The sequence below is a fragment of the Pelecanus crispus genome, chromosome 13 (assembly GCF_030463565.1).
Source record: "Pelecanus crispus isolate bPelCri1 chromosome 13, bPelCri1.pri, whole genome shotgun sequence".
NCBI lineage: Eukaryota > Metazoa > Chordata > Aves > Pelecaniformes > Pelecanidae > Pelecanus > Pelecanus crispus.
Window position 1 is genome coordinate 12,833,174 of NC_134655.1, and position 127,090 is coordinate 12,960,263.

General features: G+C 53.6%; 3 protein-coding genes across 8 annotated transcripts; all 3 read left to right on the forward strand.

Annotated features, from left to right (window-relative positions):
• Window positions 1–53,943: 53,943 nt before the first annotated feature.
• FRMPD3 (FERM and PDZ domain containing 3) lies at window positions 53,944–85,348 on the forward strand. The gene is made up of 14 exons (XM_009481096.2): window positions 53,944–54,094; window positions 54,343–54,445; window positions 54,828–54,873; window positions 56,137–56,241; window positions 57,314–57,421; window positions 57,956–58,087; window positions 58,643–58,762; window positions 58,908–59,044; window positions 59,873–59,996; window positions 60,701–60,790; window positions 62,342–62,521; window positions 73,804–73,948; window positions 80,850–81,671; window positions 82,488–85,348. Exons 1-14 carry the CDS (start codon window positions 53,944–53,946, stop codon window positions 85,346–85,348), a joined length of 5,124 nt encoding a protein of 1,707 aa, XP_009479371.2.
• A 13,030-nt stretch (window positions 85,349–98,378) lies between these two features.
• Window positions 98,379–108,948, forward strand: PRPS1 (phosphoribosyl pyrophosphate synthetase 1). Of its 6 annotated transcripts, none has more exons than XM_075720481.1 (7): window positions 98,379–98,515; window positions 101,353–101,554; window positions 101,873–101,971; window positions 103,785–103,909; window positions 105,678–105,851; window positions 106,595–106,754; window positions 108,784–108,948. In XM_075720481.1, exons 1-7 carry the CDS (start codon window positions 98,394–98,396, stop codon window positions 108,874–108,876), a joined length of 975 nt encoding a protein of 324 aa, XP_075576596.1. In that variant the 5' UTR covers window positions 98,379–98,393; the 3' UTR covers window positions 108,877–108,948. The 6 variants fall into 6 exon arrangements, with proteins under 6 accessions (XP_075576596.1, XP_075576597.1, XP_075576595.1 ...); XM_075720482.1 differs by having other exon boundaries at window positions 101,353–101,545; XM_075720480.1 differs by having other exon boundaries at window positions 101,353–101,536.
• A 7,061-nt stretch (window positions 108,949–116,009) lies between these two features.
• LOC142594827 (thymosin beta-15A homolog) lies at window positions 116,010–117,510 on the forward strand. Its single transcript, XM_075720682.1, has 3 exons — window positions 116,010–116,042; window positions 116,420–116,524; window positions 117,007–117,510. The coding sequence occupies exons 2-3, from the start codon at window positions 116,425–116,427 to the stop codon at window positions 117,042–117,044; spliced, it is 138 nt and encodes a 45-aa protein (XP_075576797.1). The 5' UTR covers window positions 116,010–116,042; window positions 116,420–116,424; the 3' UTR covers window positions 117,045–117,510.
• Window positions 117,511–127,090: the final 9,580 nt, after the last annotated feature.

Sequence of the window (127,090 nt, forward strand, 5' to 3'; positions counted from 1 at the left end):
GAGTGCCTTTCTGCATCTCCAATCTGCAGCCTCATCTCTGTTTGAGAGATGTTACCCTATCAGCACTATCTTCAAAGCCCTGCCTTTTTCCAATTTAACAAGGAATTGGATTTCCATGCCTGCAGTATCTCAGCACCTCTCCCCTCTGTACCTGCTCTGTTTTCCTGCCTGCTCTCCAGGACATCTCTGCCAGAATGGCAGAGCCTCCTTATTTCATTTCTGGCACATCAGGTCTGTGAAGCTCAATCTTGCAAAGCTGCTTGGGTGCCAGTGGATGTACCAAGGCACTGACTGGGGCTTTTCACAAGCATCTACAGTAGCCTCCTGCTGAGGCTTGCTGGCTATTCCTGTGGCAAAATGGAATGGACTTATGGGGAAAGCAACAGCCTGGCACTGGGGAGCCTTCATCCATCCCCCTCCTCTGCCTCAGGCTTTGTGGGGAACTCTGAGCGCTGGCAGCCCCACCTCCTGTTTGAAACGGGAGGGAGCTGGGGGGACTCTGAGCATCACCAGGGAGCTGGCATTAGCAAGGGGCAGTGCAGCAGCACACCTAGCATGGGGCCTCCGGTGGGCATGAGACGTGGGCTCTCGGGGACCGAGCAGGAGCCAACTCCTGTTCCCTGCCAGCACTGGCGCCCGTGCTAGGGCAGGTTTGCTATAAATCCTTACCCATTTACGTCACAGGCAGTCACAGCCAAACCCTGAGGGTATTGGAAAGCAGCCTTCAGATGCGTAATTTTGTTCTTTTGACTCTAACGCCTCTTTTAATATTTCACAATCTTGGCAATGCATTACTATGCCAGAGACGCCCACAAAGGCTGGCTGGAGGTTCACTGACTGACATTTATGTTATTAGGCTGGGGCTCCAGAGCTTGCACTCAGTGAGGTGAACAGGGTTCTTCCTTCACTGCTAGCTGGAAATATGGTATTTGCAAAAGCTTTCGGCACTGGCTTTTAGTGCTGATCCAGCTGACGGTTACGGATGGCAGAGAGGAGTCGGGACGATGCTGCTTTTGGAAACCTTGCCCAAGGTTTTCTTTAAATGGAAAGTCTGGACTAGGGTGAAACCATCAAGAAATGTGTTGGGCCCTCGACAAACACAATCCTGAGTCAGAAGCTGTTCCCCAGTGCTCCTGTTCTGAACCACTGCCAGATCCTCTAAAGACACCGGTTTAAATAACTGCCCTTCAGTTTGGAAATATTGGCTCTTCTCTTGTATCAAATAACACCTAATGTCACTGTTGCTGAAAGTGAGTAGGATAAAATTGCCTGCCTTATTTTTCCCAGTGTGTTGACTTTATGCATTTGGCAGCACTTGGAGTCAAATCAATCTTACTTTCTTCTCCTGGACAGGTAGGGGAGGCAAACCGTGGCCGAGAACATGGGGAAGGGGATTGTAAAGCCCCACAGGCTGGGAGGGAAGCTTGAGGCTAGTGCATGCATCTGGGATTTGCTATATCTGCCTCCAGCTCCTGCCTTGGCTGCAAGCCTCCCCTGAGCAAGATGCTCTGTTCAAGCTGCTTGTACACTCTAAGACCCCAATCCCACTCACAAGCCAGTTTCAAATTTTCAAGGGGTCTAGATGCCTACAGAGGTATTCACCTGCTATCCAGGCTTCATGGTATCTGCCCTGGCTTTCAAATTGTTTCAGCCTTTTTATGTACCTTGGGATGGGAGGGACTGAGGTGACGCTTGTGTTTGAAAACTCCTGTGGGCGAGGGGTGAGCAGTCATTCCTGTTCTCCAAGGTAGCAACCCAACACCCTGTGTGGCCAGAGCACCAAGGCAGTGCCCCCTCCCCTGGAGAGCCCAGGGAGGGGAGCAGGGCTAGGGAGAGAAAATGCTGGTGGTTGGAGGTTGCTGCTGCCCTGTGGTGGGTGGGGTTGGAGCTAGGCACACCGCAGCAGCCCAACAGTGTTGCCACTGGCTCCTTTCCCCCAGACACTGCTCGTCAGCAGGTCACAGCCACTGCTGGACGCGTAATGCAGACCCCCAGCAGCATGCTCACACCCCTTGCCTGCCACAGCTGCTCTGGAGCTGCGGGCTGTTGGCGCCCGCTGGGAGCATCCCTGCTGCTGTAACTGCCTTTATATGTTTCGCCCCTTTGCTGCTCTAGACTCCTTTGATCTCACTTTTGAGGGCTTTGTTTTGTTTTGCTTTTTAAATCCTGGAACTGTTCTGTGCCTCAGTTTCCCCAGCTGTGAAGCAGGGACAACATTGCTACCTTCTGCAGAAGAGGGCTAGCAGAGGTCTAGAGACCTCAGTTTTGTGAGTATCAAGGTCCTGTCATGCTTGGGGATGTGTATCCATTGAGGTGTTTCTCACCTCATGTGAAGAAGCCATCCCTATGTCAAAGCTGACTGGCTTTCAGGTAAAGGGCACCAGATGTCCTGAACAATCCTCCTCACTCAAGTACTTTAGGACCTGTGTGGACTCCTGACCTGCGGATGGGGTGGAAGATCATCTTTGAAGGGTGCTAACATCGCAGGTGGACAGGCTCCACTTGCATCAAGCCACAGGACGCCAACCGCTGCCAGCACAGCTCTGGCACATGAAACACGTGCACAGTATCCGCTGTGCTGCAAGTGTCTAGCTAGTGCTGTGGCTCACTCCTTGTCAGGGCTTTCCTTTCCTTACTGTCCTGGTTTCGGCCGGGATAGAGTTAATTTTCTTCCTAGTAGCAGGCATAGTGCTGTGGTTTGGATTTAGTAGGAGAAGAATGTTGATAACACGCTGATGTTTTTAGTTGTTGCTAAGTACTGCTCATGCTAGTCAAGGACTTTTCAGCTTCCCATGCTCTGCCAGGTGCACAAGAAACTGGGAGGGGGCACAGCCAGAATAATTGATCCAAACTGACCAAAGGGCTATTCCATACCATATGACGTCATGCTCAGTATAGAAACTGGGGGGGGTTGGCTGGGGAGCAGCGATTGCTGCTCGGGAACTGTCTGGGTATCGGTCGTCGGGTGGTGAGCAATTGCATTGTGCATCGCTTGCTTTGTATATTATTATTACTATTATTATTATATTGTTATTATTATTATTTTACTTTATTTTATTTCAATTATTAAACTGTTCTTATCTCAACCCAGGAGTGTTTCTCACTCTTACTCCTCCAATTCTCTCCCCCATCCCATCGGGGTAGGGGGAGTGAGCGAGCGGCTGCGTGGTGCTTAGCTGCTGGCTGGGGCTAAACCCCGACACTTACCCATTCAGGCTCTGCCTCTTCTCTCCATCCCTGTAGATGATTCCTTTCATTCTCTTCAAGAGGCCTTCTGCTGCCTCTTAAATCTTTTCAGTTCACCTCATTTAAATACCGCAGCCCGCTCCAAAACCTGATAAGGCTGAGTGAGCACAGTGAAGATTATATCTTCAAGAAATGCTTTCCCTCTCAGCCGGGAGGCTGGGGATTGCTCTCCATGGTGGGGTGCTGGGACTGGTGAAGGGCAGGTGGGTGGCAGCTGGACGGTGCTGCTGCCCATCGGCCAGGGCCCTGCCACGGGTGCTTGCGTTGGCTGGTGAATGACCTCCCAGGGCACACAGATCCTTAGGAGGCTGCCGTGTTGTTCAGCTGGTACTGATGTGAGCCTTTTTAACCCTTTTGAGCAAAAATGGCTTTGTCTGGGTGGTGCTTGGGGGAAAAAGCTTGTGGGTGAGGCTGCCAGCACTGGATTTCTGGTCTCCTTCCAGCTACGGCATCTGTATTTCTCCCCTCCTCTCGCGTGGCTGTTCCTTGGGCTGGCTCACCATGCCATGAGTAATGATGGAGAGAAATCTTCCTCTCCAATTAGCGCTTTCAGTGCAATTGCAGCCAGGTACTCCCTCGGATGCCCAGCTGCCGAAGAGTGCTGGTTTTACAGTTGCAGCAGGGGGACTGTAATCTCCATTCATTGCTTTATTAGTGCTGTAACTGCTTTGGGCTACAGTTACCTTTAATTACTGGCTCTGCTGGGGCTGGTTGTGCCTCTTCCAGTGAACAGTTTGGAGGTCATTGCTCCCAAACAATGAAACCACTTACCATCACTTATCTTTTAAATCAGAGCTTATATTTAGCTGGTACCTTCCATTCAGTCTGCTTCTCGACACCTGCATGGAGAAAAGCTGTGCAATCATCCTGTTCCCAGAAGGATTTGAAAACTATCCTCCAGCCCTGCCGCCACAGCTGAGTTGGGATGCCATGTCAAGGAGAATGTCGTGTCCCATAGCATTTGCCTTGCTGTTGAGCTCAGTTATGACACTTCCTTTGTTTTGTGCATCATTATAGAGTGAAAGTCTTCCAAGCACATAAAGTCATTAAGGTGCACATAGCCACTGAGGGAGCAGCTGAGAGTCCCCCTTACTATGTGAGTGTGAGATGAGCTCTGCATCTCTCTCTCTCATGGGGAGTGAAAGGCAGGGCTCGGTAAGGGCAGAAAGTGTCTGCTCAGGATCCCGAAGAGCTGGAGGCTTCTTCTGAAAATGAGTGTTGTAAACCAGGAAATGGCATTGTATTCCCTGAAAACATTTTTCCTTGGAAATAACACCAGCTGAAGGGAACCAGGAGCAGCCCTGGCATGTCCCAGCCTGTTGTTTCTCTTTACATGCAGCCTCAGGAACAGGAACTGCTGCAACAAGTTGTCTTCAGCAAACACTGGCTCCGCCACCAAGACCTGTGCTCACCAGCACCGCAGAAACTGAGGCAGCAGGCGGGGAAATTGTCGTTCCTGCTCATCCCCTCCCAATGACCACGGCTTTGGGACAGCTGTCTGGAGGGACAGTGTTTGGAGGACACAGTGCCTTAAAACAAGACACGGCACCATTGCTCCCAGTTGCTCTTTTGACCCTGAGCGACCTCCATCTAGCAGAGAGGATGCTTTCCCCCTTGGCCAGCCCAGCCACGCTGCATCGTGTTGGAGCTGGTGGGTGACTGCAGCCATTTCACACCATTTCCCATGCAGGAGGACTGTTTTGGGCTGCAGCAGGAGAGCATGTGTCCAGAAGAAGCTCTGCAGCTGCTGTCTGGCATGGCTGGCTGGGTCTGCAGAGGACCACATGCCATGCCGCCTGCCTGAGCGTGCTCTGCACAGAATGAGATACCGGTGAAAGGGCAAAGAGCCCTCACCTAATTATTGTTGCTATATTTATACATGAGATAGGGGAAGCGAGCAAGAGACAACACACTGGTGCTGGGAACTCAATGGCCTTAGGTGGGTGAATTGAGAGACAGGGCACTCCAATTAAGTTTTTTCCTTTTGCACATAATTACTATCCTTTCCCTTGCCTGCCTGGGAGGCTGGACTACCTGCCGTGCTCCCCACGGCAGGAGGCAGCTGTAGGGGAGCAGAGGCGTGCGTCCCTGGGCAGGGAGCAGGAGGGACCCGGTGCGATACAGGAGGGGTGCAGGGACCAGCAGGCAGGGCCAGACAGCAGCAGGGCCAGCCTGTCCCACCACGGGGGTTTATAATAACACCCTTTTGGCCCTTGCTGTGCATGGAGCGAAATGAAATGCACCAATCTCCTGACCGGGGTTTCAGAATGCTGTTAAGGGATCAGAGTGTGCTCCAGCCCTGCGTGCCTGGGTGCTGGCAGCAGGCAGGGGAATGAAATAATTGATTGCTTTCTCCCTGCGATCCAAAATGGTTTCGATGTCAGGCCATTCATTGCGGTAGCTGGAATACTAACACAATTCATTTGAGCTGCAGCCCCGCAAATGGGTGGCTTTACTAATGGCTAATCCCGGATGATGGATGAGCTGGGGGGGGGTAGATGCTACTGCTGAGTAAGGAGAAGGCAGTGAGAGGGAGGCAGCAACAGGCTGGGGCCCAGCAGGCTCTGTCCCAGCTGTCCCCCAGCCAGCACAGGAGCTTGAGGGGGAGGCAGTGGGCAGGCAGGTTGGGCAAGTATCTGTGTCCCGGTCCCCTCTGCTCAGGGTGGTCGCAGGAGAGGTAACATCAGAATTTAGCCACCTGATTTTTGCCAGGTCTGGACTACATGTTAACAAAGAGATTACAAGTCTTCTCTCCATCCTCCCTGCAGCCCTTCTTAAAAATTAGATTTATTTATTTATTTTTAATTAAAGTGCCCTGGGGTTGCCAACATCCTCAGGTAAATGGAAGGCAAAGCTGAATGCGAAAGGGAGGGCAGCAAGAAACAATAAGATTAGCGATCCCAGGGGAGAGCAGCCATGCTAACCAGCAGCAGGCAGGGGCTGGAGTGCTCCTCAGCACACCAGCCCAAGCTTCCCATGGATCCAGCGATGGGTCCCACCTCCCCAGGCAGAAGCACATCACTGTGTTTTGGGAATGTTGCTCTTGTTTTACACTGGGCTGATGGGAGGAGAGGTGGTGACCATGGTCCCCCCACCCTGCTTCAAGGTAGGGGAAGGGGGTACCCACTGGGGAAGGTTTGACTGCGTCCCACTCCCAAACCATGGCTCGTGCTGAGGATTCAGTTCATGGCGAAGAACTGAAATGAGCTCAGGGAGGAGGACTTCTGGGAGGAGGACTGGGATTGTCAGACCCCTGGTTCGAGCTGCATGGAGGGGACCATGCTGAGCTCTCACAACAGCACCTTTCCACCAAAAAAGCAGCTTCTACACCTGCATGCACGTGAACAGATTGACTTTAAATGGTTGCAGATCAAGAAGGAGCCTCTCAGTTATCGATCACCTACTGATTACTCCAGCACTTGGTATTCAGCTTGTAAATATGTCCTGGTTTTGGCTGGGATAGAGTTAATTTTCTTCCTAGTAGCAGGCATAGTGCTGTGTTTTGGATTTAGTAGGAGAAGAATGTTGATAACACACTGATGTTTTTAGTTGTTGCTAAGTAGTGCTTATGTTAGTCAAGGACATTTCAGCTTCCCATGCTCTGCCAGGTGCACAAGAAACTGGGAGGGGGCACAGCCAGAATAATTGATCCAAACTGACCAAAGTGCTATTCCATACCATATGACATCATGCTCAGTATAGAAACTGGGGGGGGTTAGCCAGGGAACAGCAATCGCTGCTCGGGAACTGTCTGGGTATCGGTCGGCGGGTGGTGAGCAATTGCATTGTGCATCACTTGCTTTGTACATTATGATGATGATGATTATTATTATTATTATATTGTTATTATTATCATTACTATTTTACTTTATTTCAATTATTCAACTGTTCTTACCTCAACCCAGGAGTGTTTCTCACTCTTACTCCTCCAATTCTCTCCCCATCCCATCGGGGTAGGGGGAGTGAGCGAGCGGCTGCGTGGTGCTTAGTTGCTGGCTGGGGCTAAACCACGACACAGCGTAAATCTAAATAAGGAAGCAGACAGATTATAAGATTCTGCTCATTTACAATAAGCTCAAAGAACTTTTCCCCCTCCACTCCCCCTCTAGCTTTATTACAAAGTCCAATAAAATACCCTGGGGATGAGAAGGAAGAGAGAGGAGCGATTCAAAGGGAACATCAAAAGGCACCTCCATCCATTTTAGCATGTCAAGTAACAGGCGCAGAGAGATGCTCCCAGCCAGATGCAGCGGCTGCTCTGAGCACAGCAGCCCAGTGCTCCCCCTCCGCTGCCCCTGGCTTGGCTCTGCTCGGCCCAGGGTTTCACCTCCTCTGTGCTGGAAAGACAGCCCCAACCCCATACGTTTTTGTAAGATCTTGGATAAGGTTCTGTTTTGAAGGCAAGCATTTGAAGTGTTAGGTGGAGAGTTCAATGTTCTCACTGTTTTCAGCCCATCTCTGCAAGAGAGGAAAAAAACAAATGCTTTGCAGCTAAAAATAATGTATTCCTCTTCTTTCTCTGTGCTGCTGCAGTGCTCTGCTTTGGGCTCCTAGCAGTGCCAAGTGCCCTGGGTCTACCATGACAAGCTGAAGGAGACTGTGATTTAATGGCAGGACGTTTAAGAGCTATGCACACCTTTGCCAGCCCTGGAATCATCAGTCTTGTTATATCAAGTGGTTGAAGTAAGCCCCAGCTCATGGAGTCATGGGAATTATTGAGAATTTTTAAATCTGGAAGAAATGTAGCCTCTTCCACTGGACAACCATGGGAGGTTTCTCCCAGCTGCATCTTCCAAGGGTAGTGAAAGCATCTCCTTCCTCTGAGCAGCAGCCAGGACATTGCCATAGGGAGTTGTGCAGGCACTGTCCAAAAAGTGAGGATCCTCTGGACCTTCTTTATGGCTGCCCTGAAAACAAGGGAACAATGTCCTTGTTTTGAGTTAATTTAGGACCTGGCACCATCCAGCTCCAGGTGCTCCAGCAACATGGTTCAGGAGTGGACTTCCCCCTTTGCAAAAGATTGGGTTGCTCCAGCTTTCCCATGTGGGGTCTCAAGGAGACTTGAGAACATTTGGTCTAAATTTTGCTTTTCCCCACAAACTGTTGCAGTGACCCACCCTTGGCAGGAATTATGCCAAGTTATTATCCTTCAGTGTCGTATCAGGGAAAGCTGTAACCCCTACCCCAGCCCTTCCCTGGAATGATTTGGAACCCCTAGCACTTACAGCAGCTTGTGCACCCGCTGCTGGCAGTGGGGCATCTGTGCTGCACCCCTGCCGGGGTTTCACACCATGTGCCAGTGCCAACACCAAGCACGGAGTGCTTTTGTGGCAAGCAGTGGTCCTTCAGGAATCAGGCTTTTAAATGTAGCAGGATTGGCTTGAAAACCCCAATTAATTAATTTTTAAATACCAGCTCTTGGATTCTTATCCTCTGCTTCTAGGTGTGTATCCCCAAGCCTCTCCAGGTGTTTATGAGATCTTGAAATTTAATCCTTAAAGAATACATTAAAAATTCAGTTCCTCCTGTAGTTCTGTGACTTTGGAGGCTGAGGTCTGAAGGAAAAAACAAACATCATGAGGTGCATGGTGAGACAGTGAGAACTAACAGCGTTTTGTGCTGCTGGGATTGGGATGTCAGGAGCCCTGTGCTGATCCCTCTGGGGCAGCAACGGCCTGTGCCAGCCCGGGGCATTTATAAAGTTGATTGAAAGAGCGCGATGCTGAGCAGTTTTGCTGCAGGAGGAGCTGGGGCTGCAGCACTGGGGTGGACACAGGGTCACTGCTGTGCAGGAATGGGGCTGGAGTGGCAGGGTTGGCACCCTGCTGCCTGCCCTGGCAGGGCAAAGCCAGCCTCAGCAGCCTCTGTGCTCCAGCAGCCCATGATCTGGTCTTGACCTCTAAGCATTAGAGACTGCCACAAGCCCTGAAGCACAAGGTGTGGGATCTGTTCGACTTTCAGGACCCGTTATGGTGACATTAGCACACATGTACAACCCTGCTTGGGACCTGCAGTAGTGCCAGCCGCGTGCTTGCCACAAACCCCACACTTTCCACTGCATAAACTGATGGACCTTGTGCTTTCACAGCCTTTGGGTAGCTACTGATGTTCCCCTTTTTCCCATGTAGGCAAAAGCCTCCACTTTCTTCAGGGCAAGGACTGCTGCTTCTGATCCACAGACCCGGGGCATCCGCGGATTATTGCTTGGGGTAAGGAAAAGATAAAGTCTGTACATCTGCAGGGTGAATTTCTTGAGGGGATTGTGCCTCCTGGGGAAAATTCAAAGGCATCTACAAAGCCTCTCATGTGCGGTTTCTGTCTGCCAAGGGATGGGGCAGCCCCTGAGCTATGGAATCATTGGCACAAAGCTTCCAGATATTTGCAAGCCCAGCTGAAGGTCCCTTTCCCCTTCGTATGTTTTCAAACCCACGGCCTCATCCACCTGCTGGGGAATCTGCAGGTTTTCAGCAGACCACCCAAAAGCCCACCTGCCACCCAAGGAATACCCGTGACACTTCCCAGCCCTGCTGCCTGCTGCTGCTGGGCTGGAGTGGTTGGGGAGGGAAACCTGCAGTTGCATTTCCCCAGCAGGAGAAGTCCTCGCCAGCCTTCAAAAAGGCATGAACTGCCCACAAGAATTCAGACCCATGCTGAGAAAAAAATGCCACCTCCTATCCAAAAAGGTGAAAAGACAGGAAAAAGTTATAGACAACTCCAAAAATGACTGCTGAGAACAGAAATATGTGTGTAACCATGGCTTCCTCTCTGCAGTGCACGCCTGAAATGCAGATGCCTACTGTTCGCCCCGCTGTGCTGGAGCTGGAGCCCAAGAAATGGAAAATACTCAGCTCCTGAGGCTGGGGATGATGCTGGGGAGAGCAGCAACCTCAGCCCAGGGTGGGAGTCCCTGTGCCAAAAGCAGGGAGCTCTTGAGTGAGGGGCAGAGAGGTGAAAGCCCAGGAACACTGATGACCCCCTGTCCCAGAGCTGCTTGCATGAGCTCAAGCCTCCCCTGGCGTCTGCCAGCGCCAGCCCACTTCCCCATCCTCAGTGAAGGGGCCTTCCTGGGTGATGTTACTCCCGCCAGCCCCCCTGGGAATGCAGCTGTAGTCCTCCTGGGACAGGCAAAGGCCACTTCCAGATACATCCTTTCAGCCCATTGCCTGTTGGGAGCCCTTTGATCCGTGTTGGCAGAGAGCGCCAGGGACTAGAGGCTCATTGCACATACCAGACCCATGTGTCCTGCTGCCACCAGCACTCCCACCCCTGTAGGGTCCCCACTGTGGAGGAATTTATAATGTAGGCAGAGAACTGGGGCATGAACACACACCAAGACTGAGAATGCCAATATCTGAATGCCTTCAGTTCCTTCCTCCAAATAAATCACTGCATGACTCTAATTATCGCGCTTGCCCTGGGTACACACCGGCTTAATATGGAAAATGAGTGTGGAGGATTTATTACTGCTGATCCTTGATCTTTCATTTTTGATATTAAAACATGTTTAATTCATTGCAACACAGATTAAAATAAGGAAGGCCACAGGCAGCCTCTGGTTTTGCTTGGGGAGAATTTGGTTGCCAGGCTCTGGCTGTGCTGCCTGCGTTGGGAGCTGGACTGCACTGCCTTCTGCACCCTTCCTTGCCAAGTGCAAGTCCAGGTCTGGCTGAATCATATTTGATTTCGCCACCACACTTTCTCTGCCTGTGGATTTGTGGTTGTTTAGACACCAACACTAGAGAGATGGTGTTGTAAATGTGTTATTTTCCCTGAACAGGCAGGTTACAGCAGAGCTTATAACCCCGTTAGATGCAACAGGAGTGAGAGGTTTCTAAGGTTTTAAGCTTTCCTAAATAAACGGCCATCTCTGTCAGTATGAATCAGCTCTTGCTTTCAGAAAATGTTTTTTTCATGCTACAAGAGCCTTTGGCCTTTAGTGCCCAGTTTGCATTGGATCTTTGACTATCATGAAAGTATTTCTTGCACAACCCAGGAGCATGCTGCAGAGCCAAAACCTTTTTTGCCTCTTTTGCTTTTAAAGACAGCAGCATGGTATGGCTTCTGCAGGGCAATGGCACTCTGGCCATTTACACAGGGCCTCAGCAGCTGCTCTGATGTGAGCAGGATGCTCAGCAGGGGCAGGAGCCGAGCTAACAGCCCCCGCTGCCCACGGCTACGTCGGAGGCATGCAGGAGCATCACTATCCACCAGCAAAGACACATCCAAAGGCAAGGAGCACACGCACACACATATCTGATCAACTGGACTGGCAATGCATGTGAATCCTGGCAGAACATCTTCCAGGACTGCTGCAGCCCTTGGCCACAGGGTCCCAAAGGGATGTGTGGGGCAGGGGAGGGAGCAGAGAGGGTCCAGGGGTGAGAAGACATGGAGCAGGCACATGTCCACTGTGCTTATGGTTCCCCCCAGCCAGGGTAGCACAGGCCAGATGGGGAAAAGGCTGAGGATGGGGGGAGGCAAAACCGAGGCAAGGAAGCCTCAGACAGGAGGGCTCCCTGGTTGCACCAGTGCCGACCCACACAGCACTGCCCCAGGCCAGGCAGCTCGGCTTCTTGCACATACACCTTCCATGACCACGCCAAGCTGGGCACCAGGGATGAACCAGGCATACGGTGGCAGCATCTGCTCCTCTGGCATTACAGGAACGATCCGCATCGGCTCCATCCATCCATCCAAGTGCTTTTCCCATTTCCCCTGATGTGAAGGTGTCGACTACATCCCTGGCTGCAGCTCAGGCATACATGAAGTGTGGCTCATGTGGAGCAAGACAACAGGGAGGCAGTGGCTATGCTGAATAATTCATCACTCCCAGGAGCCCAGTGTCCCCCTCCCACAAGCAGGCAGTGCACCATGTCAGTACAGCCCAGGGCCGAGAAGGAGGATGTCACCTCATCTGCGTGTTGTCCCTGCCTCTGGCTGGGGGAGGAAGCAGGGTCTGCACTCCCTGCTTTGCCAGGGCATCTCGAGCCCCGTGGCATTGGGCCACCCCTCCCAGGGCAGCTGCGTGCAGCTCCGCAGGTCAGACACCCTCTAAATGACCCATGAAATACAGAGGATGGGATCCATCCCTCTGATCACATCTGGCCAGGACATGTCTGCATTTTGGGGCATGCAAGGAGTCGGGACTCCTGGAGAAAACCCTCCTTGTTAACCGGCTGGAGGGAGAAAGCACCAGCAGGCCAGCAGCAGGCCAGCTGCTCTCCCAGCTGATGGCTCACCTCTCGTTTCCTCCCATCTCAGCTCAAACAGAAATTGCTCTCTGGTGCATGAAAGCATTTTGTCTTCCCAGGCCCCACTCATGGCCCTGGAAAGCCCCCTCTCCTGGCAATGCTGTTGTACATCTGATGGGAGCTGAGCTGGCCCAGCCACAGGGCTGGGAAGGGCAAGAAAGGGGAATAGAAAAGCACAGAAGGGAAATGGAAAGAAACCACTTGGCTCATCCCAGCACCTCCTTCCCCCACCTCTCCAGCTCCAGCAGCTCCCTGAACCAGCCAGCACTGAGCCCTCACTTGTGGCTGCACCGGTGGGACGGAGGATGTGGGATGCACCCCAGAGCTGTGCGACAGGAGGCATGCCGAGCCTCAAACCTGACATAAGGGAAGCCTGCTGCCTGGGGACTGTGCTGTCCCACGGTGGGGACAGGGATGGGGAGGTGGCAGCGCTTCACATCGCCATGGCAACCCGCAGAGGATGGCTCCACCATGCGCATCCTGCATCTCAAGGATGAGCCTTGGCAAATCAGTAACCCTGGCAGGGACGGTGATGGGCTGAGACAGGGCTGGGCAGGAGATCTCCTCCTGCAGAATTGGGGAGAAAGGTGTCTCTGCCCTCTGAGCTCCAATTTGCTAATCCCCTTGGGAGCAGTTTTGCCCCATACCCAAATGGCTGAGACAGAAGTCCTGTTTCTGCAGCCACAGCAGCCCAGCCCCGAAGGGGGCACTGGTGTTTCTCTGCACCTGTATTTCTTTCCCGACTGTATTGGGAAGTTTCTCTCCTGATGAGACTCTCAGTGGAGCCTTGGTTAGTGCACGGTAATTGAGAGACTGTGTCGTACCGAACTGATGGGGAGCTAGCATTCCTCCCCACTGATGGAGCTGGCTGATTAGGAAAATGCTTTTGCATTTCTAACACTGCAGAGGTTTGGGCCAAGAAGTTCCTCGGAGGAAATCAGCAGCCTCGAGATGCTCTTGCCAAAGCAGTGGCCAGTGGTGAGCCTGTGCGTGATGAGTCTGTGTGTGCTCAGCGTGGGGCAGCACCCCCATTCCTGCTGGTGTCTGCCAGCGGTTGCCCTTCAGTCCCAGCTGAACCATGGGAGCATTCAAAACATGGGTGAACCTGCCATCACTCCCCAGCAGCAGCTGAAACCTGTGGCCACCCTGCCAAGCTTGCTCTTCCTTGCTTAGGGCCAGACTTTGCCTGCAGATGTCAGCCAGACCCCTGGACACCCCTTCCCTCCCCTTCCCCAGCTCTGCCCCAGCCACCACTTACAGCCTTCCCCCAGGGCCCACATCTATTTGGGGTTGATTTGTGCTGTGGCAGAAAAGCCATTAAGGCGCTCTTGTTAGTACAGAAGGAAAGAAGTCTGCTGTATACCCATGGCCACTTTAGAAAGCCAGGATGAGGGCAGTAAATAAGGTTTCACTCTATTACAATGATTGGAAAGTCTTGAACGAGAGCAGCGGGCCAGCAGAGCTGCAGAGAAGGTGTCCTCCGAGGGGCAATTGTCGAGCAGCAATCTGCCAGTGCGGCACTTTGCTCTCCATTTATCTTTCTGCCATGCCACAAGATGGTTTCAAGCTCCTCGTGCTGCCCAGGGTGTCTGAGGTGCCAGTGGGTGGCCCTGAGGACATCCTGTGGGACAGGGGAGGGTGGAGGTGTCCTCCAGCAGCAGAGGTCTGGCATTTGGCTGGGTTATGGGCAGAAAATCCACTTCCCAGGGATCATGAAGCAATGTAAAACATGGGAAGGGTCTGTCCTGCCATGGGTGGCATGGAGCTGGAGCAGCAGCTGTCCCCGGATGGGATGCAGAGGATGGTGGAGGTCTCCACTCCTGCTAGCTCCATTCCTGGCCTCAGTACCTCTATGTGCTGGCTTCATCCCCAGCAGCTCAGCTTTCCTCCCCTCACTGGGTGTTGGGAGACTTAATTTATTAGCATTAACAAAGCACGCCTGGCTCTGCTGCAGGGGCATGGTGGCACGGCTCAGCTGAAGGTGTCTCCAGCCCTAGGGATCTGCTCAAAGAAAGGGATGTGCTGTCAGCGACGGGTGGTTTTATCTCTCGGTTTCCCCTGCTGCTGAGTCACAGCCAGGCTCAGTCACAAAACAGGCTGTAAAGTCACTGTTTAGGGTTTATGGGGTCCCCGGTCCATTACAGCATCTCTGAGCAGCTCCAGTACCCCTGCAACTGGCCAGGCTGGCAGCAAGGGCTGATCTCAGTGGGGTTGCTAACCCAGCCCCAGAGCCACAGGCTCTGTCCTACAGCATCTGGAAAGGAGCAATGCACACCCAAGCCCTTGCAGTGCTTAATTCATCACTCTGAAAGGCAACACCAGGTGCCTGAAATTAGACTCCCACCTCCTAATTGAGGTACTTCAATAAATAGACTGATTTGCCTCTTTTGTTCTCTTCCCTGGCACTGCCCAGCACCCAGAGCCTTCCGGGGAGGTGCTCTGCTCTTAGGCATGTTGGAGCAATCCAGCAGCACCATGTGTAAGAAGCCCAAATCCTCCCATATCCCTGATTTACCCTGGGTAGAAGTCAGGGCCTGGAAAAGGAGGAGCTGCAGCAGTTCCCCGGTCCCTGGAGGGGAGAGCCCTCCTGGTGCTGCAGGAGCCTGGTATCTGGCAAGTGGCTGCTCCAGCAGCTATTAATTAGCATTGTAAATAAGCAGCCTGGTACCCAGCCTCAGCATCCCCAGGGTAGGCTGGGGGATACGCCTCAACCTCTTTATACCCCAGGGGGTTTCTGATACCCCAATGTAGTGCCCCTTGTAGCACCTCCCTGCTGCATGTGACCTTCCCAGCCTCCAGGAGGGACAGGAGCAGTTTGACCCCTCTCAATCCCAGGTAACAGATGCAGTAGGAACGTGTAGGGCACAGCCAGCAGCGTGGAGACCTAGCTGGGGCCACAGCCGTGCATAAGGGGAGCCAGAGGGGCGAAGCGGTGCCATCCTGATCCCTGCCCAGGGGTGCTTGCTGCAGCGGGACCTGCTGCTCCTTTCCCGTGCGTGGAGAGACGGGCGAGTGCCCGGCAGCTCATGATGCGAGGCTGTGGCTGGAGCGATCTGCCTGTGCACGTTTCACAGCACACGTGTCCCATTAAGAAAGCGATCAGAGTTCCCAAGAGCTAAAAATAGCACCAGGCAGCGGAGTTTGGCCAGGAGACGGTAAGGGAATGCGGGGGTGTGGAGCAGAAGGTGTAATTTCACTGCCGTCTCCTCCAGTAACAGGGTGCGGGGAGAAGGGTAATGAATCAAGCCTGCCATCACGGAGCTAAATCGCTGCTGAATGAGTAGTGTGCATGCCGTGGTAATTCAGCTCTGTGCTGCGTCGCTCCTTGTCTGACCCGCGGCGGGTGCAGGGTGCTGGAGGAGGAGCACAGCCAAGTCTCAGGGGTGCCCTGGAGCTGTGCCGGGGTGCAGCAGGGAAGGGGCAGAGCTGCCTGGCCACTGGAGGCTGCACGCTGCCAGAATGCATCCCGGAAAGCAGCACTGTTGAGACGCTGGGGCAGCAGCGTCTCGGTGAGAAAGGGTGTGAGCTGCAGGGCCCTGTAATCTAGTAGTGGCAGGGCTGCTTTTGAGTATGGCTCTGGTGCTAAGTGAAAGAGTGAGTGCAAACAGAGACTCTAATTACCACAGCTCCTCCAGAGCCAGCTCTGCCTGCTCTCCCCAAGCTGTCAGATGCTCTCTAGAAAATGCCTCTATCTCCTTTCCATGGCCAAATCAAAGCTATTTATTCTCTCCTCAAGATCCAGCTGCTTCTGTTTTACCACTAGTTGAACAGCAGGAAGAAAGACCAGGAGGAGCAAGGAGGGGAGAAGCCCGTGTAGCTCCTTGTAGCAGGATCAGTAGCACCATGAGGTCCAAGCCCCATGTGACACAGAGGGGACCGAGGCCACTGACCCTCCCAGCCAAGGGAGCACCTGGCCCGCAGTGAGTCTTGCTGGGGGAATGATCTGCATTCCCCATCAGTGGCATGGGGAAAGGGATGGGCAAAGGAATTTGCTCTTCAAGATAGTTTAACACCTTGCCTGCCAGGTCCTGCATCCCAGCATGGGTGAGAGCACCTGGCAGGTCCCTGATAACCCCAGCAGTCTCCTACCACAGCCTGGAAGGAAAACAACAAAAAAAATCCCCATGGTAACAGGTCCAATTAGCAAAGGCATTTAGCTTCCCAGCACCGCTCCCCATAGCCACTGGCTTTTGGAAGGGGCTGGGTGAGATGACTGGCAGCCCCAGCAGCTTTGTGCAGATGGACCAATTTAGTCAGGTGAGGAGCTGGAGAGCTGCCATCTCCCTGGCCGGCTCTGGCGTTTCCCTGCTCTTTAATTGCTGCAGCAGGTGGGAGCAGACTGCCAGTATCCATCACCTCTCCCACACCCAGCCTGATCCTGCTGGGCCTCCTGGAGGGGCAGCACCCATGGCAGCACCACAGAGGTGCCGTTCCCTGGGTGCCGCATGCCTGCAGGGGCTGAGTTCCGAGCCCCAGCTGAGCAGCTTGCTCTGCCTTGGGGCTTTGGGCTCTGAGTGCTCCTGGCTTTGGTGGCTCATGCTTTGTCAGCGTGGCTTCCCCGGGTGGCTGTGCTGCCTGTGCATGCTTGGCCCCCTGGCCTGCCCTCAGCTTTGGGATGAAACCAGATACCAGGTTAAATCTGAGATACCAAAGATGATAGCTGACAGGTTTCTTGAATATCAGCAACTGAGTGGAAGACAGAAACCCCTTTTCCTGCCCTCCATGGTGGGGAAAAAATCTGCTCTGTAAGATTAGTGACTCCTTAATAACACCAGGTGGGAGACTTTGAGTGTTGCCTCCCAAATAATCCTCACTTCAGGCTGACATCTTAAAGGGAGGCTGATTTCAGGTCTGAGAGACAAATCCACAGGGGGAATGGCCTTCCTTGGTACCTACCAAACCCCTGTCTTTCTACTCTGTGCATTTGGCCCAGATGTGAGCAACTGCAGCATCCCTGGTACAGAGCGTCCCTGTCCTGGGGGGAGCATGAGATGTGAATCCAGGGCTGTCCCAGTCTGTCTGGACCAGAAAGGTTCCCCGGCACACCTATAGCAATAGCACCGAGCGGACAGCTGCTGCATAGACCCAGCCAAAAACCTCCACCTTGCTGTCACGGCCAGAAGTGAGTGTCCATTGCCTTGCACCCAAAGCTGTGCCACAGTCGCATGTAAAGGCAGCCTTGTGCCACCCGTGTGGCAGCGCCTGGGCTGCTGTAGGTGCTTCCCCACAAGGAACAACGTGAGCTCCTGGGGCGGGAGTCAGCCCCTGGCTGGACTGCAGTCCTGCCAAACAGGAAAATAACTCTTTACAGACAAAATGACCCATCTTCTGCTGAAAACATTGGGCTTTGCCTCCAGTGAGCTCCTGTGGGCATGCAAACTTGCACTCATCTAGCTAAATTGCTGTGTGAAGAATGTTCTTTTTTTCCAGTTTGAAGGGTTGTTTTGCTGTAATTGGAACGCATTTCTAATTGCATGTTTAATTGAGGCCTTTGGGGACTGAAGAGAAAGAGGCTGGGCTGAGGAGCGTGTTGTGGAAGATGGGCTTTGGGCACACAGAGAGACAAATCTGGGAGAGGCAGGAAAACAATGAGGAGGCTGGTGGTCCCTGTGCCATGGCCACTGTTGGACTTTCCTCCCCAGGCCTGGACTGGGCACCTCACTCCTGTGGGCAGGGAAGATGCTGCTACCAAACATACCCGTGACTCTTCAGGAGTCACTACGGTCAGCCTGGGGACTCCGGGTCCCCAGCTGGTGCAGGGTGCCTGTGCCCACCTTGCAGGTCCCTTCAGCCTGGCTTTCTGCGTGCCCCAGGTTCCCCGGCTGTGAAAGCTGTGGAGCGCATGGCTTGAAAGCTTCATGCCCTCGCTGCCTGTCAGTGACCCTGGGCAGAGGGAAGGAGAAGGAAGAAGCCTCCCCACAGCTGCAGCTTTGAAATTGTCAGTTCTGGGCTGCCTGGGGCTTGCTGCTCTCCTTGGTATCCTGTGCAAAGGAGCGTCTCCATAGTCCCCTGAAATAATCACAGGTGCTAGTGTGCCCTGCCCACTGGTGACAAACCCTTTGGAAAAGGCAACGCTCTCCCCCTGCTCCTAGCTCTGCTCCCTTGTGCTGCTGCTCTCCTCTCAGCTGGTGAGCCTGTTGCTTATACGAACCACTCACTCTCAAGCGCTGATAGAGCTGTTTGCTTCTCACCCCACTGGGCTCTGCAAGCTCATTTTATTTTTTCTTGGCTTAATGGGATGTTTACTCTGTAACAGCCTTCCCTCAACACCCGGCAGGAGGGACTCTGAACCATCACCCCAACAACGCTCTGACTTTCCCACTGAGCCGGGAGCAGACGCGAGCTCCCTCCCTGCTGCAGCTCCTGGTGCTGCTGGGATTGAATGCTGGTCCCCAAATCCCACCGAGAGGGCTTGTGCCTGGCTGAGCTTATTTCTGCCCGGGGAAGAAGCTCCTCATTTGGTTTGGAGTCTGAGGACTCTTCAGCCTTGAGCAGGTAGGGCTCAGGCTGCGACGTGTGCCAGAGTCCTGCCATGTCGTGACAGTGCAGCTATAACCAGGCGACAAGGATCTGGCTTGACAACTGTCAGGCTTGTTTCACGACAACTGCCAAACAGTGATCAGGTAGTCGTGATTTCTCCTACTCGCTCTGGCTTGGAGCGAGGGACAGAGTAGGAGGGGGCTGCTCTGCTTTTCTTGCAGAAGAGAGAAAACCCAGGTATGCACAGATCCCTTTTTCATCTGTCCCCCTTACACGAGTGTGACACTTGCTGTGCTCCCCACCTTCCATCCTCATCTGATCCTCCCTGTGTGCTGCTCCCAGAGCAGTGGGGGTCGTACCAGGGCAGGTGTTCTTACAACAGCAATCGGTACCACCAGCATCACTGGTTTGCTTAGTGGCTGTGCACATTGGCTCTGTGATACCTCTGCCACGTGCTGGCGTCAGCTTCCTTTACCTGAGCCTCCACTTCTGGGGTAGCCGTGCCTGCCAGTACGCAGTTTCTTTGGAGAAGTTTGCTTCTTGCTTTCCATGAGCTCCGTGGTGTACATTTTTCGTCTTGGTCTCACCTCCATTCTGCTGTTCTTTCTGACCATGAAAAGCTCCAGCAGAGTCTCGTCTGAGGTTCCTCCAGTATTGCGCTCCACGGTGAAACCCCTCATCTTGTCATCACAGGCAGCGGAGAGTCCCTGGGGGGAGCGCAGCTAATTAACAAGAGGCTAATCCAGCACCGAGCAGAAGCATGGAAGAGCGGCAAGTGCTGCAGTGCGAACCCAGCGGTCTTTGTCTCGTCCTGCAGCAAGGAGCTGGGGACATGCAGCGCAGGGCACTGTACCGGCACTGCCGGTGAGCCCACAGCATCCATGGGAAGCATGGGCTAAGAAATGGATAATGTGTGTGGTGGTCACATTGTGAGATTAAGAGATGCCAGAGGAGGGTCTCTGAATTAACTGTAGCTGGCAGTGAGCCTTAGAACATTTGAAGAGGGCAGAGAATACTCCCGGAGCAACTATTCAGGCACCCAAGGAAGAGAAATAACTTTGTGTTTCACTCCCAGGCAGTGCGCAGGACAGGCAGCAAGTTGCACATGTCACAGTTTCCCACTGCTTCCCAGCTCTCAACTGCAGAACAGCCTTCTGGAAAATAAGCTGTGCAAAAATAAGGAAACTTGGCCAAAGCAGCAGCTGAAAGAGTAAAATTCTCACAGATGATACCGCTGCTCTGAAGCACTTAGCTCCTGCTTTTACGCAGGTTCTATACCAGCATCCAAACTGAAAGAAAGAAAAAGTGACAGGTGTATATAAGCAGGTGGGTGCAAACAAACAAATCCTAGTACTCTGCAAATGAACAGCTTATGTTTTGTGAGGGATGTCTTCATGTACAGGCAGGCAGAGAGAGGGCATGTCTTTTTGTGAAGTAAATTCTGATATTAAAATCTAGAAAACCATTTGAGCTTTGTTATATCTTCTCAGTCTTCACTCTGGAAATATTTTTTACTAGCTGTATCTGTAAAGGGCCAAGAAAATGCCAACATGTTTAAAACAGCCATGTAAAGGAGACAATTAGATGTCAACAGACAGCCTTCAGAAGGTGCACGTTGTGTTCAAACAAGGAAAATAGGAGAGGACATGAATTTGGGTGAGGTAAATGTAAACCTCTAGGATAAGTTTTAAGGTGGGAACACGCTGAAAGCATAAAAATGTGTAATGAAGACTATGCCAACATCATTAGAAGGCAGGCAGGCAGTGCTGTGCTGGCTTGTTGGGTTTCTGCGGCTACAAAAAGCTCTGAGATAAGGGCATCGTATCAAACTGAAATTAATTTCTTTACATCAGTATCTGCCATGGAGGATGTTGGAAAATTCACCTACCATGCCCTTTCCTATGGCGGATAAATCTGAAGAACTCTCTCAAACTGAAATGTCAAAAGAGGTTTTTGGAAAATACTGATGAAATGGAGAGCAAGGGATTGCCAGGATCAGGCAGGATTTCCCTAAGGGCTCTTGGAGGAAGAGCAGCATGGAGGTACTGAGCTACCAACGGGGCCGGGTGCCCTGCTGCTGAGATGAGCACTGGTATCGTACAAATGGGAGGCAGCAAGCGTGACTGCGATTTTTGTAAAAGCTCAGAGCCAGGAAACAATAGACGAGTCCAACTTCTCTACAGAGCAAGTGAGTTGCTTGAAGCTCTGATAAAGAATAGAATAGGGAGATTTGGAAAACGGTATAATGGAAGTCACTCGGATTTTGAAAGGAGGAATTTGTGGCTTGCAAATCTAACGTTCTTTCTTGAGGATGTTAGCCAGCTAACAGCGTAGTTGAATTCCCCAAATCCGCGGTAACCGCCCTCCCAGCCATCGTTTCCCAATCTTTTAATAAGAAATGCAGACAAACCTCCTTTTATGCATTGATAAGATAGTTTCCTTAAGAGCTTTTGTTGATTTTTTTGGTTCCAGATTGGGAGGGAGGTTACCATGGAGTTACCTATGGATAGGCGAGCAGACAACCCCATGCGTTTGGAACAGAGGATGAAGAGTAAGGTGTCAATGTTTGCACATCATACGTGATGTCTAAAGGTAACCAGAGGGGGAAAAAAAAAAAAAAAAAAAGCTAATGGAGCAGCGCAGAAAGGTCTCGTGATGTCGAGTGAGCGGGTGACAAGATGGCAAGTGGCGTTCGGGGAAAAGTGCCACAGGCAGAGGGGCTTGCGGGGGGAGCAGGGCAGGCACGGCCATGGCCCCCAAACGGGCTGGGGCTCCCCAGCGGGCGGAGGCGGGCGGACCCCGCAGCCCCCCCGGGGGGGGGGCTGCGGGGTCCGCCCGCCTCCGCCCGCCCCGCGCCCCGCCCCGCGCCGCCGCCGCCGCCCGCCCTCGCCCCGCAGAGCCGCGCACAGCGCCCGCCGCCGCCGGCCGGCCGGGGGGAGCGGGGAGCACCGGGCCGGGCCGGCATGGCGGGGGCGGGCGCTGCGGGGCGGAGGCAGCAGAAGCGGCGGGCCCCGGCCGAGCGCTGAGGGCGGCGGCGGGCCATGGGGGCGGCGGCGGCGGGGGGCTGCGGGTGCCCTGCCCTGCCCGCCCGCCGCGCCGCGCCGCCCGCCGCGCCGCCCGCCTGAGGCGCCGGAGGGCTGCGGAGGGAGCGGCGGCGGCGGCGGAACCCAGGTGAGCCCTCGTCCCCGGGTTGCCGCTGGCGTGCTGCGGGGACACCCGTCGGGCTTGCGCCCCGTCGGGGGTGCTGGCGGTGCGCGGGATCAGCTGGCGTCCCCCGGGATGCGCTGCCCGGAGCGAGGGGATGGCGAGGAGGCTCCCTCCCCAGCACTTCCTAACACCCCGCTGCCAGGCGGCTCCGTGTTTCCCACGGCGTGTCGGGAGGGGTGCCCGGCTCCCCGGGCGCTGGGTGCCCAGAAGCCGCCGGTAGCGTGGAGGTGCTGGAGCAGGGCTCTGCCTCGTCCTCCCGCGACGGCCCAGGCTGCAGGGTCCGCTGGAGACGCGCATGTGGCCTTCTGCAGGCTCCGGGACGGCGATGGGGTATCCCCTTGCCGGTCGTCCCGCTGCCCCATCTCCCTGTCGCAGCCTCGATGACCCCTGGACGGCGTATCTGTGGGAGGTACGCGCCCCGATGCACGGGAGGAGGAATCTGCTTTGAGGGGCTCACATGGTCTGAATCGGATCGGTGCCGCTGAGCAGCGTTCTCACCTGAGATGGCTTTCCCCATCCCGGGGCCCCTGGGTAGGGCAAGGCTGTGTAGAGCAAGTGGGGTGCGGGGCACGGAGCTCCACCGCTGCCCCCCAGGTCACCTTGGCACTCTCCTGGGTGGCAACGTTCTTGGTGTTAGTCCAGTATCGTGGCGGTCCCCATCACGGATCGTGGCCGATTGAGCTGAAAGAACAGACATGAACGCGCCTGGCTCCTGGCTTGGGGCTCGTTTGGGTGTGCCGCCTTCCACCTTCCCGTGCCTCAGTTTCCCCATGTCTTCAAGAGAAGGGCGGAGGAGAGAAAAGCTGGTTTGCACCAGGGTGGGCTGGGATGGGTGTTCTCATGCGTGAGAGCCTTGCTGGGCACGAGACTGCCTCGAGGGCGAGAGCGGTTCCGGGTCAGGCCCAAGGGAGGCTGAGCCTGTGGCCAGTCTCTGGGTGGGGGCAGGTGCTAAGGGCAGGGGAGGCACTGCCTCCATTCTGGGCAGACACCCGGGCAGGGTGCTTCCCTCTGCTTAGCAGCTCTCCGTACTCATCCGTGCCCCTGTGTGAGCTGCTGGCATCCATGTCATCCTGCAGCGAGGAGTTTATGCCGCACCTGAGCAGCAAACAAAAAAAGTCTTTATTTTTTCTTTTTTTTTCATAATTTTTTTTTTTTTTTTTTTTAAGAAGGGACTGCTCCGAAATCCCCTCTGGTCGTTGTCTGTCCAGACAGTGCCCTCTCCCTGTGCAGGAGCACCGGTGTGCGGCTGAGCCTGCAGCCTCCTGCTCTCTGGCTGCTTGCTGAGGACCCGCTGCCGTGCTCACCACCCCCCCACACCCAATGCTAAACTTTCCCTTGCGTTTGCTCACACACTGTCTGCCTCCTGCCTCCTTCTAGCATGGCTGTTGCCACACAGCCGCCGGAGCAGAGGGGACGAGCCAGTGCTCGCGTCTGTAAACAGCTGCCGGCGGGAGCTGGGGTGCGATGGTGCAGGGCTGCGGTGGGCTGAGGAGCGGGCTCCAGGGGCTGCGTGCACTGAGGAGTGCCTGGCACTTGGTGGGGGCATCGGCCAAGAGCAGCTGAGCTCCTCAGGCTGTGGATGCTGCTGCAGGAGCCCACGGGGGAAAGCAGCCCCCTGGGGCACCCTGGTGTGGGTCCATCTCCAGTAGCGTGGCTGCTCTCCTGGTTTGGCAGTTCAATGTGCCGACTGCCTGCTTGATTGGCATGTCAACAGGCACTGTTGTGCTGCAGCACTGCTTCGAAGCCCCAACTACAGCATCATTGCGGGCAATCACCGCGGGACTCACCCGTGAAGAGGGTATGGGGTGGTGCTGGCTGGATGCTCCAGCATGGGTAGCACCAAGCTGCTGGCACCCCATGGTCGGAGCATGTCTGCCTCTTCCCAGCGCTTTGGCACTGCTGGCACCAGGGGCTGTCCCTGCAGCAGCCTCGGCTGTTGCAGATTGTCCCGGTGTGGAGTCCCGGATCCCGTCCCAGGGGCCAATGCTGCTGGCTGCCAGCAGCTGACTCGGCTTCCCAGGAGGCTTTCCCAGCACAGGGGAGTTGGGATTGCTTGTTAAGGAAGGGCGCATCTGTAGAGCAGATGCAAAACCGCATCCTCTTTGTACGGTGGTGGGTGGGGGGAGCACGCTGGGGATGCAACTGAAATGGGCTCAGGCTTGGTCCCTCTCTCTCTCTGTAAGCCAAGGAGCAGGGTGCTGGAGATAAGGCTGGGGAAGGGAAGAGGTGCCACCTGACAAGTTAGGGACCCATTGGCCTCAAGCTTCCTGAGGCAGGAGGGTGGCCTGATGCTTGCAGTGAGCAATGGTGTGCTTGCAGTGAGCTCTGGAGCTTATTTCTGTCTTGAAGCAAGCTAGTTTAAGCTTTGAACTGAAGCCTAAAAGCATAAAGCCCAGTCTAGTACAGAAGTCCCCAGGCAGGAAGCAGTTGGAGATAAGGTGCTGTTTGCACCAGCTGCCTTCATGTTTTGCTTCACTGCCTGAGCTTGTGGGACCTGACCTGCACACTGGGGGTGAGCGGGAAGCCGGGCTCTAGGACTTGCCCGTGAGTCTGCAGAGCGGGGATTTTGCCTCCGGTTGCAGCCGTGTGATACCAGGAAGACGCTTGTATGGTTTGCTTGGTGGCTGCTCCCTGGCACTGAAGGGCAAAGCCTCAAGTCCTCAGCTCTGCCTTAGCACTGGTCCTTCCCCCGTCCTGCTGAAATCAGCAGCAAGCCTCTCTCCTGATTCGTACCCATGAGTTCAGTGTCATTTGCCAGGGCAGCTCCAGCCCACAGGCACCACGTTTCTGTAGTGAAAAAAGTGTTTATATAATGATCAAGCTAGCTGCTGCCCTGAGGAGCCTCCAGCCTGGCTGGAACAAGGCTCAGATCATCTGGAGGTCTTTCACTGAATGAGCCCCCCACCATCGCTGGGGCCTGGGCCAGCAGGACTGCTCCCTTCTCTTCTGCCATGGGGCAGAAAGCAGCCCAAATCTCCCAGGACTGAGATGCTTTTCGATGCCACCTTCCTGTACCAGGGCTCAGCCATGCCATTGCTGGGTGAAGTCTCAGAGCCTGCAACAGAAGGAGGGAGGTGAGCTGATGTAATGGGGCCTTTTGCTCCCTGGCAGAGCAGGGCTTGTTTGGACCTGCTTCTTCCCATCCAGCGTCTGTCTGCAGCGCTGGTACTGTTGGGTTGCTCCGGCTTTGAAATTGGGGGCAGAGGCGTGGATCCACATCAGCCAGGGAGAAATGCTTGAGAATGTGGAAGGAAATGTGGCACCATCCATCGTCAAGTCATGCAGCTGGGGGAAGTGATGGCCTTGGGCACTGCAGGCTGGAAGATGCCCCTGGGTTGTTGAAGGACGCATCTTTTTCCAATTGATCCAGCCTACCTAAAACAGAGTCTGTCTTCTTCTGTGGCTCCTGCTGGGAGTCTGTTCATATCCTTGCTGCTTGGAGGGCTGGAAATCTCTGATCTGGCTGAACATTATCTCTGGGCAGTGCAGTGGCAGTCTGTTGGCATGGCAGTACTGTCCTTTGGGTTCAGCGATGCTTTTCCTTCTGTCGTTCTCCCTCAAATGCTTGTAAGGGATGGCTCTCCTCCGCAGGGAGGAGAGGGATGGCTCCTTCACAGCCTTCCCCTGCGAGGCTGGGTGAGGTCTGCTCATCTGCTGCTCTGACTTGTTCTGGTGGGAGTTGTCATTTCCCAAAAATGGAGGGCTAGAGGTGGGTTGGGGGAGTCCCTACATGCACCACAGCAGAGACTTCTGCAGCCAGGACAGAGCCATGGTGGCCAGGAGCCGCCTTTGAGGGCTTGGCAGCCAACAAGCCCCTTCAACCCACTCAACATGATGATCAAAACACCAAGACTGGGTGCGGAGTGGTGGAGGAGCCTCAAATCCAGCACAGCCACAGCTGGACTCAGGGAACGCAACGTCCGGTCTTAATTTGTGCGTGGCACAGCGAGTGGTCACACGTGTTCACAGATGGGCCTTTTCTTCCCCAAGGGTGCATGGATCACTGTGTAAAAATCAGCGTGTGTCTGCCTAGCCGTACCTTGTGGTCCCTGCTGGGTTTAAAGAGACCCGAGGCTCTGGTCTCAGCTCACAGAGGTGTTTGGCAGTGGAGTTGGATCCCCCTTAGAAGATGGGTCCCTCCACAGCCCCATCCTGTTGTAACACAGAGACAGACAGCCCAATCTATCCCCAGCCCAATCCATCCCTGTCTGCACAGCCTGAGCACGCAGGACTGATGCCCAGTGACGTTGGGAACACTTCTGGTCTCCCTCGCCATTCTCCCTCTCTCTCTCTTTTAAATTAATCAGGAGCTGGCCTCAGCAGCCAGTCAATAGTGAGATTTATCTCTTAAATAGCGTTATTGATTGCCTAGGAAGCCTGGTTTTATATTGATAGATACGTACACATGCAGACAAGCCCCGTGCCAGGTTCCGGTGGTGAAAGGCACAGTGTAACACGCGGAGGTGGCTTGTTGCAGGTGGGGACATGCACGTGTGTCCATGTGAGGGAGATGCAGCCCCCATCGGAGAGCAAGCTGAGGCACCCCAGGGTCTTTGGGTATGAGCCCTTTTGCATCTGTCCAGCATTGTGCTGCCTGAATCACTCCTGAGCTTCTGCCCCTTTCTTCCTAATATGTGACATTGTGATGCAAACACTTCTGCCAGCTTGTATTGCCTCTTGGTTTGCAGGTAGGATGCTGTATCCTTCCTTAGGAGAAGACGTGCAGATGTCTGCCCACAAATTGCGCGGTCTCCTCAAAGGTCACTGACCCTGCAAGGATTCTTCACATGGGAGACTTGGGATGGATGTACAAAATCAAGTCTGCTGTAGCATTGCCTAGAGGGGCCAGCTGGAGGGGAAGATGGATGAGACAGGCTGGACCCGTCCTACCAGGGAGGGCTTTTGTTTGTGTCGCTCACTGGGCTGGCGGTGTGGGCTGTTAGCCAACAGCGGGAAGCGCGGTGGGACCAGGTTCAGCTCCGAGCAGGTGGAGCCGTGGGAGTGTGACAGGGGAGATGGCTCAGTGCCATGTCTGCTCGGGGAAAGGCAAATTGTGCTGCCGCTCTCGAGCCGTCTCCCTCCAGGTAACAGGGAAGCGGGTGGAGGAGGGCTCCTGTGGGCTCTGGGGGCTTCGCTGGCTTCGCCTCCTCAGGGCTCAGTGGCTTTTGTCCCTCAGAGGTGACAGAGTGCTTGCAGCAGCCAAAGTCACGGCACTCCACTCAAGGTCCCCGTTGCCTAGCTGCCTGCACTGTGTGCACCTTTGTAGCGTAGGCAGCACAGTGTGCAGGCAGCCCCTAATGCGGGGGGAGCGGGTGTTGGTAGCACTGTAGGAGAGGGGCCAGGGACTGGAGCTGAGTGTGAACAGAGCTGTTGTACTTTTAATTTTGGGCAGCGCTGCTAGCAGCAGCACTCTCCCTGAAGCAGCACCGTGTGCTGGGAGCCTGGCTGCTCTGTCCTCCAGGGTCATGGAGCACAGCCAAGGTGCAGTGATGCTCGTGAGAGGAATAGCAAAACCCCTTGCCAGGTTTGCCATAGCAAAGTTTAGGCTGTGGCCATTTTGCATTGGTGCTGCAGAGCCCTGCTCCTCAGCCTTGCCCAGGGCTGGGAGCCCTGCGGCTGCCACAGTAGCAAGCCTTGCTCGCTTCGCCACGTGTGCTAACTCACGCTCGCTCCGTGCAGCGTGACAGAGTGGAGCCCCGTGTCCCATACTTTGTGTCCAGCCTTGCTTCGGACCACGCTGCCTGATGCTCTGCTCTCTCCTGGGATTAGCTAAGGCTCAGGAAACTCAGCTGTGTTGGCGCAGGCAGCTGAAATGGCACAGGTGATCCGTAGGGTCAGGTCGCCAAAGCCTGGCGGATAGGGGCTTGGAAGACCTGTGTGTGTCACTGTTTAGCTAATCAACGGGCATAGGAGGTTCTTGGGTGCTGTCGTGCCTACGTATACATGCGTATATATGTGTGTGTGTGTATGTATATGTAGCACTATAGCATCTTGCTACTGTTTGGAACTCGTAAGCGTTTTTCCAGACAATGCCTGCCTGCAGTGAGCACCCGGTCGCCTGATCTTAGCAAGCCAATCTATGCAGGGATCTCAGGAAAGAACAGTTGGGGTTTTATGAAGCTGGCATAATTTACAGCTAAAATAGCACACCAGAAATATGTCCAATCCAATCTCCTTTGTAATCTTGTTTTCATTTAAGCCTCCAGGGTGGTGATGGGGGGAGTAAGGAAAGCAAACTGCGAAGGGAGTTTATTACCCGTGCCAGGGAGATTTGCGTGATGCTCTGTACCAAATGACCTCAATTTGCAGAGGTTAAAGCTGGCTATGGTGCTCCCCAGCTTGAAGGGGTATCTCCTGCCTGTGCTGGGAGCCTTGGCTACAAATCCTTTTGCAGATGGCTGTGTGGTGTGCTTGGGACCATCCACTCCATGGAGCCGTCCCAATGCCTGCTCCCGTGACCGGGCAGAAGGAGCGATGGTGATGCATCAGTGACTATCGTGTTTGTGTCTGCCTGACCTGCTCACTGGGAAAAGGAATTAAATTATCTCACTGCCGCTGCCTTTGCGGGTTGCGTTTCTCTTTAGTTTTCAAACCACATATTGTCCCAGATCTCCTGCCAATAGCAGGGAGTGAACTGATAATGCAGCTGCTATTAATAAAGCAGCGTTGTTACATATTCATATCAACAGACTTCTAATTCCACAATATCTAAAAAAAAAAAAAAAAAAGGCAGTGCTTCACCGGAGCGATGGAGGAAGGTGTCAGGTGGGATGGTGCTGGAGATGCATTTCACCAGCATTGGCAGAACCTGCTCCCCTCACGTTTCTTCTCTTGGGGATTCCCGTGCTGAGCTGGCCCTGGCGTCCTCACCCACCTCCCCCTCGGCCTTCCTTCTCCCCGGCAGCGCCGAACTAAAAGGTAGGATCCCAAAGGCGGTTGTGGGATCCCTGGAGTACTGTCATCACAGGGAAATGGGAGCGGTGCGAGACAGGGGAGCGCTAAATTCAGGCGGGTGGGTTGGCAGGAACGGCTCAGTGCTTTTCTCCATTTTATGTAGAAAGTTTCACATATTATGTAAATTAAAAAGCAAAGTATGGAAAATCTGGGTATAAATCTGGTATGTATATATGTTTGTACAGCCATTAGAGAGGAAAGTATACCACAGAATCCTGGCCAATGGATAAATATACTTATGCTGCCATTCCTGCAATAAAATATGCTTTTTGTCATTGCTACAGTATAAAAAAAAGTACTGTCTCCAAAACTGTGGCAGCATTTTATGGTAAGCCATAAATTGGAAGAGGTACCTAATTATTCATAGAGTATTACAGAGGTGTCGGTAAATGACTTCACCATTAACGCCGCACTGACACTTGCCTGTAAAGCAAAACCCTCTCTCTCACTTCTTAATGATTGAATTTGATGTCCAGATTTGGCCAAATAAATTTTGCGAGGCCGAGCATGTTTTCTGTGAATGCTGGTCTGGAAACTTACCCTTACCCTCTGGCTGTGAATGTTTCGAAACACAGCCGTGGGATCCCTGAGTCCTCTGACAAGCGCCATGGTGCCCGAGCCTTTCGTGGTTCTGTCATCCCCGGTGCGTCTTGGAGCTGCTCCCATCTCATCTCTGCTCCTTCCGGCTCCCAGCGCGTGCCAGGAAAGGGAGCATGGTTGTTCCGCCGGGTTGTCCGCGCTGGCAGCCCTGAGAAGCGGGCTGGCGTCAAGCCCTCCCAACAGCGGCTTTCGGTCGCTGCAGCAGTTTCCAAGCAACTCGGAGGCTGCTGGTCTAAAAGGACTCTTGGTAAAGGCATGTAATATTAAAGTGGAGTTACTAAAAAGGAGCAATGCTAAAAAGGATGCAGGAAGGGCAGCCGATGTGGTGTCGCCTATATCCTTCTGCCATCACTCATATCATAAAGTGCTTTAACAAATCTGGAGGCACGTCTCAGTTGAAATGCCTGTGGAGGCCCGGCAAGGCTGCAGGCAGCCCTGGTTCCCAGCCTGCTCCTACGAGTGCTGTGGGCAGGCTGGGTACAGGGCACTGTTGTCCTGCCAGCTCTTCAGTTGGGCACTGGGACGATGCAGAGGATGCAAAAGATGTCGTCCCTGCCCCAGAGAACTTGTATCTTGGGCCTCCATCCAGCTTTAGGACCTTTTTTGAGCAGATCTGTGCCCTGGCGTTGCCTGGCTGTGGCATAGGCTGCGGTGAGTGCTCTGCTCATCTGGGAACAGGTGGGAGAAGGCCACTAGATGGGTCAGGTGGGTCCGTCTCCCTGTACGGATATCCAGCCTTGGTGCACGCCCAGCCCTGCGTTTCCTCTCTGGAGGCCTAACTGCTCCTTCCAGGTCATATTTCCTTGCTCTGCCTCTCTACTTCCACCGTTTCGATGCTCACTTGCATCCTGTGCCCGCTTCAGTCACTGTCCGCAGCCACCTTAAAGCATCCGTCCCTCTCTCTTCATCTTTGTTGTTGCTCGCTCCCGTTGACTTTGGGCTGCAATGGCGGGGCTTGCCCGTGGAAAGACCGTGGACTGGTCGGTACTGAGAATTGCCATGCAGTGCTGCGTTCGGGTGGAGAGAGCAGTGGGAAGGCACTGTCCGCAGGCACTTGAAGCAATCTGTCCATCCGTGGGGAGCAGTTTGGAGGTTGCTCCCTCCATTCCTTTACAAGAACGAGCTAGAAATGCTCCTGCTGCTGCTTCCCGTGGTCCTGGAGGCTCACACAGTGCTAGTGGGAGATGGGCCAGGACGTCGGTAGGAGCGTGCTGCCATCAGTGTGTACAACCACCCTGCCTTGGCTGTCACATCCCTCCTCCCAGCTGCTGGGGCTGGACCCAGGTCTCTCTGGGGAAGACTTGAGATGGTGTCTCGGTGGTATCTACGAGGGCTGGCTGCTCTCCAGCCTCGTGCAAGCCTCTCCCATCCCAGGGGCAAACAGACATCCCAGCACTGTGCTCTCACCAGGGATCGCGAGTGATCTAGCAGCTCTTTCTCGTATGAGTGATGGGTGTCTCTAAGCAGGCTGGAAGCAAAAATCCCTGAACATCTCCAGAGGATCGTGATGGTGTCTGGAAAAGTTTAGATAAAACCAGGAGGCATCTTACTGCCTGGATGCCTGAGCTGTTTTTCCTGAGGGCAGCAAAAATACAGGCTGCGGCTTGTTGGCCTGAGGAGCTGGGTGGTATGTGGGCAGCTGAGGGGTTTGGCTGTCTGCAGAAAGCCCCTGTAGCATTGCTGTATGTTCATAGGAGGAGGCACAGCAGGATCTCTGCCTTCATCCCCATCAGCAAAAGCATGGGGAGGAGTGCCAGGACGCTTCCCTGCAGCCAACTGGTGTCAGTGGGAGAGGCCAGCAGCATCAGCAGGGCTCCTTCCAGGTCTTCTGAGCTTCCAGGAGCCTGAGCCCAAGGGAGGAGAGACCCCATGGCGGGGCTCACCAGGACGTGAACTCTGATCCCCAAAGGTAAGGCCTTTCTTTGGCAGAGTGAGTGAGCGTGGCTGGGAGGTGACAGGCAGCCGTGAAACAATTCCACCTTGTCCACGCCGGAGGCTGGAGCTCCAATCTCACCAGACAGACCTGCGCACTCCTCCATAAGCTGTCTCTGGTGAGAGCAGTGTCCTGCTCTCACAGTGCTGGCAATGCTGCAAGCGGATCTGCCACCCTCCCTGCCTTCAGCCGCCCACAATTGGTGTTAAGGCTCCGTGTTAAGATAAAGGCTCAGCAACTCCTCAAACGCGTCCCTTGGTTTGGATGCAGGGATACCACAGCAGCAGGACCGGGGTGCTGCGGGTGGCCTAGCGGAGTCGCTGGGGGGAAGGAAGGTGGTGGAGCAGCCTGTGGGATGCGGAAGCAGGCAGGAATGGGGTGCTGGATGGGAGGGAGAACCATGTGCTGCCACCCAGTCACTTGGTCCCCAGCATCGCGTAGCAGTCGAGGCCAGGCTTGTTCCACCTGAAGTGGCTAGAAACAGGTTAGTCCTGCTGGGTGGACTGACACCTCCAGCAAGCCCTTTGCTGCCCCAGCAAAGCACAGGATGCTTGATTTTGGGAAAGAGTAAGAGAGTTAGAGCTAATTGAGAGAAGTCAGGAGCTGTATCGGTAACAGGTGGGATTACTGGTGTCACAGGGGATCTGCAAAGTGCCTGTGCTGTTTGCTGTGGTTATACATAGCAGGAAGCATCTGGCTTTTCTCACCTTGTCCAGGAATTTAACTTTCTGTCTCTCCTGAGGTAGTGTGAGCTCAGGACGGAGGGGAGATAAGGAGGAGTTGGTTTTTTTGCTGATCAAAAGCAAATCCAACACATATGTTGTTGAGATGCAGGAGTGCCGAGAGGCCAAAGATGGCTTTCTGTGGTGGAGGAGACCTGCCTGAGGGCAAGGCGGGGTTGGGAAGGGGCTGGGCAACCGGGCGGGGGCTTGCTGAGCAGCTGGGCATGAGAAGAAACTCCTGGATTCTGGAAATATCACTGGCACTCAAATGGCACTCAAATCCATAGAGGGACTTGAAGAGGCAGCTGCTGCTGTCATGGTCCAAGCAGGCAAAGTCCTGGTCCTCATTCCAGCATTTCACCCTGGAAATGGAAAAGGCTCAGCTGACTTTGCAGCTCTTCCCTATGCTGGTTTGGGTTGGGCTCTGTCCTGCTGCCTGAGCCCCCGGGGTGGCCATCTGCACCAGGGCAGCAGCTGGAGGAGCCATGTACCTCCTGGGCAAGCAATGCCACCAGTCTACATGTGGCACCACCTACATGTGCGGTAGCTGCGCCAGGCTGGTCACAAACAGGCTGTGCTGGAAAAGTGCCCAAAGAGGGGCTGTGACAAGAGGAGGGAGGGCAGGGTCTTCCCTCAGGACCAGGAGCACTAAGGGGTGCATTGCGGCACGGGGTCCCACATGCTGGGACAGCTGAGCTATCGGGAGCGGCCAAGCTGGGGGCTGGCCGCCTGCTGTGGTCCAGCATCTCCTCCGGTGCTCCAGGGTGAGTGAGGACCCAGATTTTGCAAAGTCCACGAAGTGGACTTCACTATCTCTGGCCAGACAGTGCTGGCGGTGAGAGGGGGTCACCGGTGCTGCTCACAGTGACGCTCACACTGGGGACTTGCTCCTGCACTGGCTGCGGGAGGGGATGCTGGACTGCCGGACTGGCGCAGCAGTGCCTGCGCTGATACCGTAAATCTGCTTGGCATCAGTGCGTGGGGACAATGCAAAGAGCATTCCTGCTGACTTATGGCTTCTTTGCTCCATGGGGATAGGAAATAGCATCGCGTGGCTGGCTCTGCTGGCATTTACTGCATCATGAGTTGTCCTTCCTCCCTGTGTAACATCAGTGGGACATGGCGAGTGACTGCTGCCAGGCAGACAAGTGTGCGCAGGGCAGGGACCGGTGTGCTGGGAGCTCAGACCTGTGTGAGGGTCTGGTGGCTCCAGCAACATTGTGAGAAGCGGTTGTTCCCACTCAGGGCTGCTGCGTGGTTATGGCACAGCAGTATCGTATCAGCTGTCCCTGTTAGACCCACCTTGCACCGCCGGAAATCTGGTGGCCAGGTGTGAAACAGTGCCACTGCTGTTGTGCTGCCTGATGGTCCTTGTCTCACATGTGTCACCCTCCATCCTGCCAAATCAGCAGTCGATCCTTCCAAAGCTGCCTTGCTTGCGAGGCTGAAATGGCTGTCGGGGTCCTCCGCCACCACGGAGGATGGCACCACACTTGTGGCCCACTCTGCAGCCGGGTAGCCATGCTCACCTTTGTGGCTCGGGCATCAGCTATGCAGCCCGCTCAGGGGCTTGGGGTTGCAAAACTGACCCACCGTGGTGATAGATGAGGCTGGAAGAAACCCAGAGCAGAAGAGCACAGCCAGGGCTGTGCAGCAGTGGGTGGCACACTGAGCCCCGCTCCTCTTGAGCCAGTAACTTCAGGCCTTGGGAACACCATTGCTTCTGTGTCAGGGAGTGTGTGCCAAGGCAGAGCAGTCCCTGCCTGTTGAATCAAGACTCACAGGTCCCCCCTTAGCCCTCCCCTAATGAGCGTCCTGTCTGCTGTGGTGGCTGCTGCTGTCCCAGCCCATCCTGAGTAGCACACACGCAGAGGTTTTTTTCCTCAACCCCATGCTCTTGTTGCCTCTCTCAACACCTCTGCTCTGCACGAAGCTGACTCTGGCAAGTCCGACCCATCACACCGCAGCAGCGAATGCCAGCTGCCCAGGAGCTCTCGTGGGGGAATGGGAAGCAACGGGGTGCCCGGCGTGGGGCATCGCAGCAGCAGCACCTTAACCTGTTCTCTGTCTCCGCATGCCGGGTCTCAGTGGCCAAGTGCCTTTTCCTTCTGCGCCTCGGTTTCCTCATTCTTTCAAGGGGAGCAACAGTAACGGCGCTGAAGTACTTTGGGAGGAAAGGGAAATGCCGAGCACTGTCTCTATCCCTGGTGTGACCATCAGTGGGCTGTGGTGGCCTCCTAAAGCCCCTGTGCCCAAGGAGGCCCCTCTCTGCCTCTCGGCGCTTTGAAGAGACGTGATGCAGCTCTTGGCTAAACACATTTTTTCGTTCTCTGCAGCTCTTTTCTTTCCTACTCAGCATTCAGGGAGCATTGTTTTGGTAACCAAGGTATTTGTATGATCTGTATTTTGTGGTAATTGCTGCCTTTCAGAAGAGGTGCTTATCATCCCATTGGTTTTTGGGGAGCTTGTGCTATCTTTGAGGCCAGGTGAGGAGGTGGTCCCCAAAGGGGGGTGGCTGGGCTGCTGCCTTGTGGCTTGGGGGCTGGGGCAAGGAGGAGCCTTTTGCCCATAGGCTTCTGCACCATCAGTGATCTCCTGCTGCAAGTCCTTTCCTTGCCCTATGCCTCAGTTTCCCCTTAGCCCCAGAGCCTCACAGCTGGGGGGGAGGATTTCTCATGCCATGTGCCTCCATGAATCAGGATACAGGGTCTCCATCTCTGCAGGAGCTGTCTTCCCAGGGCTGCTCCCTCTCTCCCAGATGCCATGGCATGGAAAAGCAGCCTCTCAGAAATGCTTTGCGGCGCTTTAGTGGCTACCGGAGCAGCAGAGCGGGGCAGGTGGCGGGAGGTGCAGGGCTGTCACCCAGCTGCGGGAGATGCCGCTCCGTGGGGACACCCTGGCTTTCTGCCCTGTGTCACTGCGGCGTGGCACCCAGGGAAGAGGGGAGTCTCAGCGGGCGAGCGGTGGCCGGTGCCTCGCGTGCCCGCGTGCCACCCTCGCCCGCCTGGCAGCGTGACTCACTCCCTGAGCGGCAGCTCCCACGCAGCAGCGTTTCCAAGAGACCAAGGAGATGTCTCCGAACAGCAGGGGCTGAACGGGGAGCCCAGATCCTTGTCCCCACGGCCAGGGTAGGGTGTTTGTGCTCCCCCCCCCCCACCAAGGAGAGCCGGGAAGCGGCTGACTGGGGCGCAGGACCCCTGCACCTGGGCTGGCAAACCAGGCAGCCTGCGTTGGAGCGGAAAGCAGCAAAGCCTGGTCTTGCCCAGTGTTGGCAAAGGTTGGAAAGGCCTTGAGGAGGCGGGCTGCTTGCCGGGTGGGATGTGGCGGCGAGCAAGGGAAATGCCCAGCTCCGAGAGCTCAGCCATCCACAGCCCCGGAGAAGGGGAGGCAGGCAGCCAACTCTCCACAGGCTTGCAAGCTGGCTCTCAGGTTTGCTGCCCATTAAGTGTGGGGAAGCAGAGCCTGTTCTGGTCTTGAATTATTTCTGTGTCTTGCTGTCATGAAGCCCATGTGTGCTGTCCGTAGGTCCTGGGATGCCTGTGGGTCTGGGACAGGCGGCAATGCAGAAACCAGCCTGGCCTGCGGTGCAGACGTTGAACCATCCCTGTGCTCTCTGGCTGCAAGAGGAAAAACAGCACGTCCTCTTCTAGGCGCCCGGGCGGCGTTGGTGCTGCCTGACCTGACTGCTAAGCAGGGGCTGAGTCTCAGCACCGGTCTCAGTGCATGCCGAGCCACGCTGTCCCCCCATCCTTCTCTGGGCAGGAGCAGGGCACTGCATCTGTCCCTGCTCCCCGGCACCAGCATTGCTCCCAGTGTGGCTCTGCCATGGAAACTCAGCTTGTCTTTATTGCAGGCTCTACCCTCCAGGCCTTGCTTTTGCGCTGCCATCAGCCAAATAGTGGAGGCTGCTCCTGCCCCGGCACCAATTATCTCCCTGGCTGTATTAAGTCTCAGTTTATCTGTATAAAATCTTATGTCATTTGTCTTCCTAAAGGCTGGCAGGCAATTCTGTAATTGCTGTCCCTCCTATGGTGCTGGCCTCTCCTCTCTCCCTGCTAGTTTGATATCCTCTTCAGGTTTAATCCCCTGGGAGTTTACATTGTCTTTGCAATCCTCAAGGAACAATGCTACTAAATCCGGATCCCAGTGCTGATCTCTCTGGGAAGCCCTTAATTCCCTTTCCGATTAGCAGGATGCCCAGTTAACAACCCCTCGTGGCTCCTCTCCTGGTCCTTCTCCCTGTGGAAGCGCTCCGGCCGCAGGGGCACGGGTCCTTCTCTGTGGCAGGGTCCGTGCCTTCTCCCCCTGGCAGCTCTCACCTGGCCCCAGCACCCAGCTCTGGTGGAGGGTCCCCCCCATTCCCAGGCAGCCAAACTTGGGGCTGGGTGAGCCTGGGGCACGGGGACGCTGTGGCAGTGTTTGCCCCACGCCCTGCAGACCCCTGCTTTGATTCCCTCCAGGGGGGGAGGCGGGCGATGCCTCCTGCACAAGGTAGGGCTTCAAGGCACTTTGCACCCAACGCGTTGCCCCAGAGACCCTGTGGACCCCACGGACCCTATGGAGGTTTCTCTCTGCAGCCCCCCTGGGAGGCAGCTCGTTACCATCGGACAAGCAGGGTAGGTGGTGGGACGCGGGGCAGGGGGAGGCTGCGCTGGGAGCATCTCCCAGGCTGTGGGCTCTCACTGGCAGAGGATCCTTTCTTCACGTTAGACAGAGGATGCTTTGAAGTGGTTCGGTGCTCGGTTGGTTTTTGTGCTTTGCTTTTTTCTTTCCCTCCCTTTAATGGGAATTGTATTCCATGCGTGGAGCAGCTGGTAATTCTCCTCCTGGCTGCTGCCGCGTCACGTCTGAGCAGCTCTCGTGATACTCCTCTTTTCACTGGCTGTGCAGAGGACTTGAGCAGAAGAGCCTTGGGTGTGCTCCTGCTGTAACCCTACCAATTAGAGAGACACTTCTCCTGCCTGGGGTGGGGACACAGAGAAGAGACCTTGCGAGCAGCATCCCCACCCCATTAGCTGTGGTCATTAACCTGGGAGTCTGTACGATGGCAGCCAACACAGCACAGCGTGTGCCTCGCTGATGCTCAACAGCAATAAAACGCAGATTTTTTTTTTTTTTTTTTTTTAAAAAAAAGTGCTTTCCTCAGTCAGAATCCTCTAGTCCCAGAAGGGACCCACGCCTGAGCTGGGCAAGGGAAGGGAGTGTTCCCCAGAGAGTTGAGGCCATCCCAGAGCTGTGGGTTCCTCCAGGGAGGGAGAAGGACCTTATGGCTGTGGAGAGAAGCTGGATGCTCCAGTCTCAGCTCTCCTCTCTTGGCTCTCTAAGAGGATGATGCCAGGGTTTGCTTTCATTCAGCTCTGCAGAGGATGATCTCTTTATGGCAATGCCTTCCCTTGCTACCTGTTCATGAAGGATGAGATCCAAGTTAGATAGTCTCCGCTAGTGCTGATACTGATAACTTGCCTGTGTTTACCTGCCCCCAGCAATATTCTTGCAAATGAGGCGTCAGCAGGGATGCTGGCATGTGCGAGCCGCTCTGTGTGGGTTTTACAGGACCAATAAAGCAAAGCTGGGGCGTGTGGTCAGGAGGAATTACGCTGGCATCCAGCCGGAAAACCAGTGGCACATGGGGAAGGTCCATCTCCCAGGCTGGTTTGAGATGACAGCATCTCATCACTTGCTCCTTCACCTGGCACTTGTTCAACAGAGGGCTCTTGTGGAAATGGCTTGAACTTCACATGTGCTAACCACAGCTCCTGCAGACTCCTCTGCTGGGAAGGTGGCAGTTTGTTACTCAAGCTTCAGCACAGGCTGCTTCCCCAGGAATTGTTCTGTTTGGCATGAAGAGCAAAGGCCAGGTATGACACCTGTGGGTCTCCCAACCCCTGTGTGATTTGGCTGCAGAGCCCTGCTCCTGCCTGTCCGTGAAGGAGCTGGGACAGATAAGTCTCTGATCTTCCAGTCCCACATAGGATGTAAGCGATGCCCCCAGCCACAGCTCCAAGGAGACTGGAAGCATCTCTCAGTCAGTAACGCTGTACCTCTGCCTCAGCGGCCCTAGGCATTATTTGGAAGCTGCCCCTAGACCCTGAGCCTCTTATTGCCTGTAGAGTCCAATATACCTCGACCACTACGTCTGCTTCAAGCAGAACTGGCAGGACTGTAAGAAGGTGACCAAGGACTTGGGAGCATCGCATCTCTGTCCTGCAAATCTGTGGTACCACCTGTCATTACCAAAAGCGCTGCTGCGTAATCCATCCCCAATGTGCAAAAGGGCTGGCAGGGAGCCAGCTCCTCCTTCCTCTGCCGTGGGGGCTGGCTCCAGGATTTGCAGATGTTCTGGGTCAGAGGGTTTTGTCTCTCCTGCTTTTTAATTGCAATGAGGATAATTGGTTTTGTGGTTGAGCACAAGCATGGGAAGTCCATGAGCTCTCCTTCTCCCCAGCACCCATGCAGCTCCCTGCCGGCAGTCAGGTGTGACCAGAGGCTCCTCTTCCCCTGCGGCTCAGAGGAGCTGGCTAGCTGAGGTGCCAGAGGGTGCCAGAGCATCCTGGCATGTTCAGCGAGGCGAGAGATCTGTGCTAGCCACCTTCCCCTGGAGCCGGGCAGGCTGCCTGCTCCCCTCCAACCTCATTGTGACCCCTTCCCCTGCTTGCAGAGAGACCATTATCATGGCTCGTCAACAGGCAGGGGGAGAGACTGGTTTGTATGGATTTAGCACTGAGACGGTGGGCCTGGAGCCCAGCTCCTCTTTCCTGAGGTCTTGCACACACCTCCCTCCCAGCCTCTGCCTGGCAGGTGGCTTTCTAAGTCAGAAGAGTTTGGGGGGCTGTGACTGACCTTCTCCCAGGGTGCTCTTTGGGGTTGGTGGCATTCCTTCCACCCATCCTGGTGACCTTCCACCCTTCCCGCTTCACTGCGTAGGGCTATTATGAAAAACATTCCCCTCCCGTGAGGGCTTGGCCACTGCTGCAGTCATCACTGAATCCCGGGGCTGGAGCTTAACCCCCAACCTGTCTCTTCCCACTCCTTGCCCCAGGAGCCCCCCAGCTTTCCCAGATGGATGTCCCTCCTAGCCCCAGGACAGAGCTTGCAGCTCCCATCTCCCCGTGACAATGAGCTGCTGGCAGCCAGGAGGTATTAAGGACCAACTGGCTCATCTACTGAGAGTGTTTGATTGTTGTTGTTATCATTTTGATTACCTTTTTTATAGGCTAGCAGAAGGATTTTAATCTGGACAGTGAAGTAGGAAATGGGAGAAGCTGTGCCTGGAGCTCGCCGAGGAGGCAGGAGGGACTGGTGGCTCCTTGTCCACGTCTCTGGGAGGTGATTTTGATGCTCCCGGCCAAACTAGGAGTGTCAGGAAGAGGCGTTCCTGGCCCAGCCTCACAGGACTGCAGCTGCCCTCTGTGTTATCCATGGCCCAGCTGGTGCCCAAACAGCCAGTGATGCCTAACCCTGGCCTCACAGCTGCCCGGAGCCAGTTGCTGCCTCAAAGCATCAATCTGAGCAGGCAGAGAAAGGGGTGGCGAGCTCCCAAGGCCAAGCTTCAGCTCTTCCTCCCGCTTCTTGTGACTCAGGACAAAGTCATCTGATGTGTTCCCGCCAGTGGCTACGAATTGTCATTCACCAAAAGTGCCAAGGTGGCAGCTGTGGAGACCACGGGCAGTGGTTTTGCTTGCGGATGAGGAGCAGTGTAGATCCTGGCTCTGCGGTGCTCTCCAGATGCTAACACGGCTGGTGTGAATGGGTGTGGTGGTTTAGGGAGCCACCGCTGCCATGCCGGGCTATGCCACCTCTCCTCCGAGGCTCGGCCACTGTCCAGCAGCAGGTTTGACCTGCTGCAAAATGGGTTTGTTTCAATCCCCCTTGGTGAAAGCAAAGTAGCGATGCTGTAAGCGGATCTATTTACTTCACACCGCAGCGGCTCGGGGGCACAGACAGGGGCAGATAGCGTGTGGCAAGGGAGGGGATGGTGGAGCGGGGCTGCGTCCCAGGCTGGTGTGGGGAGGTGTCTTGCCCCATCCTGAGCTCTCTGTGCCATCGCCAGCTTCCTCACTGGGGACATGTTTCTGGAGGGCTGTTACAGTGTGGGTGTGAGGTGGCCCGGGGCTGTCACACAGGACCTCGATTGCTCCCTGTGTCGTACCCACAACCCCAGCCCCCTGCCCCCTGTGCCAGCTGCAGCTCCAGGTGGTTGGGTGGCAGACAGTTGGTTGTTTCAGCCTGATCCCATCGGTCCATCATGGTCTGCAAAGCCCATGGGCAGCAGAGTGTGGGTGTCCTGCTGCAGGAGAAGAGATGCAAGGGGCTAGGTGACAAAAGCAGTGGCCAGTGCCCCTTGGCTAGGGAGCTTCCCAGAGAGGTAATGGAGGGGACGCAGCGCTCGCACACACTGGGGGCTCTGGGTGCTGCAGCCCCGTGGCAGTGTGGGTTGCGGGGCACTGTGTGGTAATGCGTTGCAGCTAATGCTGTGTGACAGTTTGACAGGTCCTCCTGGGACAGCCGGCGCTGTCATGCCATCTTCAGTGCTGTCACTCTTTGGCTTCTGCACTACGGTGTTTATCGTAAACAGTCAGCATGGGTAACTGTTTCCCCCAGTGTTTAAGGACTGAAAAGGGCTGTGGTTTTATTTTCCTGTCCTCAGGAAGATGCTCAGCCCTGCCTTAATCAGCACTGGGCTGTATCCAGATGGAGCTGGCTGGGAGGAGGGTGGAGAAGAGGGAGTCTAACATCCCCCTGCTCTGAGGAGGTGATGCCATGCACCTCCCTTAGAAGTCGGGGCTCTGGCAGGAGCCAAGCATTGCCATGCTCTGCTCTGGGGCTTGCCCCCACCCAGCCCCAGTGTGGGGTTTTGCACCCACTTGGGCGAGCCACAGCTGCCCTGGCTGGGGAGCAGGTGCGGATGGCATCGGCTCCTTGGGGCTGGGGTATCCACTGACCCCTGCCAGGCTCAGGGAACCGCTTTAGGAAGGAAAGGGGTAGAGATGCTCACATGGGGCTCACCCAGAGAAGGGGCTTGAGGCATCTCCTGCCCAGCCCCACAGATAACCCTGGAGCTGGATGTGGAGTTTCACATGTAAAACACAGGAGCAGACATACTGCTGCCTTCCCCAGCCCCCTGAACTTGACCCAGAATGTTTGCAGCATCCTGTATGGACCACTGTCCCCCTGGCAGGAGCTCTGGGGCATGAGGTGCCATCATGGACCAGACTGGGGGGATGCTTGTGGTCCCGTGCCTTCCATTTCTCTGCTCCACCGGGTGCTCTTGATGCTCTCCAAGAGCAGTGAGGCTCCCAGTGCTCAAACCGTTTCACTCTCAGAGAGCAACAAACTGGGAACATGCACGGTGAAGCAGAATTACCGGTGTGTAAGAGGCAGGGAGCTGGAACAAGACAGGCTCTGACAGCTGCTTTCAGGAGGTCTGTGAGAGACCGAGCAACGTGTCAGCCACGCACAGCTCGTCATGCAGAGCATCAACCCCCATTTTGCCTGGCTGTCTTTCAGCATGCACAGCCTGTCCACGTCTCAGGAGCTGCCTGGCTCTACCTGTCCTGGCCATGAAATGTATTTGGGGTGGGTACTGGGGCAGCAGCCGTGGGCTGCTCCCTCATGGGACGGTGGCTGAGTGATGGGGGCGTGCCAGTCCTGGCGGTGGGGCTGGGAAGCAGCACGTGTTTCCAGGCTGAGTCATGTTAAGGATTGTGTCTTGTTCCTTGTTAAGAGTCCAGATACGATATTCGCTCGGCAGAAATCAGCTCAACATCCACCTCTCCCCACCTGTCTGTCTGTCTATCCATCCATCCCTCCCAGCTCCTTCATGTAGCAGCAGAGTGGCATCTGTAGGGGAAAAAAAAAATCTCTGCCTGGAAGATTTGGGTTGCTCTGCAGGGCTGTAAGGTCAGGAAAGCAAAAGCTGGTGCTTGCTATGCAGAGCACGGAGCTGGCATGCCAGGCAAGCAGGTACTTACTCAGCTGCAGCTGCAAGGGCCGGCTTTGCACTAGGGTGGGGGCTTGCATCCATGGGAGGGGGGAAATGATGCTACGAGGGCCAGAAGGAGATGGTAGGCGAGCAGGGGAGATCGAGACACACTGAGCTTCTGGGTGGGCCTCACTGTCACCCATGCCAGCCAGCCAGGTGGTCAGAGCTGGGGAGCAGGACAGGGCACCCACACTGTTCTGTCCTCTCTCACCGGGTTGTCTTTGCTCAGCTGCTCTGCGCCTAGGTTATTTTAGCTTTGATTCAGCTCCGAAATTGCCTTGGCTGAAACTCTGTCTCTATTGTTTTCAGTCTGCAGGAGCATCATTGAACGTGTCAAAAAGATAAATTGGAGAAAAGGAGAGCGGGGGGGAAAAAAAAAAAAAGAGGAGAGCAGTGCGGTCGGTGGGGAGAGCGATGCCCATTGTGGTCTCCCGGGGCGGCTGGCTGCTTCAAGCACATGCTCCCTTCCCAGAGGCAGCTCCTTGCCCTGCTGCCCAGCTCTCTCCCTGCAGCCCTGTCCCCTTCTCTGCAGGGCTGAGACACCCTGCCAGACGGACGTCCCCCTTCCCTTCTGCCGGAGTGGTTTTTTGCCTCGGCAAAGCTCATTTAGGCTTAGCGTCTGCCCTGCACAAGCCTGGTCTGGGAGCGCCAGGAGGCCAAGGAGCACAGCCTCCGAGACTGCTCTCTGTACCTGCCCCAGCTGGGGCTGAGATGCCGACTGCAGCCCGGTGGACGGTGAGCTAAAGTCCCTGCAGATCATCTGGGAACACTGTAGCAGGGCTCTGGAAACGAACAGAAAAGAGGTAGGAGGGAGTGATACAAACCCAAGCAGGACAGACAGTGAGAGGGGTCCTGGGCAGGGGCCCGGAGCAGACCTGTGCGTGTCCCCAGGGGTTTCACTCACTGATGGGCTTGTGCACATCTCGGGGTACAGCACGCCAAAACACCTAGTCCAGGTCCATGGAGCTGTGCAGCGCAGACCCAGTCTGCATGGGTTGGCTTGGGCTCCAGCCCAGGCTCTCTGAGGACTTCAGGGGGCCCTTGTCGCAGTGGTTCAGAGAGGGTTCAGGCTTCTGCATCCCTGGAAGGATCAGGCCTGAGGGATGAGGTTTGGGGATTATCTGTCCATTTGGGGTTATCAGTCAGTGCTGGAAAACGTGGCGCCGTCCAAGGGCTCCCGGAGCCGAGCACTGGGGGATGCGGCATCGAACAGCTCGGGGCAGGTTGCTGTCATAACGCCTTCACCACCGCTAATGCGATCAAATTCCTCCAGGACACAGCTATCGGGGACACCCCTGCCCCAAGGGCTCGCTAACTGCCAGGCAGAGAACAAGCGTGCTCCCAGGGGGATCAGGAGGGTTAAATCCCACTGAGGCACCAGGACCCCTGGTTTGGCTCCCGGGAAAAGTGTTTGCAGTGAGTTATGGGAGGTTGAAGAGGCGGTTGTTATTGCTGCTGGGGACGCCGGGGCAAATGAATAGCCTATTAAATAAAATGTCACCCAGAAATGGATGAGAACTGGCATTGCTTTTGCAGCTTGCACTTTACAAAATGAATCTCCTTGTGCGCAGTTGATTTGCATATTCAAAATAAGCCGTGGCAGAGGGGCTCTGCTTCTGAACCTGCTGACACCAAGGGCTAAATTGTGTAAATTTGGTTATCCAAACATTCCTCTAAATGACTGGAACAATCTAAGGACATAATCCATTGCCAGAGGAGATGCGTTTTCAGAGCCTAAGCCCCTTTGTTTCTGGAAACGATGTCAACTCGCGCGTAAGAAATGAAGCCAAGAAATTGCCGGCAAATGCCCAGCTGGGTCCCATGCCAGGACAGGTGAAACCATTCCCTGCCCCAGTTGCCTTTCACACCTGAAATGGGGAAGATTGATCTGTGTGAAAACTTCAGGAGACAAATACTGAGCAGATCCCATTAAATAAGGTTGGTTTCAAATAGAAACTGATTTGCATGGGCTGATCAAGCTAATTACTACAGCAGAAACTCAGAAAATTATCAGATTCTTATGCAGCAGGAGTGCTGAGGTCTGCTGCTATGAAGCGTGGTGCGTAGAAGCCTGCCAGCATTACCGTGCCTTTAGCAGCAGCCACACTGGCATCTCCGTCAGGAGCTGTGCATGGGATGCGGCCGGCGGCATGCCGACTCCGTTTGAGGCGGTCGCTGCTCGCCTGCCAGCAGCAGCCTGAGCTGTTGCCCCCCCATCTGACAGGGGAGGCAAACTCACAACATCGATAATTTATAAATCATTTAGTCTGGTTTAGAAACCTGTCAGGGTGTTTCTCTGCATTACTGATGCTTTCCAAACGCTGTGGTGTGTGCGGAGCGCGATGGCCCTGTGGAGCAGCGCCTGCTGGCACGGGCAGAGCCAAGCCGGGGCACCCACACAGCACGTGTGTAATGAGCATTTCGCTCTTGCTGGTAATTTGGTCCCATCTGATATGCCAGGGATCAAAAGGCTGCCCTGGCATCTGCGCTCCTTCTTCTGCCACAGCCGAGCAAACGTGACCTTGGGTGCTGCCTGGGAGCCCTGGCAGAGCGCTGGGGCCATGTGCCAGTGGGCAGGCAGCCTGGTGGGTGACCGGCAGGGTTTTGTGCCATGGGCAGGCAGTAGCTCTTGGGTGGCATTTGGCCTGGTGGAAGGGAGGTCCCTCGGGCATTCCCAGCACCCCTGCCTGCGTCCCACAGGGGACCGTGTGTGCATGCATCCCACAGGCACCCCAGGTGCCTTTGTCCCATGTGTGCACATCCCACAGGAGACCATGCATGCCAGCATCCCGCAGGTACCCCAGGTGCCTGCATCCCACGGGCACCCTGGGGCACGTGTCAGGTTGTGCCACTGCAGGAGCAGCTCTGCATCCCCATGCCCGCACTGTTTTCCCAGGCGAGCACCTTCAGGGCGAGGAGGTGTGCAGCTGGTGAGATGTGCGTGTCTCCTGTTGACAGAGAGACACCATCTCCCAAGGCTGCTGGCGGTGCAACGTTTGTACACACACACGTAGAAAACAGAGTACGCGTGGGCAGGTGTGCCTCTAAATATAGGCCTGGCTACCTGGGAAGCGTGCTGCACTCACAAGCCTGCTTGCTGCAGCTTGCAGAGTCCCCTCCTTGCCCTGCGCCCCCAGGAGCACGCTGGCATAGGCAGCAGAGCTCGGAGCAGGTTATAAAGAGATTATAAAGAAGTATAAGTTAAGCCGCTCTGCTAGAAATGCTGGCAGCCCCAGGCTGAAAGCACCGCACTCAAAGGCTCCCCCTGCTCCTTTGCTGTTTTAATGGGTTTGCCTTTATCTGGCATCAGCTCACGAGCTTTACTGAGCCTCAGAGCATGGAAGGGGCCCACAGGAGAGGCAAGGGTGGAGGGGGACCCAGTGATGCTGTGTTTGTCACCTCCCGTAAGCAGGTTCCTGCATAGCTCTGGTTGAGGCTGGTGACAGTATTGGGGACTTGGTGGGACAGTCCCCACTGCCACGCAGGCAAGCTGACAGGCCAGCTCTGTCGTGGCTTGGGGCACCTTCTTGCCAGTGTTGTGCTGCCAGAAATGCTCCAGGGTTTGCCACCTCTATATCAAGGTGAGCTCTCACCCTGGATGGGCTGGCAGGGCTGAGCTGTGAGTTGCTGGACCGCACTGGGAGGTGCTGGGTGAGTTCACTGGGTCTGACTCATGTTCCCTCTGCACCCGGGGGCTGTCACGCAGCCGTTTGGGCCGGGGATGTTGCTGTCACTTCTGTGGTCCTGCCTCCTCCATTGGCATCCCACCTCCCAGGCCCCTTCCCTGCTCTGCTCTGTGCTGTGCTGGGTGGAGATAGAAGTCCTGAAAACCTCCAGCAAGACATCAGCTGAGCAAATTGCTCTCTGTAAATCCAGAGTGAAAGTCCTGGGATTCATGAAGGCCCAAAGGAAAGTGCTTGATTAGATTTTCAAGCCTCTTTATGAGGCGCTGGGAGAGAGGGGCCGACAGCCTCCCTGAATCTTCCTCACTGCTGCCTGGGAAGGGATGCAGACTATGCCCTCTTACTAATGGGATGTAAAGGATCCGTAACTCTGCCCCTCTTTATTTAAGATCCCTCTGGACTTTGTACGTAGCAATAGAGTTGTCCTCCTGCAAATCCTTCAGAGCAAGGCAGGCAGGTAACAGGGTCCCTCACCTGGTGCCCAGACAGGCATGGAGGGAGCCCTGTTCCTGATGCCTCGCTGCCGGAGAGGAGCTGCCGTGCTGTGCAGCAGCCAGAGCCTGTCCTGGAGGAGCGTGAGGCTCTGGGGACATGCTGTGTGCATTTGGGGTCTCTTGCAGGAAAGGCTCAGTTTGGGTTCAAGCTGCCCATATCAGCATGAGAGGGGCAAGAGCACCTGGGTCTGGCACCCATCGCCCAGTGTAAGCCCCATCCTCCCCACAGGGCTGAGAGTGTTTGTCTCCAGTACCACCAGAAAGTAAAGTTAATACAACGCAAAGGTCTCCTGGGTTAAAATCGGGGAGCACAGGACCTGAGTGGTTCAATTGGCAGCAGTAAGTGAGTGGCAGAGAGCAGCCAGGCTGTGGTGGGGAACTGGTGTCACTCCAAGCCGCCCATCATGCAGCTGAAGTGTCACACAAATAAGCGAGAAAAGTGCTGTGAATTTTATTCCATCGCTTCTTATCTCTGATTAATCCTCTTATGTGTCGTCTCATTTTAGGCTAGTGTTGACTGTCTGTTTACTGTATTCCTATAGTCCTTGCAGAGGTAAAAATCCCTTCGAGTCTGTAACGTCTTCCCCAGCCCTGCCCTGGCTGGGCGAGGGGGGCTCCTGCCCACTGACACCTGGAGCACTGCAGAGGAGAGGACCAAGGTAATGTGCCCGTGGTCACCACGGCGGATGGTAGTAGAGGAGGGGCTGAAAACCAGTTTCTCCCAGGCCCTAGATTAGTGCCCAGCCATTTGGGCATCCCCGAAAGGAAAGAAAAATACCCTAAAAAAATTGTCCCATGGTGTGGCTTTGCAGCCCATGCTCAGGGCATGTGCTCAATGCACTGGAGAGGAGACGGACTTTCCTCTTGCCATCCCTCTCTCATTGCAGGCAGATTTGTTAGAGCCCTGTGAGGGAAGCCCTGCCTGTCCCAAGTCCCTCTCCTTTGTCCCAGGCTCTGTAGCTCAGCTTGGTTTTGCCGGCAGCCCCGGGGTAGCGGCTCCCCTGCCTGCTGCTGGGTGAGGTAGGAGCACAAGCTGTCTGGGCCTGACCCTGTTGCTAAAGGGTTTTGCTTTGATCCTCTTCTCAGCAAGGTGCTTCTCCACCTGGGGAGAACGAAAAACCCTTAAACAGCCAAAAATCATAGGGAAAATTGGAGGAGAAAATGGTGGGAACCCCCAGGTAAAAACTATTCACATTTGTAGAATGGTATCTGTAACAGCGTGGGAACCCGCACAAAATGAAGCAACCCGCTGTCTTTGGGGGGCATTCAGACAGACTGCACAGCACCCCAGCCTGCCCCCAGTTTGTGCAGCCATGGCCAGGCTGTGTGTGTGGACACCCTGGAGGTCTTCGCCATCTCACGCTCAGCATCCTTCGCTCCCGCAGGTACCTGGTGCCCCGCGGTGCCGCTGCCGAGCGCCTGCCCTGGAGCCCTGCTGCCTCCTGAAGGCACCCGGCAGCACACTTGGGCGCGTGCAAGCGGGGTCCCATCTCTGCCACGCTCGCGCGTGCCTCGGGGAGCCCATGCCGGTGGCCTGACGCGCAGGTGGGTATGCGCCCCATCGGTGTGCCAGAGGTGGGCTCAGGTCCTCTCTCTCGCTGCGGATTGAGGGAGAGGGCTCATCCCAATCAGACTCTTTTTGGTGTAAATTCTCTCAGATTTTGGCAACCTATAGCATGGGAATTTTGGAGGCCGTTGGCTTTAGTAGCTGGAAATTGCTTTTCAAACCCAGTTGAATTTACAGCCTCCCCAGCATCCTGTGGCAGCAATCTCCAGGGATTAATTGGCTCTTGGGTGGCAAAGTCCTGCCTTTTCCATGTGTTAAACTTCCTTCCACAGGTACCCTCCAGTTCTCATGCAGTGCCAGCTCCCTGCCCCATGTCAGGCTAATTTTAGGGGCCCCATCATGATCCGTCTTCCCTTTCTCCTTTCCAGGCTGGAGAGCCCAAGTCTTAGATGGGGAAGTCGATGTTTATGAGTGTTTGCCTGTGGAAAGTATGATCCAGGCTGGGCATCAGATTCTCGGTGGTGCTTCTGGCCATTTCTCACAGGGCTTGTTTCAGGACAGTCTCTCCCTGCGCAGAAGCTGTTTCTTCTGTTGACCTGAGCATGTCTGGAGGTTGGGGTGCAGGGTCCTTGTTAGCCATGCTCACACTGTATTTTCTGTTAATAAGCAGCATTACTTTGGGAATAGCCCCTCTCACCCTCCAAGATGTAGCTCTGAGCACCAGGTTGGGCCAGTCCTACTCCCTGCTGGGAGTGCTGAGCCCCTCTCCATCCCTCTCTGCCATCCCTCTCTGCCACCCCCACAGATCCTGGGATTTTCACCTGGCCCCCATCCCTCTCTGCCCCTCTGCCTGTGTTTATCTCTAGCTGAGATGCCAGGACCATTTAAAAAGCTGCAGACTGAGCAGCAGAAACCTGCAGCTACTGCCCAGAGCCAGGCTGTGTCTGCTGCTTCATTATTTACAGCTGCCTTTGGCCGCTCGCTGGCTTCTTCAGCAGCTCAGCTCCGGCTGTGCTGGGGGACGCTGCTCACCGTCTGCTTGTTCCTGCGCTGAAAGCCCAGAGTGTTTTTGCCCTCGAATGGTTGCCATCTGGCAGCTGACCTCTCTACCAGCAACGTACCTGGCACACCTGCCAGCTCAGGACAGACGCAGCACCAACAGTAAAGCTAACCCTTGCTAACCCTTTTGAAGAGCAGTACTGATTTTAAATTGCTTCCTAATACTGACAGCAAATCAGAGCTGGAGCACAGAGGGCAAAGTCCTGGGCCATATGGCAGAGCTGCAGTTCTCCAGGCTGGGTCCATGAAGGACTTCAGCCATGAAGGCCTGGGTCATTCTGCTGCCTTTAATGTCGGTCTCAGCCAGGCTGGCACCCCTTGGTCCAGCCCTCTTCGCTTGGTCCAGCCGTTAACTGCTGCCAAAGCAAAGTTACTGGGCCATCAAACACCGCCTCTGTGTGCATTGCATGTCTGAGAAGCTTTGCAGTGGTCTGGAAGTACAGCATCTGTTTGCCCTTGCTGGGGACGTCTGACGTGTCAGCGTGGTCCAAATGGCATCTTCCAAGGTGACCAGATGCTTGCTGGGCACAGACGTGCAGGGCTGATGGAGCAGAGATGCATGTCGTGGTGGATCCCACGCTGGCCAGCTCTGCCCACTCTGCGCTTGTCCCCACTGTTGATCCCCACATGCCCTGGCAGCCCTGTGGGCTCTGTCTGAGATGGAGACCAGCATGCAAGGCTGGAGCTGCCATATGCTCCCCATAAAAACAGTTCTTGGCCCGTTCCCCAGCATTTCCTGCCACTGTCACACGTGCTCAGGATCCCACATGCCTCGCAAGCCGTTCACCAACTGCAGCCCGGCAGATGGAGTAGCCAGGCACGGTTTTGCAGCAGGAGAGACAGGAATCCACAGGCTCTGTTTGTTCTCAGGGTGTTCATGGCAGCAGAGGAAGGGGGAGGAGAGCTGGCACCCGCCCCTTGCAGCGCCGTCTGTGCAAAGTGCCCCTCTGCAAAAGGCTCAAGACATTTCTGTACCCACTCCCTGTCCTGGAACTCAGCCGTAAGCCTTTCTTCAGCTGCAGAAAATGTTTCCACCTGGTGCCGTCCTGTTTAAAGGCGGTTGGAAATGGTGCAAGTGTCCTGGGTAGAGGGAGACCATTAATCCTCCCAGGCAGGTGGTACTGGTTTGTTCTGGTGGCTCTTCCCACTAGGGGAGATGGTCAGTCAGCAGTAAAAGCAAAGGGAGAAAACCAGTTCTCAGAGGAAGCAGAGATTTATTGTAGTAGGAAATTAAAAATGTACATGTCAGCTTTTGGACTAACTCTTGCTCTGCCTTTGTCTGGGGGGGAATGAGGGCTCTGGATTCAGCCTTGCTCTGTAGCACAGAGGTCTGAAGGTGTTCAGAAAGCTGAAGGTACATCCCTTGGTGGTGTATTGCGGTGGGGAGCTGATATCTCTTTTACCTTGGACGGCAGAGCATGACTGGATCGGTGTCTGCGCTCTGAACACAGAAGTGTCCAAGCCCCAGGAGAGAGGATGTCTTCATGCCATGTCGGTCGAGACACCATGGGGAGGAGCAGACATCCTCCCATAGGGGCATGTCCGTGGTGGGCTCCTGCTGCTGATGGACACAGCGGGGTTTCTCCTGGCAAGTCCTTTTACCTTGTGCTGAGCCATTTTCCAATGACCTTGTGTCTCCGCGGCATTGTGCCATGCTGGTCTCCAGGGACATGAGGGGACGCAGTGCAGCCTCTTGGGCTGGGGGTGGGCAGCGGACAGGCAGCGACATAAGCAGGGTGAGGACACGGACGTGAACAGCCATCTGCTTCCTGTGGTGGGATGGGGTCAGCACTGGTCTGTGCCCACTAAGATGGGTGGCAGGTGTTTTCCAAGCAGCGTGGCCCAGATCACCAGCTGCTGAGCCCAGGATGGGCCCGGGTTTGGGTGCTGCTGACAGGGTAGAGCTGCTGAGCTCCAGGCCTTGTTTTATAGCCCCAGCTCCCTGCTGCAAGAGCAAGGCTGAGAGATGTGCAGCGCAGCGCACTTCTCTGCCCAGGAATTAGAAGAAGAAACACAAAAAACAGGCTTCAGGGAAGCAATGACTCCTGCGGTCCTGGGGTGCAGCCAAGCTGTAATTACCAGTGTTAGGGATAGCATTACCTGCTGCTGCTGCTGGTTTTCTCTGACCTCTTGCTCTGGTCCAGGGCGAGCACATCATGCCCCAAGCCCAGCATGGGACAGCTGCCACGGGAAGGATGTTCAGAGCTGCAGCCCGGAGAAGGCATGTTGTACCTGCTGCTGAGCACATTACTGCTTCTCTGGGAGTGGATAAGTCCGGCTTACAAGGACACTGGTCCTCTTTTATTTAATTTCCTGGTAATGATTCTGCAGCATCACAGTCTTATCAGGAGAGAAGCAGCTTAAGAGCCTGGCAAAGGAGTTTTATTGTCAGTATCCAGCTCTTTATTCCCCTCTTCCCTTTAATGCTGGACGGCAGACTGGTTGTGGCTGAAATGAGGTGTGCTTTCTTTTCCTTCTGTCTGTTTAAGCAGCAAAAATTTCCCTACTAACCTTTTCTGATGGTAATTTAGCTGCGTGAGAGGCTGCTGTTCCTGGGCAGTCATCGGAGGGTTGTGGCTCAGCCGTGGGCTCCTGGGCTCCGTGGGGAGGAGTGGGGATGAGACCCACTCTCAGATTGCATACAAAAGGACAGATCTGGGGACACAACAGCTTTAACTGGGCAGCTGTAGTCTGGGACTTGTCATCCACTTGGCTGTGTCTTCGTAAGCAAAACCCTGCCTCGGTTTCCCCAGAGCAATCGCACTGAGCTCAGCCACATCTCTGAAGCATCCCAGTGCTTTGAGCCCCGCAGTTCATCCTCACATTCACACACTGTGGGGGGCTTGTTGGATGTGGGGGCTGGAGTTGCTGTGGGCAGTTTGGGGGGGACAAAAGGGAAGGTCTCCCCTGGGAAGCCAGCAGCTCGGCGGCTCTGCTGTCTCTTGGCAGCCAGCTCCATCTCTGCAAACAGCAGGTGTTCTCCCCGGCCATGCCAGGCATGTGGAGACGCAGCACTACGTTCAGTCCCCTTTTCAGCCGCAGACAATGGCTTTGGATAACATTCGTTTGAGAAAATTGGTTGAATCGTGTGGCATTTTTGTTGTTGTTGTTGCTGTTGTTCTTTTAAATGCTCATGGGAGTAATGGAGCAGCTAATGAGGCGGCACATAGCCAGTCGCAGGGGAGATGGTCTCGCCTGCGCTTCTCAGCAACTGCACTCTCCTGGCGATGGAGCTGGCCCTGCACCCCATGCCTGCGGGTGCTGCACCCCCACTGGGACCACTGATGGCTGTGGGACTCCCCCCCACCCCAGGAGAGGCCCGCACCCTTCTGCTCCTCAGCAGTTCCCTTCCCGGGGTCTCACTGGTTTGCTTCTCCAGCCATGTGCTGCTGCATGAGGAAGAGGAAAGCCGTGGGTACCGGTCCGGCTGGGTACCGGGGATGGGTCAGGGTGGACCTGGCAGCGGTGGCATCCCATCACCACAGAGCACAGCTCATCCACAGCCAGCGCTGTATCCCTGACACTGGGTGGAGACACCTGGTGCTCAGAGCCCTCCTGGCTCCCATGGGAGACAAGGCAGCAGGGACAGGGCCAGATCCTGCTCCCTTAAAGGATGTCAGGACTGGTGACCTGGGCATCAGGGCCAGCACAGGGCTGTCTTTCCTGGCAGGGATGAGCTCAAGCACAAAGCTGCGTGTGTGCTGGCACGGAGCTGCAAGAAGCTCCCGTCCTCTTCCATCCCCGCGTGCTGTCCCTCTTCACTCTGCAGCAGGTGCCAACATGCGGCGCTGGGAGCGGGCGGGGGGTGTTGGAAATGCAGACAGATTGCATTAGATGGATGATGCGTCAAATCCTAAACTGATAAGAGGTGGAACAATTGATGTGTTCCCAAAAGGCCGGGAAGGATCTTTTTTAAGCAGGCTAAATAGTCTGGACAGGAACAAGCAATGAGCAGCACAGAAACAACAGCACATTCATCACTTTGTTTTTCTGATTGTGGCCGTGCATATTGCCATTTGCCTGTGCTGTCCTCTGCCACTATCCCAATAGTGCTGGGAATGCTCCCCGATAGCAGGCTCGCAGCCCTGCCAAGTGGCCCGGAGCCACAGCTGCTGTTGCTCTGGGATGCCAAGGGCAGGTTTGGCATGACCTTGCCCTGGGCTGGGTCTTCCCAGCTTCTGGCTGTCAGGGCTTCAAGGAGTCCCAGGGCTGGTGGCAGAGACTTGGTTGTAGTGCCAGGAGCCATGGCTGAGCCTGCCTTAATCCCAGTGTTTAGACTGGCTAAACTTGTTTCCACTTGTCTCTGGTATTGTGCAGCCGTGTTACATGGTGTGAAAAAGCCAGCCCTTGAGTTTGGTCTTAAACCTCTGCAGAACAGGCAGAGATTGCACTCCAGTCATGCCAGGGCTGCCGTCTCGTCTGAACCCTGCAGTGGCATCCCTCAGGTAATGGCCAGAGTCACACCACCAGGAGTTTATCCCATGCAGGTCTCCCATCTAATGAGGTGATATGCTGGGACAGGGATGGAACAGTGAGATGCTGGGAGAGAATGGCATGATTTACCCTTGGGGGGTATCTCCATGAATGTCCCCCAGCCCAAGCTGCTGGCACTGTGGCAAGGACGGGCACTGAGCAGCACCGCTCTGCAAGGGAGGACGGGGGTCTGTGGATGTCCTGGCAAGCTGCTGGGACCCACAGTGCCAGCAGTGATGCAGGAGGCAGGTGGAGTGCCCTCCGGGTCGCAGACGGCTTGGGGTGAGCGGGGAGGGCTGCCGTGATGGGGTGCATTGCAGCCTGCCCCTCCGCTCTGCAGCGCAGCCATGTGATGCTGGAGGAGCGTGGTGGCGATGATATGGAATGTGGGCAGCTGCCTTCGGACACGCTCCGACAGGTGACGGTCCAGCGCCACCCCTGCTACGGATTCGGCTTCGTGGCCGGCAGCGAGAGGCCGGTGGTGGTACGCTCAGTGGCAGCAGGTAGGGTGTGCGGTGGGTGGGGTCCCTGGACATAGCCGCCGGGTGCCAGGAAGCACAGTGGCACCTTCCCCTGGTGGGACCCCTCCCTGGGCTCCTGTCCTCTCCTGTCCCCTCCAGTGGGTCTGCGGGGTGCCCTCTACAGCCACATACACAGCCAAACTCTTTGGGCGTGCTTGGGACCCTCCTGCTTCCCCTGCACCCTGCAACCCCAGGATGCCCGGGCTGGCCCTGACCCTCTCTCCCGGCAGGCGGCCCCTCTGAGGATAAACTCCTGCCAGGAGACCAGATCTTGGCCATCAATGATGAGGACGTGAGTGAAGCCCCCAGAGAGAGATTCATCGAGCTCATCAGGTGAGGACAACGCTCGTCCCTCATCGTGTCCGGGGAGGGGGTTCATGCCAGGCTGCTGTGCCCTGACCGGAGCCTGGGGGTGTTGATGCACACCCCCAGGCTCCACTGTCACTGGTGATGACTGCTGGCTTGGGAAAGCCTCAACCTGAGCAGGGGGAGTGCCTTGGAGCAAGTGCCGTACCCCTTCCCGGCTGGCCAAGGGGTGGGCAGCACTGGGAGAGCCCCCACAGCCATATTACCAAGCACCCCAAGGAGCACACAGAGGTCCCAGCCACCGTCAGGTTGGGGAGGGTGGGATGTGCTCTCTCAATAGCCAAATGCATGTGTTGAGGGTCTACCACCGTGAGGTCCCATCCCCCTTCATTTCTCCTTTCTGTCACAGGAAGGCCAAGGACTTCATCATCCTCACGGTCCTGCACACCCACCAGGTGAGACAGGCAGGGCCACTGCCAGCCCTGGGGGAGCCAGGAAGGGGTTAAGAGCCCTTGGGAGGCTGAGGTGGGGTCCCTGGGGACCACTCAGGCAGCTTAATTGAGGTGTTGGACTGGTGTCCCACCACACCAAGGCTCTTCCAAGCTGTCGGGTCTGAGAGCTGCCACAGCCCCACAGGGTCAGTGTGGGCATGCGGCCATCTCCCTGTCCTCGTCACTACCTCCTTGCAGGAGGGAGAGAGGAATAATATCCCCAAACCCATACGGTTTGCTGAAGGCATCAGGCATATCTGAGGCAGTGACCCGTCATGCCAGAGGTGGCAGGGAGGAACGTGCCACTGTTGTTCCGGGCAGGCTCAGCCGGGGGTCCCTGGGGAAGCGGGAGTGCCAGGCTGCGGGCCCCAAGCAGTGCGGCTGGCGGTGGTGCTGGCAGCGGGTGGTGATGGTGCACTGGGGCTTGGTGCCCGCAGTGCTGGAACAGATTGAACTGTTACGCCGGTGGCAGTGGTGGCAGGGCATCATTTCTGCTTTACTGAGCCCTTTGATGTCAGTGAAGGAGATAAGTGTGAGAGCTCCCCTGTGCTCCTCTCCTCTCCAGGAAGGATATGTCACCGCCCAGCGCTGCTCCATCAGGAGTGGGGTATGTGCTGGGCTCCGAAAAAGGTTTTTGTCTTCCGGCCCTGGATGGCCGCCAGCCAGGACAGGCTGCTCAGCTGATGCCGGTGCCCTCAGACGCACACAGCTCTCCAGCATGACCACCTCCGTGCCGGAGCGTGTGCAGGCAGAGGCTCCCCAACATCTGGCACTGCCAGCAGAATATCCCACAGGGCTGCCTGGGGTCCTGCCATCTCCCATCTCCCAGCCACCCGGCTCCTCCCCGTGGCTGCAGACCCACATCCGAGGGGCTCATCTCTCCTATCCAAACCAGTGCTGGTTCCTCCGAGCAAGCCCCGGCTCATGTCTGCTGGAGCTCAGCCTGCACAGGGGGTGCCGAGCACATGTGCCCGCTGCGGGTGCAGCCTCCCCCATCATGCTGAGGGTGCTGGTGTGACTTCAGGGGCTGCTGCTCATCGTTCTGGCCCTGCCTGCAGCACTGTATAACCACAGCAAAGGGGACTTGCTTTCCACCCCCCCATTTCATGGTTCACTGCCCATTGTCATGCTGGCTTCAGAGAGGTTTTCTCTGGGCGTCGTGTCTGGCTTTCCCTGCACCATGGCTCCAAGGGTAGGCAGGTGATTTACCCGGTGCTCTCTTTCCAGTCTCCCAAATCTGCTTTCATCAGCGCAGCCAAGAAGGCGAAGCTAAGGTCCAACCCAGCGAAGGTCCGCTTTTCAGAGCAGGTGACAGTCGGCGAGACAGACCCAGTAAGTCCTGCCCTGCTTTACTCCATGATTCACCCCCTTGAGGCATCCCTGAGGCCATGAGGTGCAAGGTGGCTGCGGTATGCAGGGCTCCTCTCCCCTGATTTGGGCTCTGTGGGTGAGAGCAGCCCTCTGGCCCGGGGAGCCCTACAGGGCAGATACCCTTGGGCACACTCAAGGCGTTGGGTCAGTGCTGGGGGGACATGCCATGGTCCTCCCCTGTCCCTCTGTCTGGATGGAGCCCCAGAAACTGTCCTTGGAAACCTGATCCCACCTGAGTCCCCCGGGGCACCCAAGGGTGACATCCGGGCAGTGCTGCCAGCGCCTGCCCTAAGGAAGGTCTGTAGCTTCCAACCCGGTGCCAAAGGCTTTGCAGGAGTGCCCGTCCATGGGGCAGGGCGACCAGGTCACTGCTGTGTGTCAATGGAAGCTGTTATGCTGCAGGAGTGTTCCAGCCCAGTGCCATTATCTCTTAATTGCAGAAAGGTTTTATTAAGCAGCGTACAAAAAAAACCCCAAAAACAAAGCAAAAAAACCCCTGTAAAGCTCTTCTAGCAAATTCTATTTTTAAGCAAAATCACTTAAGTAATTATCCATCTGATTGAAACGCTTCTCGCTAAATAAAATCAGCCTTCACCCAACTTCCTGCACAGGGCATGTGCAAAGTTGAGGTAGACTGGGCTTGGGTTATGGGTCAGGAAAGGGGGATCAGCTCTGAGCCACGCCAGCCATCGCCTCCCCTCTGGGACACCAGCTGGGGAGCAGGACAGGCTGCCAGGCGTGGGCACGGCTCTGGGACGTGCCGGACAGAGTGGGATGCTCCATTCCCTGCAGCTGCTGGGAGCTGAGGAGGTGAATCTGTTAGGCAGCTCAAAATTGCTCCAGCTCTGTGCTTCTTGATGGCTCAGCAGAGACGCTGGATTTTCAAGGGAAATGTGCCTCAGCGCATAAGCCCAGCGAAGTGGAGGATGCCGTAACCGCTCCATCACTGACACTGTCTCTCTCCCTACCCTCCCTCTGTCTCTCCGTGCTCCCCATCCTCCTCGCTTCCCCCATTGCTGGTCCCATGCGGCAGGATATGTTGAAGAAAGAAGCTCTCCTCCTCATTCCCAACGTGCTGAAGGTTTTTCTGGAGAATGGGCAGATCAAATCATTCACGTTCGACGGCCGAACCACCGTGAAGGTGGGCCCCTCTGCTCCCCCCACAGCACCGTGACACTTCTCTCCTCCCGCCTGCCTGATACATTTTTCCTTGTCTCCTGCTTCCTTGCACAAACACTGCAGTGGCGCTTGGCTGGCTGCAAACTGCCACTTCATGATAGATAGCCCCTCCGCCTCCCTGAGCGACATACTTTGCAGCTGGCAGGGATGGGCTTTTGCTGTCTTTCTCCCACTCCTAACTTTTCTCCTTGCTGTGAGCCTGCCCTCCAGCCAGGATGGATGTTCCTGTGAGTCCCCCTGCCAGGGGCCAGTTCCCTGCAGCCCCCCTCCGGAACACCGCGGTGTTCCCCGAAGTGCTGGGGCTCTGGCTGCTGGTCACCTCCTGCTGTGAGGTCACTTCACCCAGCCGTGGCTGGGTACCGTCCCGTGGCCCCTCTCAGCACTGCAGACCCGCATCCTGCACTGGTGCAATCCCAGGTGCCGGGGAGGAGGGGGCTCTCAGTAGGGTGGGAGGGAGCCAGTGCCTCGCACCCAAGTCTGTCTGTGGCATTTGCAGGATGTGATGGTGACATTGCAGGACCGCCTGTCGCTGAGGCACATTGAGCACTTTGCCCTGGTCCTGGAGTATTCCAGCCCAGAGCAGAGCCACCGGTTCCTGTTGCTCCAGGACAAGCAGCCGCTGGCCCACGTAAGCTGCTGGATGCAGGAGGGCATTGGGACGGCCATGGCCAATGGCTGGGACACAAGGCAGGCTCTTCTCCCACCAGAGTGGGGCTTGGTCAGGGTTGTGCCATGGGGTGGTGTAGCCTCTCCTTGCCTCTGGCATGGTCCTGCAGGCTCGGGTGCAAAGGGTGGCCAAAGAGGGAGATGATCAGGGTTTTACACATCCCACCCTGACAGCACCGTGGAGATGCTCTGTGCTCCAGCCTGGGCAGCTGCAGACAGCATTCATGAACATCCTTGGTCTGCCTGGGAGAGCCAGGAAGCTGGCGCTGCATGGGACCGGGGATAAAATGGGGATCATGGAGGAAGCGTTAGCCTCGGTGGCATAAACCCCTGCAGCACCAGGCAAAAAGCTGTCACACCAAGGAAGGCTGGGCTGTGCCTGGGATGAAAGGATCAGGTGGTGCATGGAGCAGAGGAATGAAATCCACCCCCAGGGGAGAGGAGAGGGGGTCTTCTGCCCTGCAGGCAAAATATACATGGTTCCTGGGCTCACCGCTCCTCTCTGCTCCTGCCACAGGTTGTGCAGAGGACACACTACCATGGCATGAGATGCCTCTTCCGTGTCAGCTTCTTCCCCAAGGACCCAGTGGAGCTGCTGCGCCGGGATCCTGCCGCATTTGAGTACCTGTACATCCAGGTAGGGGACTCACCCCAAGGAACTGGGAGCTGATGGTGCTTGTGGCCCATGCATCTGCCAAGGCTGGGCCCTGTGGAGGCATCCCTCAGGTGGCGGGTGCCCTGTCCCCGTGGCTGTCTGAGGACACCTCTCCTCCCTCCTGCAGAGCCGCAACGATGTGATCAGAGAGCGCTTCGGCACAGACCCCAAGCCAGAGATGCTGCTGGGGCTGGCTGCCCTCCACATCTACATCACTGTCTCAGCCACCCACCCCACCCAGAAGATCTCCCTCAAGAATGTGGAGTGAGTCCTCCTCCCTCTCCCCACGCCGCCACGCAGCCCACTTCTGTGTCCCCTCCCTGTGCTCCTGCTCACAGCCCCTGCGTAACTGGGGTGCTCCCAGCAACGTTTTGGGGTGCTGAGGGTGAGAGCCCCCCTGGAGCTGGCCGGTGGCTCACAGGCTTGGCAGCAGTGACACACAGCCCCTGGTCCCACCATGGGGCCATGTAAGACCCCTGCATGCTGACATCCAGCCATGCACGGCAGCCTTGCTGGGCTGGTGGGGATATTTGCTGCAAGCCCAGGATCATTTCCATGGGAACCCGGGCTGATTTTCCACCTGGCATCCAAGGCAAGGAGAAGGCACTGTGGCTGTGTAATCTCAGTCCATCACCAAGCCATGCAGCCCTGGCTCAGCCCTCCTGCAGCTCCCAGTGGTCTTAAATCCATACGGAGTCCATCTGTGCAGGCTGGCCTTGCCCAGTGTGCGCAGGGAGGAAGGGGGGAGATGGCACCCCGGGGGGACCCCAGAAGAGGTTTGGGGATTTGCCCTGCGTCCCTTAACGTTACATGAAGGTGAGTGGGAGCTGTGCTCAGCTGCAGAGCCTGGCACGGCTGCGTTCCCCAGGCCGGTGCTGGTGGCTGTGACACCAGCCAAGGATCCCATCCCTTTGGGTGCCCAGGCTGGGGGCTGCCGCTGCCCCAGCTGTGACACCAAGGAGGTGCTGGTGCGGCTCCAACTCCCTCTGATGGCAAGAGGGTGCTCTTGGGCAGCATCGCTTGTTTCTGGCCCTCTCTGCCCATCGGTGGGGTCTCTGGCCTGGTGGCTCAGGCAGGCTTCCCTCCCCACAGGAAGGAGTGGGGCCTGGAGCCCTTCCTGCCCCCCTCGCTCCTGCAGCTCATCAAAGAGAAGAGCCTCCGGAAGTCCCTCTCGCAGCAGCTGAAAGCCCACCAGAACCAGCCTGGCAGCACCAAGGTGAGCCCAACCCATGCAGCCACGGCTCAGGGCTGGTGGGGTGGCAGTGTGCCCTCTGCCGCAGCCGTCCTGTTGTCCCCGGCTGCTTGGGGACTCCTGTTATTGCTGCTTAAGCCCCCCTGGATGGGAGATAAATCCCAGGGTGACAGCTAGGCAGCCACTCTCTCCCCCAAATCCACTTTGGAGAGCTGATCTGGATTGCGGGGTCTGCAGCAAGGATCAGTGGGTGAGATCAGCTGAGAGCCAGCTCTCAGCTTGGCTGAAGTGGCACACATCAGTTAAGCCTGTGTTTATCGTTATCTCTGCTTCTGGGTTGGGAAAGCTCTGGAGGAGGCTGCTGAGCCACGGCCTCGGTCCCTGCAGCCATCGGAGCTCCCTGGGGGGTTTATATATCCCCCAGGAGGGTTATACGTGTTGGGGGGGATTATACATCCCCTGGGGGGGTTATACATCAAGTGTCTGGGCTCCTCCCTGGCTGTGCCTCTGCTGAGTTACCTCCCAGCATTTGCCCAGGATGGCAGGGGAGCAGAGACCCCTTCTACCCCATGTCAAGCCCCCAGGCTTGCTGCCAGCACAGCCCATGCCCTGAGCTGCCTGCCAACACACTGCGCACCCCTGCTTGGGAGTTCCCGAGTTTGCACCAGCCTCTTGCATTTCTTCCCCCTTGTGCTGGTGGTGATCACCCGTGTGATGTGTTTTGTCAGGTCTCCACAGCCCAGGCGAAGTTGCAGTACCTGAGGATCCTGAACGAGCTGCCCACCTTTGCTGGGGTCCTCTTCAACACAGTGGGACTGGTACGGTAATTCAGGATGGGCTGGGAGGTGCTTGGCACTGGTCCTGAGTGTGCACTGGAGGGGATAGCCAGTAGAGATGTGGCTCCCACAGAAATTACTTCTCTCGGTCTCTTGCTCTGCCCCGCTGGGGTCCAAGCCCATCCAGAAAAGCCTTCAGAGCCTCTGCTGACAGTAGGTCAGATCTTCAGCTCTGCAGGGTCAGGGTCAGCTCTGTTCTTGCCAGCCTTTTGGGCAACGAGATGACCTGCTCAATGAAGTCAGAGTATTTTCAGACACATGTTTATAGCTCAGTCCTGCCCCGGCAGCATCCTGCCATCCATGTCAGAGGAGGGCCACCCTTGGCAAAGGCCACCGCATTCCCTGCTTGTCCACACAGGGACTAGCCTGGCTGGCCTTACCGTCTCCATCAGCAGTGGTCCAGCCCAGCCACTCCTTGGTAGCTCTCAGGAAGCTGCCACTGCCAACGGCCCATTCCTCCCTCATCTCCATCAGAGGCATCTCCACCCCTCACCCAAGCCACCTCACTTTCTCCGTGGCAGGAGGAAAGCCACCAAGCCAAACAGGAGAACAGTGGACCCGCTAAGGCTCCCTGCTGCCTGGCTCGCCTCTCCATCCCTCTCTCTCCACCTCCCATTCAGGGCTCTCCAAGTGTCACCTCTCTGCCATCCTTGCCTTTACCCCCACCCAAGGTCTCGGCACTTCCCTAGCTTCCCTTGCTTTGCCTCCTGGGTTCCATCTCTTGCAGCCTTTGATCTGCTCTGTTTCCACCACACCTCGGAGCTCCTCACCTCGCCGCTCAAAGGGTTGCCTGTAGGAAATCGGTGAAGGCAGAACCATGTGGTGTCTCGTCAGTGCCATGGCTGAGCGGTCAGAGCCTGCCTCTGACACTGCCTGGGTGTGCAGCATTGGGCAACTCACCTCTAGTGTGGGTGCCCTGACATTGGTTTTTTTCATCTCTGACACCAAAGCAATGACTCTCAGCCAGCTTAGGAGTTGAACCATGTGTAAATGGTAAGAAGTATTCCCATATGCTCTTCTACACTGGTCTGCCCAGCTCCTCTTCACCTCCAGGTCTGGCTTGAAGCATCCTTCCTGGGCAGACCAGAGCAAGAAAGATCTCTATTTTCAGTCCAGGCTTTAGTCTTTCTTCTTTTCTAAAATGCATTCACTCCCTCCTCTGCTTCCTTCTCTCAGAGGCAATGTCAGATCAGGCAGATTTGTAACATGCTCTTACTTTTCTGTAGTGATACCAGCAGGCCTGAATATTTCATGTGGACAGTCAGTTCACTGCTTTATTTTTAAATAGCCTTGGCATCCCGCACACTACACTGTTCCCAGCTCTGTAGAGAGGCTCAGGGAGGGGGGGTTCATGGCACCAGCTTCACCTGCAGCTCTGCAAAAGCCATCCGGGACCAGGCTGAGCTGCCAACATCGAGGCTTGGCTCCATGGAGAGAGCCAGGCACAGCCCATGTACAGCCCATGCAGCCCCACGGCAGGTTTATTCAACCCTGTCCTTCTGTCTTTCTTTCTCCATGTGCTTGTGCTACCAGGACGAGAAGCAGCCAGCCACCACACTTCTGGTGGGGCCCCGGCATGGCATCAGCCACGTCATTGACCTGAAGACCAACCTCACCACGGTGCTGTCAGAGTTCAGCAAGATCAGCAAGATCCAGCTGTTCAGAGAAAACCAGGGGGTGGCCCGGGTGGAGACAAGCATCCTGGATGCCAAGGTAGGCATGGGTGCCACAGAGGCAGGCACCAGAGAGAGGGGATTGTGTGGAGGCTGTGTTTGGGGGTTCAGTGTTTGCCTTTGAGGGGGTTCAGGACACAAGTGCATGTTGGAGCTTCTGCTTGGAGATATCTAGGGACTCAAAAGCCCCTTTCACATTATGGTCACAGAGTGCGTGTCTGCAGCATCCCCCCTGCCTGTCTGGCTCTTTGTGCCAGAGAGGCAGGGACTGATGCCAAGGGTGCATGGTGCAGGCATGGTGGCGTTCCGGCCATGACCCAAACACCTACCCAACAGTTCAAGCAGGGTCCTTGGGGTAGATGGGGGTGACACAGGCCACGCAGGTAGCAGGGCCCTTTGGAGGCAGGACAGTGCCTCACCTCTGCTCAGGGCTGGAGAGGAGCGGTCCATAGCCATACCTGGGCTGGATGCAGGTACTGGAGGGGACTGGTGGGGTTTCGTGCGTTAGCAGCACTTGTGAAACTTGTCAAGCCACGCAGGATCATTGAATGAACTGGAAAAGATGGGACGGGCAGTGTCGGGCTCAAAGTGCAAGAAGAGATCGCTGGGCATCCCTGGGCATGGATGTGTCTGGCTCCAGTAAGCCACCCCCCGGGTATCTTGCCACTGCCTCCGTTATCCTTCCCATCAGCCCATGGAGCAGTCTTTCCATTCCTTGGCATACATGTCCTCCTGGGCCCTGTGCATTATTATCCTGCCATCCCCTGCTAGTTGTTGCGTGGTGCAGTGCTGGTTCTGGTAGTCGATCCCCGTGGTCAGGCCCCACCACCCCTCCTCTCCCCTTGCAGTCTCCTGCCTCTCCTGGGTCCCAAACCCTTCAGAAGGACGGTCAGAAATACAGTGAGAGCTTTACTGACTTCTTCGGTGTCTGGTCCAGCAGCCCCAAGATCCTAAGGAGATATTCCATTGGCCTTTGCTCAGGTTTTTAATAAGTTAGGACACATCTCCGACAGACTTGCAAGCAGGTAGCCGTGTGCCTGCTCCAGGGCATCCTCAGTGTCACTGCCTCACCGCGCCCAGCTCTTCCCTGCCTCATGGGAAAGGACAGAGCTGAGAGGCAGCGATCTGACAGATAAATGCCAAACTTCATCCTCTGCTCTCCTCCCGCCTTGAATTCAACAGGATAGAGCTGGGATTGAGTTTCAGCTAAATTAGACAGGAGCGGTGCTTGGCAGAGGCTGTGTCATGCCATCACATCTGGCACAGTGGAGCTGTGACCACTGTGGGGCATGGAGATGCTGCTGCACAGTAGACAGGGTGTATCTGCACAAGTCGTCCAAGCCTTTAGCTGTAGGTCAGTTTTGCTGCCCCTGCATTCATCCCTTTTCCCCCCAAGGCTGATGAAGCTGAGCTGCTTTGCTGGCTGTCTCCACGTTTCCTCATCTCCTGTGAGGTGTCTAAGCCTCAGCCCTCTCTGCAGCCCTTTCCTTGCACTCTCTATTTCATCGGTAGCCTCGCAGATATAATCATGGTGGATTTGTTTAGGACTCTCCTGCTGTCTCCTCTTCTGGTGGATTTTAGCACGTCCTCCCACCAGGCTCATTAATTCCTCCAAGTCTGTTTTCCTGCTGCCACTGTGCCTGGTCCAGTAGCTCTGTCGAACTGCAGTAACACCCCAGTACCCTCTGCCAGAGCCGCACTCATCCTCATCCCCTCTGCTTCGGCTGCCCCCTCCAACAGCCTCATTGGTGAAGCCCTTTTTTTACATTAGTAATTCAGTGGGTATTTGGTCAACTGTAATGTCTGTAATATTCCCTCTTCCACATCCCACTGAGGTCAGTTACTGCCCAGGTGAAGCCCTGGTGTCCTGCTGTGCCTGTCCCTACCCTTCAAAACCCTCAAACCTCCAACCCTGCAGCCTGAGCAGGTGGAAGCCCTCCCTGTCCAGCTCTTCTGGCTGCCTGAGCTGTGCAGGAGCCCACCAGGTCTCCTTACTGCTTACGGAGCAAGCATAACCAAGGGATAGCATCTCCACCATGAGTAACCATTCTGGTTCCTCTTGGTGCCCGCACCCTTCAGATATGTGTGTATAAATCGTGATATTAATAGATCAATAATAGGCTGGTCATGACCCCATGACTGACTGCTCGTGGCTCACTGCGCGTGCTCAGAGCACGGCATGTTCCTGCTGTCATGTAGCTCCATGGCCATCTCGCCGGCTGCAAGTACTGCACAGGGAGATGTGCGGTCTTAGCTCTGCTCCACATGGTACTACTCAGCCCCGGGAGCGTGTTGAGCTCATGGTGGGGTGCACGGGCCCCTCTGGTGCCACTGTCCCTTCCCTGGCATGGGAGGGGGCAGGCGTCGTCCCCGGCACAGTCCAGTGCCCAGCTGAGACTGGCCGCAGGAGTGGCAGATGTGCTGGAGTCTGAGGTGATGCTGACGTCCATCTGCTAAAAATTAGGTGGCAATTCCCACTCAACTTCTCCACAGATCCTGCAGTGCTGCTCCCCTCAGCTGTGCTCTGCAGCAGTAATTAACTCCATAACACCGCCAGCCCTTTCCTGCTGTTGGAGCAGACTTTCTCCCGTGTCCCCTCTATCCAGCCTCCCAATTGCTGGAGAAAAGGCAGCTCACATACAACTTTCCGCAAGCACGTATGCATGCATGGCGGCTTTATCTCCCTGAAAATTTCAAGGCAGCTGTCTACAGCCACCGAAAGCCCCTCTGCCTGCCTGGAGCGGAGTGAGTATCCCATTTGTGAATCTCAGCAGGCTCAACAGCACCCTGCCAGTGCAGCGGCTGTCTGTTATCTGTCTTCATTTAACCATTATCCAAAGGGCTGGGTTTTAAAGCCAGAATGTCTGCTCCAAAATGAGGCATATGCTAATCCTATGCAGGACAGCGATGGATGAGGCAGGCTAAGAAAAGCAGGCAAAAAGATCATTACCTCGCAGTGCTAATCTTCTTTCTGCAATTATTCTGTGGCACTGAACTTGTCGCTGGCTAAAGCCCTGGGTTGAAAATAAATCTGTTTCTACCATGAGTTGTAAACTATCAGAGGGTCGTGCTCGAAGTAGTGGCCTGACTGCTCTGGGGACCTGCGCTGAAATGAGTATCGCTCCTGGAAGCCTGTCGGAGCCCTGCGGATTGCAGAGTAGGTGAGGGTGTCCCCCTGGGGCTGTTGCACCATGCTGCGTTGTGGGATGCTGGTGCTGGGGCAGCTCCGGTGTGTTCCCCAGGTAACGGCAGGGATGCGGGCGAGCCAGCCTGAATTGGTGGGGTGGCAGCAGCCCATCGCAGCTGCTGGTTGGGTTACTGTGGAAACAGCAGATGTTCAGTGACAGTTAAGGGATTTGTGCAGAAAGGCCATTTTGAATTTCCAAGCACCAGGTTTATTGATGTTGTGCAGTTGATCCTAAGGGTTAAAAAAGGGGTCAGATCACAGAGCAGCCATCAGCCGGGAGGTCTGCACACCCCAACCACACCAGCCAGTGCCACCCAAATGTCCTTATCTGCTGCTTGCCTGCAACCGCAGCCCAGACGTACCTGCTGGCAAGGAGCTGGGGAAGATTTTCAGGTAACAAGCAGGCTTGAGGAGATCGTAAACCATTTGTATTTAGTTCAGGACAAAAAGAAACGGTGTTTGTCTTATAAATTATTCACTGGGTAGTTAATTTGTGTGTTTTGGAGCTTTTCCATCCTGGGCTTCAGTTTCTGTTTAAAACAGCCCATTTGGGATACAAACCCAGGGCTGGTGTCTCTGCTTTGCTTCCTTTAGCTGTTTGCCACTGTGAAGGTGGCAAGTGTGGTGGGGCAAATGCTGGCAGGACCCCTTGTAGACGAGCTGCGCGACCTCAGGACAGAGGAACAAAAGCCTCCAGGCCTCTGCTGCTGGGTCCAAGAAGGATTTTTATTCCCTGCAGTGTCCGAGGGAGCTGCTAGGAGGAGAGGAGCAAGTTTCACCTCGACAGCCGCAGAAGGAGCGGGGCAGGTTTGCTTGGGAATGCTGAGAAAGTTCACAGCACACAGCTGGGGGCAGGTCGGTGCTTCCCCAGCTGCACTGCAGTGGTGCGGGCATTTTGCAGGATCTCGTGGTCATTTGCACCTGGCAAAATCCCCTCTCTGCTGGAGCCATCACTTCTCTACTCTTCCTCCCGGCTCCAGACTTGCAGGTGTTTGAGCATTGATTCTGGAGCTCATAGATTCGCTGGGGACAGGGTGGTGGCACATGGTGTCTCCTGTGATCTTTATGCATTAAATGCAGCTTGTCTCAGTGGTCTGGGGGCCCCCCAGGCCTGCATCTCCCAGGGGCTTCCCCCTCCTGCTACCCAGCAGTGCTGGGACCAGCATTTGAGAGCAGCCAATGCTTCTGAGCCAGCTCACATTTGGGCTTCCAGGCACGCATCTCCCCTCCTCCTCAGCGCAGGACTGCAAAGTCCTTTTTTACCTCCCAGCATCCCAGGAAGGGCAGTGTCAGCATCTCCTGCCCGGCATCCAGGCAAGCCCAGCAGCGCTGATGGGGTGCAGAGGAGGCAGATGGGCTGCTGCTTGCCATGCTTACCCAAGCTCCCCAGTGCAGGAGGCATGGGGAGAGCTGCTCAGCTCCATGGGCACATCGGAGTCAGCTCCTGACATCCAGCCAGGTGGCTCCACCACGTCACACCCCTGGCTGTGCAGCTCCGCAGCTCCTGCAGAGGCAAAGGTTTTGTTCTTACTGAAATGCCTTTTCAGATGGAGCATTTCTCCTTTCTGATTTACACAGCTACACACCACTGGGCTTTTTATTATTAACAGTCTTGACATTGGCAAAAATGCTGCCGAAGCCCTCTGAATGGGAATGAAAGAGGAACGCTCAGGGGGCAGGCAGATCACCTGAGCCCGGACAAGCATCTGCAATTTAACAGAGGAGCTGTCCCAGGCTGCGCCTTGTCCCCACGCCAGGCTGCGGGTCAGGAGCCCACGGCAGCTGGCTGCTCGCCAAGCGCAATTCAATCAAAGGCGTTGGGGTAACTGACTTCATGTCTCCCAGCAGGGCTTGCAGCCAGCTGGCGCTTCAGCTGAGATCAACAAGGAAAACAAAGGAAAAATTAATTCAAAAAGGTCCCTGGCTGCTGCTGTGCCTGGAATCTGGCTATTGATGTCAGCGTCCCAGGGGCCCCAGCATGCTTCCAGCCTGCCATGGAAATAAAAAGCCGCCGTGCACAGCCGGGGTGCAGCCCTCTCCTCTCCCGCTGGAAGGAGGGAAGTCCTGCCCACCGGCTGCCCCTCCGGCTCCCTGGTGATGGGACGGTGACCCCTCTGCCTCCAAGCCTTCCCCACCAGAGCCGGCAGCACCAGGCGCCGGCAGGGCCGCAGCTGGCACCGAGCCCAGTGGTGCTTCCCCCAGCTGAGCGTGGCAGGGACATGCTGTGGGTGCCGACGCCGGTGCTGTATGTCCATTTGCCAAACTGTAGTCTGAAAATGGTGGGGAGACCCATCAAACTGACAAGGGCAGGCGTGGCTGGCATTACTCCTGCTCGTGCGAGCAATGACTGAAGCCCATGGATTTCTCCTACACAAAGAGTGAGGCTTTGGAGTGATGATGGACCTAAAGGCGCTGGTTCTCTAAGCTGAATTCATCTTTATTTGCATCAAGCCATTCTGAAACACTGTCATCTCGTGGGAGAGAGGGAGGGGTTGAGATTTCCTTTGGCTCAGTACCCATGGTGGGAGGCGCGGATGCAGTTTCCCCCCTCGCAGAGCGGGATGTTAAGCAAAGCGCGTACCAGGGTGTGTTGCCAGCCCTGGCACCACCCATAGCGCTGCCCGCGGGCACCCAGGACAGGAGCCAGCCAAAAACACGGGAGCCAGCCAGAAACACAAGAGTTAGACAACATGTGGAGAGGATGAGTTTCCAAGCCTGCAAAGCCAAATTTGATTTGTTTATTTAAAAATAAAAAAAAAACCGCCACCAAACCAAACAAGCAGAGTTCAGGCTTCCAGTGCTGTGGGTATCAGCACAGCCCGACGGTGCTGCAACCTTGGGAGTCTTGAGAACTTGCTTCAACAAATAGGAAACGTGGAGGATGCCAAAAGGCAGGCTCTGGTTATTGGAAATCCCACAGGGAAGAGCAGGAGCCCTTTGAGTAGCTGGGGGGCAGATGACAGCTGGCCAGGGTGGCAGCTGCAGCGTGATGGGAAGGTGTAGGCCAGACCTGCATCTTCCCCAGGACGCAGCAGCACCACGAGGGGACACAGCATCGCCATCGAAGTGGAGAGGAGGAGACGCCTACAAGTTTGCAGTCTAAGGAGGTGCCTCTCCATCCGCTGAGACGTTTTGTGGGATGGTGCAAGGGAAAAAGGAAGGCATTCACCCAGCAGAGGTGGCAGCTGTTCGAACCCTAAGGAAGGAGACGCTGCTGCAGAAACCTGAAGGTCTGCTGCTAACAAAGGCAGGAGGTTTATTGATCAACAAATGGGAAATAACGGTCCTAATCACAAGCAGCCTGGTATTGATAGAGCTGAGTTAATAATGCTTAAAGGGAGGGAAAGAAAGGTCAATGTACAAGTGAAAAATTGACTGCTGTCTTGTTAGGCCCGGATGCCTATATTATTAAATATGAACTTGGCAGTGCACCTCAAGTAAACCAGGGAACACAAATTATGTCGGATCATCTCCTACCTTTCTACTGCACTACGTTAATGGAAGCAGGGTAAGACCCAAAAAAAGGGGGGGAGATTAAAAGGAAACGCACATAAGCTTAAGGGTTATAGCATGCATAGATCGAGTCATAAATTAATTTAAATATGAGGACTGTTAAGATCCTCTAGCATAACCCTGGCCATAAAATTTCTTCCAGACGTTCTTCTATGAAAACTTCACCTCTGTCTGAACAGAAGAATATCCTCCAAAAGGACATGGAGCTTTGATTTAAAGGCAGGGCATAATAGAAAAAGCACTATATTCTTAATAAGCTAATGGAAAACTCATTTCTTATATCCAGTATAAACGTATTTTGGTTTACTTTCCAGAGAGACTGGTTGCCAAGCAGGAAACTTTTAAGTGAAAAAATGTCCTTTTCTCATTAGGACTAGAAAATCTAGAAAACCAGTATGAGTGAAAGATCAAAACATCAATAATTTCAGGCTGGTATTATGCATTTAGATGTAGAAAGAGCATTCTCTTTAAAATTTGCTTCTTTTCATGTTGGCATATTACAGGTCAGAGATGAACCTTTACCTGTGCATCCCACTGGGAATCTGATGTTTGGCATTTTTAGAGCAGTAGGATTATCCCAGTAAGTTTGCCTCTTTGTAAAACCAGCTTTCATCCTAAAGGTGCTGCTGCCCTGGCAAAAATCAGACAGGCATTTTCGCTCTGGCATCCCAGGGAAGCAGAGCCCTCGGGGCTACCAAGGTATGAGCCCCTGCTGCTGTCACAGCAAGAACGTGCCAGTGAGGAGGAGGAAGAGGATGGGCTGGTTGGCATGAGACACACCATTGGTGTGTGGCTGGAGGATAACTGGAGGGTTATCCTAGTTAATAGCTTGTTTCCCATTGGTGATTAACACTCTCCTGATTAACAGCTGGGAAAGAGGTACTGCATTTTGTGGCCACTTCCAAAAAAATCAGTGCCAATGGGGCAGGGAGCAGATCTTAGAGGAAGGACACCAGTTTTGCTCCTGCTGCATCCTTGCCTTCTGGCTGCTCACAGAAGTATCTCTGCTCTACCGCAGCACCAGGGTTAGAAAACTTACGAAGATTCACGCTCTTTCAGGTTGCTGCCTTTTTGTCTGGTCTGGTTGAGATTCAGCAGCAAGTTAAAAAAATTGCAGGGGAAGGCAGGGATGTTGCACGAGCCCCAGCCCCTTGGAGACCAGGCCAATACTGACCACAGGCATGAGCCCTCACTGCTCCTTGCAGAATGTTTCCAAAGGAAAGGAGGTCAATCCCATTCACTGCAAGACATGGGTATCACAAGGAAGCCCAAAGCACAAACTGCAGTCCTGCGTTGTTGTTACTTAGAGCAGCTCCCTGCAAGCTGCCATGAATTTACCATCTAAAACCCTTAGCAACATTAGTTGGGAATTTTTCATGCAACTGTTCAGAAAGTCAACGTTTGCTCAGCTCGCCTTTGCCTGGCTGTCTCCATGAGATCTCATTTGCCTTGCCTGTGTGGAACGGAGTGATCAAGATTGCTGATGTCTAAAAATAACATCTCGGTTAGCTGCCATCCCTGACACCTCCTCTTTGTAACCTGATTTCCCAAGGAAACAAGGCTACTGTGATAGTGTTACTTCTTTGCCTCTTGACCCCACAAATCACTTTCAGATTTGTTGGCTACTTTCAGGGAGATGTGGCAGCAGGGTGGAAATCTCAAACGCAGCTGAGCTGCTGCAATCTTAGCAAAATTACCTGGGTGGGTGGAAGAGAGAGGTTCAGTCTTGTAACCCCATGTGGAAAAGGGTTACAGAGATGTCTGTTAGTGAGCAGCAAAGAAGCCACCGAGGCCAGGGGAGACACACAGCCCTGCTGCAGCAGCTTTGCTCACATTCAACATCTTTTTAAACAGTCAATAATTCATCAGCAGGACACAGAGCACCTGCAGTGCGGGCTCCCAGGCCATGGGAAGCTCGCTGGAGCACTGCTGGCAGCAGAGGTGGACAGCTTCAAGCTGCCCCTGAAGTGTTTTAATCCCTAACAATGATATTTGAATGCTTGACAATTAGAGAAGAACTTTCACACCACTTGCTTGCCAGGATGTGAGAGTAATCATTTCTAAGACCCCCTCACTAAGCTGTAATGCTAATCAGTATTAAGATTCGTCTTTTTCAGAGCAGAGTGCTACAATTAACCCCAGCATGCCATGCACCGATTGCTGGAAGATGGTCTGGAGGCTAAGCCTGCTTGGAGACCTGGCAGGGAGCTCGTGGCATCTTGGTGCATTGCATGTATTTTATCTGTAGGCCAGAAACACCAGTCGGGTGGTTGTGTCTCAGTCCTGTCTCCCTTCAGGAGGACTGATCCAGGGGCTGCTTCTTGCCAGCAAGAACCTACAGTCCCATCTCTGGATGGGTGGGAGCATCCTGAAGCAGAGAGATCCGAGCAAAGATGCAAGTAGGACAGGGTCTCAGAGGTACTGGTACCCAGCTGGGGTACCAGAACTGCACCACGGGCTGAATGGCGAGTGCTGGCAGGGAGGCAGTGAAGGTCCATGACTCTGTGCCACTCAACCTTGGTGTCCCCAAGAGCTAGCTGTGAATCTCTGGCATGTGACTCGCACATGGTGGAAACTACCCCCTAGTTTTCCTTTTGAAAGGGAATTCTCAACCTGCCTTGGCCTCTTCATTTAATCTCCCAGTAGTGGATACTCATCAGCCATTGCCTCCCCTTGGTGTTTGCTTCCTTTCTTGTTGCTAGCACTCAAACCCTCGCTGCTACAAGAGGGGGGAGAATGTGCAAATGTCTCTTTATTCAACAGATGGCTTGAAAAACCCAAGAAGGCTTAGCCCTATGTAGAAGGCACTTGTTTTAAGGATGCTTCATACAGCAAAACTGGAACTGGTTTCCTTTCATCACTTATGTCAAGACTGGAGCTGGGCTAAGAGGTGTCACCCCCCCTACTCACCGCTACATGCCTGCCTCCTTCCAGCTATGTGGAGAATCTCTTCTCTCCTTTCTCTCTATCTTGATACTTTCACTTTGATCTGTGTCATCTCAGGTTTGTTTTCCATGATGCAGAAAGAGCCTCATCAAGTGGGCAGGGGCAGAGCCTCTCAGCAGAGCGCATTCACTTGTCGGGTTATTTCTCTTCCATGTCAGATTATTTCTTTTCCTTTCTCTTCCTGCACAGCAGCCAAGGAGGGAACTTCTTTACCTTGGCCCTAGGAGGGGAATCAGCCCCTGCCAGGGGCTGGCATGGCTTCAGGATCACATGTGGCTCTGCCCAGGGCTGATGGCTTCACACCAAGGTTAACTGCGTTGTATGGTCCAGAGGATGATGTGTTGTAAGGCCGGGTCTCCTTTTCCCGCAGTTGACTTGGTGGCTTAAAAAAGCAAGTGTTGAGCAGAGCACAGAACTGGCCAGTGGGTACCAGGAACCTCCTGTGGTTATAAAACAAGAAAACCAAATAGCTTTAATGCTTTTCACACTGCATAGGCTTAAGTGGTTTTTAAAATGGGCTTGGTTTGCCCTGGATGTGGTAAATGAGTTCTGAGTCCTGGAGGGCTGTCAGTGTGCAAGACACCAGGTATGGCAGGACGGGCAGCCCAAGCCACAGCAGCAGCTAAACATCCCCCAGCTGCCTCAGATAAGCCCTGTACCTGGGTACAAAGGTCCTTTAGGTAGGGGTGCTTTGTGCAAGGGGTAGATGAGGGCTAGAGCTGCCATGCAATAACTTTATTGAAGGCACTGTCATTTTTTTTTCCATCTCATGGGTCCATCTTGAGCAGCGCTGGGGGCTCAGACTGAGCGTGGACTGCTTGACCAAGCTGTGCTGCCGTACGCTACTCTGCCCAGCCGGATCCCAGCAGTGCATGGGACCTCACCCGGCGAGTAAAAGTGGATCTCACCCCAACAGCTTCCCCAGGCTAGCTAACCCTGTCCTTGGGACAAGCCAGGAGTCAGGGAGTTGCAGTGTCTGTCGCTAGATTGTGCAGTGATGTTACATGTGGCACACAGATCATGTCTGATTTTTTCTTCTCTTTAAAGCAAAGACCTTTTTTAGCGTGCAAATAAATGCTCTCCTAAAAGAGAAGACACCATCTGCTCCTAAGCACAAATTTAATTTTCCGAAGGGTTAGATTTAAGTAAGATCCACAGGCTCAGAGTGGTGGCTGGGGGACCCTGTAATGGGTTTTTGCCCCTTCTGCATCTTGCTGGAAGCAGATGTCTTAGTTTATGGGAGGGCGATGGTGCCTGCAATGAAATGGGGGTTCTGACAGCTGGAGACTCCACAAACTCCCTGAGCTCCCCCGGGCCTGATGGTTAAACTGGTGCTTGCAGGTAGGCTTAGAGACAAAAGATCAGGAGCCAGTTGCATGGGGGCCCTGTCGTGCACAGCCTGTGCCCTGCAGGACTCTACCTCTTTCATCATCCTTAGAGGAGTCAGCAAGCGGGAATTACAGCTGCGGCGAGGCACTTTCTTGTGCACAGTGATTTGTTGGGTGATCTGGAGCAAGCACGTGCACCTGGCTGTTTTTTCTTGTGTGGGTGCTGAAAGTGCCACCCAGCTCACCAGTTACGCCAGTGCAGGGCCCCGGCACAACCCCTTTGGAGCACTGGTCCCATGTCAGCTGAGCTGCGTGGCCCTCATGCGCTTTGCCTCTCTTGCCTTCCAGCCGCTGGTGTTGCTGATGGAGTGGCCTGAAGCCACCAACTTCGCCTGTCTGATCGCAGGCTACTGCCGTCTCCTGGTGGACTCCAAGAAGATGATATTCTCCAGGGTCCCCAGCCAGCCGCCCCCGCCTCAGATTATCAAGGCAGGTACGTTTCAGCCTCTGCTTTCTACGCAAGCTCCTTCCCAAGCCTCCCCCTCCTCCTCTTCCCTCTGCCCAGGACTCTGCAGCATTAGAAAGGAGAAGAGTTTCTCTAGCATCTCTCCTCTGCTCCCATTCACCCTGCAGAACCAGCAGACCTCCTTTTAACCAGAAAACAAGGAGCAGGGAGACAAGTCCTCATTTTGGATAAGCTCTGACTTGCGGTGTCAGCTTGGGCCCTAAATGCTTGCTGCAAGTGTTGTTCTGGCAGCTCCTAGAGCAGATCCAGGAGGTGCCATTTGAAAAGACCTGTAAAGCTGCCAGCTAAATGCTGGGTCCTCACAGAACAGCCTGTGAATTGCCGCAGGGATGCAGCACACGGTCCTTGGCCGGCATCCTGGCTCTGGAGACCAACATGAGTGTGTGCACTCAGCCAGGGACTGCGCTCCTGCTGCCTTTGGACACTGATGCCTTCATCAGTGAGGGTCTGGGCTGCGTGGGCAGCTCTGCAAGCATGGCTGCTCTGCTGATTTCCTAAATCAGGAAGGAAACTTTTCAGCTTTTCATGTGCCCAGCCTGATGCAGGAAGCAGAGGGCTGGTCTGGGCACAGCAGGAGACCAGAACAGCTGAAGACAGGTTCTGTCCCACCAGGCACTGATGCTCTCTTCCTTGAGGATGGATTGCAGGTGTGAGTCACCCTCAGAATGCTCAATGATTCTCAAGAGTGATTTCAAACAAGAGCCAACCATAAGCTACATGCTGTTCTTCAATGCAGGTGTTCAGATCAAATGTGTTTTGTATAGGGAAATATAAAATATAGGATCAGTGGCTGGAGATGGGCGAAATACCAACCCACCTGACTCTGGAAGGTTGTCCCTAGACCTCCTGAGTGACACTGCAGCTCCAGAGAGCTGTGACAAGTCTTCAGTTTAGCTGGCAGAGTGTCAAAACTGCCTCCTCAAGATGGGACTAGCGGGGGGAGCTGGGAGGAGGGCTGAGAGCTAGCAGGGTCCTTGGGAAAGGCCTCGGTGCCTCTGAGGTCTGAGGAAGGCACCCGGACACAGAGTTAGCACATGTGGGAGGACACACTCCCAAGAGGCATCAGAAAAGCATCTGCAGCAACCTCAGTGAATCTGGGGAAAGACCTGGCAGGTGATGGTGTAAGTATACGTGCATGGTTTCCTTTAGTTTCTTCACCTGTGCCTCTTATTGACAGCTGTCACTGTGCTCTCTGCTGTGGATGCCCTCCAGATACACATTTAGTCACATTTTGCTATGAGTGGAGGGTGTGTTCAACTTAAATGGCTGTCATCAGAGTGGTTCTTCCCTGGCTCATGTCAACCTGAGATGGGCTACAGGGACACATGGGGCACATGGCTGTGGGGAGTCAGAGGAATGTGGTAGGAAGTGGAGAGCATCCCAGAACATCCCCAAGGGCTCGGAGGGAGGCTGGCGGTACCCACAGTTACTGGTCACTCAGGGGATGTCTCAGCATATGCGAGTGGTGCTTTTCCACACTCTAGCAACAGTGATAATAGCCAGGATTTTTCCTTGGGGAGATTTTGCTTCATGGGCATTGTCCAAACCTATGCCAAAGGGGTAGTAGATCTTGCCCTTTTCTTGACAGTCTCAGTGAACCAGTGTCACTCTTCAGGGGGCTGGAGTGAGTATGAGGGGAAGTCACAGTGTGGGTAGGACAGCAACGGAGCAGTGGATCCATGGTGTTCATAGCAAAGAGCTAGCGCTTCTCTGGATGGCCTGGTATATCCTCAGGATGCAATGAAAACCTCTCTGACCGGTGGAGTGGAACAGTTTCCCTGCAGACCCAGTACACTCAGCCCAGCCGCTCAGGCATCTTTCAGAAGGAGTTAATTTAGTGTGTATTGAGAAAACAAAGTCTGCTCACAGTTCTGGTCTCGCTACGGCTGCAGGCTGAGCTGTCAGGATCTAGGCAGATCACAAGGAGCAGGGACTGCTGATCATTAGCACATCTCTGCAGGAATGATAAGAAAGCCCCACTGGGATGAATCAAGTTAGCCTAGGCTTTGACTTTCCAGGCTGCAGGCAGGCTGTGCCAGAATCTCAGCTGTAAAATCAAGCCCTGGCCCGTGCTTTTTGCCTAGAAGAGGACCACATCCATCTTCCCTGAGGCCCATTAAAACCTCCTGCTGAACTGCAGACATTTTTAGAAATGCACACTCTGTCCGGATGCTGTCAGTTAGATCCATCTCTCCACATTTCCCTGCGGAGCCGTATGCCAGATCCTTGCCCTCTGCAGGAAGGGTTGTGCCGTGCTGGAGCTGTGCAGGCAATTCCCCTCCCTGCCCCTTCCTCTCCCCACTCCCACCAGCAACCATCATCAGCCAAGCAGCTCCATGCCCTTGCCCTTGGTTGCGCTCTCAGCTCTTCATCAGGACCTTCTTCTCCAGAGCATCGAGCAGCTGGATTATGGATTTTAGGCTTTTGGCCCCATTCAGCAACAGGCCTGGGCTCAGCATGGGCAGCCAGCGAGGCTGTCCTAGTGGGGCAGGCTGCTACCATGACCCGTCAGAAGTGTCTGGCTTTGGGAAAGCCTCTGCTTCAGTCCAAGTTGCCCCACCACAGCCCAGCCCTGAACACACATTCCCAGCTGCAGCAGCCTTGTGTCCACTCACACAGCTGTCATTTCTGAGTACTGGTATGTCCACAAATGGGAGAGATACTGTTTTGATTGGGATTTTAGCATTGCAGGTGGTGAACAGTATAATACAAACCTCTGTTTGGGGAGACAAATTGTCCAATTTGTTGAGCTAATGAATTTAATTAGGATTTATTTGATTTAATTTATACTTGGTAAGATGGAGCCTGCATCCCCCTGGCAGCCTTTCTCAGCACAGCTGCACAATTCAACCTGTAATGCAGACAGATGCCCCTCCTGAGGGCTGGACCACTGGTCAGAAGTTCAAGCAATATTTCAGCTGCTTGCCTCGCACAAGGGAGCAAGGGGAGGCCGTCACAGGGAAATGCTTAACAGCAGGAGCAGAGGACTCTTTCAGAGCTAGCCTGGTCCGATAGCTCTCAGCCAGAAACAGCGCATGGATCGTGGGCAGCGAGGGACAAGGGACTTGGGGGTGTGTCTGTCACTTAAAGTCAGCCAAGCTACGTTGGATGTCTCCCCAAAAGGCAATATTGCACCACGTTTAGCAGTCTCCTGAGGAAAACTGCTTGGTCTGGCCAACGTTATGCAAACATGGTGACAACAATTCCTTCTTGCCATATAACGCGTGAACTGGAAGACTGAGGCTGAAGGTCCTCATTTGTGCATGCAGCCCGGCTGGTCCTGTTGCCCTCTGAATATGGCTGGTGGCTCAGTGATGTGGCACCCACATCCCCGTGTCTCAGTGCCCGCTGTGCTGGCCAGCCCTCCTCTGGTTCTGCCAAGCTCTGCCTCCCAGCAAGGTACTGGGATCTTGCTTCCTATCCCTGCTGCTGTCACACAGCACAGAAACAAGACATTTTCCCAGGTAGCCAACGTGGATGGAGTCTAGCCCAGAGCAGTAAGAAAGCTGAGATGTTTAGGAAACAGACCTGTCGGGAAAGGTTAAAGGAATTTGCTGTGGTTAGTCTAGAAAAGAGATGGGTGAGGAGATGGAAACGGAGGAACAGGACAATATTTCTGATGTCTAAAGGTTGTTTGTAAAAGGGCACTGATCAGTTGTGCTGCTGGTCCATGGTGTCATTGATCTAATTCCTCGCAAAAAACAGCTTTAGGGTCAATACTTTCTTGTCATAAATGTCATAATATTTAACTTTATAGAATTCATATGGTTAAACTCTATAGCATGTAATCATTTTGGAGACAATGGAGCAAACCACACAAGGAGATGGTCTGCTCCATCAGTGTGTCACAGGGCTTTTGCTAGCTGGAGCTCAGCTGCTTCTAAATCGTGTCCAGCCACCCTCTAGGCTTTTCTGGCCTCCATCACTGCTATACCCCAGCCACACCTAAGAGCCTCACTAAAACACTTTCAACAGCTCTTTGTTAATGGGAATCCAGATTTTACTGATTTAGGAAAAAAAGGCATGTTAGCTTCTTCCATACCACATGGGCTTTTTTTGAGCTGGCCATCTTCCACATCCACCGTGTAAATCTCTGTACGTCCCTCTCCCTTCTGCCTCCTCCAGGTCTTCCATTCTCTCCTTATTGCAGGGAGGGGTTGATGTCTCAGAGCCAGAAGGTCCCTTGCCTTCAGTGTCAGCAGTCCCCTCCTGCTCTTGGTGGCAACACACATGGTATCCCTCAGGGCTTAACCCTTTCCTCCAAAGAGACCCACACACTCAGGTGAGGGGGCCAAGGCAAGTGTGGCGCATACAAAGTCGCCCATGGGAATGTACTCCCCTTCATCACACACGCGTTTATGAAGGTTGCTTTAGTTACAGTTTTCCTCCTCAGAGGTGGGGTACAGACAAGCTGATCACCCAAAATCCCTTCCAGCCCATGATCTGTTCGAGGAGTTAGTCAATAGGACCCCCCTGGGAAACTGCCCTCAGGGACAAGGGAGCAGAACAGGGTTGTCAGATCTTTAAGGACGCTTTTCATAGAGCACAGGAGCTCTCAATCCCCAGGTGTAAGAAATCAGGAAAGGAAGGCAAGAGACAGGCATGGATGAATCAAGACCTGCTGGTCAAACTGAAGAGCAAGAAGGAAATGCACAGGCAGTGGAAGCAGGGACAGGTATCCTGGGAGGAGTATAGGGATGCTACCCAGTTGTGTAGGGATGGGGTTAGGAAGGCCAAGGTGTGGATGGAGCTGAACTTGGCAAGGGACACAAAGAGTAATAAGAAGGGCTTCTATAGGTATGTCAGCCAGGAAAGGAAGGTCAAAGAAAGTGTACCGCCCCTGATGAACATGACTGGCAAACTGGTAACAACAGATGAGGAGAGGTACTCAACAAGGCTGAGGTACTCAACCACTTTTTTGCCTCGGCCTTCTCTAGCAACCTCTCTTCCCACACCCCTCGAGTGGATGGACCACATCCTTGGGACTGGGGGAGCAAAGTACCTCTCACTGTAAGGGAAGATCAGGTTTGTGACCACCTGAGGAACCTGAACATACATAAGTCTATGGGACCTGATGAGATGCATCCCAGAGTCCTGCAGGAATTGGCTGACGTAGTTGCCAAGCCACTCTCCATGATATTTGAAAAGTCATGGCAGCCAAGTGAAGTCCCCAGTGACTGCAAAAAGGGAAACATTGCACCCATTTTTAAAAAGGGTAGAAAGGAGGACCCTGGGAACTACCGACCTGTCAGCCTCACCTCTGTGCCTGGGAAGATCATGGAACAGGTCCTCCTAGAAGCTATGTTAAAGCACATGGAAGACAGGGAGGTGATTTGAGACAGCCAGCATGGCTTCACCAAGGGCAAGTCTTGCCTGACCAACCTAGTGGCCGCCTTGTGATGGAGTGACTACATCAGTGGACAAGGGAAGAGCTACGAATGTCATCTATCTGGACTTCTGTAAAGCCTTTGACACGGTCCCCCACAACATCCTTCTCTCTAAACTGGGGAGATACAGATTTGATGGGTGGACTGTTCGGTGGATAAGGAAGTGGCTGGATGGTCGCATTCAGAGGGTAGTGGCCAACAGCTCAATGTCCAGATGGAGACCGGTGACAAGTGGTGTCCCTCAGGGGTCCATACTGGGACCAGTGCTGTTTAACATCTTCATCAATGACATAAACAGGGGGATCGAGTGCACCCTCAGCATGTTTGCAGACAACACCAAGCTGAGTGGTGTGGTTGACACGCCTGAGGGACAGGATGCCATCCAGAGGGACCTGGGTAAGCTCAAAAAGTGAGTCCATGTGAACCTCATGAGGTTCAACAAGGCCAAGTGCAAGGTCCTGCACCTGGGATGGGGCAACCCCCAATATCAGTACAGGCTGGGGGATAAAAGGATTGAGAGCAGCCCTGTGGAGAGGGACTTGGGGGTACTGCTGGATGAAAAGCTGGACATGAGCCAGCAATGTGCGCTCGCAGCCCAGAAAGCCAACTGTATCCTGGGCTGCATAAAGAGAAGCGTGGCCAGCAGGTCGAGGGAGGTGATTCTGCCCCTCTACTCTGCTCTGGTGAGACCCCACCTGGAGCACTGCGTCCAGCTCTGGAGCCCTCAGCACAAGAAGGACATGGACCTGTTGGAGCGGGTCCAGAGGACAGCCACAAAAATGATCCGAGGGCTGGAGCACCTCTCCTAGGAGTACAAGCTGAGAGAGTTGGGGGTTTCTCTGGAGAAGAGAAGGCTCCAGGGACACCTTATTGTGGCTTTTCAATACCTAATGCGGGTTTTAAGAAAGATGGGGAGAGACTTTTTAGTAGGGCCTGTAGTGATAGGACAAGGGGTAATGGATTTAAACTAAAGGAGAGTAGATTTAGACTGGATATAAGGAAGAAATTTTTTACAATGAGGGTGGTGAGGCACTGGAACAGGTTGTCCAGAGAGGTAGTGGAGGCCCCATCCCTAGAAACATTGAAGGTCAGGTTGGATGGGGCTCTGATCAACCTGATCTAGTTGAAGATGTCCCTGCTCATTGCAGGGGGATTGGAGTAGATGACCTTTAAAGGTACCTTCCAACCCAAACTATTCTATGATTCTATGATTCCATGATCTGCATGTGCAGGACATTTCTTCCTGCACTCATTACTGGCAGATAGGCCCAGCAGGTTGCAGAAGATGGTTATTCAAAAGACCAGGCAGGTGGCCTGGCTGTGCCGCAGGGAACACGCGTGTCCCACTGCAGTCCAGCACACTAAGGGCTGGAGGGCAGAGAGCACATGGATGCTTCTCCAGCGTGAGCAAGAGCTTACCCATGCTGTTTTCCCTTCTCCTGGGTGCTGCTGCTAATGTGCCTGTTGTGGTTTTGGTTTAGATTATATCAACGCACACAACCTCCACCGGCCTGCCGTGGCAGGGCACACGGGAAAGAAAGAGAGCGGGTTGGTGGGTGGCTCTGCCACCAGTGCTGGAGCAGCCAGGGCTCCAGCTGCCAGGGCTTCGGACTCAGAGCTCATCAGCTTTTGCTACCTGCACATGCGAGAGCAGAGGAAGGAAAGAGAGAACAGGACGGATATCAATGAAAACCTGATATTTTTTGAGGAAACTCGTCCCAGGACCAAATCTGACCCCACTTCCAAAAGCTCTGGCCAAGGCTACAACGGAGCAGCTAACAAGTATGACCCAGATGGCCTTGACCAAGACAGGCACATGAGCAGGGCCAGGGCACACACCATAGACACCCACCTGCGGAGCGACGCCTCGCACTTCTACTGCGAGTCCTGCCAAGCCAAAATCAAGAGCCGGCTGGCCTCATGCAAGGGGGGCAAGGCCAGCAGCACCCGGGACAATATGGTGGACTTGATGTCGCTTCCCCCTCCCGGGAGTGATGAGGAAGAAGACGAGACGACGTCCCTGCTCCCTGCCATCACTGCCCCCCCTCCAGGCTTCCGAGACAACAGCTCGGATGAGGATGACCCCAAGCGCCGGGCAGCTGCCCAGAGCCAGGAGCAGGGCCGCCACCTCTGTGGTATCCTCTATGATGAGATCCCTGTAACACTGATAGACAATGTGCAACCGCGGACGGTCCGAGACCATGCCCAAGAGCTGGACGATGCCCTGGTGTCCACCCTGCAGGCGCTGGAAGCCCTGGCTGCTTCAGAGGATTGTCCGCATCCCCCACCACAGCAGACAGCAGGTATTTCAGCGGCTGTGACTTTCTTTTTTCCCTATAGCCTTTCTTTCCTATGGTACATCCTTCCCTTTAGTCTCCTTCTCCCATCCTATATGTGATTGTGGAGCAGCTTCTAGTAAAATCTAAGTTGTGGCAACAGGCTCTAGCAGGAGCAGCCAAGCTGCTGCTCAGAAGATTTCTAAGAAGCTGAGGTGGGACTGCTCTCCCTGAGAATGGCTGAAGGAGTCTCTTGGTTATCCCATATCTGCCACGGTCCATGTGCCACGATGCTGGGGTGAGGCACTAACAAACCAGTACTGTGAGCATGAATTCCTCCCTGCTGTGACCCCACTCAGCTGGTACCTTCGGCCCTCGGTCTTCGCAGGTTCCCACCCAGGTTTTGCAGTGTGTGATCCCTTCACAGGGAAAGCCTGCTGTCAGATGGGTGTCTCTGGGACCAGCCTGCTGGCAGCACAGTTCTTTGTCCCTCTCCCCACCTTGGTCGCGCTACTCACTATGGCATAGTAGCTGTTGCCCGATTTTCCTTCTTGCTCCAGACAAGTTCCTGTTGCTCTGCTATCGCTAGCACTGGAAAGCTTCCCAGGACCTTTTCCTGGGCCAAGAGCTCTTGATGAATTGAGCTAGCAAGCCAGCTCAGTGCTGACAAGTGACCTCTCTTAAAAGCATTAACTCTTAGTTGAGGGAAGTCACTAAAGTTTCTCTGATGGCATGCTGTGTCCTGCATTCCTGAGACCCTCCTGCTACATGGAGTTCCCGTCTCCTCCACGTAGCAGTGTGGTGTGAGTGTTGTCGTGGGGTTTTCTTTGTGTCCCTCCTCAGGTCTTATTGTCCTGGCTGCCATCACTCCTGAGTCATCCTTGGATTCTGGCCATGAAACCAACTCTTCAGAGCTAACTGATGTCTCAGAGATGGTCTCTGCTATGAAGCAGCATCAGAACGCAGCCTACTTCCTCGCTCAACACATCAACAAAGAAAACCTCCTGGCCAGAAAGGACTTGCCTTTCCGGATCCAGAGCTGTGCTGCCCAGGCTGTTCTCACCTCACCCTACCCCCTCAGCCGCGAGGAGCCAAGCCCTTCATTGAAGCCAGCTTTCTCTCACCAAAGCCCCAACCTTACCAACTGCAAGAGCAAACAGGAGCAGCAGCATGCTGAGCAGAGCTACACCTTGGCTGTCCAGACGGTGCTGAACCCCCAGCTTAACGAGCAGAACAGGGGGGCTCCTGGGCCAGGCTCTGAATGCAAAGGTACAGGCCACACAAAAGCTGCCTTTGAGGTATCTCTGCATGCCACAGCAGCCCCAAGCAGGGAGCAAGCACAGGATCTACAAGAGAAGATGCCCAAAGAGGTCCAGCTGAGCTCCAAGCTCCTCCTGGATCAAAAAAGTGGTGTAACTCCAGCCATCATTTCAGCTGCTCTGCAGCAAGTGGCAAATGCAAAAGGCTCAGCTCCCCAAGTGGTAGCAGCCTCAAAAGAAGACAAGAACATGAATGGTACCAGCAGCTGTGCATCGGCCAGCAGCAAGCCTTTGAAACTTAAAGGAGGTCCTCAAACTGCAGAGACATTATGCAACTGTCAGCAACAGCAGCAACTCTCTCCGCAGCAGCACTGTGAAGTTTCTCCAAGTCCTAAAGAAGCTCATGGCAGTAAGGCTGAAGCTTTCCACCTCACCTCAGCAGGTGAGGAAATGATGCCCAGTAAGACTTTTGCCTGTAAAAGCTACCAGCAAAAAGTGAGTAGAGATGCTCCAGGAAAAGCTGCAAGTGGAGAGCCAGGTCAGAAGGCAGGTGGGGAAGCCACGAGCCTCATCTTTCAGAAACACACAGCTCCTTCAAACCAAGGGCAGAAAATGCAACAGGAAAGTTCAGTCAAAAGCTTAAAAGCTGAGAGTAGCAATCTACACTCTCCATCACCTGGTAGCACTTTTAGGAGCACCAGTGAGGAACCCAAAAGACCAGTCCATCTGGTGCCCAGATCCGAGAGCCTGCAGATCAGTACTGTGCCTTCCAAAAAAGTAGAAAAAGTCCTGGAGGTGACCGAACAAGATGCTGATGTCCCAGCTAAACCCAAAGCTCCGAAAGCTCCCTTCAGGTTGAGGAACCTGTTCTCCGCAACATTTCCAACCCGGATGAAGAAGGAGACAGATGAGCGGCAGGCCCAGCTGCAGAAGGTGAAGCAGTATGAGCTGGAATTCCTTGAAGAGCTGCTCAAGCCAAAGAGCAAAGGTGACCTCCCACCACAGGAGTATCTGCACCCTCCTGCCCCTGGGCGCTGCAGCTGCCAGCTAAGGAGCAGTCCTGTGCAAAAAGTCCCAGGGATGTCCAGGGAGCAAAGGCGCAGCTGCGACTGCAAGCGGATTTGCAGGGGGGTGAGGCCCCCTAACCACTTGGTGATGCCAGAACTGGAGAGGCAAGGGAGGGATAAAGTTACCAATGACCAGAAGCAGGCAGAAGCCATTAGGTTGACAAGTGTGAGCAGCCCTTCCAAAGGCAAGCGGATACGATCCACAAGTTTAGAGTCCAGAGACTACCGCTCAGATCCAGAGAACAGCATATCCTGTTTGACAACATGCACTTCCCGGGGGGAGTGTATGGGTGCTCCACACTACAGGAAGCTCTTGCGTCGCTACAGTGTCAGTGAAATAGATAAGACGGATAGGATATCCCTGTCCTCTGACATCTACCAGAACATCTATACAACCAAGCAGAAAGGCCCCCAGAAAGAGCCTGAGCCCAGCATCCTTTGCCCTGTTCTGAAGAGCAAAATCCAGGAAGCCTCTGGAGTGGCTGACCCCTCCTATGTCCAGATAACACAGGAGAAAAAAAACCAAAAGGGTTCAGCAGTGTTCTCTGTCCAGGAGGAGATGTACCCAAGTCCTGCTGAGCTGCAGGATGAAGACATGGAGGATGAGAAGTGTTGCTCCATCCGGTACTGCTTCTACTACAGGAAATGCGATGTGGCAGACGATGGGAGCGAGAAGGATGAGCTGTCCTATTCCATCCCCATGCAGATACTCCCGGGAATGAAGCTGAACAATCAGATGGTCCCAGTCATGAGCAAGACTCTTCAGGTCCTAGATGCAACAGCCTGCAGCAGTCCCAATGAGAGTCAGACCCAGGAAATAGATTTAAGAATCTCCAGTTTTGAGGGGAGCTTGGCAAAGATCAACACCCTTCGAGGCCATGCCTACAGCTTTCCCAATGGGTTTCTGCAAGTGCAGCTGGACACCAATGAGCTCCTGACTATCCTGAGGCAGTGTGTGGTGAGCCCTGATGTCCAGGACTGCAAACCCTACATCTCCCAGCTGGCTGAGTACAAGCAAGAGCTTGCTCTCAAGTTCAAGGAGTTTCGGGCATCCTGTCGCCGTGTGGCAGCTGTTGACAAGAGTCCTACCCACATGCTCTCCGCCATCACGAGCAGCTTCCAGGTGCTAAGCAGCCTCATCGAGACGTTTGTGAGGCTGGTGTATGTTGTGCGCTCAGAGTCCCAGCGCCAAGAGCTGCTGACGAAGGTGGAGGAAGTGGTGAGAAACTACACTTTCCTCCTGAAGGCTGCAGAGGAGTCCACAGCCAGAACGCTGAGCCACCAGCAGACGGTGGAGCAGCTCACCCGCCAGTCAGCCACGGTTGCCACTGTCATGAGCACGCTCACACGCTCCCTAAAGACGTTGATCAATAAGTAAGCCAGCAACGAAAAACAACAAGCCAGTGTGTGCCGGGCCATGTGCTAGTGGTTCTCAAATTGCATAGGTCTGGTGAGGATGCGTGTCTATAGGCCCACATCTACTGGGGTTTGCGGTAGCCAAGATGCTCTTTTATCTCTGCAGAATGGATGATTGTGTTGGTGTTGTTTTTGAAGGGTAAATTCATGCCCTGTCGCAAGCTGTGCAACCAGCTCATCAGGGCTCTCAAGCAGCTGCTCTGCTTGCTCTCCCATGCTGGCTTGTCAGTGATGGTACTTGGGGGGGCACAGTCACCCCGTCTCCATGCTAGTTTGGTTTCATGAGGTTCTGGGCCTCACTTGCGCAAAGACCTTTGTCACAGTGTGTGGTGGGCCAGTGATTTAGCAGGAACTGAGCTGAGATCTCCTGGCTTCACTTGGGCAGCTTGGAGGCAAACCAGTGTCATGCCACTTGAACAGCTCTTCTGCCTCCAGGGCCTTCCTGGTCCACAAATGCAACACAATTGGCAGCAGAAGGGATCTCTGGGGTGCAAGTCCCTGCTGCTATGCCATAAGCCTGGGGCAGAGCTAGGTCACTGGCAGGCTCTGCTCTCACAGCTTAGTCACCAACGCCCTAGGCCTGAGCACAGGTACTGCCTGTGCAAAAGGCAAGGGCTTAATGCGTGCGAGTAGGGAGGATCCAGGGAACTACAGGCCTGTCAGTCTGGCCTTAGTGCCAGGGAAGGTTATGGAGCAGATCATTTTGAATGCCATCACACAGCATGTACAGGACAACCAGGTGATCAGGCCCAGTCAGCATGGGTTTATGAAAGGCAGGGCCTGCTTGACTGACCTGATCTCCTTCTATGACATGGTGACCAGCTTAGTGGATGAGGGAAAGGCTGTGGATGGTGTTTACCTGGACTTTAGTAAAGCCTTTGACACTGTTTCCCACAGCATTCTCCTGGAGAAACTGCTCATGGCTTGGACAGGCGTACTCTTCGCTGGGTAAAAAACTGGATGGATGGCTGGGCCCAGAGAGTTGTGGTGAAAGGAGTTAAATCCAGTTGGCAGCCAGTCACAAGCAGTGTTCCCCAGGGCTAAGTACTGGGCCAGTTCTGTTTAATATCTTCATCAATGATCTGGGCGAGGGGATCGAGTGCACCCTCAGTAAGTTTGCAGATGACACCAAGTTGGGTGGGGTGTTGATCTGCCTGAGGGTGGGAAGGCCCTGCAGAGGGATCTGGACAGGCTGGACCGATGGGCTGAGGCCAACTGTATGAGGTTTAACAAGGCCAAGTGCCGGGTCCTGTACTTGGGTCACAACAACCCCATGCAACGCTGCAGGCTTAGACAAGAGTGGCTGGAAAGCTGCCTGGCCGAAAAGGCCCTGGGGGTGTTGGTCAACAGCTGGCTGAACATGAGCCAGCAGTGTGCCCAGGTGGCCAAGAAGGCCAACAGCATCCTGGCTTGTATCAGGAATAGTGTGGCCAGCAGGAGCAGGGAGGTGATTGTCCCCCTGTACTCGGCACTGGTGAGGCCGAACCTGGAATACTGTGTCCAGTTTTGGGCCCCTCACTACAAGAAAGACATTGAGGTGCTGGAGCATGTCCAGAGAAGGGCAATGAAGCTGGTGAAGGGTCTAGAGCACAAGTCTTATGAGGTGAAACTGAGAGAACAGGGGTTGTTTAGCCTGGAGAAAAGGAGGCTGAGGGGAGACCTTGTTGCTCCCTACAACTACCTGAAAGGAGGTTGTAGTGAGGTGGGTGTCAGTCTCTTCTCCTAAGTAACAAGTGATAGAATAAGAGGAAATGGCCTCAAGTTGCGTCAGGGGAGTTTTAGATTGGATATCAGGAAAAATTTCTACACCAAAAGGGTTATCAAGCATTGGAACAGGCTTCCCAGGGAAGTTGTTGAGTCACCATCCCTGGAGGTATTTAAAAGATGTGTAGACGTGGCACTTAAGGACATGGTTTAGTGGTGGACTTGGCAGTGTTAGGTTAACGGTTGGACTCTATGATCTCAAGGATCTTTTCCAACCTAAATGATTCTTTGATTCTATGATTCTGTGGTTCCCTTCCTCTGCTGGATGGCTGTGTCCATGCTAGAGAGCCTGCAAGGAGCCCAGATTGGTCTTTGACCATTGCAAGATAGAAGCTGGGCTAGCAGCTGAGAGGAGACCTCTTTCACACCATTCTCTAGAGGTCAGGTCCATGCCTCCAGGGCTCAGCCCAAACCCTCTCCTATTTCCTTTCACCATGGCCATTAGAGAGGAACCCCAGATCAGCTTTGTCTGTGAGCCATGGCTTGCCCCCAAGCCAGACAGTGCTACTGCCATCGGCCAAAGGAGCTGCTCTCCTTGCCAGGGCATTGGGGTCCTTTTCCTGTCTCCACTGGACTGACTGCCCTAAGAAGCATTATTTAGTACTGTGTGATGGTTATTTATTTGGAGTTGGGAGTTTTGGATTGTTTTTTTTTTTTTCACTTCCACGTGAATGGTAAAATGATTCCTAATTGCTTCCCTTTGCACCCCGAGGTTCCCCTCCTCCTCCCAGTCTAACTTCTAGACCTAATCAATCAGACCGCCTTAATCGGTGCTTCACTGCAGTCGCCCACCCTCCAAAACAGAGCAAGGAGAAAAATGTAAGATTACACATTGCATTGCCCTTACCCTGCCACCCACTGCACTTCATGCATGCACAGGGAGAGCGGGTCCTGCCAGGGTCCCTGTGCCTCTCCCCATTGCACCCACGTCCAGCTGGAAAGGGAGATCGTGGCATCGGCCTCACAGTGCCAGGAGTGAGACCGGTTGTTAAACCCAGCCAGCTTGCCCCAGTGCTTGGGGATGATCAGGGATCTCCGTACGATCAATAGCTTCCCATGTCTATTACTTTTTATCAATACGCACATTCAAAATCTCTTGTTCTTCCATAGGAGTTATGGAAATGCACAATGTGCTTTTAACATGCGCATCCTCTACTGAGTGCAATAACCTCCCCTGGCCCGTGGCTGTCCTGGACTTTGGCCATTGCTGTCAGCAAGGCAGAGAGGATCCTGCTGTGGGGACAACCTCCTGCTTTCAAGAACCATGTAGCAAATATACAGTGGAAGAGCCAATTCGGATTTCAGTCCGTGGTGGGTAAAGCCTGTTACAGTGCTGAAGGCCAACAGGGAGCCGTGTTTTACTTTTCCCCATTAATTACCTATTACGAAACTCTGAGTTTCTTCGAGCTACCCATTATGCCTATATCATTCCTCCATAAATCTCTCAGTCTAATACAGAGGAAAATTTTTTTATTGTCTGTATATATTATATATAAATAAAAAATATATGAATTATATATATACACAAATTTATGTCTTGTTTTACAAACAAGAAAGATTAAATATATTAATCTTAATATCCAAACTAGCATTTGTGTCTTTTTTTAAGAACTTTGTGGAAATGTGGCTATTCTTAGCTGTACAAAACACTGTTCGTAAGCAAAACCCCCTATTTTTGTTGCCATAGAAATGCACGTATCTCTGTACTGGAAGGGCACAGCTTAAGGACTCCACAACATCGCTGGACTCCACAGCAGTTAAGTACCAGCCTATGAAGGAAGCCATGACGCAGCAAAAACACAGGTTTGAAATGAACTGTTGACTTGGCACGGTTTCGTGGTGTTAATGGGTGTTTTGGCTTAATTCCCCTCCAGGAGGCAAACGCCTCAGCGGCACTCAGCCCTTCACTGCTGGCACTCAGCACTGCGGCCGTGCTGGGGAAAGTGTGGTCCTCCTGGTACCCACAGGACACCCTCCTGCCCCTAGAGCAGGGGGGAGTCAGGACATGCTTTAACCCCCCTCTGTTAGCAAACTCCTGCCTGATCCCTTTCAGTTGAGCCAAGCTGAGCACCCACTGACCAGCTCCAGTGCGTGTTTTCAGCGAAGTTGCAGCCTCTGCCTGGCATTTGCTCTTCTACCCGGGAAGAGGTGACGGCGTGCGACCTGCCGTCAGTAGCCTGATGGTTCTGTGGCCCTGTGTGACTGCTCAGGTGTGTCTGCAGGGGAAAGCCCAGCAAAAGCGTAATGCCTAACTAGGGGAGAAATCTGAGCAAGACAAACAGTTTCCTAGCTACAGATGACGTTTCCAATATCCTGTTCCCTCTGGGGACATGTTTTGCCTGGCACAATGAACTGCTCTCTATTTATCAGGGAGGAAGGCACTGATGTGTGCCCTCTGTGTGCCCCAAAGCCTCCACGAACTCTAAAAGCCAACTCTGATAAAGATCCAACACAAAAAAACTTAGGAACTGGGTCATTCCCTGTACGGGGGTTGAATGTGTTGTCTAAAGCAAAGGCAGCAGCAGCTGAGACTCACACACGTTCTCTGTGCCTCCAGGCTCGTTATTTTAGTCTGCATCACACCACTTCCCATGCTGAACTAACTAATGATGACACTGAATGGGACAAACCCCACCTATTTATAAAGCTGGGTATGGATCAAAAAAATGGAAAAGCCAAGAGGTTTTCTAACAATCCCCAGAGCCCAAAAATATTATTGACAGCAGGCAGTTTAATCAGCAATTTCAGAGTCGATGCTTAGTACCATCTAGTGGGCAATCAGCACCCCATCAGAAAGGAATTATGTCTTCACAGCACACTGTTATTATTTGTACAGCGGTGTTGATAGGTGCTCCAGGATGAGTCAAATGTCCCTGTGTGAGGGGAGAAGCTATACTGGTACATACCTGAGAAGGATGATGAAGCCCTGCCTTTATTATTGATGCACTCATCTTTTAGGTGCTGTCCCTGCGGCCTCACTCTGTTGGGCGCTTGTAAATACTCTTAAAGGAAATGATCCAGGTAAAATGTTCTAGTTAATGTTTTTGAATCACAGATTTTACAAAAAACTGCATCTCAGTTACACAGCACAGAGAACTAAAAGTTTTTTTTTTTTCAAAATCTAGTTCCCATTTCACTGTCCATCTAGTTTATCTACCTCCAGACTGCCTTGTTCTCAGGTAGAATCAGCATCTTTTCAGATGTCCCCCACTGTCCCCCAGCAAGTTAAAGCACAGTATACGGTTCTTGGAAAAGGACAATATTGTTTTGCAGGTGTGTGTGCATAAAGATAAACCAATTTTTCCCCATCCCCTCCCACCAGAGCAATCTGCCTGAGCGTGGCAGATTGTGTTCGCCTGCCCTTTAGCACACTCTGAGAGCAGTGCCAGCAGTAACTACCCTTCTCATACTGCCTTCACCCGGAGTTTTTTGCTGTAGCATTACAGCTGGCACAGATTTCCTCCAGGGCCTTCACGGCCCCCATGAGCATTGCTCACCTGCAACATGCATTCGTGACCATCTGATGTCATTGCACTGCTGCAGCCTGCTCCCTCCATTAATCTTCTCTAAATTATGTCCGCTCCCAAGCAACCTTCACCAGGGCTCTATCAGTAACAATGGATAGAAAAGGAACAGAAATTGGGCCATCGCTGGTCCTTCTAATACACATAAGAAAAATAGAAGACCTGGCTTTCAGGGGTTAAATTGTCGAAAGCAGGAGCTGGAAAATTTAGCAGACCTCAAGCAGTAGTCCCAAGATAGGTTTGTGTCTCTATGGACTTTGCTGGTCATTGTCAACTGGAGACAACAACTGGGCACCATGGTTTAAAGCACTTTGAACTCTAATCCCTGTGGCGTAGTGGCCACATTCTCCTGTCAGGATTTCCATCCTCTCCAAGGTCCTGGCAACACTACACAGGAATTGCAGCAGCCCCAGATACAACAGCAGGGCGAGCTGAATAGCTGGGACCCTCTGCTGCTTTCATCATGCCCAAGGGAGCTGACAGTCAAATAGAAATGAGTAATGTCTAAATTTTATCCTCATTTAAAGCACAGTGTCTGGATTCCTGTGTAAAACAACCTAACACATTCCTCGCCTAGGCAGACACAGTGGAGCTGGCTGGGACACCCAGGGCTTTAATTGGACACAGGAGAAGTGTGCCAGGGAAGACAGGTATCTCAGCTTATTTACATCACCCAACCTTATTTAGTACATATGAAAACAGTCTGTACACATGATGGGAAACTTTTCCAAAGGTTTTTGTGTCAGTCTATGTAATTCCATGTCAGGGCATGAGCAGATGAGGAACCTGCTCAAGCCTCATCCCACTGCAGCCACTGCACAACCTTCCAGCCCAGCTGAGACAGTGCCCCTTGCTGGCACCTGCCCCCCAAATAGAGAGTGAACAGGGAGGGTGTTTTCTGCAGCTGGACTATAAAGTTATTAAAAAGCAAACACACTGGGTTCAAAGTGGCAGAAATCCCAGTGCTGCCGCGCTGAGGTTTGTTGCACATGCCAAGGGCTGGGGTGTGCAGCGGGTCTACACACATGGTCCAGGACACTTTATAACGCCCCACTGAATCCCACTTTTGAAAAGCACCTTGGAAATCCTCCTGAATCTAATGAATATTAACCTCTTGCTAGAGCAACAGGACTCTATCCTCATACTTTCAGCTGGGCTCCTTAGAAAGGCACAGTAAAAATGCTGAGTAGAAAGATCAGGAACACAATGGAACTGGTCAGTATTCTTTAAAGAGTTTTTCATCCCTAAGTCCGTATTGTTTCTAGTGGAGACTTGAAAATACCATTTATTTCCCAAAGTTCTCTCCTTTTCCTGACAAATGGTGTACTTTTTCCTGGTGGATGTGCTTTGGTTCACTGAGGTCCTGTGTAACTCTGGTAGCATTTACAGTGCTATGTGTGAGCTTCATTCCAAAATACAACCCCCGTTGGACCCAGTGGGATACCTGTAATAAAGCGATCATATCTACAAAGGAAATAATAGAGGGTTCTTGTAGAGTCAGTAGAAATTCAAACCCAGACGTTTCTTATTGCATCTGAATAGCTTTGAGTAGCAGAGGTAGGGTTTATCTAAAAATAATCCCTGCAAAGCAAATGATAGAGGCAGAGAAGCGGGCAGAAAGCGAGCAGCCAGCAGAACTGCTCCCCAGTGATGGCTGCTTTTTCTGCTCCCACACAGAAAAGCCTCAGGTCTCTGAAGCGTTCAGTGAGTCAGGGGAAGGGAGCGAAATCCAGAAGGCCCTAACACCGGAGATGCAGCCCTTTTCGGCCTCCCACCCCTTCTCGGCCTCTCACGCCTTAAATTTCTCTCGGCCCTACTTTCCCTTCAGCCTCCCAACCCTCACCAGCCTCCCGCGCTTTTTCGGCCCCTGCTTTTCTTCTGGCCTCGGCAGCCGCCCTGACCAATCGCAGGCCAGGCGGGCAGGCGCCGACCAATCGCAGGCCGCTTCTGCCCTGCGCCCCACCCCCTGGAGAGGCTCGCGAGCAGCCGCCCACGCCTCCCTCCCTCCCCGCCACCAGGGGGCGTCGTGGTGCCACGCCAGCCTGAGCCACGCCCACCGCCCCTTGGCGCCATTGCGGGGGCGGGCGGAGCCCCGCCTCCCGGCCGCCTCGGAGCCAATGGGAAGGAAGGGGTAAGATGGCGGAGTAGGCGCGCGTCGGCGTGGCCCGCACTCGCGGCGCGTGGAGGCGGAGAGCACCGCAGCCGCCGTCATGCCCAACATCAAGATCTTCAGCGGGAGCTCGCACCAGGACCTGTCCCAGAAGATCGCCGACCGCCTCGGCCTGGAGCTGGGCAAGGTGGTCAAGAAGAAGTTCAGCAACCAGGAGACATGGTGAGGCGGAGGCGGGGCCGCACTACAGCGCCCAGTGCAGCAGCCTGCAGCAGTCCCAGTGACAGTCAGGCCCAGGAAGTAGATTTAAGAATCTCCAGTTTTGAGGGGAGCTTGGCAAAGATCAACACCCTTCGAGGCCATGCCTACAGCTTTCCCAATGGGTTTCTGCAAGTGCAGCTGGACACCAATGAGCTCCTGACTATCCTGAGGCAGTGTGTGGTGAGCCCTGATGTCCAGGACTGCAAACCCTACATCTCCCAGCTGGCTGAGCACAAGCAAGAGCTTGCCCTCAAGTTCAAGGAGTTTCGGGCATCCTGCTGCCGTGTGGCAGCTGTTGACAAGAGTCCTACCCACATGCTCTCCACCATCACGAGCAGCTTCCAGGTGCTAAGCAGCCTCATCGAGACGTTTGTGAGGCTGGTGTATGTTGTGCGCTCAGAGTCCCAGCGCCAAGAGCTGCTGACTCCTTTTTGGCCTCCCACCCCTTTTCATCCCTGACTTACTCTCAGCTTCTACATCCCTTTTTGCCTCACACCATTTTGAGGCCTCCTACCCTTTTTTGGCATCCTGTTTTCTTCTGGCCTTCCTCACCTTTTCAGCCTCTGCTTTCCTATTCATCTTCCCACCTGTTCTCTGCCTCTACTTTTCTTTCTGTTTCCCATCCCTCTTTGGCCTCCCCTTTTTTCCAGATTCTACTTTTCTTTCAGCCACCAAGGCAAAGGGCAGAGAGCCTTGTGTTATTCATGTCAAGTGCCATTCATTAACAGAACTGGCTGTGAGGCAGTGCAGTCACAAAGCAACAGAAAGAAAAAAACAGCCCTCAGCCACAGGCTTTCTGCATAAACATGTGTCCTTGATTAAGTGGCTGGTGGTAATTGAGAGGCAATTGTATGCAGGAATGTGCCAAGAGAGGGACAAGGGCTACTTGTCTTGATTGACATCACCATTAAATTTGATGGTGTTAATGTGCTGCTTACATTCTCAGACTGTGAAACACTATGGTATATTTCTGATTAAATGCATCTCCATAGAATCAGGTAAATAAAAAGTGGGTTTTGCCATTTGTGTGCTTTCAGGTTTCCATTAGTTGAACAGTAATTTACTTCAGTTTCCAAAGCATGAGGGAAGACAGCAGCTTAGGCTATGAGCTTGTTCTTTGTGCTACCAAAACCAACTTGTGCTTGTCCACATTGTAAACCACAGGAAAATTAAATAAAATTCTTTAGATTGGAAGTAGATAACTCTATTATTTTTGCTTTTAGAATGAAGCAAGCCAACTGGAATTAGGTGCTTTAATTCTGAATAAGGGTTTCCACACAAGAGTTGAGATACTCCAATGCATTGTCACATCCAAGCTTCACTTTGGCTGTGATCATTTTCCTGAGTGTCCTTTGACAGACAATCTGGCTTACAGGCTGATGGTTTTCAACCACACAGTCTCCATCCCAATTAGGCTAAGAACCAGGTAAATACCTCCCTCTTCAAAGCTGATTATCCTTGTCCCTTCTTCAGTTAATGGCAATGCAAGCTCTTAATAGGCAAGCCATGGCTGAGGAACCTCATGAGCAAGCTTTTTGGCTTTACATAAGACTTTGGTGCATTAAGAGCTTCTCCTCAATCAGATCTCTCAGAGTATCCTGTTCTAAGAGCTTTTCTAGCAATAGTGATAAATAGTTAAGGTAGGTGGATTTCTGTCCTCATAACCAAAGTGCTGTCTAACCTACCAAGACATTTGGTACCTGAAACACTGTAGGGTAGGAGGGACTTTTCTTAGATAGCACTCATGGCCGTTTAATGCTGCTGTGAGCAGTGCAAGGCAGCAGGATGATGCAGAGCTGGAGAGATTATGAGTGGCCACAGCATCCAGCCCCTGGCTGTTTGCCTTGGAGGAAAGGAAGGTGTCATCCACCAGCTCCACAAAATCTTCCCTCCTGGGAGGCAGCTTCCAATGGCTCATTGGGGCTCCCAAAAGCATGCTTGGCCTCTAGCTCAGAAAGGCAAAAAAAAAAAGGGGGTTGATTTTACACATGAAAGGTTTCCAGTCCCTGGTTTACAGGATTAAGGATCTAATTTCATCTTTTGTCAGATTTTTCACTCCTGCAAATCCCATCTCTGTGATCCAAAGAGGTTATGCTACTTCAAAAGTCCAGCGTAGGGGAAACTCAGAGTTCATCAATGAGAGGCATAAGTTGCATGTTTTAATATACCTTCTGCTGCCTTCAGCCTCAGGTTCCCAGTGCCGGATTCATGCATAAACTGAGAGGGGATGTTGGGGCACAGAAGACACACTCATTCTGCATTCAAGAGCAGGGGGAAAAATGGAATTTAAACCAAGACTGAAGCAAATGGTTCAAAACCGGAAACATATTCTGGGGACTGGAAAGAAGTTATCCATCTTCCAAATTCTTCAAACTGCAATAGCAGCAACAAACCTTCTGCAGTCTGTGTTCTGCAGGGAGGAGAGGCCTTGAAGTTATTTTTAGACTATGTAGCTTTATCACTGAAAGATACGTACAGAACAGCCATTGCAAACTTGCAATTATCCCAAACTATCATTTGAAAAGAATGTTGTAAACTGTGAAAGGCCCATATAAGAATGCCAACAAAATTGCCGTTTTTCAGGTGTCCTCCAGAAAAAAGTACACGAGTCATTAGTAGGGAATGGTTACAGTGATCTGGATTTTGTGCAAGAATATGGCTACTAGAAATTTGGGAGGTGTCCACAAATCCCATCACTTGAACCACCAGGTAGCCACCTGACAGTGAAGTTTTCTTCTGTGTTATTAAGATAAGCAATGTTTAGCAGCAAATTAGAAGCAAAGGGCCGTATTATTCCTTTCCCATTCCCTGGATTTGCTCTATGTCACAGCATTTCACAAGCTGCTACAGTTACACAAAAAAAAATCAAAATTACCATACATTGATATTCTAGTTCCCATCAATGCTAAGTATGGGAACTAATACCTATTTTAATCCAGATTAATTCCAAGTTTAATGGCACCCTACAAAGGGTTATAGAAAGCCTCCTCAAAGTACAGTTTTGTAATCATTAGTTTACTGGTCTTTGGAGATAGTGACAGCAGCATTTTGGGCCAGGACAGCTGCAAGACAGAATAAAGAAAATGTGGCCAGCCTCTGTGAATTGCAGATTTTTTCTTCTGGTTGAATTCTCAAGGACTCAAAGCAATAACTTATCAATGCCAAATTCATTGCAGAAGTTTGTTATCTATGAAACAGTCAAGTAAAACGAGTAGGAATTACACGACTGCATGCAAATTTTGAAGAAGCCGTTTGTGGCTTATTTTGTATATTTAAAAACCTTTAAACACAATGTTTATTTTTGCAAAAGCTAAATTAATCCGCATAATATAATCACACGTAGGCTGAAAGTTCACAGGAAATTAATTACAGAATTAGGTACAAAACCCCAGTTATAAATGCAAAAAAACCCTCAGAAATTGAACTAAATGGCCTGTTAAATAGTACCCACATGGGTTTTAACAATGATCCAGAAGACAGAATAAAACACCTCTGCATTTGCAATTCAGAGTATCTACCACAATTATGATTTTTTTAGTCTCAAAACATGGCCAAAGGCTACTTCCAACAGAAGAATAAGTAGCAGGAAGTATTGCTGCAAATTCTGAGGACAAGCACAGAAAATGTTGACTATGGCTATCATGATATTTTTTCTCACTGAGTTTGCAGTAAGACCAGTTGTACTGGCTATATATATAAGTCAATGCCTCTACACACACAAAGCCCGCTACCATCATTTCACTTTTGAAATGGGATCAATTCGCGATTCAACCAAAGGAAAAGGCACTGAGCACAGCGTACTGGAAGGGCAAACAACATCAATTTCAGTATTTTTGTAGACTAGAAGTTTGCAAGACAAGAAAGCAAAAGGTTTCTCTTCAAGTGAGGAAGATAAGCAACTATCCTTCACAAATTAAAAACTTGCTCCAGCCTGATGATGTGGACGCTCATCGTCCCACCCAAGCGTTAAAGCCAAGAGCCGGGGCTCGGCCCCAGCAGCTGGGCTCCCCGCGGCCGGCCTGGGCCGCCCATCAGGCAGCGGAGCTCCCGTTTCCCCCGCCGTCCTTGACTCAGCGCAGACTTCGGCTGAGGTGCCCGGGCTTCTGTTCTTAGCGAGAACCTATTCGCTGTGAAAATCACAAGAGAAGCATGAAATGGTGGGCGCGCAGCCCGTGCTGCTGCTGCTGCAGGGCGCCGCCGCGCCTGGGGCCCCGCAGGCCGTCCCCCCGCAACTCGGGGCCTCGCCTGGAGGCAGCTGCAGCCGCGGCACCCCCAGGCACTCAGCCGGTGCAACAGGCAGCGTCCGGCGGCACGGCGAGGTGACGGCCGCGCCTGAGAGGCAGCGGGGTGACGGCGGTGCAGCGCTCTGCAGGGTGCAGCAGCCTGGCACGGTGGCGCCGGCACAGCCTGTCGCCCCCCCCCAGTACAGGGCCTGGCGAGGTGACAGTGCCTGTGCAGCGTGACGCGGCGGTCACAGCAGCCGGGCAGGGTGACGCCCGTACAGCATGCTGCTGGGGTGCTGCGGCCCGGCGAGGTGACGCCTGCCCAGCGCAGGGCAGGCGCTGGCAGCCCGTGGCGGCGGAGGAAGGAGGCAGCGGGCGCAGGCAGAGCGGCATGCTGAGGTAACCCCCGCCCCGCCGCCGCGGGGCTGCTCGCCCGCCGGGGTCGGAGGACGCGGGCACAGCGCCCTTCGGTGGGAGCGGGGACGTTTCCTCTCCCCCGCCCTGCCCCTCCCCGGGGCCCCCCTGAGGGAGAGGAGCCATCATGGCCGCCGGGGGGGGGGGGGGGAGTCGACTGCCAATCACGCGACCAACGAACACCCCTCCCGCTCCCCCACCCCCCGCGCCCAGGGCCGCGTAGGGCAGGGTCGTTGGCCCGCTCCGGCCGCGGGCGGCCTGACCAATCGCAGGCCAGGCGGGCAGGCGCCGACCAATCGCAGGCCGCTTCTGCCCTGCGCCCCACCCCCTGGAGAGGCTCGCGAGCAGCCGCCCACGCCTCCCTCCCTCCCCGCCAACAGGGGGCGTCGTGGAGGCGGTCGGCGGGGCAGGCGGGAGCCCCCTGAGCCACGCCCACCGCCCCTTGGCGCCATTGCGGGGGCGGGCGGGGCCCCGCCTCCCGGCCGCCTCGGAGCCAATGGGAAGCGCGACGAGGCGTGTCCGCGGGGGCGAGGAGCCTCTAAAGGGCCCGCGCGGCTGGCGGGAAGGGGTAAGATGGCGGAGTAGGCGCGTGTCGGCGTGGCCCGCACTCACCGCGCCGCGTCCCCGCGCAGGAGGCGGGTGGGTCCCCGCGCGGCAGCCGGTTGCGGTGCGAGGCGGCGCGTGGAGGAGGAGAGCACCGCAGCCGCCGTCATGCCCAACATCAAGATCTTCAGCGGGAGCTCGCACCAGGACCTGTCCCAGAAGATCGCCGACCGCCTCGGCCTGGAGCTGGGCAAGGTGGTCACGAAGAAGTTCAGCAACCAGGAGACATGGTGAGGCGGAGGCGGGGCCGCACTACAGCTCCCGGCGGGCCGCGGGGCGCTGCGGCGCTGGGCTCCGCACAGCCGCCGCGCAGGGGCTGCTGGGATTTGTAGTGCGGGGCGCGGGGTGGGCGCTGGGGCCGCGGCCTGGTGCAGGGGCTTGGGCGGCCGGGCCCGGCCCCGGGGAGCGACGGCTGGCCGGGGCCGCGCTCGGAGACCTCCGCGGAGCGCTCCTGCCCGGTCCCTGCTGGGCCGCAGACATCCAGCGCATCCCGCCCTTCCCCTGCGGGCAGCCGCTGCGCGGCCCCGGGGCAGGGCCGCAGCCGGGGCCCGGTCTCCCGTGGACGTTCTTCAGCCCACGTGCCGCCGTTGTAACGCCGCTGGCTCGGCTTGAGCCGCCCGGAGCCGCTTTCTGTGGAGCAGCGCATGTGGCAGCATGGTGATCGTGCCGCTGGGCCCCGGGCCGGGGTTTGCCGAGTGCTGGGCGAGAGGAAGAGGAAACACCCGGCCCGGTAAAGCGTGGCACCCCGGGAGCGCCGGGGCCCCGCGGGGGTGTTCTCCTGCGGGGAGAGGCTGGGGCTGTGGTGCTCCCTGGAGAGCTCCCGGCGGCCGTGAGCCATGTGCTGGCCGGCCGTGCGGCCCCGGCAATGCCTCTAGCGGCCTCCGCTGATGGCGGCGGGCTCCCTGCGGGCTGTGCCGCGGTGTGCTGGGCTTCAGACAGGCGGGTTTGTGTTCTCACGGCACCTTGGGGGGTGCAGTGCTTCGACACGTGGAGGAAAGGGTTCGTGTCACCCGGCCGCTATGGCAGAGGCTGCAGTGGTGGAATTCATCAGCCCGACCTTGCCGCCCAGCCCCAAAAGCTAGGAGCTGATGGGAATGCACCTCCTGGGGTTTCACCCGTGGGGATTAGCCTCTTCCTTGCTTAGCCTAGCCTGCGATGACTTGAGGCTTGACAGTTTTGTGCTTAGGGTCTTAAAACTACTGCCTTTAAACTACTCTGAGTCTTAAAGGTATTGACAATATTATTCAGGAAAGATCAGAGGCTGACAGCACCTTGCAGCCCATGATGCAGTTGCAGTCTTGTGGTCTGTGTTCCCCCCAAGCTCTGAAACCTAAGACTTGTCTTGTTTTCTGTCTCTAAGCTTTATAAGTCTTGCTGCCATCCTACTTGAAGAAGCTGAAAGAAAGGAGAGGCTAAAAATTATTTGGAGCTCTTAAAGCTTTGTTTTAGAGATGTTCCCTAAGCATGTATACACTGAACTGAATGGTTGCTCCAATCTACTCCTTTCTTCTGGAGACAGTAATTTTTTCCAGGAGAAACTAGGATGTACATGTGATGTAGAATATTATGTTTCTATTGCATGGGTATTGATTGTACTACCTCTGAAGTTTTCAGTTATGAAGAGTTGTAGAGGAGAGTTGTAAAAAGTCTGTTTGATTTACAGCCATTGCACTGTTCTCAATCCTCTTTATTAACTGCTCTTACCCATCCATTTGGCTACCCAGGAGGTTCTTAGTGGGTAATGTGACTTTAAGATGTAATAGGCATCGTATTTGCAGTAATAAACTGATAGCAGATGCTTCCCAGAAAAAGTAAGATTGCTTTAACGATAGATCATTGATGCTTTTGTACAATAAATGTCTTTAATCAGCTTAATATTAGACTGTTAGTAAGTACAGTTGCAGATGACACTTGTCTGAATTAACAGTAGTTAGCATACACTTACCTAGCACAAAGTTCTCATGCTGGCTGAAATTCTATGTGAGAGTGGTGTATGCAGTAAGTCAGTGTGCAATAAAGATGACAGCAGTTTGCTGATGGATATTGAGCAGTAAGACTATAAATACCTAGTGGTCATCAAAAACATGTTGAAGAGAAGGAGATCAAAGAATGAAATACTAAAATTGGAAATCTACCCTAAGGTGATCTATAACTGAAGCCATTGGGAGTGGGTTGGGTGATTATCTGTCTACTTGTTCCTAGAGTTTGATGTGGCAGCAGTCTGCAGAGTGGGTGAGCATCTCCAGTGCAAGAAGAAAGAAACTGTGGAAGAGCTTTGTCCTCAGTAGACTGACTTCTGGTTACTTCCAAATCTGTGGCAGGCTTCCTTAAACTGAAATGTTGGAAGTACTTAGTAGTTAATCCATTCCTATGAAAGACGTTATACAGCATTGCCCTGTATGAAATGTCAAACGTAAGACTACTGCTTTCTTTCCAACTCTGCCTCTGGTGCAGGTGTCTTCATACATGTGCTGAAGCTGGCAGTTTGCTGTTGGCAAACAGGACCTTTGGCTTGTATTCAGTCCCTTCATCAGCAGAGATTAGTGTGCATTACATCCAGGAGGAAATTAACCCCAAAAGCCTTTCCAAAGGGAAATGCTGGAGGGCTTCTCTGTTCAAGCCAGTGAATAGCTATTATGAATCTAAATCTAATAATTGGCTGCAGCATAGCTTCTGGTAGAAGTTTGGCTGGGCTTTCTCTGGTGACTGGCCATCATCCTTGCTCTCTTCGTACACTACTGGTTTTAGCTGAGGTGGTTGTACTTCTGATTCAGGGGAAACAAGGCCTGTTCTGGGGTGTTTATGTGCTCAGCTTGTGTTGAGATTGAGAGTACAGGCTGAGTGCTTTTAGCCTTACTGACAGAACCATTAAATTTGATCAGTGAGGGATGTAAAATGGTTACTGAGCAAATAAGCAACAGTGTTCCTGCTCAACACCCTTGATTATATGACACCGTTGCCTGCAGACCCTTGGGAATGCCATCTCTTGGTTGCTCTGCAGGCATATGTGATGGCTGTGTTTTAATTTGTATTTGGATACAACTCTCCTTTCCTCGTCTGTTCTCAGTGTGGAAATAGGGGAGAGTGTACGCGGGGAGGATGTCTACATTGTGCAGAGTGGCTGTGGTGAAATCAATGACAATCTGATGGAGCTCCTTATCATGATAAATGCCTGTAAGATTGCCTCAGCCAGCAGAGTCACAGCTGTCATACCCTGCTTCCCTTATGCTCGGCAGGACAAAAAGGACAAGGTAAGGGATGTGGTAAAGGTTTCTGCTGGGAAGGTAAATGCACACCTTGAAAGTCCTGACTGCTGGATAGAGATTAGATGAAGTTGAATACGTAGAGGAGGAGATAAAACTTATTTTAATTCTTTTAAACCTCAGGGCATCGGACTGCAAATTTGTCTTTTCATAAAGATCTAGTTCTTGAAAATACACCAAGCTGTAATCACCAGTTGATGAAAAGATTCAATGTTAATGAGTACTCCTTTTAGTAACTGCTTGTGAATCATTGCCTAGAAGTGGAAGACTGACATCTTGATGAAGGAGTCAAATTTGTCTTAAATACTGTTTTTTCTGTACTAGAGTCGAGCTCCGATCTCTGCCAAACTGGTTGCAAACATGCTGTCTGTGGCAGGTGCAGATCATATAATCACCATGGACCTGCATGCATCTCAGATTCAGGTAGGAGCTAAAATCAGGGAAGTACCTACCTGCTCCAGTCAGAGCCTCTTTACTGCCTTGCAGGCTTTCCAGTGATCTGCTTTCTTTAGAAACAACAGTGATCAGGAATTGGGAACATGGGACTGGAAGGGACTTCTAGAATCAGTTAGAAAATGTTGGAGAAATGGATAACAGGTTCATCTGTAAATGAAAGTATAGCTGTTCTTGATCAGATTAGACATGAGTCCTGTGCAAATGAATGTTGGGCTAGTAAATGATCCATGCAACTTTACTGCCACATAGTGATGCTATGTATTCTTAGTTGGTCCTTTGAGGAATTTGAGATGGAATGTGGTTTTATCAAGAATGTCCTCAAATATTGAGTAGAGCTTTCTGATATTTACTGAATTGTCAGGGAGAAGTGAGCAGTGCTCTGTTTGATACAGTGGCTGGTCATACTGCTGCCCTGAGGTTAGCTCTGCCTCCAGGTATACTGGTACAGCTGCTTGTGAGGGTTCTGTTGACCAGGACAGTGATCTGATAGCTTGCTGCTGACAAGATGGGCAATCCCACTTACATCCATTCAGTGCAACTCTTCCAGATAAGTTGGCTTTGGTTCTTTCCCAAGCTGCATGTGAATTGAAAATTATTCATGGGTTTTGCTGGCTCAGTGAACAGAATAGTCTCACAGAGCAACTGAAATCTTGACCAGAGCTGCGTAAGAGAAGTGGCAAGAGTGTATACCAGGGAGAGAGGGACAGCAAGCTGTTAAATTGTGAATCTTGTCTTTTTCCACCTTGAACAAGTGCTCTGTGACCAAGAAACCAACTCAGTGCAACTGAGAGGAGTGTGGCAGAGGGGAGGATATCTGTTGTATTGCTGCAAACATTTTGAATCCAGAAGGGTAAGATATCTACTGCCTGGTGAAGTAGGTGGGCTGGCTGTCATTTTAACAGTTAAAATGCAGCCATTCACACTTCAGTATAATTTCTTCCAGTATAATTTGCCCAGAAATACTTTGTCTCAGATGGAAAAAACTCTAGGGGGGCACAGCTGAGAAGACTTTGAGAAAGATCATGAAGTAAGAGAGGGAAGAGGCATACCCCCCTGGGCTAAGAGGCTTGGAGTTGTGATGTGTGCCATAGGGTTGACCTTTCAATGGTGAGATTCAGTTGAATAATTGGGTTTGTGTATATAAGCATCTGGCTGGTTTCAGCCTGGTTCTTGTAGTTGCTGGGTTGCTGAGTGCAGAAGGAATGATGGTAGGAAGGATCTGTTACCCCATAACTTGAAGTATTCCTCTAGAGTAGCTGCCCCCACTCCCCTGCCTATTACTCCCTGTTCAGGATTAAATTCTGGCTTTTAGTGACCTTTGAGGTTTACCTGGAGGAGTCTGCTGGGTCAGTGTAAAGTTGTGGAACCAGCTGCATTAGTTTAAAAACAAATGTTACTCAAGCTTTTGTCATAGGCTTCCTGTAGATGCAAACAGTGTAGGTAATGAGCTTTAAAGATTGACTTTGTAAACAGGCAGCTAGCTGCTCTGAAAATGATTGTTTGATGCTTGTTTTCTGTACCCCCTTAGGATAGAACTAGTTCCGTGTTGTGAAGGTGTCAGATGTAAAGTGTTATTTATGCTGCTAAACTATTTCTGGCTCTGAAGACTTCTTACATTACTATTCTGTGTATCCAAAAGGCTACTGCCCTTGCATTAAGGGAAGTAAAGGGAAAGCTGTGGAAAGGCAGTGGCTGCATGCCTCATAATATAGAAGGCTTCTTCCAACAGTTTTTGGAATGTGACCTTCAGCTATGTCTGTTCCTGTCGTCTTCCTTGCAGGGTTTTTTTGATATCCCTGTTGATAACTTATATGCTGAGCCTGCTGTACTGAAATGGATCAAAGAGAATATTGCAGAGTGGAAGAACTGCACCATTGTTTCACCAGATGCTGGTGGAGCCAAGAGGTAAGCTGCCAGCTAGCTTGAGGTGATTCTTTTATACCTACTTGAATTCCTGAGAGTGCTTGTGGCCTTAAGACATGTTCCCTCTGCCAGCCTGCCTTCTGTAAGACAGTCTGTGGCAGCTAATGAAGAGTGGTCAGATATTCTTCCTAGGGAATGTTTAGAAGGTTTCTTGGGCTACATGGAGAATCAAATAGCTTCTAGAATCACAGCTACATAGGTAGGAATTGTGCAATTACTACATCCCTTGGGCTAAACCAATTTTTTGTAGAAGGATAATTATGCAGGTTGAAGGAGGGAATTGTGTAGCTCCTACCCCTATGCGAAGACAAGGTTACCACTGCTTGTTAATGACTGGTTTTTATCCAGTCTGTTTTGTTTGGAGTATTAAGCCTAGTCTATTGAGGCATTTTCTTGCTTTATTATTCTTGATTTGAATATCTAGCTGGGACTTAAGCCTGCTGCTATTCTTCCTCTTTCCTGAGAGCAAGGAAGATAGATGGTTCCTTTCCAAAAAGCAGCAGCATATGTTATAGCACATTTCTACTTTGATAGTCTGACAATCTCCCATCTTTCTGCAGATAAACATGCCGGTTTGTGAGCAGTTCAGAATGTTCTCAGGTGCTTATTAGGAGAAACTAGGCTGTTCCTTGATGCTTCTGTATAAGGCCTACATGTGAACAGCAAAGGGATGCAGATGTATCTTAAATCCAGGACTGTCATACCAAAATGTTGGTGCATGCTGACCTGATTCACATACTTTAGAGTGTTTTAAGCTATCTGTTACAAGCAGCCAAGAGATATTACTACTGTAGGTTGCTGTATGTCTTCCTGTAGCTTTGCTGTGGCCCATGTTTTGGACAAGACCTCTTGTATATTCAGCTACTTCTGCAGCTTGTTGCATAATGCAGTGTACATGAAATGCCAAGTCAGCCAGTTATAATTTGACTCCTGAAAAAAAACCCCTTCAAAAGCCACTTAAACTGAAATGTGTCAATCTTAGCTGGTGCAATAATTTATGGAGATACTTCAGAACTAAATACATTAGCTAACAGTTTAGTTTAACAATCTTGTGTAGGACTTCCGGAGTGATGAGTCTGATCTGCTGAGGCTAGGAGTCTACTAATCTCAAGTATAGAATTTCTTAGGGGCATGTGTATTTTGTTCCTTCTCACTCTTAATGCTTTTAAACTCTTTACTCTTCATTGGTATCAATACATAAAGTTTAGGTCCCTCCAGTAAGGTTGTTCTGTGGTCACTTTAACCAAAGTAAATGCGAGGTGGTAGACTTGCATTTCTTGGATGTGTACTCCTGCAACTCTCCTTGTGCCAGCGCTTGTATGCATGACAACTGAATGCTTATGTAAGTGCAAGTAGATCCTGTCATAGCACAGCCTAAGCCTTTCCAGTGTACTGCTACAAAGATGACAACTTCCCAAGCATTTTGATCACTTCAGGTTTGCCAGACTTGCTGGTTAAGGTTTGTTTGAGCTTTAAATGCAAGTTAATTTACAGTGGTCAGGATGAAAGACTGTTTTATCTTAATCTAGTTGCTGTCATCAGGAGAGATTAGATCAGAGACTGCAGTTTAACTGCTTGAAGGGAAACTTGAAGTGGCAGAGTGTCATCTATTAATTGCTTGGGAGCAGTAACGGATATGGTGACAGCTTCTTTTGCTGCAGTGGCAGTTTGTGCTTAATAGTTTTAAGAGAGATTTGATTGAAGCTGTTGTGTGGAGTCAAGTGTTGTTTGGAAACTGTTCTCTCTTCAGAGTGACCTCCATTGCAGATCGATTGAATGTAGACTTTGCCCTCATTCATAAGGAGCGCAAGAAGGCCAATGAAGTGGATCGCATGGTGCTGGTGGGTGACGTGAAAGACAGAGTGGCCATTCTGGTAGATGATATGGCAGACACATGTGGTACCATTTGTCATGCTGCGGACAAGTGAGTAGGGCTGACTGATTCTTTCCTAAATCAGAAACCTGTTGTTAGTGAACACTATGTAATGAGTTAATCAGATTATTTGCATGTCAAGTTTCAAAGTAACATACAGTTTCTTGATTATTTATCTCATGTCATACAAAACAAGTAAAAAGCCTAATTAAAGTTCTCACAGTGGGAATAGCTAGAAGACCATTGTGTCTTTTTTTATTTTGAAAATGCTTGTGTTGAACTAAGTGCTGTCTGGTCCATCAACTTAAGGTCATACATCTGAATTTCTATTAAAGCTGTCCCTGCTCACTGCAGGGGCATTGGGCTAGATGACCTCTAAAGGTCTCTTCCAACCCAAAGCATTCTATGATTCTATTAGAAGTAAGCTTTTCAAGCTTTGATATCTTTCAAGCCTTCTACACTAGAAATGCCAGCATGTGCAATGCTTGGTATTGAATATCTGCTACTTTGTGTTGGCAGAAATCACGAAGGTGATTTGTATGATCTAGTCCAAATGTCCCAGGGCAAGAACAATATTTTTTCAGTGTATACTTTGCCTGTGGTGGATTTTATGGTACTTGTTAAACTGTTTTCTTCCCCCAAATCAATAGCGGGCTGGAGGGGGGAATCAATGGTAGCCTGTCCCCTAAGCATATGGTATTGTCTCCTTTCATGCTTACCATGTGCCATGCACTAATGTCACTTTAATACTTGCTAAGAATTTCTCATCCTTCTCCTTCCCCCCTGCCTTGTAGGCTTGTGTCAGCTGGAGCCACCAAAGTTTATGCCATCTTAACTCATGGGATCTTTTCTGGGCCAGCAATTTCTCGGATCAACAATGCCTGTTTTGAGGCAGTTGTAGTCACAAACACGATACCCCAGGAGGACAAGATGAAGCAGTGCCCTAAAATCCAGGTCAGCATCTACTTTCAGTCACTCCTGGGGGGTGGTATCACTTGTCTGTCCTCCTGTTGGTGGGAAAACCCCATAATACTGTCTAGTGCTTACAGCAGTTTCACTCATACTTGAATCAGTGTTGACTAGTTCTTTTGTTTCTGTTGCTGTGGGATTACAGATGTTTTACACTGATAAAATGCAGGTTCTAATCCAGCTCATCTTAAACAGTTCATTTAAGTAAATTTTTTTCAGGGCTTGTTTTACCTAGATCAGATCATGGATCTAATGGGGCCATGATGTAAGCAAGCAGTTGTATGTGTACACCTTGGAGGAGTGATATGCTGATGACATATAATACTGAAGCAGAAGTAGATAGGAACTTCTGAAGTTGGTAGTGCCAGCTGTGTATCTATCACCTAATGCCCAGGCCTTTAAGCAGAGTGTCACTTCCTTTTGTGAAGCAATGTAGGCCTGGTCTGGAGAAGGTGAATGTGTCATGTCTGGTCATAACAGCAGTGCACATGAGCTGGAGAGGGAGTGCAGTCTTGTCCCATGGATGTATCTGGCTGGCTTGAGTAAGAGCAGTTGACACAGCTTCACAGTACAATGTTTAGATACTTGCCAAAGATAAACAAAAATACTTTGCCATCCACATGAAAGCTAAAAGCTGGTCTCTTGGGTTTTCCATTTAGGAAAAGTACTTTCCATTTAGGAAAAGCATTTTGTTTCCCAAGCTGAGGCTGACTTTCCTGGAAGAAAAAAATAGGCTGTACAACTTGAGCTAGGCAGAACTTGAGGATTTCCTGTGTTAATGGACAGCTGGAAGTTGCAGCTTTACCTGAGCATTCAGGCATAATAGACTCGATCAGAAGCTTCAGGTACTGCTATAGCATACACACAGCCAAGGACATCCTAAATACTAGCTTCACAGCACAATGCAGGCATTTGGAGAAATTCTGGAAAGTGAATGGCATTGCTAAGACTCAGCTAGTACTGTGTTGTAGCAGGTTCCCCAGTACTGGGGTTCTGGTGAAAAGGAAGCTCAGCTGGTTGAATGCAGTGAATTGTAAGCTCCTTTGGGAAGTAAGTTATAAGCTGATTGCAAACTGCTGTTGGGTTGCAGTTTTTTTCAACACTACCTTCTGGATGATATTCCTGCAACTGAGCACATCTAAAAGATGTCTGCTTCAACTTCTTTCCAAGCTCCACACCACAGTTAATATAGGCAAAATGTTAAACTGGCAATCAGTATGTAAATAGCTGTAGACAAAGATTGCAGTGGAGTAGTTTTTCAGGCTCTCACACCTCACTCTTTTACGCTAACATCTGATGTGCAGTGTTGAGGAACATGGAACTAAAGGATTTGTCGTAAGCATCATGCTCTGTCTGCTCTGCAGCTCTTAAGCTTTTTTTCTTTCCTTCCTTAGGAGGCAAACTATCTGGAAGAAAGAAAATCATGTTAAATATGGATTTCACTTAGTTTCCTTAATGCACTTGTTCTTATTGAGACTGCACAGATCAAAGCGCTTTAGCTGCTGGGGTTCAGAGCTAGTTTTACTGAGACTTGATTTTTCCCTCATGTTAATGGGATTGATTACCCCACCAGGTGGAGCCAGCACAGTGATGGGGAGCTGAGCTCCAGCACAGTAGCTTCATCTTTTAGACTGCTGGCAGTGATGGTAAAGCCTTGTGACTCAAGGGAAGCAATCTGATCTTGATTTAGACTCCCCTAACTTCTCTGCAACCTACACAAAGTGAATAAGATAGTCCTAGGGTAAACAGACTGAGCTTAGGCAGTCTCAGCAACGGAAAGTGACAGTAGACTGTCATCCTGACATATCAACAGTGAAATAATTCTTGCAGTGTCATATGTAGAATATATTCAGAACTATATGTGATTAAATCCCAATCCCATGTAGAAGTAATTTGTCTGCATCTGGCATGTTATAAATTTGGGTGGTGAGTTACTCTTTAAGTTCTTACCAGCTGTTCTTCCAGGCTTGATGTCTTCTATCAGTGATGCTAATGCATCTTTCTTCCCCTCCAGGTGATTGACATCTCAATGATCCTTGCGGAGGCCATCAGGAGGACTCATAATGGGGAATCTGTCTCCTACCTATTCAGCCATGTCCCTTTATAACAACAGATGCCAGCTGCTGCTTGTATGGCTTTTTTTTAAAACCAAAAGTTGTTCAGCTTGTTGTAAAGTTCAGTAGAAGACTCTGCTTGTTCCAGTGCAGTTCTCCACAGCTCCTCCTGTTTAAGTCAGGCTTACTGGATTTGATCCCAACGCTGGGAGGCTGGGGGGGGAAGCTTATCTCTGTAACACTCCAACTCCACCAGCAACCCTTGGCATTGGGGCTCATCAGTAGTATTGACTCAATTCTGCAGATCTGTGGAGAGCAGGACTGACACATGACTAATTGCCACAATTATTTCAAGGGGGGGTTGGGGAGAGGGTTTGTGGGCAGGGTTAGATAACATGGCATGCACACCCTAAATTGTTTGGGAAGTAGAGCTCCCTAGGACATGTTGATCTGGATCTACAGCAAGAGACTGCTGGCTGTCTTACCACTCTATACCTGACAGAAGCCCTTTTGAAGAGCAATGCAGAAGGCTTGTATCTTGGCCAAGCTTGACTCTAGGTGAAGCCCTGGGGGACACCTGGGAGGTGGTTCTGCTATAGCTTCCTCCCATGAAAGGAGATCAGTGTAGCTTGCAAACTTGAATTCATCTTAATTATTGATGAAATTAAATGCCCTTTAGCATGCTATACAGCAAAGTGAAGGTGAGAGCATAGTCTGTGCAGTACTGCCTTGCTGTGTTAACTTAGTGGTGAAGGTGCATCCTGGACAAGCATTCTACTCCCTTGTACATAGAGCACTTATGGTGGTTGTGTGCTCTAGTTTCTAGTGTAGGCTAAAACCAGTTCCTCAATTTCACAGCTTACTGTTAGCCTTGCTAGCAGTTAGAGGACTGCTGTCATGTACTGTAGCTGCACCTTGACTTGCTGTGCAAATCCTTGATCCTTTTCTTTTTTTACCAGTACACTAGTAAACCAAGCCTCTTTATCCCATGGTAGCTTGGTTGTTGCATCTAGCAAGTGCCTGCTCAGATGCTGGGGTAACCTAATACACAGCTTTGTGTCCAGCTGTCTTAGCCTCTCATTGCCTGCAATCCTGTTGTCCTGTAAGTTACTGACACATTCTGGTTGCTTGTCCTGGTCACTGTCTGCCTTGCCTTGAAAGTGTTGCTCCTTGCAAAAGATCTTAAACCAAGGAGCATAGGAGGTTGCAGGACTACAAAACCTGAAGAAGCCCTTGGAGTGGGTCTGCTGCTAATGAGTGCTTACAGCAATGGGTTGAAGAGGCTGGTGATACATAGTACTGGGAAAACTGTAGATCTAATACTAACCTGACAGGCAGTAAAGTGCCTGAAAGGAAAATACCAAAACTAGAGCTGGCCGAGGCTCCCAGATATAATAAGTATCATCTGAAACTTGAATACTTAGTAACTGTATCAGACAATCGTAAGGTAAACTGTTAAGTCTCTCCTGGACTCTTAGGGGGTTATAGACCAAGCTGTTTTATGCTTTGGTTTTATGCTTTGGTTTTTATAAGCACTCCTCTTTTATTTGTTTTTCACCTGGAGGAAGGGAAAAAGGGAAAAGAAGGAACTTGAAATTACTTGCTAGAGTAACCAACATGGCTTTCAGAGGCTAGGGGCTGTGGGGTATAAGTGGAACTAACTGAAAGATTTGGTTAAGATCTAGGGAAGTACTTCTTTAGTTGTGCCTTTTACTGAAGACTTCTCTCCCTTCCTAGAACTCCTGTCCTGTGGCAATGTTAACACTTCTATTACAATGTAGGGTTTTTCTTTTTGTATAAGAATTGGTGTTTGTCTGGAAAGTGTGTGTCTCATGCTTCTTTGCTTTGCATCCTGCACTGAGCTCTACCAAGAGTCTGATTCCTGCCTCCTGTATTGGAGCCCCTGCTGCTGCACTGCCAATGCCCTGACAGCCAAGAGCCAGGACACTGGAGCAGTGGTGTGAGGATTTTCAGCAGCATTTGTCTTTAAACTTAAGACCTGATGAAGGAATTAAACTTTTATTTAAAAACTATGGCCTCTGCCTATAAATGCGTCTAAAAACCTTACAAAGGTGATGTGCATCTCCTAAGTTGGGTCATTTGCAAGGTAGATTGTAGAGTAATATTATTTGGAAGGGACCTGGGAAGGTCAGCTGGTTTAACTCTCTTGCAGCAGTGCTGACTGTGAGGTTCAGCCTGGCTGTGCTCATCTTGCATAGAAGAAGAGCTTGGGACCAAGCCACTTCTCTTAGTGGGTAGTGGCTTTTGTCTGTATCTGATTTCCTAGACTTAATTGTTAGAGGTCGTAGTGCAGTTTCTCTTGTACTGTTCAATTCCATATCTGAGCAGGTCTGTTCACATAATGTTCAGGTAGGGGAAAACAGGAATAGTTTAGCAAGTACAAATGAAGAATTGCTAAGTATCTTGCACAAAGCTAATGATCAGAGGCAGCACGATTATGTTGTGAGAAGCACTTGTTCTAACTAAACCATGATCCTTTCTCATTGCATATTGTAAACTGGGAAAGTATAAATGAAGTCAGAAGGATGAGATGGCAGGTCTAGAGAAAGGTCTTTGGCCTTACAATAGACTTCCAGGCCTAGATTGAACATTGCTTCAGGGAACAGGATGATGGCCTCAGGTAGACTTTTGCTGAGGATCACTACTGTCATTCAACTGTTACAACCTATTTTGATACTGGTCAATGAATAAGTGAACTGTACTTTTTTTTTTTTCCCTCAAACAGGAGGGGGAGGTGATGTGGGTGCTGTCAGGGTGATGTAGCAGACTTTACCTTCCTTAGCGAAGAAACAGAACATGAGCTTTGTGGCCAAGAATTTGTACAAAGGTGACTTGCTGTTAGTGTTTATATACTGTTTTCTTGGTTACTCTAATAAAACCTGGGGGTTGGAGTGGGGGAGGGCACAGACTTAAAATGCTGTGTGACAGCGCTGTAACTTTTAAAAGGATGGGTGATACACAGAGCATGAGAACTGTCCCAAGGAGGAAGATGACTTCTGCTCTGGAAAACTCCTTCAGATCGGAAGGGCTGGACACTTGACCAAAGTTCCTTCCCTAAATTAAAAAAACTCCACTACTTTCTAATTATTAAACCTATTTGTAGGCAGGTTGTGACTGACTGACTAGAAGTGACCATTGTGCTATTAGAGCAAGTATGGCTGCCTTTTACACATGCATGCTAAAGCACTCTTCTCCCTGTCCAGGACAGTCATGGATGTAGTACCAGGCAGCCATGGGAAGGGTGTCCCTTCACTGCAGTGTGTGAATGGCAGAGAGCTAAGTTCCTCCAAGTCTGAGAGTGTTGCAGGGATGTTCATCCCTTAACCCAGGCAAGTTCAGCTCCAGCAGCATCAGCCATGCTTTGAAGTGCTTGTGCTATCTTGAGCTACCTGCTCTAGCAGAGGTGATTCTCCAGCCTGTCCTGGAGAGCTGCTGGAGGGAGTATGGAGCATGCAGGGTGCTCTGGAGGTGGATTGTGTGGTGTCTTCTCAGGCTTTCTTTACAGCTGCTGAAGAAATACTATAGAAAGTAAGTCATTGCTTCCCCAGGAGAAAATCCCAAGTGAGAAATTTGCTGTGCTTTTGTATTTGCAGAGCTGGAAGAGCAGAACAGAGCTACTGCAGCTCATTGTGCCACAGATGCAGCCAGAGTGTGGCTGCTGGTGTGCAGGTGCTGATATTGGTGCTGGTAGCTGTCTCATGTCTGTCTGTCTGCAGCCTGCTGTAAAAGCAGCAGCGGAAGGGAAACACATCAATCAAGCCCTGCATCTTAGCCCAGTTCACCTGCCTGGGTAGCTGAAGCTAATGTGCAGGGTGGGGATGCCTTAAGCCACTGTGAAAGCTGGGCTTATCATTTGTGCCTTGCAGGCAGCTGGACTTGTTTTCTGTTTGAAGCAAGATGAGACACGTCTTGGATTGCTCTCACCAGCAGCTCCCTCCTGCTGCTGCTCCTTCCTGCTGCTTTTCCCTGTGCCTTACTAGTTAGTATACAGCTGATTTCTCATCTCCTAGAGTCAGTGTTTCTGTGATCTAGAGAAAGCAGCAGCTTGCCTTACTGCTGTTGGGCAATGGGAAAGTAGTAAGGGTTAACAGAAAGCCCTTCTCTAAACTGCAAGGAGAAAAATCCATGGGAGGAATGAGCCCTGGTATAGACACAACAGCCCCAGTGTACTGGCTGCCTTCCTGGGGTGCTCTGCTCCTGCCTGGGTTGAAGGAAAGGGTCATGGCGGGAAGCTGGGGTTAAAAATGAGCAGAAAAAAGTAAACTGTGGCCCTGCAGAGTAGGGGGACTGATTCACAGCTGGGCAGCAGTGGCTAAAGGGGGCTCAGGTCCTGGCTGGCTGTGGTGGTGCCCGGCCTGTCCCTGCAGGCAGGAGGCTGAAAAAAAACTCTGATCAGAGAAAATCTCCTGCCTCCTTCCTGTAGAAGAGAATAAAGTGTTCCTGGAAATGGCCATCAGTGAGGCTGTGTCTGAGCCCTGACAGCCTTGTTCTGTGGGAGATTTAAAACTCCTCTAAAATGGCTGGCAGTTGTTCCCTTCTCTTCTCTTTCTGGTCAGGGCTGTTTTCACTTTCCCTGTATCTGTTGATGTTGTGGTTCTTTTGTTACAAATTATTGAAAGCAGAAATACCAAAACACATGCAAAAGCAGCAGGTTGTGTGGTTACAGGAGGCTTTGCAAATTTGTCAGGGGGAAAAAGCTGTTGCTGGGATATAAGCTCCTTTCTTGTCCTTTGTACAAGATGGGTTTTAAAAGCTCCGCAACAGCAGCCCCACACCTTGCCTGCTGGAAATGCAGAGGGTTGGCTTTAAAGCTGCTCCAGCCATGGTTTGTAGGAGTGTGGCGGTGCCTGCGTGGCTGTGGCTGGCTCAGGGAAGGGGGAGCTCCCTTTCCCCTGCCTGCACGTCCACCGTGGCGGCTTTGTCGCCAGACAAAGACCCCGGGGTCTGCAAATCACTGCAGCAGTGAGGAGATGCAACACGATGCACAGGGGCTGTGCCTTGGCTGGGGTGGGTGCAGCTGATGCTGGCGAGGAGCTGTGCGCAGGGCGGATGAGGACGAGGTCCTTTTGCAGTCGCTGCCTGCCAGGGACAAAAGCTACAGCAGACTGTGCAGCATCTGCAAAGGAGAAGCATGTGGAGAACAGGCAGGGAAAGAGGGGGGAGCTGAGGGGAGGGTGGGCACAGCTGGAGAGCAAACACATGGTAGAATACTTGTCTGACTATTTGCATAAAAGCAAAAAGGATTTCCTGCTTTCATTTTGAAACTGGGTGGGTTTTTTGTTTCCTTTTGGCTGTGCAGGAAAAATAAACCCTTTCTCAGCTCGGGCTGGGCTTTGTGATGTGGGCTTTGCAGGGTGGGTTTGAAGGATGCTCATGAAGGCAGCCCTGCGTGGGCTTGCTGCTCCTGGCTATGTGGCACCCTCCAAACCTGGCCCTGCCAGGGGGCCGCAGCACCAAATCAGAGCTGCTCCAGGAGCAGCCTGGCCTGGGGCTTTGCCTGCAGCCTCTTTCTCTACCCCTGGTTTGCCACCCAGATTTCTCTTGGAGTAGCAACCACATTTTAGGACCTGGCCTTAGATCTTGGCCTTTGCCTTTTCTGTGTACACCAACCATTGGCATTTCTTTAATTCAGAATGTGCTTGCTGGCTGGAAGCGGGAAGGTGCAGGCGTGCTCGGGGCTTGCTGCAAAGGGCCACTTCTGACCAAGACCTGTTGCTGGAGAGCACAAAGCCCCCCTCCCAAGATGGCAGTCTTCTAGCTAAAAAATGTAAAGCAAATGTTTCCTCAGGCTTGCTGGGGATTTTCTCTGCAAAATCTCCAATAAGCCTGGAGAGAAACCCAGAGGCTGGCAGACCAGGAGGAGGTGGAGGCGGGTGTGAGAGTTGCTGGAGCACAGCTGCTACCCCTGGCGTTCTGCAGCGGCTTCCTGCTCGCTGTGATACTGGGATCTCTGCTTAAGGGTTTTGGCAAGCCTGCCGTGGGGCTCAGGATGGTTTGGTTTGGTGTTTTGGGGTGTGTTTTTGTTTTGTTTTGGGTTTTTTTTTTTTTTTCCCCCTCCCCTCCTCATTCCCTTCAGTACCCACAGGACTCCACTGCAGGGCCTCGCAGGCATTCTGGCCCTCCAGCTGCTCCCCATCCTGGTGGCCAGTGTGCAGGTACCTCCTGGACTGCTACTACCCTTCCTGCTCCCCAGCTGGGAACAGATAGGCGGCCTGCACTTACATCAGCTTTTTTTTCCCCAAAAAATATTTTTTCCACATGCACCTCCAGCCCATCTGGTCTGTGCTGGCTGCCCCCCAGCTTTCTGTACCCTGTTGCCTTGCTACAGCCAAGCAAGAGCCTCTGCCCGTGAGCCTGGCCTGCTCCTTGCCCGCTCTGCTGCTGCTCCAGCGACCGGATCTCCCTGGCAGCACGGTGGCTGGGGCCGGTGTGGCGATGGGTTGAGCACGGTGGCAAAGCATCTCCCACGGCTGTGACAATAAGGTGCCATTTTTATCCCGAGGGCTGGCTTGCTTAAGCAAGTTCTGCTTCAGCAGGGTGGGTGTGTGGGGGGTGGCTAGTGGCGGGCGTGCCCCGGGCACATGCTCAGGGCACGGCTGCCCCGTGGCTGCGGGGCGCCTGCCCCTGGGGAGGGTTTGGGGCCGGGACGGTGGCCCTGGGCTCGCCGGGCCCCGTGGGGAGCTGCCTGCTGCCCCTCGGCCGGCACCCAGCTGTGGGGGCAGGGCCGGGGGTGACGCCGGGCGCGTGCGGGTCTGCAGCGGCTCCCCGAGCGGGAGGCGCGATGGGCGTATCCGTGAGCGCGCGGGGTGGCCGTGGGTGCGCACAGGGCACGCAAAGGGTGCGCGTGCACAGGGCGGGCGCGGGCGCTGCCCGGGGCCTCCCGTAACGGCTGACGCGCGCCCCCCGTCACGCACGCGCGTGCCCGGCGCCGCTCAGTTCCCCCTGTGCCCGCGGGCGCGCGGCCCCGCCGCGGTGCACCTCGGGAGCGGCAGTCCTCGCCGGGGCCGCGCGGCCGCGGCAGCCCGCGGGCGGACTGCGCTTCCCAGCAGGCTCAGCGGCCGGCCGGCAGCCAATGGGCGCGCGAGCTGGGCGGCGGCCGGCGTATATAAGGCGCCGCCCCACGCCGCGCGCCCCAGCCTCACCTGGACGCGCAGCGGAGCGGAGCGGAGCAGAGCGGAGCGGGCCGGGCCGGCAGCAGGTGCGGCGCGGGGTGCGCGGGCAGGGCTGCGGGATGGGCAGGGCAGGGCTGGGCTCCGGCCGCGCAGGGCTGGCGCAAGGGGGGCGCCGCTGGGCGAGGCTGCGGGCGCGGGGCGTCCCGGGGGGCGCTGGCTGCGCGCCGCGGGGAGCGCGTCCGGCGAGGGCGAGGGGGTCTCCCCCAGCGGGTGCGGGCCCCGGGGCGACGCCCAGCCGGTGCGGGGCTGCCCGCGGCCGGGGAGCGGCGCGGTGCCCGGGGCGGCGGCGTGCCCCGCCCTGCGCTATTGTCCGCGGCGGGGCCGGGGCGGGCCGCCTTTGTCTGCCGATCCCCATCCCCGGGCACCTCGGCTGACCCGGGGTGGGGGGACGCGGGTCTCGCAGGCAAAATGTGCGACAAGCCAGACCTCTCGGAGGTGGAGAAATTCGACAAGAAAAAGCTGAAGAAAACCAACACGGAGGAGAAGAACACGCTGCCCTCCAAGGAGAGTGAGTACGGCGGGGGCTGGCTGGGGCCAGGGCGGGGCCCCGGTGCTTGGCCGTGCCGGAGGCACGCTCGGCCGCGGGCGGTGCAGAGGGAGTCCTCGGGCGCTGATCTCACCACCGAGGCATCCGGTGGGGAGAGGCAGCGTGGGGCAGTGCGGCTCTGACCCAGAGACACCCACCGACCGAGCGGTGAGGGCTCCGGGTACGGCCCTCTGGGGCAGCGGGCATGATCGCACACGGAGGGCTGTTGCTCCGAGCTGTTGCCTCAGGGCATGACTTCCCTGAGGAGAGCTGAAGGCAGGTGCCCAACTTGCTGTCGCCCGCGTGCGTGTCTCATCACCCTCTGACTTGGAGTGTTTGTCTACCCTGCTTGGGGTCAAACCATAAAACTGGGTGCCGGGGCCTGGGTGATTGCTCTGCAGCCTTCTCCAGTGGGTGTTTCTGCAAAAAGTGCCACAGACTAATGGACCTCTCTTCTCTTGCAGCTATTGAGCAGGAGAAGGAATGTGTGAAGTCTTCCTAGAGTGAGGTGGTCTGGCAGGAAGAGCTACCACTTTTTTTTTTTTTTTTCCGTGCTTTGAATTAAATCATGTGGTTTTTTTAACTTTACATCATGTACCTGTATAGAAAACAGCTGCATCACCTAACCCACTGTCCCACCTTGCTGACAGCTTTGGTGGGTGGGGGAAAAAAAGCGTGGCCCTCTCAGTCCATCAATAGCCTGAGCCAACCCCATCTCTGCTGCTCAGCTGCTCAGCCCCGTTGACAGCACTGATCTTGCTGTAATGCAGTAGGGAGATGAGCAAGGGCTATGGAGGCTCCTGGGGACGGACCCCTTCTGCCTGGGGGCATCCTTTCTGGCCTGGCCCATGGCCTGGCTCTGTCTCTCATGTTCTTCACTGATGGTGTTCTGTAGCCTCACTCACAGTTTTTTGTCTTCCTTGGGGGAAAAATGAGAAGTTTATTATAAAATAAAATGTAATGACCTACCTATGTCTTGTGACTTCTTCCCTGGCAAAGGTTCAGGCTGCAGCCTGGCTTGCCCTGCGGGGTGGGAATGTCTCTCTGCCTGGTGCCGCAGCAGTGCTGGTGGTTTGGTGTTGCTCAAGGGGCTGTACAGGATGGTTTCCTGCAGGGCGAGTCCAGCTTGGTATTTGTGTAGGGCTTAGGTCCTGGTGGCCTGGGGGAGACCAGAGCTGGGAGTGTTGCTGGGGCTGGGGGCTCAGCTGGCTGAGGCCACTCTGTTCCACCAGCAATCCCACAACCATAGCGGTTTCTTGGTGCATCTTCAAGTAGAAGCTAACCTGGGCCTTCCTGCCCGTCTGAAGGCTGAGCCTCCTGCTTCAAAGAGGTTGGTGTCCCCTGCCTAAATCATCACTTGTGGAGCTGGGCTGGCTCCTCGCCTGCATGGCTGGAGGTGCCTGTACTGGCAGTGGGGATGCTGGCCTGGGTCCCGCTGGTGCTGTGGCCAGGCTGGCTCTGTCCACCTGGTTCTGAGAGCAGAGCTCTCCCCTCGCTGCCTGGCATGGTCCTCTTCACCTGGAGCAAACCTCCACCCCTACCCTTGGCTGAAGGAGGTTTTTGCAGCCTTGTAAGGGTGAATTAATGCAGCAGACCCCTTGGGTGCCCTCTAGGCTGCTCCCAGCCCTGCCTTGCAGGAGTGGAGATCCCTGTGTCCTGCAGGCAGCCTCCAGCACAGTGTGGGTCAGGGAGAGCTGGGGTCTGATAGTGCTTCCAGGTCTGTGCTGAGGCTTCCTGAGTGCTGCCAGGATTTCCTCACCTCCACCTGGCCTGCAGAATCACTGAACGGGCTGCTTATGGAGGAGGTAGAGGCAGACTTGCCAACTAACAGTTTTGGCCAGTGTCCCTAGTGAGCCTGGTCAGCTGGAGGCAAACACAGGGCTGTTGTGCCTGTCTGGACACGGTGCCTATCTGCCTAGTACCTCCACCCACACTGCCTGCCGAGGGCTGCAAATAACACTGCTTGTGTGGCTGCAGCTGCCTTCACCCCTTAAAAAGCAGAATTGAAAGAGCTGAAGGTAAGAGGTTGGTGTTTGTGTGCTGTCAGGGCAGTGTGTGGGGGTTTCCGTGGGGTGAGGGCGGTGGGGAGCATTGCTGAAGCCCAGCTGGGGCTGCTGCTACACTGGGCTGAGCACTGGGAAGCTCAGCATGTGCCAGGGTGGCCGTGCCCCCTCAGCAGCCTGATGTTCCCAGAATGGCGCCCTATCCTGGATGTGGGAATCCTTTTCCCAGTGCCAATCGCTGGGGCAGGCTGCCAGGGTGGCAGCAGCTGCTCGTCGCCATGGCAGGGCTTGTCCCTTCTCAGGGGTGGTTTCTCTTGCTGGGCAGCGCAGGCTCAGCCCTGTGCTGGGAAGGAGGCAGGGGGCCTCTTTGGACCATTCTGTGAAAGCAGAAGGTAGAAGAGGTCACATCAGCAAGAATGGGCTCAGGAGCAGCAAGCAGGGCTCGCAGACCCCTAAAGATTAAGCACCTTCTCGCTGCTTCAGCTTTTCCTTCTGCAGAGAGGCTTTGCAATCCCTTGGCCACTTGATGCACCCAGGCTGGGAGTTGGGTCAAACCCAAAGGAAAAGCCAGCCTAAGCCCTTTCTTCATCCCCGAGAGCCAGAGCATGAGATGAACCAAGTGAAGTTTTGGGGATGGAAACACAAAGCGGCAGAGCTCATCCCCTCTCCTCAGTGGGACTTTTGGGGATAAGGGGAGGTCTCGGTAGCTGCCTGCAGCACCCTGCCTGCTCCTGACACCACCCTAGTGCCTCTCCCTCCTGCACGCTCTTAGTCATGCTGCAATGGGCCACTCCGCAGGCAGGAAAACCACCGGTCAGCTTATCTCTCCCTGAGTCACTCGGACCTCTGCAAAGTCACGGCAGGAGTATCCCATCCCTGGCACTGTTGTGCTCACAAAAACCTCCCCCTCGCCCTGTGTTGCACACGGTTTAGATATGGGGTTAAGTGCTGGTAAAGCAGGGTCTGTGCCCCAAGAAAGCTACTCCAGGGGCTGGCAGCCCCAGCCCAGCGACATCGGATGGAGCTGGGGACAGCTCACCAGCAAACCCATCTCAGTGGGTCGTATGGCCAATGCAGTTGTGTCCACCCAAAAGGCAGCCCAGGCACCTCTCCTGCCCACATCCCTGCCAGAACGGTGCACAGGGAAGTAGCAGAAACATTGCCCAAACCCTGTATCCTCAGGTCTGAGGATAAAGAGAAAGACATTTTGCAACCCAATGCCCAAAATGTCCCTGTTGCCAGCAGAGGATTAGCCAGTAAGGGGAGAACGATTATAGAAAAGCCCTTTATATCAACACTTTCCATCCCTCCCTCCCTGCCCAGACCTTCCCTTTTTCACCCTGGCATGTATGGATGGGCACGTGGCTGCCAGCGGTTATGGGAGGCCAGGACACCTGCCAGGCTGATGTCCCCTGGAAATGTGGCAGCTTCGGCAGCATGGGGTGCCCCAGCAGCCGCCCATGCACAGAGGATGCCTTCCCGGGAGGGGGGCCTTCCCGGCAGGCTTCAATGCTGCCTTCCCTCACAGGGCACCAAGTAAGTTATGTGTCAGCTCCTCCTGACAATAGCCATGCCCCTTCCTGGTCAGGGCCCATCACGCTGCTCCTGGGGTGGTTTCTTCCCATTACTCAATTGGTGAGCTGTGGCCAGCGTGGCAGAGGAGGGAGGAGGCTGAGTCACCAGCAGAAGGAATTTGGGCAAATACCTGGAGATCAGCAGCACAGGGTGAATTCAGATCAGGGCTTGTGGCTGGGATAGGCTTCTGCCCCTGCTGCTGCTCCATTTCCCCTGACTCAGCTGGGAGAGGATTTGGCCCCCGTACACACTTGTGTGGAGGATCATAATCCCATCTCTTGCAGGAGGTGTCTGAGTCAGGCTGTGCATGGCCCCACACCAGGCACCCTGGTGTCTCCCTCCCTCCGGCTGTGCATCCACCTTGCCGGACTGCCAGCACCCTCCGTGCATCTTCAGCACCATCCTGGTTTACAGCGCAAATCGCCCAGTGCAAGGGAGGCTTTGGCATGCTGGCAGCGGGGGTTTTGCCTCGGCTGCTCTCCATCTGGCAGCCCCAGGAGCTGCATCAGAAAGTGACTCGGGCCTGAGGCAGCTCCTGGGTGTGAATGGCAGGACACCGCCAGCCCCAGCCCACACCATGGTAGATCCAAGCAAACGCCCCTTTGGAAGGTGTGGGTTTATCGCCGGAGCAAACGGGATAAGGTGAAGCCAGGCTGCGCGGCTGGGCAGAGGCTGCAGCTCCCCCATGTGTGGGTTCTCCCTCACCCACCACTCTCCACATCCCTGGGGAAAACGTGTCACCGCCCCTGTGTCACTTGTCACTCGAGTCAGCCTTTCCCTGCCAGGTGTCCCTGCCCTGTGGATACGCTGCCGAGCGCAGAGCTGAAACCCCACGGTGGCAGTGGTTGAGAGGGGAGGTGAGGGGGCAGCAAGCACGAGCTGCCAGGGAAAACCTCTGCTGGGAGTTGTTGGGGAGGATACATGCATGCATGTGTGCATCGGGATAGAATCACAGAATCACAGAATGCTTTGGGTTGGAAGGGACCTTTAGAGATCATGTAGCCCAACCCCCCTGCCATGAGCAGGGACATCTTTAACTAGATCAGGTTGCTCAGAGCCCCGTCCAACCTGACCTTCAATGTTTCCAGGGATGGGGCCTCCACTACCTCTCTGGGCAACCTGTTCCAGTGCTTCACCACCCTCATTGTAAGAAATTGCTTCCTTATATACAGTCTAAATCTATTTTTCTTTAGTTTAAATCCATTATTCCTTGTCCTGTCACAACAGGCCTTGCTAAAAAGATTGTCCCCATCTTTCCTATAGGCCCCCTTTAAGTACTGGAAGGCCACAATGAGGTCTCCCCGCAGCCTTCTCTTCTCGAGGCTGAACAACCCCAACTCTCTCAGGCTGTCCTTGTAGGAGAGGGGCTCCAGCCCCAGCCCCCACAAAATGTGGCCCTCCTCTGGACCAGAATCACCTCCCTCGACCTGCTGGCCACGCTGCTTTTGATGCAGCCCAGGATTCGGTTTGCTTTCTGGGCTGCAAGTGCACATTGCTGGCTCATGTCCAGCTCTTCATCCAGCAGTACCCCCAAGTCCTTCTCCCTTCATCCCGCAGCCTGTACTGATATTGGGGGTTGCCTTGTCCCAGGTGCAGGACCTTGCACTTGGCCTTGTTGAACCTCATGAGGTTCACACAGGCCCACCTCTCCAGCTTGTCCAGGTCCCTTTGGATGACATCTCGTCCTTCTGGCGTGTCAACTGCACCACTCAGCTTGGTGTCATCTGAAAACTTGCTGAGGGTGCACTCAATCCCCCTGTTTATGTCACTGATGAAGATGTTAAACAGCACTGGTCCCAGTACGGACCCCCTGAGGGACACCACTTGTCACCAGTCTCCATCGGGACATCGAGCCATTGACCACTCTGGATGCGACCATCCAGCCACTTCCTTATCCACCAAACAGTCCACCCATCAAATCTGTATCTCCCCAGTTTAGAGAGAAGGATGTTGTGGGGGACCGTGTCAAAGGCTTTACAGAAGTCCAGATAGATGACATCCGTTGCTTTTCCCTTGTCCACTGATGCTGTCACTCCTTCATAGAAAGCCACTAGGTTGGTCAGGCAGGACTTGCCCTTGGTGAAGCCATGCTGGCTGTCTCAAATCATTTCCCTGTCTTCCATGTGCTTTAACATAGCTTCTAGGAGGACCTGTTCCATGATCTTCCCAGGCACAGAGGTGAGGCTGACAGGTCGGTAGTTCCCAGGGTCCTCCTTTCTACCCTTTTTAAAAATGGGTGCAATGTTTCCCTTTTTGCAGTCACCGGGGACTTCACCTGGCTGCCATGACTTTTCAAATATCATGGAGAGTGGCTTGGCAACTACATCAGCCAATTCCCTCAGGACTCTGGGATGCATCTCATCAGGTCCCATAGACTTTTGTATGTTCAGGTTCCTCAGGTGGTCTCGAAACTGATCTTCCCTTACAGTGGGAGGGACTTTACCCCCCTGGTCCCCATCTTGCGGTCCATCAACTCAGGAGGGGTGAGGAGAGAGGCTGACGGTGAAGACTGAGGCAAAAAAGTGGTTGAGTACCTCATCCTTCTCCTCGTCTGCTGATACTAGGTCGGCATTCTTGTTCATCGGGGGGTACGCTTTCTTTAACCTTCCTTGGCTGAGAAAGAGGAAAGCAGAAGAGACTCAGCAGTAATGGGGAAATGAAAGTGTTGTGCGAGCTGGTGACCGTGGTCCTTTGGAAATGGAGCTGGTGGGAGGCCACCATGGGGTGGGAGAGTGTGTGTGTGATATGGCACTGTAGGTCAGACTGTCCCCTGGGGACACTCAGTGACACGAGGAGGATTAACAGACAAGCTGTCCCCATCCTGCGGTGGGGAGCAACGCTGTGCTGGGGAGCCCCTTTGGCCATGGGGCAGGAAAGCCACCGTCCCTCACCAGTGGGTGCAAAGGCACAGCAAGCCAGGCGCCTCTGGACACCCACACTGGTAAACTCACCTATGGGCTGCACAGTGGCTGGCAGAGCCAGGCTGCCACACTCGGCACACCCTGACACCTTCCCCAGCAGCAGAGAAGTTATTGCTGCTCTCAAAATAATGCCCGGAAGGTCAGGTTTACCAGCAGGAGCTTATTCATTCCCTGCCAGCAAGGGCTCAGCCTGAGTAATGATGAACCAGGAGCGCTCAGAGATTCCTGCCCTCTCCCCCAGAGCCCCAGCAAGGACCAGGCTCCTGGCAGCACCCAGGTCTAAATAAAGCTGGGGGCTTATGCACTGAGCCACCCTGCAACTCGCCGCACTCCCGTTTGCTCGGGTTCTTGCCAGCGTGGGGCGCAGGTGGGAGCAGCTTTGCCACATGCCTTCGCCAAGCGGCATGCATGTTGCTGGCACCTGGGGGTGCAGAGCCCTTTGGTGCTCTGAGAGCAGCCCCCTCCTGAGAGCAGCCAGAATCAATTGCTCGTTTCTGGTTCTCCCAGTTGCATTCTGCAGATTCCCATGGGCCTGTGGGGCCGTTCAGGGAGCTGCAGGAACACATGCTCCCATGGGGAACACGGCTCCAGTGTCGTGCAGCAGTGCCTGCACTTGTGCCTGAGCTGGGGCAGCTGATGGTAGAGAGGAGTGCTTTATTTTAGGAAGCAGCTGGCTCACACAGGAGATATTGTTTATCATCTTTCTTCCCCCTGGTGCTTTATTACAAAGGATTATGGCATGAAAAGCCATTTTGTTCCCCTGCTCCCAATGTATAGCCCCCACTCTGTGATTTATTCCTCTCTGCAGGCAGCAGCTGGGGTACAGCACACCAGGGAGCTGGGGGGAGAATGAGGTGGGGGCTTAAACCCATGGCAATGATGGCAGGAGGGATGATGTGTCCAGCGCCCAGCTGCGGTGCAGCCAGCTGGGGTTTGCCAGGGCTGCCCGAGACTGCTATTGACTGTGTAATCACCTGCATGATATGAGGAAACCTTGAGGGGTGGAAAAACAAAATCAAAGCCTTTCTGTGGTGGGTGTCACCTGTGAGGCGATGTCACCTGACTTTGTCTGGACAAGGTAGAAGTTGGTGTCCTCTCCCCAGGGACACTGCTGTTCCCAAGCCCCAGTGCCCCACTGCCAGTGCTGGCAGCACCATGGGGTGTCACAGCCCCAAACCTGCCTGGATGAGCCTGTGAGAGAACGTCCCGCTGCCCACGGGGAACCTGGGCCAGGCTGCGTGTGGAGAGTGCAGTGCTGGGTACAAGATGGGCATGGAGGGTATGGTGCAGGATACGAGCCGGGCATCAGCATGGGAATATGGCCCTTTGCTGCTTCCCCCAAAATCACCTGAGGGCAGGGCAGAGGCACCTCTGAAGCAGTGACAGGAGCTGCTTCCCTCCAGCCCTCTGCCCAGGTACATCCCTTGCCAAGAGGCAGCTGGGACACCATTTGACCCTCTGTCCTCCTCTGTCCCTGCCTGCACGAAGTCTGCTCTGCTGCCGTGGGCCTTTGCTGTGAGTCTGTGAGCAGAGCCCACTGTAGCAGGGGCCAAGATCCCCCCTGCAAGGCTGCGAGCTGGTGCCTGCCAGCCTCCTCCGCGGCTTTCCAGGAACTGGCACAGGAGAGATGGGCAGCAGATAAGCATGTTGCAACAGATGCCTCATGCTGTCTCCGAAAGCCCCAACCTGCCTGCGCACCTACATCAGGGTAAAATTATGGCTGGTGCTTCCTCCTATGGTGCTACCTGCTCCACCACCCTGTCACCCAGGACGTCCCTGATAACTGGCCAAGGGGCTCCAGCAAGGAGGTGAAGGAAAAGGCTGTGGCAGTGGCACACAGCTCGGCCGCTGCCAGACCCGGGTCTGCAGTGGAGCTCAGACAAGCCCCTGCTTGCAGTGTTGTGTCTTGGAGAGGTGGCTTGGCAGCCTGGGCACATTCCTCTCCCCACTGCCTCTCCTACACCACTCCCAGTTCAGCAGGGAGGGACCTCATGGGGCTGCAGTTTTCACAGGGAAGGCTCCGACAGCACCTCTGGCATCCCAGTGCCATGGCAGGGAGGAAGCAGCTCCTATCCCTGCTGCCATGGTCCCAATTCCCCTGCAGTGTTGGCAGCTGCTCTATCTCCAGCTGGTCTTGCTGCTGTGGGTGATGCTGTTTGGGGATGCTGCTACACCCCTGAGCTACTGCTGCCTGTGTGGTGGTTGGTGAGTGTTGAGTTTTCAAGGCCTCAGCCCAGCTCACAACAACTGCACAGGACACTGGGGCAGCTTGAGTTGTGTGAGGTAGAGGGGGATGCGTGGGGGGGCCTACCCCAGCTTTGCTCAGGTTATGTTGGTCCTGGGGGGGAAATGGGTGCCAGGGTGCCTGGCAGCCACTGCTCAGAGCCATGGGCTCGGGGGAAATGGGGGTGGCCAAGGCTAGGGGTGGCAGGGCTGTTCGGGGGGTACATGTGCTGGGGGGTGTTTCAGAGCAGATGCCGTGGGCTGGAGCTGCCACCGGGTACAGGCCTTGGAAAAGCAGCTGCAGAGCTGGGCACCAGGGCTGCAACAAAGGAAGAGTCCCAAGCCCCAGCTGCAGCATGGGACGTGTGGTGAGTTCATCAGGGCGTAAGCTGGCAGTGCTTTGTGTGGCCACGGGCTGGCAGCGGGGACAAGGCAGGGACGAGGCTGTATCAGTGCTCCTTACCTTGGCACTGGCTTCCCCATGTTTGCCGTAACACCCAGAGCCGGGAGCGAGAGCCAGGTGGCTGGCGTGTGTCGCAGCCTCTCCTGGTAGGGCTGCAGCCGAGCCCAGGCGAGTAAAACCTCTCGAGCTCCAGGAGGCCGGCACCTGCAGAGTCCCTGCCCCGCTGCCCTGGTGCTGCCCCCACTGCCCTGGCACTCCTTGCCCAGCATATGGCTCCTGGGCAACGTCCCCATCTCCAGACAAATCCCCCAGCACCTGCTGGTGGTGCGCAGGGCCCGCAGGCAAGGTCCTGTCCTGCCTGCAGTGCTGGGGCGATGCCTGATCTCGGCCGGCTTCCCACAAGTGTGAGGTCATGCCCAGATAAGCCTGTTCCTCCTTCGCCCTTGAGCCCAGGGCTCGGGTTCCCAGGCACTGTGGGAAGCGCCAGCCCTCCCAGCAGCTCCCCACAGCCTCCCTCCCACTCCTCTCTTCCGGGGGCTCAGCAGGCAGCCCCGCTTCTGCATTTTGCCTCCTATTTAATTGTCCCCTTGCCCCTGCCAAGTCTCCTCAGGAGAGGGTCCAGGCCCCCCTCACCACTGCATGGTGAAGCCAGCTGTGCCAGGTTGTGCCGTCAGGCTGTGTCACCGCACCAGGGTGGCGGAGCCGTGGGGCAGCGGTTGTGAAACTTTGCAACCCATCAAGCCATGGTCAGTCTCCTCAGAGGTCTCCTTTCACTTATAAAATATATTTTTCCCCAAGATGCTGTACTGGGTCTGGCTGAGATGGAGTTAATTTTCCCCCTAGCAGCCCTCACAGTGCTGTGCTTTGTATTGGTAGCTAGAAAGGTGTTGGTAACACACCAGTGTTTTGGCCACTGCTGAGCACTGCTCCCACAGCATCAAGGCTCTCTCCAGCATTCCCCCACCTCATCCCCAAAGGCCAGTAGGCTGGGGGTGGGCAAGATTTTGGGAGGGGACACAGCCAGGACAGCTGACCCAAACTGACCAAAGGGAGATGCCATACCATATGACGTCTGCTCAGCAATAAAAGCTAAGAGAGAGGAGGAGGAGGAGGGGGCATTTGTTATTATGACGTTTGTCTTCCAGAGCAACCGCTACACCTACTGAAGCCCTACGTCCCGGGAAGTGGCCGGACATCACCTGCTGATGGGAAGTACAGAATAAATCTTTTGTTTTCCTTTGCTTCCACGTGCGGCCTTTGCTTTTGCTTTATTAAATTACCTTTATCTTTACCCATGAGTTCTTTTCCGTATTATTTTCTCCCCCCTGCCCCGTCCTGCTGAGGACGGGGAATAATAGAGCAGCTTGGTGGGCACCTGGCATCCAGCCAAGGTCAACCCACCACAGTCCTTTTTGCACCCAAT

What these genes read in the sequence shown, in the direction of transcription:
- FRMPD3 (XM_009481096.2), top strand. Translation starts at nt 53,944, where the DNA reads ATGCTGGAGGAGCGTGGTGGCGATGATATGGAATGTGGGCAGCTGCCT. An exon ending in ACAAGCAGCCGCTGGCCCAC is followed by an intron (nt 58,088 to 58,642) that starts GTAAGCTGCTGG and finishes CTCCTGCCACAG; the next exon opens with GTTGTGCAGAGGACACACTA. An exon ending in TTGAGTACCTGTACATCCAG is followed by an intron (nt 58,763 to 58,907) that starts GTAGGGGACTCA and finishes TCCCTCCTGCAG; the next exon opens with AGCCGCAACGATGTGATCAG.
- PRPS1 (XM_075720481.1), top strand. Translation starts at nt 98,394, where the DNA reads ATGCCCAACATCAAGATCTTCAGCGGGAGCTCGCACCAGGACCTGTCC. An exon ending in AGGTAAGGGATGTGGTAAAG is followed by an intron (nt 101,555 to 101,872) that starts GTTTCTGCTGGG and finishes TTTCTGTACTAG; the next exon opens with AGTCGAGCTCCGATCTCTGC. An exon ending in TGCATGCATCTCAGATTCAG is followed by an intron (nt 101,972 to 103,784) that starts GTAGGAGCTAAA and finishes TCTTCCTTGCAG; the next exon opens with GGTTTTTTTGATATCCCTGT.
- LOC142594827 (XM_075720682.1), top strand. Translation starts at nt 116,425, where the DNA reads ATGTGCGACAAGCCAGACCTCTCGGAGGTGGAGAAATTCGACAAGAAA. An exon ending in CACGCTGCCCTCCAAGGAGA is followed by an intron (nt 116,525 to 117,006) that starts GTGAGTACGGCG and finishes CTTCTCTTGCAG; the next exon opens with CTATTGAGCAGGAGAAGGAA.